The sequence below is a fragment of the Euprymna scolopes genome, chromosome 35 (assembly GCF_053919585.1).
Source record: "Euprymna scolopes isolate OS-2025 chromosome 35, ASM5391958v1, whole genome shotgun sequence".
Lineage (NCBI taxonomy): Eukaryota > Metazoa > Mollusca > Cephalopoda > Sepiida > Sepiolidae > Euprymna > Euprymna scolopes.
Genome location: NC_136516.1, coordinates 24,345,454 through 24,489,632, shown reverse-complemented (window position 1 = coordinate 24,489,632; position 144,179 = coordinate 24,345,454). Strand labels below are relative to the sequence as shown.

General features: G+C 32.7%; 1 protein-coding gene and 1 pseudogene across 1 annotated transcript; one reads left to right on the top strand and one right to left on the bottom strand.

Moving 5' to 3' along the window:
* The first annotated feature begins 22,765 nt into the window (after positions 1-22,765).
* Positions 22,766-89,104, top strand: LOC145259735 (uncharacterized). The gene is made up of 4 exons (XM_080117435.1): positions 22,766-23,369; positions 82,489-82,690; positions 84,758-84,837; positions 88,733-89,104. Exons 1-4 carry the CDS (start codon positions 23,222-23,224, stop codon positions 88,918-88,920), a joined length of 618 nt encoding a protein of 205 aa, XP_079973561.1. The 5' UTR covers positions 22,766-23,221; the 3' UTR covers positions 88,921-89,104.
* LOC145260006 (5S ribosomal RNA) lies at positions 71,852-71,970 on the bottom strand (annotated as a pseudogene).
* Positions 89,105-144,179: the final 55,075 nt, after the last annotated feature.

The window sequence follows — 144,179 nt, the reverse complement described above, 5'->3', positions numbered from 1 at the left end:
AATTACTGCTTTCCATAGCTGTTGTCTCACCACGTTTTGATCAACTAACCCTCTGGTCGGCTTTGGGTAGGATTGAAACCGCTATTTTCAGACAATGCTCACCTGGAACCATAATGATTTAATGCTTCTATCTACAAGCCCTGAAGGATGATCAAGGTTGGATTTTTTTGTCTTATAAATCCAAGTTTTTCCTTCTTATCTGGTTTTCCATGATCGGATTTGTACAATGATATTTTATTTTATTTTATTCTAAATATACAAATTACTCATCTCAAAGGATTCCATTAATAAAAAAAGAGTAGAGTCTTGTTAAGCACATTGGAATACAAGAAGAAGGCGTTATTTGGAGAAAGTACATGTAAATAAATGTCTGTTGTTTCCATAAAAAAAAGAGTGAGTCGAATTCTTTCCTAGTCTTTGTTACCTTGCGATGGTGTCTGCATGCTTACACATGTGTAATGTTATACAATGAGTCATTGTAACCGTAGAGATTCAACATTTCTATCCTCTACATCACGGACCTCGAAGGGCGATTAAAATTGGATGAAACAACAACTAAAAAAGATGAAGATTAATAGTCTGCAATAAATAACATTAATAAATAATTCTTATCTCAATAATGAATTCCAATTAAATAATGTATATACCAATCGGTACGGACTCAACAATGGAAGATCAGATAATAAAAATAAACGTGGGTTTATAAGACCAAAGAATTCAACCTTGATCGCCTTTCGAGGTCCATGGTGCAGTGGATAGAGATGTTGAAACTTTACGGTTCCAGGTGAGCATTGTCTGAGGTTAGTGGTTTCAATTCTACCCAAAGCTGACCAGATTCTGGCTTGGCCAAAAGCGTAGTGAGACGACAACAACTATGGAAGGCAGTAATTGCTGAGGATGCAGATGGGAGTTTCTATCCTATTGACAAAGGCCAGAGGAATAGTTGGCTGAGACGTTGTGAAACAACAACTAGGAAGATTAGGATAATAGTTTGCAATAAATTAAATACTCATCTCAATAATGAAAGATTAGGATAATAGTTTGCAATAAATTAAATACTCATCTCAATAATGAACGAGTAAGGATAATAGTTTGCCATAAATTAAATACTCATCTCAATAATGAAAGATTAGGATGATAGTTTGCAATAAATTAAATACTCATCTCAATAATGAACGAGTAAGGATAATAGTTTGCAATAAATTAAATACTCATCTCAATAATGAAAGATGAGGATAATAGTTTGCAATAAATTAAATACTCATCTCAATAATGAAAGATTAGGATAATAGTTTGCAATAAATTAAATACTCATCTCAATAATGAAAGATTAGGACAATAGTTTGCAATAAATTAAATACTCATCTCAATAATGAAAGATTAGGATAATAGTTTGCAATAAATTAAATACTCATCTCAATAATGAGAGATGAGGATAATAGTTTGCAATAAATTAAGGAAATTATACTCATCTCAATAATGAATTCCAATTAAATAATATATCACCATGTTTTTTGTCAAGTTCTATATCTTGGTTGGGTTGGGAAGTGGATGGAGTTTTGCAATTCGATGGGCTACATCTTTCAAGCCTGTTCTTGTTCCCGTGCTGCCAAGAACAAAACTGACAACTCACCAAGTTAATACAACCTAATTTTGCTTAGTCGTTATCATGTCAACAATACTCCATTTAATCCAAACTTTATTATTGAAACAGTAACCTCTGCTCAGACCCGAAATACTCAGACGTTTAATTAAACATATTTTTAGTCAATATCTCAGTCTCTTTCCACTCACAACTAAAACGTTAACCAAATCGACAGAACAACTATATTAATCAATTAAATCTATCCCGTAGGAGTACTTGAAGAACAATGCAGTGATGAGACAGAGACCAGGGCTATTTAGACAGTGTGCGATCTATTAGTTTTATGCAAAAGTGGTGTAGAAAGCTGTCGAACATATTCCATTATACCACGACAACACATGCAGCTCAGCTTAATAGCCAGCCCTGCTGTGAACACAGAGCATTTTACCTAACCAGAGCACATACTGTTCATTTTTGGGGAATCTGTCCAAGAGTTAGAGACAAACGATCGGTGCATCAGCTCAGAGGTGGCAATAATATTCCGTTTTTTAGCCTATGTTTTGTCATTAAATAATGTGATTTACTCATACTGCTGAGGTTGAGTATGCACAACCATCAGACAAAAATAGCACATTTCTGGACATAGAATCTTTTCCGACCATTAGATTTTGCTGAAAATTACCTCAAAACCACATAGATATGCATCTAGAAACATAATATTTGATGATGGGAAAATTCTGGTTTCATCCCCAGGGTGTCAGAAGCGGCCAAAATGTTTTTTTTAGTCCAAAATTGCAAAAAAATAACTTTTTGGGGGACAGAGAATTTTTCCGATCATTAGATTTTGCTGAAAATTGCCCAAAAGAAAGACCATATGATATACATTTGAAAACGTAATATTTGAACCTCAAAAATTCTGGTGGTATCCCCAGGGGTCAAAAGCTATGAAAATCACCAAAAATAGCACTTTTTGGTGCATAAAATATTTTCCGACCATTAGATTTTGCTGAAAATTACCCAAAAGCAAGACCACATGGATATTCATCTGGAAATGTAATATTTGACCCTGGAAACATTCTGATTTCATTCCCAGGAGGTAAAAAGAGGTAAAAAAAAAAATGTGGATTTTATGAAATCAAAATGAAAAATTCTGATTTATTTGTTTCTCTCTTTCAGAAAAGTTTTTTAGGTTATTCCCGTTTGATTGTTAATTTTTTTTTTTTTTTTTTGTTCCTATTCAATTGCCTCCCCCGAGGGCAGAGTTAGACAAAAAGTCTGTCATAATGTAGAGAAAATCTAGCTCCCCAAAAAGGGGCACTCTAGATAGGAACAAAAACAAAAATTGCCTCAATCTAGAAGGATATTTTTTTCTATGTCAAATTTGAACAAATTTTGTTGTTTTTGGTAATTATGCATTATACGGACGGCGCCATTGTTAGAGGCGATAATTCTAATTTCTTCTTGGAATATTTACAAAACATTCCCCTTAAATAATAGGTTTCAAAATAATAACGCTAAAGAAGAGCATCATGCTTAAACTTTACATTTACCAAAATTGTCATTGAATTGTTTGGAGTTTCTGAATTTTTGAGATGAGGATTGGTTATTTGTATTATTATTCATCGGACTACTGTTCTCATCTTGAGTGTGATTTTCACAACGTTTCGGTCGATATAACCTCCGACCTTCTTCAGGTGTATCTTGTCGAACTCGAGAATGTTTCTGTCAAACTCAGGAATTTGGACGGAATTTGGAGCGGAACCCTTTATTTACTTCATGGAGGTAGCGTGCTCTTGTCCCATCAGCCATAACCTCTATCCAGTCATTTATTTTCTTGTCTAAATTTAATAAAACATAGTTTCTTCTTGGTCAAATAACACAGAAAATAATAAAAAAAACAACAAGCGAACCATAAAATGTTCAACTTACTTGCACAGCAGGTGCATGACACCGCCAGACGTTAGAGATCCAACTAGTTTAATTAAATTTTATGCAAAAAGTGATATATGAAGCATGTCTGATGTCTTCCACTAAGCCACCACAACACGCATAACTCAGCTTATTAACAGCTCAATTAGCCATGTCAATGACAATACATGATAAATTAAATATTTCAACCCAAGAACAAGTGAAGCAAAGCCTCGCCTTTGTGAGAATGACATCATCCTTCAGATCATTACGAATGGTTCATGCTAACAAACACATATAATCCCTCCTGATACACGGCTTGATTTGGGGAGAGGCAATTCTTAATTCTGGAGAATATTTTAAAAGTTAGGCGACAATTACAAAGGGGCATAATCACAATTTTTACTAAAATATAAGTTTAAGTAATTTATATATTTATAAAAACGAGAATGTGTGTGTGTATATATATATATATATATATATATATATATATATATATATATATATATTTACATAAGAGGCACCACTTATCAAAGCCCGGAGGCCATTCGAGGATAAGGGTTATAGAATGTACAGTAGTCAATGGGATAATATTGTAGTAACCGTTTGTGATGGGAATTTGGTAAATTGGATTACTTAAGGGGGCGGTTCATCAAGAATTTGTTTATGATTGACTTGAAGACAACTAAGTTGTAGTCAGGTGGGAAGCAGGCAGATGGAAGAGAGTTCCACAGGCGTGCACTTCTAAGAAAGAAGCTTTGTCCATGGAATCTACATTTTGATTTAGGCACAGATAAAGAGTGGGGAGAATTATTGACAGTGATTTCAGCTAGATGGGTGTTTTTTGTGAAAGATTAGTGAGGGAGAATCAGAGATTGGAGCTCAGACGAGCCCTTGCCTTGGAAATAATGATAAAACAAAGACAGGCTCTTCTGTGGGAAAGAGGTTGCAGAAAAGAGAAAAGTACCCCCCACACACACACACTAAGCTATGAAGTCTATTTTGAACTCTCTAGGTAGGATAAGCTGCTTCTAGCTGCTCCTGCCCAGATGTAGCCACAGTGCTCCATCCTTGGATGTACTTGGCTTTTATATAGGTATCAGCAGTGAGATATCTACTAGAGCGGTAGAAGGATCCCACCATTTTCTCAGCAACCTTGGCAACAGATTTGATGTGCATGTTCCATTTCAGATCAGGAGTAAAAGTCAAGCCTAAAAGCTTGTCAAAACATGGAGCATTCCCAAGACGAGCGCCATCCATTAAAAATTTTTTTTTATATAGGTCCGGTGGATCTGTTCATTAATAAACATATAATTTAATATATTTATAATTATAGAACATGAGCATCAAATTCCACTCCAAAATAACTTCAAATTGTTAATAAAATAAAATAAAACTGCTTTCAGTAGACAGGCTATGCAAATTAAAAGAAACTGAACTGATATGAAAAATGAAAAATGAAAAAGAAAAATCAAAATCAAAAAAAAAAAAAAATTAAAAAAGAAAAATTAAAATTTTTAAAATTAAAAATTAAAATTAAAAATAAAATGAAAAATGAAAAGGACAAATAAATAATTTTTTTACCGGACCCATTATATAAACAAAGAAAATTGCTCCAGGAAAATGCCTACTTCGGACTATTACCTTGCGATGTAGATTACTCAAAATACCACACTGCTACTAAAGACATTTATTTCGGATTTTACCATGCAATTTGGATGTGAATTTTTATAGCCTTTTCATTAACTTCCCTTACTCTATGATAGTTAAATACTTAAAAAATCTTTTAATTGTGATTTTCCATGTCTCACTGACTTTAGCAAATATGGTGTTAACCATTATAATTATTTGCTAATATTTTCTCCTCTGAAGAGATGGTATACATCGAAATCCTATAGGATAAAGAGTTATAATATTTAAAATGTATTCTTTGTCTTACATAGAATAATAAAAATCTTTTGATTTGAAATTTAATCATTTCACGTCATAAATTTTAAAATTTATTGAATGACTAAAATTTGATTTATTTGCTCTACCATGTATATCGAGCAATTTTTATTTAGATGGGATAGTACTTACAGAATATTACTGCCAATAATATTTTGTAAGACTTATAATCACAGGTTTCCATATCAATTTATTGTTAGATAATTTTATTCTGAAATATATATATATATATATATATATATATATATATATATATATATATATATATATAACTACTTCATTTACTCACATAAACCTAATATACGAAAGTATAGATTTATGCGTAAACTTTAAGTATTTACTTCAAAAGTGCTCAATACGTAGGTAGAGCTAGTTAGTAATTTATAAAATAGATATGGCGATTAAGCTACACTGAATATTCTGCGTTTCATCCACTATAGGATTCGTCAGGCTTATGCGCGAATTCTGTGGTTGCTTCTTGTTTTTATATATGTTGAGGATTTCTAGTTAGCCAATCAGCTTTCTAGTATCCACTGCGCCCCTTCCTATCAGTCAATGGGCATGCATTTTATCGAACAAAGGATCTGTTTTAGAACTAGGTTAGTGGTTTAAGGTAGACGTTTTCCTTCCTTTTTTTTTTTCTTATGATTTATTAAAGTATGATAGGTTATGAAAAGGAAGGGTTGTAAAAAGATAGCCTCGAATTCGGGAGTATTAAAACCAAAGAAAAATATGATGAAAGTTAAAATAAAATAGATAAACCCCATAATTTATTATACTATACCTGTTCACACTGAAACACTTATCACAATATTCTGTGGATCTATATTAAAAAACCTTGTTAGACTTTGTGACATATTTCCATTCTATTGGAGGTCAGGTGCGAACGAACGCCACATAATTTTATTATACCATATTTCTTCAAACTGAAACATAATTATCAAAGTATACTTACGCAAATAGATATGAAAAGTCTTTGTTAAAGTTTGTGCCATATTTCCATGGAGTACAGGTGCGAACGCAGACCCCACAATTTTATTATACCATCCTTATTTAAGTTGAAACATACTTATCAAAGTATTCTTATGTACATCCATATCAAAAACACTTGTAAACGTTTTTTTTTTAATTTTTAAATTTTTTATTTCCATACTTTGTGGACCAGGCGCAAACGCAGACCCCACAATTTTAATGAACCACCGTTCTGCAGGATTAAACATACCCATTCCTGTGTCTCGATACATCTTCTATCATTATATGTAATCAGTTTTTTAAAATAGTCAACCATATAGGAGCCTATTCGTGACCACACACACACACACACACACACACACACACACACACACACACACACATTCAGCTTTATATTATAGATATCTGATGAGGATAATGGAAATAGTATTCCGACAAAATAGAGAAATAAAAGAATCAAACCGAGTTATGTGTTCATCAACGTTTCGTCTTTATTCCGAGACTTCCTCTGGTTAAATGATATTATATATATATATATATATATATATATATATATATATATATATATATATATATATATACTAGCAGGGGTGCCTGGCGTTGCTCGGGTGTTTGGAGGTGTATGCTGTGCAAAAAAAGCAAAAAAACAAAAAAAATAGTTCATTTTTAAAAACTTTTACCCCTATTATGACCCCTTAAAATTTATAGTTTCGGGCTCAAATCAGTTTATTAAGTTAGATCCAGGTTCAAGGAACCTATATCTAAAATTTCAAGTGTCTAGACCCAAAATTGTCGGAGGAGTTTGGTAGAGTTCTTAAAGGTCAAATCGTTGAAATTTGACCCCTTAACAGCCAAATTTCTGGCTGACACCCGTCACATCGATTTTCCAAAATCTCAGTACCCGGTATTCCAAATTTCGAGTCTATAGACTAAAAATTGACAGAGTTATTGCGTAGGGAAATGTACACAGACAGACAGACAGACAGACAGACAGACATAGATATATAGATATACACACACGAGCAAACAGTTAATAAAACATGTTAAAAAACACTTTGAAATGAGTTAAAAACATATTAAATCTGAAAAGGAAATACTAGATAAGTGGATAGTCCTTAATCCGCAAAGTTTTGAAGAAATACTTTCCTTCTCATCAGAGGGTAGGAATTAGCAAAATGCGGGATCGGATTTTGCATGCAAAAGTATTTGATGAAACAACAAGTAAGTCAAAGATCTTACTTGAAAACAAAAAAAGTGAAGCAGAGGGAATATGGTGAAGAAAAAGGTGATTACACATGTATGGATAGTCTGGTGGAAGATAAATAATCCAGTGTTTCCTTTTCAGATTGAATATGTTTTAAACTCATTTCAAAGTGTTTTTTAACATGTTTTATTAACTGTTTGCTCGTATTATAAGCTCTATCTCCTATTTGGTTTTATCGAGCTTTTACATCTGGCTAAGATAATGTTATAAATATTAATTCTGTAATATACATAAATATATATACATTGCATTTTTTTTTTTTTCCTAGGAAGGGGAGTAATTGTACGAGCCTTTTTCAAGCCTCGCACAAAACACACATTCATATTTCAAGCTGTCATATACATACGCGCACACAAACATACGCGCCCACGTCCACACACGTACACATATTCACGTTCGCGTACATACACTCACATTCACGTATATATACACACACGCTTACGTATACACATGTACTCACACGCGCACACACGAACGCACACATGGACGACGTCACTTCCGCTTTCTAAGGAAATACACATGCGCAAAAGACACTCCGGAAACGAGTATAAAACAAGGAGACAAGCTGTTTTTAATCCTTTTAGGACTAGCTCTCGGCTAGAGAGGTTGGGCTAACCAACCGCCTACCCTTCGGGAGGTGCACGCTCGTGCGCGTCAACACCCCTGCGACTATGTATGGGGCACAAGCTAACGGACTGTATACACCGTCTCACTCTTTCTCTCTCCATCTACTACTGGTCCCTGAGAACATCTTCGCGTAGCTGACTACTAAATGATGTCAACTCTCATATCCACTCTTTTGTCTACACGCTGGACTATCATTCTCAATTTTCACTACAATATTTATTTCTCTTCCCACGTGCGAACAAACGATAGTGACCCGAACTTGAGATGAAAACACATTTCCTTTTCTTGCTACAACACCAGTCCTGCAACAAACATTGGTTACATAGGCGCGGACATGTTATAACTAAAACGTTCATTTCTTTCAACAGCAAATAAACGACGTTTATCTTATCCATTAATTGAGTCTTTGTTTCCTTCAATTCCATTCGTTTCATTATTTTTTTGTGGCGAGCTAGGGTATTATAATCTGGTCCGCTACAATATATATATATATATATATATATATATATATATATATATATATATATATATATATATATATATATATATATAATTATCGACTGACACGTGTTTCGTCGTCTACGTGATGTGTCTTAGATAACGAAACACGTGTCAGTGGATAATTATATTTTAAAGACAATATATATGTCGCTCTAGTAGTGTCTGAAATTTCGTGAAAACTATTGAATAATTCCACCCGCCATCTTTCGAAGCTTATAACTCCTCGAAAAATGTCATTCAAGCCCTAATTTATTTATCAATCAAAGGAGCAAGGACCAAGGTTTCATAAAAAACAAAACACAAACAACGTGGGTTTTTTTTTTTTTTAAGTTTTTAAACTTCGGACTTTACAGGTAAATTTCTAAAAAACACTACTTTTTTTGTTTTTGAATTTGAATATATTATTTATTGATCTTTTTTCTTCAATTTGTGATATATAAAACTTTGGTGCATAAATTAATTATTTACTTTTTAATAGACATTTGAAAATGTGGAGGGGGGCGTGAATTAAAAAAAAAAACGTTTGTCTAAAATATTATATTCGGTTTATTGGAAAGAGCATAACATTTCACATTGACCCTGAAAATATCGTAAAAATAGAATCAATAGAAAAATTTTGATAGATTTTTAAAGTTTAAAAATTAAAAAATACTAAACTCGTAACATTCAATTAATTTCATTACTATTTTTTTTTTTTTTAATATTTCTATTATTTTTTATACAACTTTAATAGTTTATTTTGGAAGTATAATCCATAAAGAAAATAAACAACCCACCTTTAAAAGATAAATTACGAGTTTTTTCTATTTTATTTGCAGTTTCGTGTTAGGGGTGTCAAAAATTCCTACAAAAATTCTGATACACCTAATGTCGCTCCCCATATGAGGGTTCCAAATTGGTTAAAGGGAAAATTATTCCCACCTCGCATTTAGATAAAACAAATACGCTTTCGTAAATAATTGAATTCATTCAAAACGTATCACAAAAACAAAACCACACACACACACACACACACACACACACACACACACACACACACATAAAAATATATATACAAAACGTTTTCTTTTATATATATATATATATATATATATATATATATATATATATATATATATATATATATATATGTGTTAACTTTTTTTATTCGGTCGTTTTGTATGAAACTATTAAGTAAATCAATAATTATTTCTTTTGTTTCTTTGAATTTATTTTAATTATCCTTTATGTTTTCAGGCATATTGTACCGATATTTTTTATTGTTCGCTTATTAAAAAAAAAAAAAAAAAAAAAAAAATTACAAAAAAAAAAAAATAACTAGAAAGATGGAAATCTCTAAAAAAAATATGCGAATTTAATTAGGAGACGGTAGAATTTATTGAGTGTGATAAATATTATCTTCCCAGTTTGCTGATAAACCTGGCCTGAACCAAGAAGGCCACGCCTGAACCCCGGCGCATAGCTAACCAGAACCTACTTTTAGTGTGTCTACCGTACTTTTAGTGTGATTGAACCTTAGATCTTCCCAGGTTATCCATCTGGGGGAGTAAGGGCTCTGATGTGAAACATATACCTTTCTTTCTTTCTTTCTTTCTTTCTTTTTCTTTTTTTTTTTTTTTTTTTGACATTCTGCTGAGACGCTAGAGAATGGGGGGGGGTCTCAAATACTGCAAAGTTATTGCTTATTGACCCAAACATGTTTTCCTGCTCTTAATTATGAAACTGCTCCACTTCTTTTGAAAATCATAAATTATCATTCTATGACTAAGTGTAATGTTTAAATATAACGCCAATACTGTATATGCTTACTGATGTATGATGCTAAAATAACTGGCACAAATGTTTTTCTAAATGTTGTGTTTAAAGTTGATTTGCCTTCAAGACGCATGCCTGTGTCTGTTTTGCATGATAAACATTTTCCCAAACACACACACACACACACACACACACACACACACACACACACACATATCTATACTCGGGTTTTTTATTCAAAAGTAATGGACTAATGAATTCAACGAGGTTGTTAGATAGTGCTCAATAAAAAGAGCTGATAATACTTGTTTATTGTTATATAAACATGCTCACATCCCGCTGCTACAAATAGCCACTTGTTTCAATCAAACAACAGATATCATCAGGCAGCGACTTGACTATTCAAAAGTTCAATGAATAACCTTATTAAGATTATTCATTGAACTTTTGAATAGTCAAGTCGCTGCCTGATGATATCTGTTGTTTGATTGAAACAAGTGGCTATTTGTAGCAGCGGAATGTGAGCATGTTTATATAACATAAACAAGTATATATATATATTTATTTTAAAATCCTCCCCAAATCTCTGTATAGCCTAATTGTATATTAATACTGTATTCTTGTAAGTTACATCACCTCTCCTGTTCCAACTGGACAAATAAACAATTGCTCTTCTCCTCAAACTGTTACAAAATCATATACTTTGCACGTACATTGAGAGAGGGGTTTAGCTTCCGGTCTTTAACTTTAGAAGTATGACCTTTTAAAAATTGATAACTACTAAACATTTATAGATTTTATTTAGTTATTGGAATTCTTTTGAGATGAGTATTTTGTATATTTTATTTATTTATTTGCGGACGATTATCCTCATCTTTTATAGTTGTTGATTAACAAGACGACAACAACTATGGAAGGCAGTAGTTACTGGAGATACAGTTAGAGATTCAGCATTCCTATTTCATCGCAGTTAATAACCTGATGAAGGCCAGAGGAATAGTTGGTTGAAACGTCGTTAAATAACAACTATAAAGATGAGGATAATAGTTTGCAAGTGAATAAATAAAATATTGGCTTAACTTATAGTTATATTCTATAGCTTATTTATAAAATAGATACTTATTAGCCATAGTTTGTACTTAGAGTTAAAGTGATCTCAATTAAGTAGCAACTCTATATTTTTTTTTTCTCTGAGATAGGTGAAAGTACTGGTGATTGTCTTTACATGAAAACTAACACCTGAAGTTGGTCCTGAATATGACCTTAAACTATATCCGATGGTGAAGCCCGCACTTGCAGGCTTTGGGGAGTGTGGAGCCACCCCTTAATTGCCATTTATCTCAGGTCCACTCTGACTGGGCGTGGTAGTACCTGTTAGGGTTCCAACTATGGGTTGAATAGAAACTAATTGAAAAAAAAAATATATATATATTCTATTTAAAAGGGCCCTGTCGGTGGGGCATTAGAATATGCCGACTGCCCCCCTGCAGAGGGTAAAAGTCCCTCAATGGGGGTCCTGGATATGACCTTAAACTATATCCAGTGGTGAGGGCCCCAGCTTGTGGGCTTTGGGGAGTGTGGAGCCACCCTTTAATTACCATTGCTCCCAGGTCCACTCTGACCCGGAGTGGTAGTACCTGTTAGGGTCCCAACTATGGGTTAAATAGAAACCGACGTGAAAACAAATATATTCTATTAAAAAAAAATTTTCTTCAAAATCTTTGGATTCGGCATTAAATAACCCAAAAAGGGTTGATATGCCGTAAAATAAAAACAACCAACCAACCAAAAACTATTTAAAAGTTTTTCTTCAAAATCACTGGATTCGGCATTAAATAACCTGAAAAGGGTTGATGTGCCATAAAACAACCAACCAATCAACACCTAAAGCACATTTTGAACCGTACCCGAACTCTTTATACTTAAGCAGGAGGAGAGATTCCATCACGACCTGAAAAAGATGGAGACCAGGTATCAGGGTCGCTGGGATGCAGTCATGATTACTGACTTCTGTTGGAATATAGAGAGACCTCACTGTAGCTGAGCGTCCCAGTTTGAACAATGGTGAAGCAACAAACAATTCACTTTTACTTACCTTTATTTACATGTACTTATGTTTATCAAGGCTCACCATTCAGTTTACAGCAATCGATGTTTCTATCAGGTAATCAATATATTTTGTTGACAAAACATTTTTTTCCGTGTTGACAAAAATCACCTGATAATGCCACAAAAATGTAATCGATTTTTCCAAATCAACTTAGCATGAAAACCTGACATGATGGAGAGAAACAGATGTCACTATCTGATTCATCAGTGCAAAAATACCCTAAATCAGTTGTAGAAATTCAAACAACATTCAAAAAGTAAAAAAAAATCGTTGACCAGTGTTGTTTATTTGAAATACCACAAAAGAATGCGTTCGAGCACAGAACACATTAGTCAATGTGTTTAAATCAATGTGTTCCACACGAAAACACATTAATTTAAAAGCCATTCATGAAAAATTTCCTTATATGAAATAGGATTCAACCAATGCATGTATGACGTTTCGATATAAAATGTTCGTAAGAATTGTAAAAGCAAAGGGAATATAATAGATATGCAGCCATTTTCTTTCCTTGAGTGAAAGTACTTGTGATTGTCTTTATATGAAAACACATTTCGAATTTTACCTTCTTTATACTATATTAATCCACAAACCATGTTTAATCCTTCTTGAACTCTAGTAGATATTAACCTTAAATCTACACCCAATGCTCATATATACGTGTGAGTGATCCACATCTTCCAATCTTAATCCTATTTTGAGGAATGTAACTTCAAAGCAGATGCTAATTATCTTTGATACTAATTCTATTGATCCTAAATACCCATGCTTGCGGCATTTGAAATCAGGGGGTGGATAACCCTCTCAGTGCTGATACACACATAGATCTGGTCAGCTCATTCATGGTGGAGAAGGAAAACTCCAATATGTAAACCTCTGCCACTGATCTCATAGGTCTTGACACCAAACGGAAGAGAGTCCCCTCCTCAGTCCTAGTCGACAATCTCCCTAGAGCTGAAAACTCGATCAAATCATCAGTTTGCAAACCTAAACTGCATAAGGAGTAGATCAGCTATGCTTATTGCCTTCCATACTCATTAGAAACGCCCAGTGTCTAGCTTTGTTTCCTGACTAGGGTAATGAATGCTAGCACCCACATCCACCTCATTCCCTTCCCCTTAACCTGGGCATTTTGGGGGTGCTTGTTTTTTTTTTGTTTTTTTTTTTACACTGTGATCACCACTTATCAAGGCCCGGAAGCCACTCAGGGATAAGGGTTATTGCAAGTACATTACGTTGGTGTGGAGATTTGATGAAGTGTTTACTTAAGGGGGCGGTTCATTAGGAATTTGTACACATTGGACTTGAAGACATCCAAGTTGTAGTCTGGTGGGAAGCAGGCAGACGGAACAGAGTTCCACAGGCGTGCAGTTCTAAGAAAGAAGCTCTGTTCATGGAATCCGCGTTTTGATTTAGGCACAGATAAAGAGTGGGGGAAATTTTTTACAGTGAATTCAGCTAGACGGGTTTTTTTCGTGAAAGATTGGCGAGCGGGGACCAGAGATTGGAGTTCAGGCGAGTACCTGCCATGGAAATAACGATAAAACAAGGATAGGCTCGCAACGTCTCTTCTGTGGGAGAGAGGTTGCAGGGTAGAGAAAAGGGCATCCCCCATTAAGCCACGAAGTCTATTTTGTACTCTGTCAAGGCAGGATAGGCTGTTTTTAGCAGCTCCTGCCCAGATATGGCAGCAGTATTCCATCCTTGGACGTACTTGGCTTTTATAGAGATAGAGAATTGCATCAGTAGTGAGATATCTTCTGGAGCGGTAGAAGCATCCCACCATCTTTCCAGCGACCTTGGCAACAGACTTGATGTACGTGTTCCATTTCAGATCAGGAGTAAAGGTCAAACCCAGAAGCTTGTCAAAACACGGGGCCTCACCCAGATGAGAGCCATCCATCCTAATTGATGCCAGATGGGGATCAGAGCGTTGATGATGTAAGGATAGGAGTTTTGTTTTGGATGCATTAAAGGTAACCAGCCACATCTTCCCCCACTGAACCACGCGCTCGAGATCAGAAGAGAGAGAATCAGAGAGAACTTTGTCATTTACAGCCTTTGATGTGTTGTCGTAGATGGTCGTGTCATCAGCATAGATGCCAACGAACGATTTAAGTATGTGTTTAGGGAGGTCATTGATGTAGACCAGGAAGAGAGTTGGGCCCAGAATTGACCCTTGAGGGACTCCAGCATTAATACTGCAGGCCTCTGATTTTTGTCCATCGACCACTACTCTTATGAGCCTATCGGAGAGAAATGATTTAATGATTGAGAAAACATTTTCAGTTATACCGTAGCTGGAAATCTTGTGAAGTAGACCCTTATGCCATACCTTGTCGAAGGCCTTAGATATGTCAAGAGCAATTGCCCTAGAAAGGAAGCCTTTGTCAAGAGATTCACTAATCCTGTGAGATATAACCGTTAGCACATCTGCGGTAGATCTTGCGGAACAGAAACCATATTGTGTGTCACTAAGAAGGTTGTTTCTGCTGAGGTGGTTGACTATTTCTCTATTTAATATGGATTCCAGCAACTTACTCATAACACACAGGAGACCTATTGGTCTGTACTGACAGGGACATGACTTATCACCTGAATTCTTAAATACAGGGCAAACTGATGAGGTCTTCCAGGGAGTCGGAAAGCACTTCTCCTTAAGGCAGTGCTTAAATAATTTCGTAAGTATGGGAGCAAGTTCTGGTTGAAGCTTTTTTAACACTATAATTGGGATGCCGTCAGGGCCGGTTGCTTTACTGGAATCAAGGTTCTTGATTAGCTTGGCGACCTCATGCACGGATATATGTATGTTACCTAGCGTGTTCTGTGTTATAGGAGGAAATATGGGGAGTTGATGGCCTTCGTCGCATAGGGTAGAATTAGCTGCAAAGTTCTTTGCAAATAGTTTGGCCTTGTCTGATGCTGACGAGATGACCTCTGGTCCATTGATAATGGTTGGGATAGAACGCACACTTCTGTTCAGGATCCTATTTGTTATTTTCCAAAACTGGTGGGAACCAAGCCGCTGATCAGCTACCTTGGATTTAACAGACTGGGCATATAGCTCTCTTGCATTTTTTATTACTCTTTTACAGTGATTGCAGGCAGTCCTGAAAGCAGCTTTAGTCTCAGTACATCTATTACGTTGGTAGCTATGGAAAAAGTGATTTCTGTGCGCGAGAGCAGCAGCACATTCTGGGGAGAACCATGGCTGGCTGTTAGGGTTTTGTTGGAATTTTTTAGATGGTATGAATTGGTCTATGCCTACAATTAACCATTCGGTCAGATTTGATACTATAGAGGACACATCCTTTTTAAACATGGAGTTCAGAGGTAAATCAGATATGAATGTACAGAAGCTATCCCAGTCAGCCATAGAGTATCGGTATACAGTACGGTGGAGGGGTATGTTTGGGGACTTATTACATTTCGTTTTTATCTTAACTGATACAACGGAGTGGTCGGAGGATCCTAGAGGAGAGTGAACGGAGCATGAACATAGCTCAGCGGATGTTGAGAGAAAAAGGTCTAGGAGGCTTGCATATTGACCGGGTGTAGCGGGCACACGGGTGGATTCGTGAACAATCTGAGTGAGGTCATAAGCAATGGCAAAATCATGACAAAACCTCCCCTCATCGTCTGTCTTATTTGAATGGGTCAGCCATTCCACGTTATGGACGTTGAAGTCACCACAGATGTGGATGTTAACCGAGGGATGTGCAGACAGGATGTGGTCAATTTTCTTAGATATGCTGTTAAAGATAGTAACTCCGCTGTTGTGGGGCCTATAGAGGGCAAATATAAATGCAGTGGTGTTAGCAAGTGCAACCCGGAAGCACATATAGAGTAAATTAGGGTCTTCTCTAGAGATATCCCTACCACACGGGAAGCCATCTTTAATGTAGGCACATATTCCATGCCCATGGCGATTTTGGGGGTCAGATTTAGCTGTTAAATTAGAGTATCCGTTAATTATGAACTCCTCTAGGGAAGTGGTCGGCCCTATTCCAGTTTCACTTAGAAAAAATATGTCCGGTTTCGTCTTCTGTAATTGGGTTTCAATTTTTGGAAGGTTGGAACGTAGACCCCTGATGTTGGAGAAGGAGACCTGGTAGTAGGGGTCTACGTTGGAAGATGGGGTTCTAGGTTTAATCGAGTTTTTATTCTGGAGATATTTCATGTTGAGGTTTTGGGATTTGTGGAATAGGTCGGCATACTTGGTTAGAGCAGTACAGAGAAGGAAAGTAAGAGAGAAAAAGACAGGAAAATTTTTTTTTGTAGCACACGAAAAGGTAAAGCCGTAGCAATTACCCACTAGTATGGCATCGAGAGGCCCCACCAGAGACTACTGCATGGTCCAGATCCACTCACCATATGGCATTACAGCAGGACAGCCTCCTTAGTGGTTAATCCAAGGCCTGGGTCCCTGACTATCAGGCGGATAATGTCAGCCCAGACAAAACGTTTATCTCCAGCACCCTTACTAGTGACATGGCCACAAGGACAGACAGAGACAGAAAAATTTCCGACATCTCAGACTACTGGTCACCAAGTACTACCGACCTTTAAGCAGCTTTTTCTTCACCCTTTGTCAGAAAAATCACTCATTGAATGAGGACTGATGACAAAATAGGAGAAGCAAGAGTTACTGGAGCTGCCGATAACACATCCACTGTATTATCTACTCTCCATTAATTGTTTCCCATGTATGCTAACATGATTGGGCTGGGCCACGCCTGTCTGACAGGTTTGAAGGTACCGGTTTGACAGTTGCTGGCTGCTGTTTCTGACTGACAGTACAGGAGTCTTAAATCTTTGGTAATGCTTAGATCAACTGCTCTATCATCAGTTGTATAATATCGAGATGTTTGTAGTGCCATATCCCACATTGAAAAGGGACCCTGCACTCATCTCTGATGGGCATTCCCGAGGCCACGTTCCTATAGATGAGGAGTTGGCTGATGGTCTACTTATGTTGCATGATGGTAGCTATGCACACCTGCTTTGTCTTGCACTTCTCACCTTCCACTGAAACTATGAAATAAGATGAAATCGTACCTCAATCCAAAATAACGTTAAAACCAGACACACACTCAAACAATCATGAGGTTGTTTGCATGCCAACCAAGAAAGCTAACATGCTTGCCCATCAGTTTGCCTCAAACTCTACTTTGAACACAGCAAAACATTCCACGAACAGAAACCGCACTAGATAATCTGAAAATCACCCTTCTCAAGTACATGATATCATAAAAAACCTAGCCGCCCCCAAAGCATGTGGACCTGATACTTTATCCCGGATGTACTATTAAAAAAATGCTCCACTGAGGTTGCTCCAGTTTTCTTCAAACTCTTCAACAAATGCCTTAATCAATCATGCTTTCCTGCTTCCATCCTACCAGTTTACAAGGAATCTGGCAAAAGGGCTTACCCATCAAGTATCGCCCAATTAGCCTCCTCCCTCTTTTCACCAAAATATTTGCGTCCATAATTAATAAAGCTCTAGTCCATCACCTGACAATTGCTAAACTTCTGTCTGACAACAACAGCAGTCCTGGCTACAGCATCAGCAGCAGCCAGCCACCACCAACATCACTATGATATCAGCCGCAGCTCCAGCGACAGCCAGCCATCGCTGGCATAAGCTAAGACAGCATCAGCAGCAGCCCTGGTGACAGCATCAGTAGCAGCTAGCCATCGCCGACCTCCCCTAACACCAGCAGCATCAGTAGTAGCCAATCGATGTCCTCATCTCCGCTACCACCATCATCGGCACATCTTGACAATATCAATAGCTTCTACTACGATTGAATTGACTCTCAATTTTCCCCACTCTTTATCTGTACCAAAATCAAAACGTAGATTCCATGAACAAAGCTTCTTTCTTCCATTTGCCTGTTTCCCACCTGACTACAACTTAGATGTCTTCAAGTCCAACATAAACAAATTCCTGATGAACCGCCCCCTTAAGTAAGACACTTTATCAAATCTCCAATACTAACGATCACTATGATACTATCCCATTGATTACTGTACACGCAATAATCCTTATCCCTGAATGGCTTCCGGGCCTTGATAAGTGGTGACTTTCATGTAAAAAAAAAAAAAAGTTTGGACTAAACTTCTTCGTTTGTCTTTCTTGCTTCCATACACTCATTTTTGTAATATAACACCCTTACCTAACCCAACAAGCAGCAAAATCCCACTCCTTCACTGTTCTAGATGCCTGAATGCTCTTTACTCTAATAGTTTGTTCGCTTAGACTGCTAAATTTTATAATTCCCTCCCTGTCTCCTGCTTCCATTATTGTACTGAAATACAGAAATTTAAATGTATAGTGAATAGACATCTTACTATGATCTCAATTTGTAGCACCTTCTGTCGTAGCGGCAATATGCCTTGTTTAGGGTGAATAAGAATAAAACACAAAAAAACAAACAAACAAAAGCAGAACAGATACTACACTTTTTTTATTTTCATGAAGTGTGACAAAAAGCAAAACAGAAAAACAAAAAAAACAAAAAACAAGGATACTCAAAAATTGGGGAGTGGGATTTTTGATCATCCTTGTCACTGCACCTTTTGCTAATTCTAGTTAGGGTTCACATTCACCGTAATACCACAAACACACCGGGAGTCATCCTAGTCAGGACCCCTCCCCCCCTCTACCGAATCCAATTTAAAAAAAATTTATGTTTTTAAAAGTTGATTCATGATTTCATTGGCATGGGGTGGAGGAAAAAGTAAAAAAAATAAACAAAAAATGTTAGTAAATTAGAAGCTGCTCGTGGTTTGTGCACATGTAGAGATGCCAAGTTGGAGTTTGTGTTCTCAGCCTAAGCATGGGGTATGGTTCCAGGTCCTGTCAGACTCCAGGCCCCTTAAGTGTCTAGATTAGGTTTCTTAGTTAGCTGAATGAATGCCCCCTTTCCTCCAAGATGCCCACACCCTCATTTTTCTCCCGGCCATCCCAATTACTGACCTCATCTTGGAGCGCATTATATACCTCTCCAACTCCCCTACCCAATTTTTAAAAAAATCCTATTTAGATATTGACCTGCTTGTTTTCAGGGGGGGGGGAACAAGTTGAAAAACAGTGGGCGGTCTACAATCTAGAGAGTGTTCAGAGGGTCCTACTAACATTTTTTGCTTATTTTTAGGGCTTTTTTCCTCCTGGAAGACCTCATCAGTTTGCTCTGTATTTAAGAATTCAGGTAATAAGTCATCACTCTCTCAGTACAGACCAATAGGTCTCCTGTGTGTTATGAGTAAGTTGCTGGAATCCATATTAAATAGAGAAATAGTCAACCACCTCAGCATAAACAACCTTCTTAGTGACACTGTTCTGCAAGATCTACCGCAGATGTGCTAATGGTTATATCTCACAGGATTAGTGAATCTCTTGACAAAGGCTTCCTTTCTAGGGCAATTGCTCTTGACATATCAAAGGCCTTCGACAAGGTATGGCATAAGGGTCTATTTCACAAGATTTCCAGCTACGGTATAACTGGAAATGTTTTCTCAATCATTAAATCATTTCTCTCCGATAGGCTCATAAGAGTAGTGGTCGATGGACAAAAATCAGAGGCCTGCAGTATTAATGCTGGAGTCCCTCAAGGGTCAATCCTGGGCCCAACTCTCTTCCTGGTCTACATCAATGACCTCCCTAAACACATACTTAAATCATTCGTTGGCATCTATGCTGATGACACGACCATCTACGACAACACATCAAAGGCTGTAAATGACAAAGTTCTCTCTGATTCTCTCTCTTCTGATCTCGAGCGCATGGTTCAGTGGGGGAAGACGTGGCTGGTTACCTTTAATGCATCTAAAACAAAACTCCTATCCTTACATCATCAACGCTCTGATCCCCATCTGGCATCAATTGGGATGGATGGCTCTCGTCTGGAGCGACCCCGTGTTTTGACAAGCTTCTGGGTTTGACCTTTACTCCTGATCTGAAATGGAACACGTACATCAAGTCTGTTGCCAAGGTCGCTGGAAAGATGGTGGGATGCTTCTACCGCTCCAGAAGATATCTCACTACTGATGCAATTCTCTATCAATATAAAAGCCAAATACGTCCAAGGATGGAATACTGCTGCCATATCTGGGCAGGAGCTGCTAAAAACAGCCTATCCTGCCTTAATAGAGTACAAAATAGACTTCATGGCTTAGTGGGGGATGCCCTTTTCTCTACCCTGCAACCTCTCTCTCACAGAAGAGACGTTGCAAGCCTATCCTTGTTTTATCGTTATTTCCATGGCAGGTGCTCGTCTGAACTCCAATCTCTGGTCCCCCCTCGCCAATCTTTCACGAAAGACACCCGTCTAGCTGAATCCACTGTGAAAAATTTCCCCCACTCTTTATCTGTGCCTAAATCAAAACGTGGATTCCATGAACAAAGCTTCTTTCTTAGAACTGCATGCCTGTGGAACTCTGTTCTATCTGCCTGCTTCCCACCTGATTACAACTTGGATGTCTTCAAGTCCAATGTGTACAAATTCCTAATGAACCGCCCCCTTAAGTGAACACTTCATCAAATCTCCACACTAACGTAATGTACTTGCAATAACCCTTATCCCAGAGTGGATTCCGGGCCTTGATAAGTGGTGACCACCGTGTAAAAAAAAAAAAAACAACAACAAAAAACAAGGTCAAATTTTAATGTAAGAAAAATCCAGTTCTTGAGAACAAAAATACAAAATGTCATTAATCTAGATGGATTTCTCCTCCACTCACTGAAGAAAGAAATGATCGACCACAGATACTACACTTTGAACTATTTTTATTTGCAAAAAAAACAAAAAATAAAATACAAAAGTACAATTTAAACATTAAGAAAATTAGGCACATGGCCATGAAAAAATTGAGAACTGAAACTAAAACTAAAAAAAAACAAAAAAACTGCTTGAGTCTTCTCCCCGGACTAAAGACAAAAATGATGAAGTGCAATAGCAAAAGGAGAGTAGGGGTACTTCTACACCATCAGAACGAAATGTTGTAGTTAATAAATGGAGTTTTCAGATAAAAACCAATGGTTTCTACTGATTTTTTTGTGTCATTGCAATGATAGCTCCCAAAGTATGGAGTCAAAATTACTTGAATTTTACTGAATAATTAAAAAAAACAACTTCAATTGTTTTAGCAGGTGAAAAATTGCCGCCATCTTTTTTTTTATAAAATAAATCGAAACGGAAAATTACCTCCCTTTTGAACTCTCCTGCGTTTTACATAAGCAAATACAATCGTTTTCTTCAAATTCTATTTTCTTTAATAAATAATTTTCTACCTTATCGATTTTCGTAATTTTTGGATATAATCATCTTAAAAAGATGAGGAATACGTAGATACCATTGTTTTCATGTGAAATTCGGTTTTATGATTTCCGAAATTTCGTTCTGATAGTGTAGAAGCGCCAGAGTAGGACGTGTATCTTGAGTTTACGTTTGGCAGCATTGTAATCACGTTTTCCTTATTTTGTCTTTTAGTCCTCGTATTCCATTATTAACGTTTTTGACAAAGGAGAAAGAATTGCTGTTTTCGGGGTCAGAATATATCCACCTAACACTTATTATCGGATAGTTCTCACCCCTTCTTTTTTATCTCCTTACATCAATTGGCTTCATGCCTTGTCTGGGAGCGATTGTCATAAGAAAAAAAAATGAAGGTTATCTTTAAGTTTTGTCATTCGGCTTTACACGGAGCAAGATGAAACGAGTTTTGCTTTTTGTTTTTCAGTCTTTTTTTCCAAATTGTAATTTTTAAAATAAACAAACGAATATAGTAATTTATAACCCAATTTATTTTGTTCGTTTATTGGTTAAAAAAAAAAATACGATTTTGGGTGCTTGTTAAGATAGAGTCGACAGATCGATTTAATTATATGTCGTTTCAAGCAAAATTACGTACTTGCTATGTCGAAAATAGTAATATATCCAAAAATTACGAAAATGCATCACGTAGAACAACTAATATTGTGTTTTTAATTTAAAAAAAAAAAGTCTCTCGTTATAGGCTACAAATGTCAGAAGCCATTTTTGTGTAATCTAAAATTTGCGTTCCAAGTTATGCCCCTGCGTGTGAACTCTTTACCGTCTACTTTAAACCATGTAAGAAAATACAATGTAACCTAATTTGGCGTAAAAATTACTGTAGACTATACTTTTCTATTCGATGAATTTTCGTAATTTTTTGGACATGTTACTATTTTCGACATGACCATTATGTACGTAATATTGTTTTTGCTTCAAATGACATATTAAAACAAGCACACAATTTTGATTAAAAAAAAACCAACAAAATAAAACGGTAAATAATCGTTTCATTTTGCAGATGTAAGCTACGCACAAAACCTTTGTAAACACTGGTTGGCGAAGCTTGAATATAACCAAATAGAGCAGATACTACACTTCGCTCCTCTTGTGGTAGTTGAAAACAAGCAAATCAAATAGGCCACGGACATTTTTTTCAACCGGGAACATATTCTTCGTTGACACCGTTTTTCTTTTTTCCATCCGGGTCCTCACTCGTTGAATGAGAAACGAACATGGCGTCTTTTTTGCGTCTTCCTCTCCTTGCTGTGTTCGTGTACGTCCTGTTGGTGTTAGCCATCGTTCTCCCCACGAGTCATGGAAGCAGCGGTCAAGAGGAGGAAGAAGGTGACGAGAAGAAGAAACAATCGTGCACTTATTTTGGTGAGAAAATATTTCACTACATCTTTTTCTTTTCGATGCTGTCTGTGGAATTGGGTGAATTGTTTACGAATGAAAAAATGTCGACCAGTGATTCTGAACTGCCGTTAAATATGAGCAACGTTTTTTATTTTATTTTTTTTAATTATGGCAAACCTGAACGAGAATCACCCTCTCCCTGTAATTTTTATAATATGTTTTAGTATTTAGTATAGTTTTCGAGGTTGGGAGTGTTTATTCCGGAAGACGTGAGGAGGTTGGAAGTGTTTATACTACGCTGGGTTAGGCCGTAAAAAAATGCCGACTGCAGAAAATCGGTCTTGGCGGACCTGAAAAAGAATCCCCCTATAATTTTAATAGGGGGATTCTTTTTCAGGTCCGCCAATTTTATACCCATATTTATTATGTGTGAATAAAATTATTATATGTTATTTTAAAACTATTTTACCTTTTCATAGCTATTAACATTGAATAAGAGGATAGTGGCTGTGATGAAGTCGTATCGACGTAAAGCTCGACTTGTCAAAACAAACAGTGCATATACAGAATTACACTAATTAAAAAATAAATACAACCAACAAAACATACACAGAAAAATCGGGGTCGTTTTATAATACACAGAGCTATGAAAAAGTGGGCAAAAATGGGTGCTTATTCAGATTGGCACTTATAGCGATTAACAAAAATAAATAAATAAAAAAACTGGTGCTTCAAGTAAAACATCCCTACGTAATTGTCATGTCGCAAATAGTAACATACCCCAAAATAACGGAAAACGATAAGGTAGAAAAATAATTATTCATGAAAAAAAGACATTTGTAAAATTTAGCGATTTGGTTTAAAAATCTAATCTACCGATTCAATTTGAGAGTGAACAGGGGAGGTAATTAAGTTTATCAATTTCTCACAAATTCAATGATATTTTTTTATTTATAAAAAATGAAAATAGGGTACTTGTAAGAAATTAAAAAAAATGAAAATATCGAAAAAAGTTTATATTGTACGTATCCGTTATGGAATGAAGTTCTCCGAAAAAAAAAAATCACTTGATTTCATCAAGTAGTTTTTTTTTTTTTTTTTTTTTTTTTTTTTACTGTGGAGAAACAATTTGTTATGATAGTGAGCAAAAGGTTCGATTTTTATTAAAGATGGGGAGGGAGTGTCGGCGCTTTAAACTGAGTTATCTCCCTATGGCGTGTTCTAAAAATGAAAAAAAAAATCAACGTGCTGTCATGAAAGCATGTTTTTCCGCTGTAAAAAAAACAAAACTACTCAATCAAATTTAGTAAGAATTTTTTTTTTTTGAGATCTTCAGTCTAGAACAGATACGAACAGTATAACCTTTTCTACGATATTTTAGTTTTTTAATGTCTTGGTTAAACCGTACAAGCACCAAAAATAGTTTTAAAAAAGTTACTTTTAAAAAATTCACAAATTATCTATATATGTTTTTTTTTTTTTCTTTTTTTTTCTTTCAACTGAGTTATTTCCCTTTTTGCTTAGGTCACGTGACCCAATATGTCCGCCCTAGTAATTTTATCAAACTTTTTTTCCCCCTCATTGGAACTGTTTTTCATGAATAATTATTTTTCTACCTGATGGTTTTCCATAATTTTTGGATATGTTACTGTTTGTGGCATTACAATTACATAGATACCATTTATTTTACTTGAAATCCAATAATTTTTCAGTATTATATGATATAGACGCACTGAAAAACTTGTACCTACTTCACGGAATGAAGATTTAATATTCCAAAACTCACAAAATATGAGCAAGTAGAGGCTTGGTAAGATAGTCGGCAAATCGATTTTTAAAATATGTCGTTTTAAGCAAAAACAATATTACCTACTTAATTATCATGTTGATAATGATAATATATTAAAAAATTAGTCTCTCACTCCTGGACGGGGTTCAAAAGAGAATCGCCAACCTAATAGGTCCTGAACTGTCATCTAAGCTTAAACCTCTGTCCCATCAACGAAATGTTGCATCCCTCTGCCTGTTCTACAAGTACTTTAACGGTGAATGCTCTGACAAACTGAAAGCACTTGTACTCCCTCGACGTAAATACCCCCGACAAACCTGACAAGCAGCTAAATTCCACCCCTTCACAGTAGAGATCCCTAGATGTAAAAGAGCCTTCTACTCCAGTAGTTTCTTCCACAGAACTGCTAAACTTTGGAATTCCCTTCCAGGTCCCTGCTTCCCCAACTATACTGACATGCAGAAGTTCAAGTGTAACTTGAACCGACATCTTGCTGCCCAACTCCCCACATAGTACCCATGTAGCTTATGTCCCTGATAGTAGTCCCCTACATCAAAGTGGCAATGTGCCTTGTTTGGGGTGAAAATGTAATTAAAAAAAAAACAACAAAAAAAACCCATTACACTTGAACTTCTGTATGTCAGTACAATTGGGAAAGCAGGAATCAGGAAGGGAGTCCCAGAGTGTAGCAATTCTGTGAGAAAAAACTGTTAAAGTAGGAGGCTTTCTTACATCTAGGAATCTCTGTGTAGGGGTAGGATTTTGCTGCTCAGCAGATTTGTTGGAGATATTTACGTCAATGTGCTTGCCAGGAGAATCCGCTTCCATCAAAACGGAAGATAAATTGTAATCTAGGGTTCTCTCTTTGGAAAATTTCTCGGTTGTAGATTATTTCTGAGCAGGATGAAAATGGCACATGACATTGTCATTAAAAATGGCACATGACATTGTTATTAAAAATGGCACATAACATTGTCATTAAAAATGTCACCATGTCTGTTTGGTGTAGTGATATCTAGGTGATATTTAACTCCAGAGCATTGCCAAGGCTGCTGCAAGGAAGGTTGCTAGAAAACTACTTACGCCTGACAATATCCTATACCTCTATAAGGCCACCATTCGCCCATGTATGGAGTACTGTTGTCACATCTGGGCTGGTGCATCTACTGCTTGTCTCTCACTCCTGGACAGGGTTCAAAAGAGAGTTGCCAACCTGATAGGTCCTGAACTGTCATCTAGGCTTCAGCCTCTGTCCCATCGACGAGATGTTGCATCCCTCTGCCTGTTCTACAAATACTTTAATGGTGAATGCTCTGAAGAACTGCAAACACTTGTACCTCCCCGACGTAACTACCCCCGACAAACCCGACAAGCTACCAAGTCTCATCCCTTTACAGTAAAGATCCCTAGGTGCAAGAAAGCCTTTTACTCCAATAGTTTCTTCCCCAGAACTGCGGGTCTTTGGAACTCCCTTCCGGGATTCTGCTTTCCCAACTGCACTGATATGCAGAAGTTCAAGTGTAATGTTAACAAACATCTTTCTACTCATCTCCCTTCATAATGACCCTGCTAATTAAGTCCCTGATAGTAGCCTCCAGCTTCAAAGTGGCACTGTGCCTTGTTTGGGGTGAAAATTGAATAAATAAAACAAAAACTACAAATCTTTAATATCATTCCATTTGTTTTGCATATTTCTTTCAATACTGTTGTTGGTGCACTCTCCTTCCTTTCCTTTTCATGTTTCTCCTCAGCAGATAGAGATTCGTTCAAAGATATTATCAATCATGAATCTAGACACTGAGATAACTTTACAAAAAGTTACGGAAGAGTGTCAAAAGCTGTTGAATTTAAAACTGGACAATATAAGTATTGAAGAAAAATGATTGCCAAAGTACAAAGGGTTAAACGTGTCCACAATGAAAAAAAATACTATAGAACATTTGCAGGAAGACTCACTTCACAGAAAAGTGTTATTTTGAAAATAAAATATGCTATGAGTGCGGACATAAAGGTCACAAATCAACAATAGGCAAAAAGAAAAAAATACTGTAAGCCTGAAAGAATAAATGCCATCAGATCTAAAAGAGAGTTCATGAATTGTAAGAAAAGAAAATATATTGATGTCAAAAATGGAATAATTAAAAAATTGGACTACTCTGAATGAGCATCACCCACAGTATATGTAAAAAAGAAAAAGATTAGGGTATGTGCGGATTTCTTAACTGGACTAAATAATTGCTTAAAAGATAACTATCCGCTCCCTGCACCTGAGAAAACTTTTTCTGAGTTGAATGGAGGGAAAATTGATTTATCAGAGGCACATTTACAGGTCAAAGTCCAGGAAGATTGTTCAAAATACTTGACAATAAATATCCATAAAGGATTATTTGCTTTAAAACTGTTGGCTTTTGGGTTGAAATTAGCCCCAAATTCCAACAAATTATGGATACCATGTTAGCAGGTCTAGATTTTGCAATGGCTTACTTAGACAAAATTCTAATAAGAAGCAAGAATGTTGAAGAACATAAAATTCATATTCGAGAGAATAGTAAACTACAGATTCAAAGTGGCTCTCGAAAAATGTGAATTTGGTATGGACAAAATTGAATATTAAGTATAAATAATTGATCAGAAAGGTAGATCTAACCCAAATAGGATAGAAGCAATTAAAAACATGCCTAGACTGGACAATGTAGTGAAATTACAGTCACTCTTGGATCTAACAAACTACTATAATCCTTTTATCCCCACTATGCATGAATTAAGAGCAGCATAGAATGAATTATTGAAGAAAAATAAAAAATGGCACCGGACAAAACAATGTGAGGAAGCATTCCAAAAAATAAAAAAGTGTTTGTTATTGGATCCAACTTTGGCATATTATGATCCGAAGAAGGAGTTTATTGTAGCAGCAGATGCGAGCGAATACGGTTTAGGAGCCATGCTTCTACACAGATTAGAAGATGGGTCTACTAAACCAATTGTTCACGCATCAAAGGTCTTATTACTTGCGGAAAGAAATTACAGTCAGATTAAGAAAGAAGGTCTGGCAATTGTGTACGCTATGAAAAAATTTCATAGATTCATCCATGGAAGATCATTTGTCCTGCAAACGGACCATAAACCACTACTGTCGATTTTTGGTTCAGAAAAAGGTGTTCCTACCCATACCGCAAACAGGTTGCAGTGATGCAACATTATTTTTCTCAGCTACAATTTTAAAATACAATACTTATCATCTAACAAAATCGCACATACAGATGGTCTGTTCAGATTGATTCCAATTAATACAAAATTGCTCGAAGAAACGGGTATAGCAGCACTAAAACGAGAAAATGAACTAACAGACATACTAATAAATATTGTTAGAGAACTACCTGTAACATTCGAAGAAATAAAAAAAACCCAGAGAAAATGGATGAATACATTAACAAGATACAAAAACAAGTGTGGCAAAATGAAAAGAAAAAAAAGGATTAAAAGTGTTTCCGTTGTATGACAAAACTTTAATATATGCAGATAGAATGATAATTCCGCAAGTGTTACACATGAAAATTCTGAAAGAATTTTATATTGGTTTTCCTGGAATCTTCAGAATGAAAGCTCAAATGAGAGGATATACATACTGGCATAAAATGGACCAGGAAATAGAAAAAAATGGTATAATTATGCAAAGATTGCCAACTAGCAGCGAAAGCTTCACCCATAAGGATGCAACCTTGGCCTAAAACAGATGTACCCTGGAAACGCATCTATGTAGATTATGCAGGACCACTGAAAGGGTATTATTATCTGGTAATCATGGATAGTTTTCCAAACTGTCTGGAAATGTATAAATACAAACACTCCACAGAATATCACGTCCGCTGATATTTGGGCTTGATGATGAATGGAAACTCACTTCTGATTAATGTTTAGTTGAAAAATATGCACACAAAGAAATGATTTGCAGCGATTTTTCCCTTCTTTTATTATAATTGAATTCATTAATAAGAAAAAAATAAAAATAGTGAGGTACACCTGGGCTTGAACACGGAAGCATTCGATCTGTAGTCGAATGCTCTATTTGCTGATCTATGTTTCCAAATGTCTACAAATCTGTTTGCTTTTTTTTTCTTAGAAGAAATTATTTCTTGATATTTTATTATCTCCCTTGCCGGTGCAACCTAAAATATTCCCCTGTAAAAATTCTTTTTTATCTATAAGAAAGAAAGACTATCTTTGGGATCAGATTTTTTTCAATTTTCAATACTTATCGGACGAACTTCTGTAGAAAACATATCTAACAACACTGACATTTTTACTTTAAACTTGAATTCAAGCCATTATAACCACACAAGCAGTAAGGTCAGCCATATAAAATCAACAGTAGTTTCTTTGATATGACAATGGCACGTTTGAAATGAATTTGTTGAGAGTATAATTGAAGCATGATACTTGATGTTTGCCTTTTAAACTTTAATTCAAGCCTTTATGTCTAAGAATATAATTTTCTAAAATTAACTGGAGGTTCTCTACAGTGCAATGTATTGTGAACTAAATCATTGCAGGGAAGCATGTGAAGCTACCTTCCAGTGCATCATGATGGATACCCAACTAGAGCAAGCAATCAATCGATTTGATTGAAAAAATGGGCTATTTCACCAATTTCAATAACAATAAAAATATGGGAGTGCAAAATATTTGATAATCATCATTCAATTCCGGTTAATGTCTGGTCTCCTTGCTAGTGTATAGATACATATATATCCCTAACCCTAACAAAAACGACACCATCAAAGTATACTATAAAAACCAATTACTCACTAACTACAAAACAGATGAAAAAATAATAACAAACCTAGTTAAAAGATACACCAGACCCACCGACCAAAACAAAAAGATCAAACTAATAATATATTATACTAAATTTAAAGCTTCAAATCTAATAATCAAAAACTATAACAACACTAACACTACACTAAACTAAACTAATGTAGTGTATGACTTTATTTGCCCCTTTGAAGAATGTCTCTGAACCCACTCTAAAAATTCATACAACGTATACATAGGCCATACAACAACAACACTCTTCCGACGACTAACTTATCATTTAGCTGACAATAGTGCCATAAAACAACATCTAACATCCGACGATAAAAACCTACAGTCGTCCGATATTAGAAATAGCTTAACTAACAATACTAAAATCAGATACGTTAACAACTGCACACGACGATTAAAATTACTGGAAGCCATACTTATAAAAAAATGACAGCTCTTTTTGAACCGGATCTCACTTAATACTGGGAAAAATATACTAATAGTATTTAATTACTAACTAGAAACTTAATAAATAAACTATGCAATGAGAAAATTGAAATTAAAAATAAAATAAAAATAATTCGACCCAACCATCCTGCACCCACCTTTATAACCAATTAAAATAAAAAAAAACAACAAAAAAAGCTATAATTACACCAAGCTTCATAGAAAAAGAAACGAAAACAACAACAATCACTCCTGAAGATAATCAGATGCACCGATAGAAAGCGCTCGAAAAGAATATGGCCGAAAAACAACCTTTCGGTGTCATTCCGTACAAGTTACCTACCGAAATTAAAAAGACCGACCGGCAAATTGAAGAACTATCCATTAAGATCGGAAAAAAGAATGACTCTATCGTGTCCATCCAGATGTGTCTGAATAATATCCTGCTGCCAAAATATACAAATACATATATATATACGAGTTAGAAAAGCATTTCATCCAAGGCATGAAAATTGTTAAACAAAATGTCTTTACTATAGGCTTTAAAAATAAAAGTACAAGATTCAATTTGAAATTTATTTATCTTCAAAGTGCACTTAAGTGTATAAAAATTTAATTTAAATTGAATCAAAAAATTACCTTAGATTTATTTTATGTAATGTACATTCTGTTGCACTTAAAAAAAAATTATTGAAAATTTTATATCTATATCATTAACTGCTAGATGAAAGATAATGTTTTTAAAGTGCACCAAAATGTACATTACATAAAATAAATCCAAGATAATTTTTTGATTCAATTTAAATTAAATTTTTATACCTTACTTTGTAAAATTTATAAAAGTGCACTTTGAGGATAAATAAATTTCAGATTGAATCTTGTACCTTTATTTTTAAAGCCTATAGTAAAAACATTTTGTTTAACAATTTCCATGCCTTGGATGAAATGCTTTTCTAACTTGTATCTTATCTTTTTAAGATTATATTTTAAAACTCTCCTTCTCTATATTTCAGTTTGTATTTCTCCTCACATCACAACTCATTTTTGCAACCCCTCTTTGTATTATTACAGGTCTGAATATTCTCTCTGTTTCAGTTTGTATTTCTCCTCACACCACAGCTCATTTTTTGATAACCCGTCTTTGTAATACAGGTCTGAATAATGAGAAAATCTGAATTTTTTTAACCAAAACCTTAAAATAAATTTTTAGATTAATTTTTTGTAAACTTCTTTCACAATAGAAAATCTTTAAAATTTAATAAGAAACATATTTCATATAGATTTCATTAACAAATATTCAGTACATAACGAGAAAAATAGAGATGAAAATTTCAAAAGGATTGTATAACTGTTTACGGTCAATAGTAGTCCTCGCTAGCGAAAGTCTTTGTTATTGTTATTCTATTATTATTATTATTATTTAAAACACTTTGTGCCCTGATCTTTTGCATGAGGACTAATATATATATAATCTAATATATTCAATTTAAGAATTTATTGCTTGACAAATTTCCTTAATCCATGGATTTTCAACAGTGGCTCATATCATCAGAGGAAATGAAATGCAGTTAGCAAAATGTTCAGCTGTGAATGGATGCTATTTTGCTTTTCAGCACAATTATTGAAAATAGTTTTTTGATTGGTTGTGGATAATTATATGGAGAAAATTATATGAAAAGAGAAGTTGATACAATCTTGGTAATCCATTATCGGAAGGAGTCCAATGTTGTTCGGGGTTATAAATCCAGGTGGGCAGAAAATAGGCCCATGGGAGAAAGTGATATTCCCATATAGTGAAAGCGTACTGCTCCTTATTGATTTTACGAAAAGTATACCAGGCAGCCTTATTCGTTGTTGCGTTGATTGTGTGTTGGTTGCTATAGTCCAAATGCTTTCTCGGTTTTGACAAAGTATATCCGAAATTGGGTGAGTATACCATTCCATTGTAATTATCCCCATCAGTAATAGAAATTGAGCATTGAGTTAAGTGTGCAATGCAGCTCGAAATCAATAGTGTAGTTATCAAAATAGCAAAGATAGCAAAATATTCCTGGAGATGATATTCAGAACGGTGCGTTGGAACGGCTTGCTTAAGGTGTGAGTCTCTGCAGAAAGTATATATGTCTCTATATGTTGTTTTTTCAGAATTTAAAATTTAACCACAAAACTTATATATTGCTCTATTCTTAAATATTGAGCTTTACCTTTTTGGCTAGGATCTCCTTGAAAGTATTACTTCAAGTAATATCTATCAGGATTTTTCATCTGAATTCTATAAGTGCCTTATCTCGCTTATATATATATAAAATATATATATATATATATAAAATATATAATATATATATATATATATATATATAATCTATAATAGGAAAACACGTTTCTGTGCATATGTCTGATCATAAAAACGAAGACTTGTTAAGGAGTGTACCATAAATGTAGGTATATTCTCATGTACAATTGCATGTGAATATAAGGAATCAGTTCTTTTTTTTTTTCAATGCAGTAATCTCTTACCAAGGCCCTAAGGCCACTCAAGGATAAGGGTTAAAGAGTGGATGGTGGTCAGTGGGACAGCAGCGTAGTAATTGTAAGTGGTAAGAGTTTTGTATAATTTTATCATTTAAGAACTTGTTTACATTAGACATGAAGATAAACATGTTGTAGTCAGCCAGAAAGCAAGCCAACAGAAAAAAAGAACTTGAAGCATAAAACCCTTTTGCCAAAATTACTTGATTCATAAATAAATAACCTGCAAACAGTTGATATATCGTAAAATAAAACAACCATCTCCATGAGTAAAGTATTTGAAGATACAAAAACCGTTGTTTCAAAATTACTGTGTCTGACAGGGTATTGCACGATGGTCTTCTCAGGAAAATCAGATCATATGGTATCACTGGAAGCATACTTAACATAACTAAATTCTTAAATAAGAGAAGAATCCAGTTTGTCCTTGACGGTCATACATCTAAACAATATGATATAAATGCAGAAGTACCTCGGCGGCTATCCTTGGACCTTTATTATTCCTAATATTCATAAATGACTTCCCTGATAAAATTGTCTCTGAGATGGGTATATTTGCTGATGACATCACACTCTATAGCAGGCATGAGGGGAAAACAAATGATCACATATCTAAGGAAATGGCAAAGACTCTAGAGGATGACCTCCAATCTGTAGTGGAATGGGGACAAAAATGGATGGTCACATTCAATACTGCCAAGACTAAGCTTGTTTCCTTCAACAATTGCAAGAAACCTTCACTACCACCAATAGCAATGTCCAAAGACTCATTACCTGAAAGTACTTCTTTTAAACTCTTCAGCCTAACATTCATAAGCGACATGAGTTAGAACAGATACATCGAGAGCATTACCAAAGCCACTGCGAAGAAGGTGGGGTCTCTCTACAGTGCAAGAAAGCTCATTACACCTGAAACTATCCTGTACCTCTATAAGGCCACCATTCGTCCATGTATTGAGTATTGTTGTCACATTTGGGCTGGTGCATCTGCTACTAGTCTCTCACTGCTGGACAGGGTTCAAAAAAGAGTCGCAAACCTGATAGTTCCTGAACTGACATCTAAGTTTCAGCCTCTGTCCCATCGACGAAATGTTGCATCCTTCTGCCTGTTCTACAAGTATTTTAATGATGAATGCTCTGATGAACTACAAGCACCTGTACCCCTCGACGTAAATACCCCCAACAAACCTGACAAGCAGCTAAATCCCACCCCTACACAGTAGAGATCCCTAGGTGTAAGAAAGCTTTCTACTCCAATAGTTTCTTCCTCAGAACTGCTAGACTTTGGAACTCCCTTCTGGGATTCTACTTTCCCAACTGTACTGACATGCAGAAGTTCAAGTGTAATGTGAACAGGCATCTTGCTGCTCAACTCCCTTCATAATATCCTTGCAAGTTATATCCCCGATAGTAGCCACTATGCCTTGTTTGAGGTGAAAATTGAATAAAAAAAATAAAAAGGACCTTACAAGGCTTGATATAATGTAAAACAAAACAACAAAATTTTTAAATAACTTCCAAGTTCTTGAGTAAGTCAGACCCCACATATAAAGGGCGTTTTTTTTTTATTTTTATTTGGGAGTAACCCCTTATCAAAGCTTGGAAGCCACTCGAGAATATGGGTTAATAAATGTAAGGTGGTTGTGTAGTAACTGTCAATGGTGTAAATTGGATAGAATTTATGGGGACGGCTCAACAAGAACTTGTTTACATTGGACTTGAAGGCTACTATGTTGTATTCAACTGGGAAGCAGGGCAGTGTGCCACAGGAAGGCAGTTTTGGGAGAAAAGTTTTGTTCATGGAATACGTGTTTAGATTTAGGCATAGATTCTTTTTTTTTTTTACACAGGCATCACCACATTATCAAGGCCAAGAGGCCACTCAAGGATAAGGGTTAAAGAGTGTACATTAGAAATTGGACAATATAGTAATCATTACTAATAAAAATTTGGTAAATTTGTTAACTTATATGGAACGACTCATCAAAAACTTATTTACGTTAGACTTGAAGACAACCATATTGTACTCAGCAGGAAAACGGAAGACAATTCCACTGGCGTGCAGTTCTAAGAAAGAAGCTTTGTTCATGGAATCTACGTTTAGGTTTAGGCACAGATAAAGAGTGGGGGGAATTATTGATAGTGTTTTCAGCTCGACGAGTGTTTCTTGTGAAAGTTTGGCGAGGGGGGACCATAGACTGAAGGTCAGTCGAACACTTTCCATGAAAATAACGATACATCAGAGACAAGCTCGCAACATCTCTTCTGTGAGATAGAGGTTGCAAGGAAGAGAAAAGGACATCTTCTATGAGGCTACGAAGTCTATTTTGAACTCTATCAAGGCAGGACAAGTTCTTCTTAGCAGCTCCTGCCCAGATGTGGCAACAGTATTTCATCCTTGGACATACCTGGCTCTTATATAGATAGAGAATTGCATCAGCAGTGAGATATCTACTGGATCAATAGAAAGATCCCACCATTTTTCCAGCGGCCTTGGCAACAGATTTGATGTACGTGTTCCATTTAAGATCAGGAGTAATGGTCAAGCCCAGAAGCTTGTCAAAACTTGAGGCTTCCTGAAGACGAGAGCCATTCATTTCATTAATTAATTCACCAGCATTAATACTGTGAGCTTTTAATTTTTGCCCTTCAACTACTACTCTTATGAACCTATCAGAAAGAAATGATTTAATAATTGAGAAGACATTTCCAGCTATAGCATAACTAGAGATCTTGTGAAATAAACCTTTATGCCACATTCTATCAACGGCCTTAGATATGTCAAGAGCAATTGCCCTAGAAAGGTTGCCTCCGTCGAGAGATTTTCTAATCCTATGAGATGTAACTGTAAGCACATCTGCTGTAGATCTAACAGAACGGAAACCATATTGAGTGTCACTAAGAAGGTTATTTTTGTTGAGATGGTTGATCACTTCTGTATTGAACACAGATTCCAGCAACTTACTCATGACGCACAGGAGACTTATTGGCCTGTACTGAGAGGGGGATGAGCGATCACCTGAATTCTTAAATGCAGGGCATACTGATGAGATTTTCCAGGGTGATGGGAAGCTATTCTCCTTAAGACAACGTTTAAACAGTTTTGTAAGTATGGGCGCTAGTTCTGGTTGAAGTTTTTTGAGTACTATAATTGGAATATCGTCAGGGCCAGTTGCTTTACTGGAATCAAAGTTTTTTATTAGCTTGGCAACATTCCCATACAGATATTTGTATATCACATAGCATGTTTTCTCATACAGGAGGAAATATTGGGAGTAGACAGCCTTGGTCGCAAAGGGTAGAATTAGCTACAAAGTTCTTGGCAAAGAGTTTGGCTTTGTCTGATGCTGACGAGATTACCTCAGGTCCATTGATGATAGTTGGGATAGATCACATGTTTCTGTTCAGGATTCTGTTTGCTATTTGCCAAAACTGGTGGGAACCAAGCCGCTGCTCAGCTACTTTGAACTTGACGGATTGAGCATACAACTCTCTTGCATTCTTTATTACTTGCTTACAATGGTTGCTGGCAGTCCTGAAAGCGCCTTTAGTTTCCATACATCTGTTACATTGGAAGCAATGGAAAAAGTGATTTCTGTGCGCAGCAGCACATTCTGGAGAGAACCATGGCTGGCTGTTAGGTTTTTGTTGGAACTTTTTCGAGGGTATGAAACGATGGATGAGTAGGGGAAATCATATATAGTAGTTGTAGCTAGTTGGGTGTTTTTTGTGAAAGTTGGAGACTGTAGATTGGAGCTCAGACGAGCACTTGCCATGAAAATAACAATATAGCAGAGACAGGCTCGCAACGTCTTTTCTTTATGAAAGAGGTTGCAGGCAATAAAAAGGGCGTCACGGGTAGGTGATGCCCAGTTTTATCAATTCATATCCCAGTTTCTTTAGTTTCCTGTTTTAAAATATTTAAATTTAGAAAACCGAAATATTACAACAGACGAAAAAAAAAGCTTTTCATATGCGAAGATATATCTCATAAATTTTCTTTTCAACATGCAGTCTCTTCTTACTTGCTATATAAATCCAGATCAAACTGATAGTCTTTTCTGTTCACACAGTTAAACACATCACTAATTCATAAAAAAAAATGCCTGTCTTTAGTTTATTGCTGACAAGAAATGAATTGTGACAAATCAGGACTTTTTTCTTAATTTCATGCTACGCCCTATTCATTGAATTCGAAATAACAAAAACATGGATTGTGTCATCTCAGATCTTGTATTTCTCAAATTACTGAACGAATAGAATATCGACTCGAACGTTTTTTTTATTAACCACTTTTTTTAGGAAAATCACGCACACAAACAAACAAACACGCACACATTTATATATAGAATATGTTAAGTCGATAAGGGTTACAGAAAGAGGAATAAGGAAGAAACGTTTTTAGATCATGGCACTTTGAAGTTAAATGCTTCTCATCAGAAGAAAAAGCCGGCCTCATAATTAAATATCAGTATCAAAAGTATCGGTAAAAAGACAATACCGACTTTGAAAACATTCAGATTATAAATTGAAAAATTTTTTAGATTAGAATTGTAGAAAAATTATTTTATGAGTGGGGAAGGAGGCGATATGATGAGGATAATAAGAAAAGAATCATCTATCTATATATATAAAAGGCAAATTGTGTGTGACCATTTTGTGTATGTCTCGCAAAGGCTTCTTTCGCACACGCTCTTGGGTTCGTTACGATCGCTTACAACTGTTTATATAGGTCCTATATAATAATTTTTTTTATTTATTTATTTATTTTTTTATTCAATTTTCACCCCAAACAAGGCACAGTGCCACTTTGAAGCAGGGGGCTGCTATCAGAGACTTAATTAGCGGGGTCATTATGAAGGGAGATGAGTAGAAAGATGTTTGTTAACATTACACTTGAACTTCTGCATATCAGTGCAGTTGGGAATGCAGAATCCCGGAAGGGAGTTCCAAAGACCCGCAGTTCTGGGGAAGAAACTATTGGAGTAAAAGGCTTTCTTGCACCTAGGGATCTTTACTGTAAAGGGATGAGACTTAGTAGCTTGTCGGGTTTGTCGGGGGTAGTTACGTCGGGGGGGTACAAGTGTTTGCAGTTCGTCAGAGCATTCACCATTAAAGTATTTGTAGAACAGGCAGAGGGATGCAACATCTCGTCGATGGGACAGAGGCTGAAGCCTAGATGACAGTTCAGGACCTATCAGGTTGGCAACTCTCTTTTGAACCCTGTCCAGGAGCGAGAGACAATCAGCAGATGCACCAGCCCAGATGTGACAACAATACTCCATACATGGGTGAATGGTTGCCTTATAGAGGTATAGGATACTGTCAGGCGTAAGTAGTTTTCTAGCACGGTAGAGGGAGCCAACCTTCCTTGCAGTAGCCTTGGCAATGCTCTCAATATATCTATTCCAGTTTATATTCCCTGTAAACGTTAGGCCGAGGAGTTTAAAAAGAAGTACTTTCAGGTAATGTGTTCTTGGCCATTGCTATTGGTGGTAGAGAAGGTTTCTTGTAGTTATTGAAGGAAACAAGCTAAGATTTAGGAAAGCGCATAGCGTATAGATTTATTTACATCGACTTTTACAAAATTATTGCTATTTTTGCTTCTCTAGTGTTGATTGGGCTTTTTCGTATAAAAAGCGAAACTAATTCAAAGTTAACAACGTTCTCGGCATCGCGCCGGGAAACGTCCAGAAGCAATCAGCTTTGGTCAATGTGGGGACAAACTCCTCTCATATCAGACAATTGCTAATCAATCTGGACAATGGGGAGCTGCTTTCCCCCTCCCCAACATCTGTTGGGGCAAAAACCAGTTAAAGTTGGATAAACAAACCCAAGTTAACTGCGTGACTTCTATTTGACCTCAATAATTAGGTCAAATAGAAGCAGCAGAGTTAACTTTTATTGCTGCCACGTGTCAATAGTTAAATAAATAAATTCATACATGTTTCCCTTGTATGTCTCCGTGGCCCAGTGGTTAACGTCGTACGTCTTTTTTTCACACTTTAATTTCCAACTTTGCCTCCAAGGGGTCGGGTTCGATCCTCATACTCACCTACCAGAACTTTTTTTTTATTTTAACCCCCACCCACCCCCGGAGTTTGGATTTACCCAAAACCACACACACCTCAAAACACCCGGGCATTACCGGGTACCCCTCCGCTAGTAAATGCTAAAACACAAAACAAATATAAGAAAATAAAATACTAAGAAAAAGTTTGTTTTTTTTAGTTTATAAAATTATCAAAATATATTTTTAAATTTAAAAAATGAAAGACATTAAAATTTTCAAAATTCCCCAAAATTTATTATAAAGTTCTGATAAAAAAATTATAATATAAATAAAATATAAATAAATCAGGAAAAATTAAGTATGGAAGAAATAAGAGAAAAGTAGAAAAAGGTAAAAGAAACTTCCAAAAATTTTTTAAATTTCCAAAATATAAAAAGCTTACAATAAAGTTACAATAAAGATAAAAAATTAAAATATAAATAAAATATGAATAAAATATAAATAAGATATAAATAAAATATAATTAAAATATAAATAAGATATAATTAAAATATAAATAAAATATAAATAAAATAGAAATAAAATATAATTAAAATATAAATAAAATATGAATAAAATATAAATAAAATATAAATAAAATATAATTAAAATATAATTAAAATATAATTAAAATATAAATAAAATATAAATAAAATATAATTAAAATATAATTAAAATGTAAATAAAATATAAATAAAATATGAATAAAATATAATTAAAATATGAATAAAATATAATTAAAATATGAATAAAATATAAATAAAATATAATTAAAATGTAAATAAAATATAAATAAAATATAAATAAAATAAAAGAAAAGCAAAATATCAAAAAAGAAAAATAATAAAGTTAAAAAGTAAATCAATTCAAGTTCTTGAAAAGTAATCCATTAGAAATTAGGTGTATTCCACGATAAAATGAGATAAAGGTTTTTCAGTACACTTGCATGCAGAATAATTCAGAGGAATGATTTCAATGTCTGTATTACAAATATTTATATAGTCATCCACATACATTACTGTTTTGCTGTTTCACAGCTCATCAGTGCGGCTAGACAAGCAACTACCTCAAGCCAAGATTGAAACCCGACCGCGCAAACGACAGTCGGAGCTTCTAACTGTTGCGCTATATGGTTGCTGCTATGCGGGCAGTGAATTAACAAAGATCATCGCTTATACACTAATGGTATTGGTAATTTGTTTATCACTTCCCAATATGCTCAACCCAAGATAGGGAGCATTATAGTCATCCACATACAGTACTGTTTTGCTGTTTCACACACACACACACACACACACATATATATATATATAAGCTCGATAGGGTTTATATTAAAGTCTTGTTTGTGATCCTTTAAAGAAAATCTTGGGTGCCTGGTACTGTTATTTCTGTGTATTTATCTATTTTAAGTTAGTTAAAATATTTTTTGCTTCTTTATTTATTCTATTTAGTGCTGACTTATTTGTTGTTTTATAGTTTTTGTTAAGTTTCTTATATATTAGATTTTGATATTGTATATAATCCATAGTATAAAAATTTCTAGTTTTATCTGCCGGGACTATCAATTTATTTTGGTGTCTTTTTGATATATATAAATAGTTGCATTCGTGTATGCATGTCTTTGTACAGTTCTCCTACAGTTTATACCACTGGATCAATCATGACCAAACCTGACATGATGATGGTCTCTGACCTAGGGATGGTGCACACTATTTTCCAAGGTTAAGATCAGGACTTTGCTAGTATATATATATATATATATATATATATATATATATATATATATATATAATTCAATTTATTTGTGTGATTTTTTGCGTATAACTTATAGAAAGGAAGGTTAGAAAATCTACATGAAATTTAAAAGTGTATTCTTATGTAAAAATTTCCCAGGGAAATACAATGAAACTGTTCCTGAATCTCTACATGCACCCATGAGAGGATTATCAGGTTATCAGGGCTTAACTTCCTTAAAACATTTAAGATATCATATTTTTATGAAATTTTAAATCATACGATGTAGAACGTTTTCTGGGAAAGAAAGATCACATATCTAAGGAAATGGCAAAGACACTAGAGGATGACCTCCAATCTGTAGTGGAATGGGGACAAAAATGGATGGTCACATTCAATGCTGCCAAGACTAAGCTTGTTTCCTTCAACAATTGCAAGAAACCTTCACTACCACCAATAGCAATGTCCAAAGACTCATTACCTGAAAGTACTTCTTTTAAACTCTTCAGCCTAACATTCATAAGCGACATGAGTTAGAACAGATACATCGAGAGCATTACCAAAGCCACTGCGAAGAAGGTGGGGTCTCTCTACAGTGCAAGAAAGCTCCTTACACCTGAAACTATCCTGTACCTCTATAAAGCCACCATTCGTCCATGTATTGAGTATTGTTGTCACATTTGGGCTAGTGCATCTGCTACTAGTCTCTCACTGCTGGACAGGGTTCAAAAAAGAGTCGCAAACCTGATAGTTCCTGAACTGACATCTAAGTTTCAACCTCTGTCCCATCGACGAAATGTTGCATCCCTCTGCCTGTTCTACAAGTATTTTAATAATGAATGCTCTGATGAACTACAAGCACTTTTACCCCTCGACGTAAATACCCCCAACAAACCTGACAAGCAGCTAAATCCCACCCCTACACAGTAGAAATCCCTAGATGTAAGAAAGATATAAGTATTCCTGGATTTATATATACCCTTTATATGCCACATATCTACATGTCCCCCTCCCTCTCTATGTGACCAATGGAGGTAGGACCCCATTAAAACTTCAAATATGTATATATGATTTCTCTTTTGTTTATTTCAAAAGTCAACAAATGCCGGAATTGTAAACTTGGAAAATATTGGACTAAAAAGAAAAAATGGTTTTGATTCTACTTCCTCGCAATGTTTTAAATTAAAGGATATAAAATCAAAAAATATATTTTTCCTTTTTTTTTTTTTTTTTTTTTTTTTCTATAAAGAAAGTGTTTGTTTGAACGGTGTTGCAATACTTTAGGCACTGGTGGTATGCCCCCTTAAATTTATTTTAAAAAAATATGTATATATGGGGTGGAACAATAAAATGTCACCTAAAAAAAAAACAACTTTTAAAACTTTTATTGAAATAATCGATTCAGGTAACTTGCTTATGTAGTAGAGCTGACATTTGTTCAATGTAGCCGCCTTCAGCTTCAATTACCGCCTCGATACGGGTCCGAAACTGGAAGCATGCCTTCTCCATAAACGCCGGTGGGAGCTCGGCGAATACTTGGTGGAGTGCTTTGGTGTTGTGGGATGTTCTTGACTGATGACCAAACGAAGTAGTTCAGCGGGTTCTGATCAGGGGAGAAGGTGGTGGCCAGTGAGAGAAGGGTAAAACGTCATAGCACTCCTTATAAAGCCAAACCTGGGTCTCTTTTGATTTGTGAACTGGCACCGAGTCCTGCTGCTACACCCAGGGTCTGCCAGCGGCCACCTGATTACATTAGGGAATCACCATACTCTTCAGCACGTCCAGGTACACTTTGGTGTTGACTTTCAAGCCGACTTTGAAGATGTGAGGTGGCCTGATGTGGCCCTCTCTTGAAACAACACAAAAGACCATAGTCGTGACCGGAAACTTTGTTTGCATCACCCTGAGCATGCCCATGCTATTCGTGGCAATCCAGCAATTAAACAAATGTTTAAGGGTCAAAATTGGGGTCAAAGTTAAAAAAAAAAATGACGTCTGCCGTCTCTACCAACTTTTCTCTATGGTAGTTAAGGAAGCCTATTATATAGAAAGGCATTACCATACATATTCACACTTTTTAATATATACATATTCACACTTTTTAATATATACATATTCACACTTTTTAATATATACATATTCACACTTTTTAATATATACATATTCACACTTTTTAATATATACATATTCACACTTTTTAATATATACATATTCACACTTTTTAATATATACATATTCATACTTTTTAATATATACATATGCACACTTTTTAATTTATACATATTCACACTTTTTAATATATACATATTCACACTTTTTTATATATACATATTCACACTTTTTAATATATACATATTCATACTTTTTAATATATACATATTCACACTTTTTTATATATACATATTCATACTTTTTAATATATACATATTCACACTTTTTAATATATACATATTCACACTTTTTAATATATACATATTCACACTTTTTAATATATACATATTCACACTTTTTAATATATACATATGCACACTTTTTAATATATACATATTCACACTTTTTAATATATACATATTCACACTTTTTAATATATACATATTCACACTTTTTAATATATACATATTCACACTTTTTAATATATACATATTCACACTTTTTAATATATACATATGCACACTTTTTAATATATACATATTCACACTTTTTAATATATACATATTCACACTTTTTAATATATACATATTCATACTTTTTAATATATACATATTCACACTTTTTAATATATACATATTCACACTTTTTAATATATACATATGCACACTTTTTAATATATACATATTCACACTTTTTAATATATACATATTCACACTTTTTAATATATACATATTCATACTTTTTAATATATACATATTCACACTTTTTAATATATACATATTCACACTTTTTAATATATACATATTCACACTTTTTAATATATACATATGCACACTTTTTAATATATACATATTCACACTTTTTAATATATACATATTCACACTTTTTAATATATACATATTCACACTTTTTAATATATACATATGCACACTTTTTAATATATACATATGCACACTTTTTAATATATACATATTCACACTTTTTAATATATACATATTCACACTTTTTAATATATACATATTCACACTTTTTAATATATACATATTCACACTTTTTAATATATACATATTCACACTTTTTAATATATACATATTCACACTTTTTAATATATACATATTCACACTTTTTAATATATACATATTCACACTTTTTAATATATACATATTCACACTTTTTAATATATACATATTCACACTTTTTAATATATACATTTTCACACTTTTTAATATATACATTTTCACACTTTTTAATATATACATATTCACACTTTTTAATATATACATATTCACACTTTTTAATATATACATATGCACACTTTTTAATATATACATATTCATACTTTTTAATATATACATATTCACACTTTTTAATATATACATATGCACACTTTTTAATATATACATATGCACACTTTTTAATATATACATATTCACACTTTTTAATATATACATATTCACACTTTTTAATATATACATATTCACACTTTTTAATATATACATATTCATACTTTTTAATATATACATATTCATACTTTTTAATATATACATATTCACACTTTTTAATATATACATATTCACACTTTTTAATATATACATATTCACACTTTTTAATATATACATATGCACACTTTTTAATATATACATATTCACACTTTTTAATATATACATTTTCACACTTTTTAATATATACATATTCACACTTTTTAATATATACATATGCACACTTTTTAATATATACATATTCACACTTTTTAATATATACATATTCACACTTTTTAATATATACATATTCACACTTTTTAATATATACATATTCACACTTTTTAATATATACATATTCACACTTTTTAATATATACATATTCACACTTTTTAATATATACATAGTCACACTTTTTAATATATACATATTCACACTTTTTAATATATACATATGCACATTTTTTAATATATACATATTCACACTTTTTAATATATACATATTCACACTTCTCATTTATTGGACATTGTGTCACTCTCAGACATGATAGAAGGCTCGTATTGTTCTTGGAATTTGTATACAACTGGCCAACCATTAGATGAAATAAAAGAAAACCGGTTTTTATCAAGCAGAAATGGATTCATTTCTTTTCTAGGATGACAATTTTATCATTCCACCCTGTGTATATATATACATATATATATATATATATATATATATATATATATATATATATATATATATATATACTAGAAGATGTACCCACCATTGGTTAGTATGAAATGTAACATTAAATCTTTATATCTATAAAAGTGAAAATGTGTGCGTATCTGTCCGTGTACACTTCCTTACCAAATAACTCTGACAGACTCGAGATTTGACGTAAGAGGTATTGAGATTTGGGAAAATCTTTTTAATCCGTTTTCGGCCAAAAATTTGACTGTTAAGGGGTCAAAGTTCAACGATTTGATCTTTGAGAACTCTGTGAAACTCCTCCGGCAATTTTGGGTCTAAACACTTGAAATTTTAGATATAGGTTACTTGGACATGGATCTAACTTTATAATTTTGTTTGAGCCCAAAGCAAATGTTAAGGGAACAAAACTGCTTAAAAAAAAATTGGCCTCTGTGGTTTCTACCAAATTACTCGGCTAAGTTTTGGTCGTAAACATTTGAAATTTTACATAAAGTGTATTCAGACATAGGGCAAGCTTTTTAATAATTTGTTTTGCAGAAAATTTGGTGGGGTCGAAGTTCAAAAGATTTTTCCTTTGCGGTCTCTATCAAACTATTAAGCCAATTGTGGGTCTAAACATTTGAAACTTTACATAAAGGGTGTTCAAACATGAAGCAAGCTTTTTAATCAGTTTTTGAGTGAAAATTCAACTGGCAAGTGCTCAAAGTTTACAGAGTTGACCTTTGTAGACTCTACCAATCTCCGCCGTCAATTTTGGGTCTAAACCCTTGAAATTTTAGATGTAAGTTACTTGGACATGGGTCAAACATTTTAATTTAATTTGTGCCCAAAACAAATGTTTAAGGGTCAAAATTGGGGTCAAAGTTAAAAAAATATTTGACGTCTGCAGTCTCTACCAACTTTTCTCTATGGTAGTTAAGGAAGACTATTATATAGAAAGGAATTACCATACATATTCACACTTTTTAATACATACATATGAACATAAAGTTATGAACAGTACATAGGGCCCGAGCAAAGCCGGGTGAAACTGCTAGTTTCTTATAAAAATGAAGTAAACAAAACGAAAAGAAACTGAGACATGTGCATGCGAGTATTATTTTTTCTAAATAGTTCACTTCCAAAAAGTTAAAAAAAATAATACTTGAGTTGAAATTGAAACCCAAACCTAAAGACAATGTGTCAAGTATGATAACCATTAGACCAGCTTGACATGATCTTTAAAAGGTGTTTTCAAACCTCGTGAAACAGTTGGCAAACAGATAAAAATCCGACCCCCCCCCCCGACCAATTTTTCAATTTTGATCCCTTAGCATCACTTTTTTCCGGATGAAAATGGTCAAAAGTTTTCTACATGTCTGAATACCCTATATACCAAATTTCAAGTCTGTAGATCAAAATTTTGTTGAGTATATAGGTTGAGAAGTGTCTTCACGCACACACGCATTCTCACTTATATATATATATATATATATATATATATATATATATATATATATATATAGGTTTAAAGGTGATAAATTTCTAAATGCGTTTGAATACAATAGAATAATCTCTAAGCTCCTTTAAACTAATATCTTGTCAGTAGAAAACCATTAGTTTTTTAAATGAATGAAAAAAATGATATAGTTATGAAACGAAAGAGTACTATGCCTTTTTTATTGTTTTTAAACAAATAGTAAATTAACTTTATTTTAATTTAATTCTCAGCACATTCAAGTTACCAATTGTGTTTTTTCTTTTTTTCACTGTATTTTTTTCATTCATGATTTCTAATTTAAGATATATTAACAAATTTGTTTTTATAGAATTTCATCAACAGAAATATATATATATATATACTAGCGAGCATTGGCCAGTCATAAAATACCAATAAATATTTTAATTAATACAGAGACTGAGACATGTGCATGTGATTGTTTTTTTCTAAACCGTTCATTTCTTGTTAGTAAAAAAAAAAAAAAAAAAAAAAAAAAACTCAGTTAGGGATCGAAACCACAACCTCAAGTCAAGTACTATAAAAACTGTTTTTTTTTAAAAGTGTTTTTAAACCTATTTATTTTTAACTTAATGAATCTGTCATGTGAACCATAAACACATACACATTCGTTGAACAGTTAGCAAACAGATAAAAATCCGACAACCCCACATAATAATTTTTCAATTTTTATCCTTTAGTAGCCCAGTTATCCAGATGGAAACCAATTAAAAAGTTTTCCACATGTCCGAATATCCTATATACCAAATTTCAATATGTAGATCAAAAATCTGTTAAGTATATAAGTTGAGAAGTGTCCTCACATATGTACACACATTTTCACGTTTATAGATGTATAGATATGCCTACCTACGTACACTTACCTATATATATATATATATATATATATATATATACACACACACACACACACATGCACAAAAACATATTTTGTAATTATAATTTAAACTTTTTTTAAAGTATATATTCCTTATAAAATAGTGAAAATTGTTACGAATATCAAGCTCAATGAAGATCTATTATTGACTTCAGAGCATATTTAATGTAAATTTACATTCCAGTTACCCTACAATTATAATTTTTATTTTTTAAAAATATTTATTTATGTATTTATTTTTTCATAAGTGTCTTACACGTGTTTCCTTGTGCATTACACGAATCATCAGAGACAGATAAATACTATGGACAGCCACACAGAAGTGGATGGTATAAAAAAAAAAACCCCAGAAATTCAAAAACACTAAAGAAATGATTTCCGAAAAAAGATATCCCCACAAGACAAGTACACTCAACTGCATGTGGAAAACATTCAACAACGCCATTTTGAATTTAATCAAACAGCTAGGATATTTTATAAACGATTTCAAATCTGGAATCGATAATATATATATATTTGTTAAAACTGGTAATTAGTAAAAACCTGAAGAGAGTGCTCAATACTATTGCAGAGTAAATGTTTTATTTTTCTATTACCGATTTATCTGTTTGATTACATATGTTTCAGATGTTGGACTATGTTTATGATCCAACAGCCTCGTCAGACCTTACAGAAGTGGTTGTTAAAAAAGGGGGGGGTGAGGTAGAAGAAATAAGGGGGGAGGGAGACAGGTATTTCAGTTTTAGGGTTAAGATACATTAGATTGTATTGTGTGTGTGTGGGGGGTAACAAATTCAGGTAGGCGTGGGCGGAGATATAGGGAGGGGAAGGGGGAGAGAGGATGGTAAAGAAAAGAAAAAAGGGAAGGGGGTAACGAGAGGAGGGGGGGAAGTTTCAATTTTTAGGTTTTAAATCTAAAAAAAACAACCCATTGTAAACTGAAATGGACAAGGCAATGAAAATTTTAAATGAACCCTGTACCTGTCAAAAACATGACATTTACACTAACCCTTTCCCTCTCTCTCTCTCTCCCTCTCTTTCCCTCTCTCTCTCTCCCTCTCTCTAATATACCTTACTGAACAAGCAAAAGGCAGTTAAAATTTAAAACCTAAAAATTGAAACTCCCCCCTCCTCTCCTTACCCCCTCCCTTTTTTCTTTTCTTTACCATCCTCTCACCACCTCCCTCTCCTTATATCCATATATGTCCACCCACGCCTACCTGGATCTGCTACCCCCCCCCCCACACAATACAATCTAATGTACCTAAACCCTCAAAACTGAAATATTGTCAACACCGTCTCCCTCCCCCCTTATTATCTCCTACCTCAGCCCCCCCCCTTTTTTTCTTTCTTATTTCTTCTAAAACACTTCTTCCTAATACTAACAACCACTTCTGTAAGGTTTGACGAGGCTATTGGATCATAAACATGGTCCAACATCTGAAACATATGTAACCAAACAGATAAAACGGTAATAAAAAAAAATATATATATATATATATATATATATGTATATATATATATATATATATATATATATATATATATATATAAGGTAATTGCAGCTTCTCTCTCAATTTTTGGATTTTGTAATCAAACCCGTGTGCATTTTCTTTTCTTTTAATGGATTGCTTTTTCTTCTGAGGAGTTAAGGGCAGAATAGATTCATTGATTGATATAATAATTAAATGAATGGTTGTGCGCTATGAAACAGGTGCTGTCAAGAATTGTGTATGGCAACATACTTAACCAAATAGCTTCAGCCTCTGTCCCATCGATGAAATGTAGCATCCCTCTGCCTGTTCTACAAGTACTTTAACGGTGAATGCTCTGATGAACTGCAAGCACTTGTACCCCCTCGATGTAAATACCCCCGACAAACCCGACAAGCAGCAAAATCCCACCCCTTCACATTTGAGATTCCTAGATGTAAGAGAGCCTTCTACTCCAGTAATTCCTTCCCCAGAACCGCTAGACTTTGGAATTCCCTTCCGGGTTCCTGCTTCACCAACTGTACTGACATGCAGAAGTTCAAGTGTAATGTGAACTGACATCTTGCTGCCCAACTCCCCACATAGTACCCTTGTAGCTTATGTCCCTGATAGTAGCCCCCTACATCAAAGTGGCAATGTGCCTTGTTTGGGGTGAAGATGTAATTAAAAAAAAAAAATTGTAAGATGGTCAACATCTTGAAATTTGGAATATAGATTTTTGTCATTTATTTATGTTATAATGTACCACTTACCAGGAAAAGACAGACATTTTATTAATCATTTAAAAAAATTAGTTTTATAATCAATATTCGCATACAGCTATTTCGGCTCATCGCTAGTATTTAAGTATATAATAGTTCTCAATTATCATTTTGCTATTGCACTAAAACAACTTTGTGTTATTTGTTTATATATTTGAATGGGATTCCAATTAATAATATATATTATAGAGAGAGAAGCGCGATGCGAGGCTCACCGTTTGTTTGTAAACAAAGACAAGTGGTAGATGAATGTTTGTTTGAAATGGACATTTGTTGAGGTCATTTGCGGGCGCCACTCCTGTTGATGAGTAGAACTGCCAACTATCAACGTGATGGTTCTAGGTTCAATCGTTGGCTTGGAAGAGGTGCTAGTCTACCTGTACTGATGAGTTGTGATACAATGAAACAGTACTCTATGTGGATGACTACATATATATATACAGGCTCTGCATTGCGAATGGAACAGTCGCATTTGCGAGTGATTTTTCAAAGTGGTGATTAGGAATAATGAAACACTTGTCTTTTGGCGATTATAATTTTTTCACCGACAATCTTCCAAAGCTCACTACTGAGTGAAAAATATCTTTTCAACTTTTTTTTTTTAATAAAACAAAAAAAGTTAAATTATTTAAACAATAAAAGTTTAATAGAACAACATACTCTTTTTTTTAACGAAGGCTGTTTAAAAAACATCTGCAGAAATTAGAATGTTTATACCTTCAAATATCGACATAAAATTTGTTGTATATTTAGAATTATACTTATTAAAAAAATAAGGAAAAAACTTTATGTACATTATCATAACATGATGAAAATGTCATATTCCAAAAATCATGTGGGTTTGGCCAGTAACTTTTCTATTTGGCTAGTAAACGAAAATATTTAGTTGTAAAAAGTCAACTAAAGATAAATTTGTCCATAGAGCCCTGATATATATATATATATATATATATATATATATATATATATAACACATAACTACATACACACATAATTTCTTACATTCAGTTCTCGATTCATTGTACTCTCCTGATAGTAACTGATAGTTGGATGTGACTGCGCTATTTAATCTTACTGTGAAACATTAGCCTCGATTTAAACTTGCTAGTTAGATGACAGCACCCCTTTTAGAGAAGACCAGGTCACTTCTGCCAATCAGTCCGTCACTGTAGTTTTCATATGCTGTTGTAATAGTTGTTTGATTTTGTGTGCAGGTGACCTTGGTTTTGAATTCTGCGTTGAGATGTGTTTCTACTAATGAGCCTATAAAAAGACAAAGCTTGCAGCTCAGATATCCTGCTGAGCAATTGTTGGCTGTGTTGGGTTGAGGTGTATGTTTGATTGTGGAAAAATAATGAATAAATATGTTTTGAAATCCAATTTGGTGATGGAAGATGGTTGCCCTATGTGTGTTTTGAAATTAAATATTTTTGGGGGAGGGGAGGCCTATAAACACTGCAATAAGTGATTTAAAAAAAAATTTTTTTTTACAGACTTTAAATATCCCCATTTTTTAATCTTTTTTTCTTCTTGAAATCCTTTTTTATTTCTCTATCAAAAACTTTCAAACAGCTTTTTGAGGAACATACATTTGTCTCTGAGGAGTTGTTTAATAGTCTACTGCTATTCTACAAAATACTTTAAAGATATATGTTATATTTCATATAAAAAAAGAATCTTATAAGTGTGAATTAAATACATCTTCTAGTTTCGCAATGATAACTAATATATATATATATATATATATATATATATACATACAGCCTTTGAGATTTTACAAGACTGGTCGATTGAAAATTTCTTGGGGCGACTAAAAGTCGTAAATCACTCGCCCGCCAGTTGATAAAATTTCTTTAAATAAAGAAACAAACTCATTTATTTTACGACCCTCAAATATGTGGTGACTTAGAATGACCTATGTCTCATCATTTGTGAATTCTTTCATCTCTAGTTGTGAGATCGTTGGAATATCCTATTGAAAAAAGAGTGGTTACGCTAAAGGTCAACAAGAGGCCAAATTTACACATTCGGCATGTAGTCAAAATGTCGCCTTCATTTAGCTTTCTGATTTTGAAATTCATTTGGAAAAAAAATTCTTTGACGTTACAACTACATACACTTCATGATTACAAAAGTAAAGACAAACATTTGAAAGAGGAAAAAAAATCGTTCCATCAAGCAGGCACCGAAAATTAAATTATACAAGTAAGTAATCATATTTTTCTCAATTATATAAATTCAGATATTTGCATGTTCCTTTTTGCGCAACTTTCAAAAAACATCGATACCCAATTTTAAAAATAATATTCTAAATTTTAGAATGTTGTTCCGAGGTGAATTCTTTGTTTTAATAGAAACAAAAGAGACCAATTTCTGTTCTATATCAAAGTTTTTTTTTCCATAAATTACAAAGAAAAATTGACTATTTAAATTTTAAAAAGATATTAAACCATGCCGATTTTCTAAGAAATCTAGTTCATTTCAGCTAAATGGTATTGGGGCGAGTAAATTTTCCCTCACTCTCGACCGGCGGTCGAGTGATTATTTTTCAAGTCTCAAAGGCTGTATATATATATATATATGTAATTTTAATTAAATAAGTTCAAATGTATTGATAACATGAACTAAAATACCAATAGTTTTTCAAAAGTGCTCAATATGTAGGTAGAGTTTCTATAAATATTATATAAACATAGGAAGAATCTACTTGAATCAACCAAAGTTTCAATCTTAACACGTCTTGGGGCAATGTTTTAAAAAGAAATATGGAATTCTTCTCTGAATAATTAGGTTTTTATATATATATATATATATATATATATTGGTGCCTATTTTAATTATTGGAATGATTAAAGTGATCTCTAGATTCCATTTTCCTATTTTGTATATAAGGATTTGGTATTGTTTGTTTTTGCCTCTCTGTCTTGTTTAAGCCAGCATCATTGGAGACACCAACTTCTGCAAAAGTTGCTTCTTTTTGCCTTTTTTCTACAGCAATATGACATTGTTTATAGCTTCTTTTCATATAGAGGTTGTTCGAGGAAATGCATAATCATAGTGGATTGATATGACTTATTTTTCAACTTTTATTCCTTTTATTAAATTAATATACGAAAGAATAATTTTATGCATAAAGTTTAAGTATTTACTTCAACAGTGCTCAATACATCAGTAGAGCTAGATAGTAAGTTATGTGTATATATATATATATATATATATATATATTTACATTTTGTGGACAGAAAATTGTTAGATGAGACAAGTCATTAGTACTGTCAGTTTCAAACTCGATAATTTGAACTGCTTTTGATACCCATATCAAGCTCTCTTCAGCCAATCTTGATGAATATTAGCTGAAGAGAGTTTGATATGGGTACATAAAACGGTCCTAATTATCGTGTTTGAAACTGATGGTACCAATGACTTGTCTCATCTAATAACTTTCTGTACACAAAGTATAAATACGCTCTTATTTTCGGATTTTCCTTATAATTGAGCACTCTGCTGGATTTCGTTTTCCTTCAAAAACTAATTATATATATATATACTAGTATTGGTGCCCCACGATGCCCGGGTGTTTGGAAGTGTATGTTAAACAAAGACAAAAGAAAACGGTCAATTTGTCTAACTTTGACCCCTATTATGACCCCTTAAAATTTGTTTTGGGCTCATATTAAGTTAGATCCATGTCCAAGGAACCTATATCTAAAATTTCAAGTGTTTAGACCCAAAATTGTTGGAGGAGTTTGGCAGAGTTCTCAAAGGTCAAATCGTTGAACTTTGACCCCTTAACAGCCAAATTTCTGGCCGAACCCCGATCACAGATTTTCCCAAATCTCAGTACCCTGTATATCAAATTTCGAGTCTGTAGCCTGAAAATTTACAGAGTTATTGCAAAGGAAAATGTACACAGACAGACAGACACACAGACACGTTCACTTTTATAGATATATATATAGAGAGAGAGAAAGAGAGATCCTGTTGAAATTTGAGACTCTTTTGGACATGTATATTGAAGGTCTGTTTTTTGTAAAGCTCTCACAAAAATTCTAATTTGAAAAATATTTTTTGAAGAGAGTTTATAATTTTTATGATTCATTGCATAACTTAAAATAAACACTACCTTGAAACACCTGTAAACAAGCATAATACCTTTATGTATGCTCTTTATTTGAAACTTGTATTTAATCATCAAAATCGGTCCATCTATTTTTTTTTCAATTTACTTTTTTGCTGAGAATTGGGCATCTTACCAGATGCCAAGCATTCGCCCACGATTTCAGAGACTCCGAGAGATCATTTTAAGATTTTAACTGTCTTTTTTTTTTTTCACCACTTATCAAGGCCCAGAGGCAACTCGAGGATAAGGGTTAATAAGTGTACAGTGGTCAATGGGACAAGGATGTAGTAATTGTTAGTAGTGGAAATTTGGTATATTGGATTACTTAAAAGGAACGGTTCATCAAGAACTTGTTTACATTGGACTTGAAGATGACCATATTATAGTCAGCCGGAAAGCAGGCAAATGGAAGAGAGTTCCATAGGTGTGCAGTTCTAAGAAAAAGGCTTTGTTCATGGAATCTACGTTCAGGTTTAGGCACAGATAAAGAGTGGGGGAAATTATTGATAGTGTCTTCAGCTAGACGAGTGTTTCTCATGAATGTTTGGTGAGGAGGGACCATAGATTGGAGCTCAGATCAAGCAAAATTGTTTTGCACTTGGTTCACCGGGTATACTCACAAGGTAAATATTTTGTCGTAAACCTGGTTACTCTTATGATTACTGGAATGATGGAGGTCTTCGTAAGATTCTATTTATTTTTCTTTGTTTCATTTTATTTGTTACTTGCTAACATTTTCATACATGGATATTCAAATATTTTTTTGAAGTTCTCAAACGTTGAGTTTGTAATGAATTATAAACATTAATTTTCATCTCCTTTATTGGTCAGTTAACTATGATATAGTTTGCTGCAGGATAGCCAAGACTAGCACTGTATTTGGATGTCTCTGAACCACTGTATGGAAGAATTCGACTTACACCAAACTACAAGTATACAGAACTGTGATTGTTACCATTCGCATATACTCTTCTTAAACTTGGACTATATATGCCAGACATGACAAGAAACTGAACCATTTCCATATGACCAGCCTCTGTAGATTGTTGAAAATCAAGTAGCCAGACAAGATACCAAACACAGAGGTTCTAACCCGGTCAAACCTTCTGTTAGTACACATCATGTTACAGCAGTGTCAGCTTCGTTGGGCAGGTCATATATGCCACATGTCGGTTTTAAGGCTCCAAAAACAGCTCCTTTATGGTACGCTCTCCAAACAAAACAGAACCGCAGAAGGATAGCAAAAATGGTTCAAAGACAATCTTAAGGTCTCCCTCAAAAAGTTCGGTCTGTATTCCAACTCGTGGGAAAAACTAACAAGACAGGTGTTCCTTGGCATGCCGAAACCACAAAGGAGCTACAATTGTTGAATCCACATGCAATGAAGATCGCGAGAGGAAATGTAGCATTAGAAAAGACAGAACAATCAACGCCTCTGATGCAGAATCATCCCACATGTGTCCGACATACAGTAAATACTTCAGAGTTTGAATCCGCCTAACAACCCATAGAACAATTGCAAGCAAAGTTTGAATCGGCTTAACAAGATAAAACAACGAACCCACAGAACAATTGCATGATCACGGTAATCTTGGCAAGCGATGGACGAACATGAGTATATCTTTAGTGATCTCATGGTCTCATCAAATTGCAAGATAAGAATTTATCTAGTTTGGTGGAGTATCCAATTTCATGCTGTTAAGAGGCAACATAACTTGGAGAAGTTGTTGTATAAGCCAGTGTGTGGTAGTCATAATGAGAGGATGTTATTTGTGCTTTGAATACCATGTTATTTTGGAGATTTGGTCAGGATTTATGCATAGGTTACGTGTCAGGACCAAGAACACTTGACAATAGTATTTAGTAAGTTGTCATTCAAATATAAGCACGTACGCATGTATATACAGTATGTTTGAAAAAAATATAAATTTCAAAATAAATCTATTATCTGCATGTTTGGCAGCTGAAAGATTTTTTCATACTGAGATATGACTGACCAACAGACAAAGCCTTTTGCAGAGATGCGTGGATGACAAAAAAAACGAACGCCAAAACATTTTTTTAATTGTCACCGGTTGAGATAAGACAGTACATCAATATTTTCATCAAACTTAATTTCTCGACTCTCACACTAAACTATGAACATACATGCAAGTACTTTTCAGCAAACAGAGCTCGAATCAACCAATGGTAATGTTTCATAATGAAATGCAGACACAACATGCTGAGAGGGAAGCGTGACGGTAATATTGATTTTATGTTTTTATTGATCTGCCCGCCATAACAAAAATGTAACGTTGAGGCAAATGCAATGTAATATTGCGAAATCAATGATGGAGTCTAAATAGTACATTTTTTTCATTCGTCTCTAATAGTAATTCCCAATTTTTCCTTTTTTACCAGCGAGGGGTACCCGGCGTTGCCCGGGTGTTTGGAGGTGTGTGTGGAAACTCCGGGGGTTAAAAAAAAAAAAGTAAGTATGAGGATCGAACCTGAACCCTTGAGGCAAAATTGTAAATCAAAGTGTGAAAAAAAAAATGTGCGACGTTAACCATTGCCCCACCGCGAGATGCTAACGGAAACGCGTTTGAATTTATTTAATTACTTGGATTTGGCAGGTGCTCGTTTTAATGAGTTAATGAGGTCAAGTTTGACTGTGGGATCTCATTTACTGCTGAACGCTTTTTTTTTCCTCCCCCCAAGATGTTATAGGAAAAAGACTAACCCACATGCGGTGAGCCACAAATATTGAATATTTATCTTCCCGAAATCGAGCAAATTAAATAGACAGGCGAGCTTCGTTGTTAACTGTGAGATATTATGATTTATATGTGATATAAAAAGTTTTTAAAAGTTGTGAAGCGAGCAACCGCTTCTCTGAAAAAAGCCTTTTTAGACATACAGAAAAAGCGAACACACATACATACATACATTTTTGCTTTTATATTTATAGATTACCACATAGTTGTCACTTATCAAGCCTGAAGGCCACTCAAGGATAAAAGTTAATGAATACCGTAATGATTGGTAATGCTGGAAATTGGATGAGTTAATTTATTTTAAAGGATGACTTATTCAAAACTTCTTAATGTTGGACTTGAAAATGACCATGTTATAGTCAACTGGGAAGCAGCTCCATGGTATTGTGCTCCACAGGGGAGAAGTTCTGGGGAAAAAAACTTGGATTGTGGAATTTTCGTTTAGTTTTAGGAACAGATTGAAAGTAAGGTATATTGGTGATAAATGTTATAGTTAGTCAGGGGGTTGCTGAGAGAACCATTGAGTATAGCTCTGTTGAGTACCTGCTATGAAAATATCAATAAAACAGAAATAAGTTCACAACATCTCTTCTACGAGAGAGAAAGATAGCAGGCAGGAGAAAAGACATCATTCTTCACGTTTTCAAGTCCCCCACTACAGATGTGGCAACAGTACTTCACCTTATGACATGTTTGGCTCTTATACTGGTAGAGGATTGCATGTGAATTGACATATTTGGTACAATGATCCAATCATTTTCCAACAATCTTGGCAACGGATTTGATGTATATGTTTCATTTCAGATCAGGAATGAAGGCCTGTCACAGAATCTTGTCAGTGCATGATGTTTCATGATGTGATGAGAGCCATTCATTTCAATTGGGGCCAGGTGGGGATGAGAGATAGAAGGATAAAGACCTGGCCAGAGATAGCTTAGTTTGGCAGCTAATTACTAAGAGCCATCCAACACATGCCAGCATGTAAAGCAGATGTTAAATCGAATATGATGATGATGATGATGAAACCTGAAACTTGCAACAATGTTTACTTGAGTTAATACGGCTTCTACACTGACTAACATAGCATAATGAAACCATAGTAACCCTAATCTTAACTTGACGCGCATTGCAATATCACAAAAGTTGGTTAATTTTTCACAATTTCACTGTCAAAGTCTGATAACCTGTTACTTTGAGAACCCGAGCACGTCTTACCTGATAGTTGTTGCCCATATCAATACAGTCAGGGAAGCAGGAAGGGAGTTCCAAAGTCTAGCTGTTCGAGGGCAGAAACTTTTAGAGTAGAAGGCTTTCTGCCATTTAGGGATCTCAGTAGTGAAGGGGCATGATTTTGTTGCTAAGTGAGTTTGTATATGTACGACGAGGGGGCACAAGTGCAACGAGTTCATCAGAGCAAATTCCATTAAAATATTTGTAAAACAGGCACAGAGGTGCAACATTGTGGTGATGGGACAGTGGTTGGAGCTTAGTTGACAAAATGGAACCAATTAGATTGGAGGACTCTTTTTTTTGGACCCTATCCAATAGGGAGAGACTAGTGTTAGATGCACCAGCCTAGGTGTGGCCACAATACACCATGCAGGGGCGAATAGTGGCCTTGTAGAGGTACAGGATTACATATCATTTACTCTGCAGCTGTCCACTGATACGCTTACCTCACCCAAGCAAAAAGGTAGGGAGGATTACATTGCAAATTATTTCTGACGAGGACGCATCAGACCGTCTGAAACGTACGTAAACGATTTCAATGACTTAAAAACATTATTACAATGATCCAAACATAATTCTCAATGAAAAACCAAGACACGGAATAATAAAATAATGTTAAAAAATACACATTATTGGTGACTACTCCCTTATTTAAATATACATCTTTCTTTCGTTGGAATCTATTAACCCATTTTATATATATATATATATATATATATATATATATATATATTATTTTTCTGCCTCCACCAAACCCCCTTCTTTATTTGTTGTTACAAATATGCTTAAAATAAAACTAAACAACAATTTGTTACTTTGTGGATGTTGTCTAGATTTCTACAAGCGATTTAGGGTATTTTTTGCACTGCTGAATCAAGAACTAGCATCCATTTATCTCCATCAGGTCAGCTTTGTGTGCTAAGTTGATTTGAAAAAAACTCAGATCGTGTGACAAAATTGATGACATTTTTGTGGTATTATCAGTTCATTTTTGTCAATACATATCATCCTACAACATCAATGTCAATACATATGCTACAACATCCTAGGTAAGGGTTTTAAGAAAAAAAATGTTTGTCCAACAATAGATATTGATTTCCTGATGGAAATATCGATTACTGTAAACTGAATGGTGGACATTGATAAAGGTGAGTAACCGTAAATTGCGTGTTGCGTCACCATAGTTCAAACTTTAAGGCTTGAACTTCTGTTTCTTCGAACTCCTGGAATGCTTAGTAGTAAAGGGGTCTCTTTTCAGAGTCCAACAGTAGTCGACCATCATAACTACGTCCCAGCGACCCTGATACTTGTCTCCATTTCTTTCATGTCTTGATGGAATCTCTCCCTCTGCTCGTCACTCATTGAACCCAGGTTCTCAGGAAACCGGTCCATATATGAAAATAGTGTATCTTGGTGCTCATGTTGCAGGCCAGGTTTCTGAAAGCAGCCATCATGTTATTGACAAGTTCTGTGTAATTTCTGGCCTTATTGTTGCCAAGAAAATTCTTCACTACCAGAACAAATACCTTTCATGCTTCCAGTTCCACTTTGTTCATTGAATTTTCGAACTCTGGATCTCTAATGAGCTGATTGATTTAAGGACCATCAAAGATGCCAAATTTCAACTTCTCCATGGTTAATTCTAGAAAAGCCTGGCACAAGTAAGTGAAGCAGTCACCAGAAGTGGCGAGAGCTTGGGTAAACTGTTTGATCAAGCCGAGCTTAATGTGCAACGGTGGGAAGAGTATTCTGTCTCTGTCCACCAGAGTCATTGATGACGTTCCTTTCATTGATGACATTCCTTTCTTTGCAAGGCACCAGTTCCTCCTGCACAGTTCTTCATGCAATGCTGATCACGGTCCCTACCATTCCACATGCACAGAAAACATGGATACTTAGTGAAGCCAGAATGTTGTCCCAACAAAAAGTTCACCATCTTCAGGTCAACACTAATAAACCACTTATGCTGATCATAACCAATTTCCTCCCGCACATACTTCTCTTTCAGTGTAGTTGAGTGAGTGATGGGTGCAGAGGCAAACTTGTTGCCGTTGTGTAACAGAAAACATTTCAGTGATCGCTTGCCGCTGCCACTGAATAATCTCCAATCTTTGGGTTTGTACTGTGGCACCCCAAGCGCAATATTGGCACAATGCACCAAGTCCTTTTCTTTAGAGAAAAAAAAATGGAGGTATTCTTTATGCTTGTTGCACTGTCAGAGAGGAGAATTCTTTTCCTTCAATCTGGATGCCAACAGTTCGGCAGAGTTATTTAACAAGCTGAGGTCATGAACTAGATCATTCAACTCCTTTTCGGAAAATAGATGTGGAGCATCATCTTCAGAAACCACTTTCTTCTTCTTCTTCTACTGGAGGTATCTTCGTCACTAATGTTCCGAAATTATCTAAAGATAGGCACTGGAATTTCATCACAATGAACTATATGACGACGTGCTGATTGAAGATCAGGATACTTGAAGCTGCCACGATTCTTTCTGTTGATCCCAGTTAAATCAACAGTGCAGAAGTAGCAGTCAGTGACATGGTTTGTCGGCTCCTTCCAAACTATGGGAATTCCAAAGTTCAGACTCCTCTTGCCATTGGTCCACCCATGCAGAGTCTCGGTGCATGCCTTGCACACCATGTGTGGCACCGAAACTTTATTCTGGTCACCAAGTTTAATACCAAAATAAGCATGGTAAGCACGACTCATGAAACTTGTAACTGGTTTCCTATTAGGAACAATGGTGTAGTTTCCACATATGTGGCAGAACGCGTCACTTTATTTCTACACAATCTTCGGAACGCAAAACAAAAACAAGTGCACAGAAGATAAGAATACACACAAAAAGCAAGCGCATCAGTGAACACGTCATAATAATAAACAAACAGATTTTGCACACAACAAATTAAAATAAAAAAATAAAAAAATACGACATGTGGCCATAACTAACAAAATTGACCTGTTTGAGCAAAACCAATGTGATTTCTGGATTCAGCATATCAGATTCACCCTAAATCAGTTGAAAAAACGCAGACAACAAATTTGTTGTTGACCAGTATAATCCGTCAAAATTGAAAAAAATGTATTATGGGGAGGATGAGGATTTTTTTTTTTTTTACATGGAGGTCACCAATTATCAAGGCCCGGAAGCCACTCGGGGATAAGGGTTATTGCGTGTACAGTAATCAATGGATAGTATTGTAGTAATTGTTAGTATTGGAGATTTGATAAAGTGTCTTAAGGGGGCGATTCATCAGGAATTTGTTTATGTTGGACTTGAAGACATCCAAGTCGTAGTCAGGTGGGAAACAGGCAAACAGAAAAGTTCTGCAGGCGTGCACTTCTAAGAAAGAAGCTTTGTTCATGGAATCTACGTTTTGATTTAAGCACAGAGATAAAGAGTGGGGAAAATTATTGACAGTGGATTCAGCTAGACAGGTGTTTATCGTGAAAGATTGGCGAGGGGGGGGGATCAGAGATTGGTGATTGTAGATAAAACAAACAAACAAGCAAAAAAAAAAAACAACTGAATGTATCAGATTTTAAGGTTGAAAATCCGAATTTTGAATGTGTTTAATTTTTTTTTTTGTGTTTGGAAGTGTGGAATTTGTTGAATATGTTAATAATTATCTTTTAGATTAGCAAAAAAAATGACATATTTTCATTATTTTTATGAAAAAACACTATTTTTAAATCTTTGAAAAATAAATTATTAATTTTTTTTGGTGAGCCCAATATTGCTAATATATCATTAAATAGGAAATGCTTTGTAGCATTGATATCCCAAAAGAAAAAATCGATAAATAGCTGCACATTTTGCTAAAAATACAATAATTTCTTTTGGCAATTTGTTGTTACTTGATATTAACTCACCTGTGCTAGACCATAAAGCTTACACACAGTGGTTCGTATTTACAAACTGTTATTATCTCCTCCTTTTTCCTTTAACTTATGCTTAACTTAGTGTGGTCCCCCACACTTTAAACTAATTTGTTCAGAAACACTTGGTCCTGATGGCAAGATAGGGTCAAGATGACCAAGCGTGATATGAGATGCAGGAGTTTTCTCCAACACATACAGTACCTAGCATTCCCAAAATGGTCACCCATCTGGTGCTGCCCAATGTCATTGTTGCTTAACTTCGGGGGTTATGTAGGCAACAAATATATATATATAAATCCAGGCTTTAGTTAATTCAAAAGTAGGAACTAATAAACTCAACAAGGTTGTTAGATAGTGCTTGATAAAAAGAGCAAAATATTTTTTTATTAGTTATTCGAATGTAAACAACTGTTTGTGTTAAAAATAAACGGAAATTTACAGGACTAAATGAACTTATTTAGTCCTATCAAGGCTACCATAGTTTTTTCCAAAATAACATTAAATGTTGAATGAAAATCTGATTTCAAAAAGATACGTTTATCACAGCTTAATTTATCTTCCCTATATAGTAGAACCGCGGGACATGATGGCCCTAGGATACTTTTTTTTTTTTTTTTTTTTCCCCAGGTTAGGATGTGGAATATGATGTTTTTCCAACCCCTGGTTATGGTATTTGCCCTGCCTTACGGTGTTATTTTACTATATATATGTGTATTATATATTTATATATTTTGTTACTAATTTTTAATGCTGTATCTCGTGGTTCTATTGTATATATATATATATATATATATATATATATAAAAGGGTCTTAGGTATAAAAAAAGTTTTATGGTTCTGAATTTTTGAGAGGAGACTTGATATATATAATTTGTTTTTGAAATAGCAGAAAACACATACAGCACTTGGTATTCCTGGTCGGTCACTTGGTTTATTACTGACCAGATTCAATGTCGCTTAACTTTGGAGATCTAATGGGAACCAGTGTGTCAAGGTAATTATGTCGCATCTAGAAAAACGACTGAAAAACATTACTTGATCTGTTTTAGGAGCGTTGAATACGTGACTTGTGGATTTACCCGTCCCTTGGGATTTTCAGATGATATTTTACAGTTTTTGATATTGATAGCACCCCCCCCCACCTACCCCACCCATCTCTTCTTTTTCTTCACATCTGGCTTTTTTTTTTTTTTTCGTTCAAGCTAACAAAGTATCAATCATTTTGCATTACAAACAATCCAGCCTTCTCCTCTGCTTGCCAATACTTAGGATTGGTTCGTATCACCTTACATTCTGTTGTCGTCAGCAAGGTACTATGGTTGGTTGCTTGCTACTATTGCAAGCGGTGCAGAGTGGCGTTGGAAAGTTCCCAAATAATCCTGATTATTCACACAAACCCATCTCCTGGCGTTAACTGAGGGGGAATTTTGTGTTGGAATTTGAGTGAAACTGGCTGTTCTCGGTCAACATGAATGTTTTAGATGATGGGAGGAAGGACAAGGATAATAGAAGTAGGGAGAGGAATTGCATGATTAAAAAAACGAGAGAGAAAGAAAGTGGGGTATATTATGATATCACAATCTATTCTGAAATTTTTTAGAATTTGTACGTGCTGAAATAAATATTTCCGAGTATAAGGAGAGTAAAAAGTGGATCTTGGGTTTACTTTTCACCAGCTTCCCTTATTTCATCCTTTTAGTCCTCACATTCCAGGAGTGATGTTTCTGACAAAGAGGAAAGAATTGCTGTTTTCTGGCTCAGAATCTATTGCATTTAACACTCATTGTTGGCAGGTTTATGACCTTGAAGTACTATTTTTTTCTTAGCTCCTTATGTCAAGTGACTTCATGCTTTGTCTGGAGTGATTTCTATTAAAACAAAATACATAAGATGGCACCATTTAATGAATACTGCATACATGACTGACATGGGGTTACTTAATATTATGTACAAAGCCACCCGTGACCCGTTGGGTCAGTATTTGTTATATAGATGATGAAATATGATTGTTTTTACAAGGGTTATAGTGTCAAATAGAATAGTTTGAAATGCTATAATAGACGCTTTCTCTCACTTTCACCCATCATACCGTTTTACCCCTCACTTTCTCGTCCTTCCCCTGTAGTCCCTTTGTCTCCCCTTTCTCTTTTATTAAACAATATCAAAATATGAGGATCGTTCCTCCTAGGGAAGAAAGTAAAGCCTCTTATTTTTTGTTTTAACTTAAAAAGTTGAACAGCTACAAAGATGTGAGTGATACGATTTGTAACGAAGTAAGGGTGTGGGGAGGTTGATGCCCCCCCCCCCCCGTTAGGAAGAAAGACAAAACCACTTGGTGTCAAGTTGTTTATTTAAGAATCACGAGAACTCTGTGTTAAAGGTTAAAAGAGAAACTGTATTTACTAACTGTTTATTTGAGTTCGATCAGATCTTTGAAGCGAGCGATTGTTTTATTTTTAGAAATGATGATTCAGATTAAGGGCTGAGAGCGGAATTTCTAAAAGAGAAATAATATCCGCGTGATGTTCAGAGGGCGAACATGAATGGTTATATATATATATCAACAAGTTAGAGAGATACGGGGGAATGCGCAGAAGACCGACTCTCAGATGGACGGATAGAGAGAACACAGAAAATCAGAGCAGAGCGGGCTTTTGACTTAAAACACATTTCTTCAGATACCCAGAGACCGACACTCCACAAGGTTACAAGCTGACGCCTTCGACCATATTCTTAGAATAACACATCGCTTCCTTCAGGACTCTGAAAGAATTATAAGAACTGTACTTTTTTTTGAATATATATTTGTGTGCAGAATCGTTTTATCCTGTTTTCTTTTACTGCACTAAAAATCCATGGCTCTCTTTCGACGACGTTCATCGCTAAGAGGGTACACAAGAAATTGGTCCAGGATATATATCTAGACGATCAACTGATAATTCGGTCACTTCCCCATACCAGTAACTTTATACGGCCAAGAGTTATCACCAGCAGTGGAAGGGTTCGGAGGTCGACGATCGTCCTCAACCGACCGGTGAAGGAGTTGGGGTGACACATTGAAATGAGCGACTATTTGTGCTCCAGAATTTATTTTTCTACATAGCCATCACCATTCACAATGCCAGGAATTCAATGATCTATCTCTGCTTCTGATGCACGTCTATGACAGGGTTGTTATCTTAAAGTCTCATACCATCAATATCTGCAACAAAGCAATGAAACTTTCAAGTCATGAATGCATAAGTTCAGTCATCATAACGACATAATTTGCAATTCCCTCTGATCCATTCAGGCAGTATAAAAAAGAGGGCGTATTACTTTTGAGATTCCTTCATACATTGGGAGGTTATATACGATTTTATATTTTTCCCTCTCTCTTCCTTATCTCTACCTCTCATCACTCTTCTCTCTCTCTCTTCTTTTCTATCTCCCCCCCCTCTCTCCAAATCTTTCCCATACTGTTTTTTATAATTGCACTAGCAGATGTATCTGGCGTTGTCCAATATTAAATGTAATGTTAAATTGCTTAAAAAATGTGAAAACAAAAAAAAAAACAGAAACTAAGGCATGTACATGTGAGTATTATGTTTTTCCTAAATGGTTCACTTGGTAAGTAAAAAGCTGAGATCGAAACCAAAACTAAAGACAGTGAGTCAAGTACAATAACCATTAGGCCAGCTTGCTACGATCTTTAAAAAGTGTTTTCAAATCTACTTATTCTTAACACGAGGAAGCAGTCATGTGGACCATTCACGCATGCGCACTTATGAAACAGCAAACAGATAAAAATCTGTTGACCTTATGAAACGGTTATGATGACCTCCCCATGTACCAATTTTTAATATTGACCCCTTAGCAGCCCTTTTTTTCTGGATGAAAACTGATTAAAAAGTTTTTCACATGTCTGAATATCTTATCTACCAAATTTCATGTCTGTGGATCAAAAATTTGTTGAGTATATAGGTTGAGAAGTGTCCTCACATGCGCGCACACATGACAGCTTTACTAAAATGATTTATTTTTAACTAACCTAGGAGCCCAGCATTGCCTGCGTTTTTGGGAGTGTGTGTTGAGCAAAAACAAAAAAAAAAAAAAGTGGTAGTAGGCAGGCAGGCTTGAACCTGTGACGTGAAGGTCGAAAAGAAAATCTGACGTCTTACCGCTACTCCATGGTGCGACCGGATGTTCGGAACATTAAAATTAAGCAAAGTTAATCCTACCGATACAATGACTTGCAAAAATGACCCGCAAAAAAATCGACCTTTCCTTGTAGAAAACTGCCCAGTTGAGGGGGAAGGAATTAATGTTTTTGGCCAATTTTTCGATATTTGTTGTCCGAGATGTCAAGCTTCAAAATGATACTGATTTTGTGAAAATCCGTTGCTTCTGTCAAGTTTTAGGCAGATATATAAACATACATACATTTAAACAGACAGGTGAGATTTATATTATAGATGATTTAAATTTTTGAATGATTAAAATGAGTATTTTATTCCAAGTGTCGTCTACTGCATTGGCTGAGTGTTTCGCCATATTCCCATGGTGTACGTAAGCTGCTGGAATATGTCGAAATAACATTCACGGAAAAACGGGTTGTTTACTGCATACGTACCAATTTCAGAATACTTTGTAATGTCATATACTCTTCTCTTTGCTTTAATCATTTAATTCCTTGCAATACTCCTCTAATCATTCATATTTTATTTCCGTCATTTATTTCCACTATCAATCATTTCCCCCCAATCTTTATCTGTGCCTGGACCTCGGCGTAGATTCCATGAACAGAGCTTCTTTTTTAGAACTGTGCGCTTGTGGAGCTCTCTTCTGTTCCCCTGCTTTCCAGCTGATTAGAATATGGTCATCTTCAAGTCCAACATAAACAAATTCTTCATGAACTGTCCCCCTAAGTAATCCAATTTGCCAAATTTCCACTACTAACGATTACAAGAGCATGCTACCCTCGTGGAGTAAATAAAGGGTTCCATTTGAAATTTTGTCTGAATTCCCGAGTTGGACAAAAATATGTCCGAGTTTGAAAAGATATACCTGAAGAAGGTTGGAGGCTATATCAACCAAAATGTTGTGAAAATGACACTCCAGATGAGAATAGTAGTCCAAAGAATCCAAATAATGCGAATAACTAAAAACTTCACAAACGTAAAAAAATATTTTGTCAATGATTGATAAATGACCCCCCCCAAAAAAAAAAATTTGTCACTGATTGATAAATGACCCCCCCAAAAAAAAAAATTTTTGTCACTGATTGATAAATGCCCCCCCCCAAATATTTTGTCACTGATTGATAAATGACCCCCCCCCCAAAAAAAAAAATTGTCACTGATTGATAAATGACCCCCCCCCCAAAAAAAAAAAAAAAAAAAAATTTGCATGTTTCAGGACAAATATAAAATATTTAAAAATATTATGCAATATCTCTGACTTAGGTTTTAATTTTTCAACACCCTCCTTCTGATGCACCTGGCTTCCTGTTTGTGTTCAAACAAAAGAGAGGATTTTCATTTCTCATAAATATTGATCAAGGGTGTCACAAGTGACTCATAACTTTAATTCAAACTCTGTTTTTCTCTTTATTACAGAAAGACAATTCCTTTTCTAAAAATATAATTTGCTTCCTCAAAACCACTGCAGTTTAATTTTTCAAAGTGTAAAAATAAAGTATAAATTTTTATGTATTATTTCCCTCCCCTCCAAAAAACCCCACACAGTTTATTTTTTTAGTGTAAAAATGAAATAGAAACAGTTATGTATCATTTTTCTTCCCCCACAAAAACGTGGTTTATTTTTTAAAAATGTAAAAATAAAATGTAAATATTTATATATTATTTTTCTTCCATCCTCCAAAAACGCAGTTTATTTTTTAAAAGTATATAAATAAAATGTAAATATTTATGTATTGTTTTTCTTCCGACCTCAAAACAAAAAAAAAAACAGTTTATATTAGCTTTGATCAATGTGGGGGAAACCCTTCATATCAGACAATTGCTATTCATTTGGACACTGCCAGAGTTCCCCCCTTTTTGGAGAAGCTGGTTTTCCCCAACATCATGGAGAAACAAATAAATAAAACTGCAGAAAACGGGAAGCTTAACTGGCCTGCAGCCAGACGTTCATTTCTGCACCTGCATGAACTCCTCCACTTAACTATCCGTTTCTGCAAGTCAACTTTTTGATTGACATCGCTAAATTTGAACGCTTTTCACTTCCGCTCGCATCATGGCGTGGCAGTAAGATGTTCGGTTTCCTTTCACTTTTTTTTCCGTCTTCGCGTCACGGGTTTGAGCCTGCCTACTAACACTTTTTTACAACACAAAAATAAACAACATCCTCCGTGATATAAGAAAATTTAAACCACTTACAAAAAATCCTACGGAACAACTAAAAAAGCAAATTAACCGTATTATAGCAGCAAACAAGCTGAAATCGGAACAATAAAACTTAATAAAATAATAGGAGACTATAAACCCGGCTACATATACAGGAAAATTACAATTCACAAAAGAGGATACTCTCTAAGACCCATAATCTCTCAAATCCCCACTTCAGTATATAATACCGCTAAAACAATCAATAACAGTATCCAACCTTACATACCTTGTAAATACTGCATAAAATTTACCGACTTCATCGACCTCCTAAAATCAAACTCCTCCACAAATGCATAACCGCATTCCTCGATGCTGAAAGCCTTTTCACTAACACCCATATAAAAGACACAATTAAAATAATCCTTAATCAAGTATACAACCACAACATCCAGCCATAAAAACCCCAAACCCTAGAAAAATTACTACAAAAATGCACCACACAAGTTCCCTTCACTGAGCCTAATGGGAAAACATACATCCAAATAGATGGCGTCTCAATGGGATCACATCTAGGCCCTACATGCACAGAATACTACATGACCCACCCCGAAAACAAAATCCTTTCACACCAAAAAAATAAACCCACTATGGCCGATATGTCGATGACATATTCATTGCAGCTGAATCCGTTCAAACATTAAAAAGCTCAAACTAAACCTAGAAATACACTCCGTCCTCAAATTTACACATGAACCAAACATAAATAACAAAATACCATTTCTCGACGTATTAGTAGATTATAGCAACTCCACTAAATACACAACTTCAACATACAAAAACCTACCAACAATAATGCAATACTCTTAAATTGCGATAGTGAATGCCCAGAAAAATATAAAACTGCCCTCATAAAAAATTTGATTCACAGTTCATACAATATAGCACCAACCCGACAAATATTTTACAAAGAACTTACAAACAAAACAAACCCTAATAAATAATAATTTTTCAATAAAATCATCGGTAAACACATAAAACTCTATTTAAACTCAATCCACAATAAAAATATAAACCCTAACAAAAACGACACCATCAAAATATACTATAAAAATCAACTACACGTTAACTACAAAACAGATGAAAAATTACAACAAAGCTAATTAAAAGATACACCAGACCCACCAACCAGAACAAAAAGATTAAACTAATAATATATTATACTAAATTTAAAACCTCAAATTTTATAACTAAAAACAATAATACCAACACCATACTAAACCAAACTAATCTATTTACCTCTTTGAAGAATGTCTCCAAACCCACTCTAAAAACTTATACAATGCATATAGAGGCCACAACAACAATCTCCCAATGACTAACCTATCATTTAGCAGGCAATAGCACCATAAAACAACACCTAACATTCCATGATAAAAATCTACAGCCATCCAACATTTGAAATATCTTAACTAACAATAAAAAAAATTCAATACCTTAACGATTGCATATGAAGACTAAAATTACTAGAATTTCAGAAATTGATTGATTCATTAGTTTTTAATTTGTTTGTTCTGTTGAAAATATCTTTTATTTTTCTCAAAATTGTTTCCCATATATTTTTATGTTTTTGTTTTCAAATTTATGCTAATCAATAATGCCTTTTTGCTTTACCAATTTTTATCCTTCGATGAAAAGTGCATATCTTTGAAAATCCATGTATTCAGGATATTCATTATTAAAACTCATTGTTTGAATTTTATGGATCCATAAATATTGTAACTTATTCAATTTTATTTTCAATGTCTACTACTCCCCCTATCTATCTATCTATCTATCTATCTATCTATCTATCATTAACTAAAAAACTACAGCCCCTTATTAACTAGATCTCATTTAATAATGAGACAAATACACTAACTGTATTCAATAATTAACAATAAACTAAATAAATAAAATATAAAATAAGAAAATCGAAAGTAAAAATTGCACTCACCTTTTATAACCAATAAATGAAAAAAATTAAAAATTAAAATAAAAACAAACTATAAATACACCAAGCCAAAAAGAAAACGACAACAACAACAATCGCTCCTGACGATAATCGGATGCACCGATAGAAAGCGCTTGAGAAGAATATGGCCGAGCAACAAGTTTTAGGTGCCATAATTTACAACATGCCAGCCGAAATAAAAAAGACCGCTCGGTGAATCATCAAAAAGTTATCCAACAAAATCGGAAAAAAGAACTGTCGTGTTCAATCAGATGTGCTTGAATAATGACTTGCTGCCAAAATATAGAAATATATATATATATATCTACACACATATATATATGTACATATACATGTATATATATATACACACACACACACACACACACATATATATATATATATATATATAATATAATTTTAGTTATTCAATAAATTTAAAAATTTATGACGTGAAATAGTTAAATTTCAAATCAAAAGATTTTTATTATTCTATGTTAGACAAAGAATACATTTGAAATATTATAACTCCTTATAACATTTCAAATGTATTCTTTGTCTTACATAGTATAATAAAAATCTTTTGATTTGAAATTTAACCATTTCACGTCATAAATTTTTAAACATATTGAATGACTAAAATTTGATTTCTTTGCTCTATCTTGTATATTGAGCAATTTTTATTTAGATGGGATAGTACTTATAGAATATTACTGCCAATAATATTTTGTAAGACTTATAATCAAAGGTTTCCATACCAGTTGATTGTTAGATAATTTTATTCTGAAATATATATATATATATATATATAACTACTTCATTTACTCACATAAACCTAATATACGAAAGTATAGATTTATGCGTAAACTTTAAGTATTTACTTCAAAAGTGCTCAATACGTAGGTAGAGCTAGTTAGTAATTTATAAGATATATATGGCGATTAAGCTACACTGAATATTCTGCGTTTTATCGACTATAGGATTCGTCAGGCGCATAAGCCTGACGAATCCTATAGTGGATGAAACGCAGAATATTCAGTGTAACTTAATCGCCATATATATTTTATAAATTACTATATATATATATATATATATATATATATTTCTTGATTTTTTTTTTTCTTTTTTTTTTTTTTTTTTTTTAAACGATAAAATATGATTAAATAGTGGCTTGGTCTCAAAGCTCTTTTTTCTTTACTTTAAAAATTGCCCAGAATTTATTTGGACATATATAATATTTTTTTTAAGAGTAATCTACGTACATGCATGTTTTAAGGGAACTATCTCTCGCATCATGAGAATAGTGGAAAGAAGCTGTGACTAAGAGTTTCATATGTGTACTATCAATAAAAGTGCCCATACAAAAAAAAGTCTGGAAACTTATTGAAGTATGTTTCTAAAGTTTGGCCTCTTACATCAAAGTAGCAATATATCTTGTTTAAGGTGAGTGAGTGTTAAAAATTTAAGAAATTCACATATTTTCACTGTGAGAAGAAAGTAGATTCTTATTCATCCGACTGGAAAAAACTGTTTCAAAATATTAGCATTAGTCAATTGAATATTTGCATTTGATTAAGTGCATTAAATTGTCGCCTTTGGTTACAATTATTACCCAACATCAGTTTTCAGTTGAATACACAATATGCAAGATTCGATTTTGCTTATGTAATTGTCAGAGCGTATCCGCATGAATTAACCAACATATGATTGTATGCAGTCAGCACCAACCCTATTCAGGGTTTAACCGCCTTCCTTCGAAGGAGGAAGTTTCATGGGAGTATGAAATTCACAAGCGGTCCCCAGTCGCATGTATATCTCCGTTGATGACAAGGGGAGATGACAACGTTAGATTTTTGCAACTTTTTGCAGGGAGGTGTCGACGTCCTCCTACATACAACACCTGGACTTCCAAAATTGGTCACCCATTTTAGTAATGACCAGGCTCAACATTGCTTAACTTCGGTGATCTTACGGAAACCGGTGTGTCAACGTGATTACGGCGTATATAACGTATGATTGTGTTGTATTTAATGACTACATTAATTGTGATAAAAGCAGGAAATTTCCCCCACTCTATATCTGTGCCTAAATCAAAATGCGGATTCCATGAACAAAGCTTCTTTCTTAGAACTGCACGCCTGTGGAACTCTGTTCCATCTGCCTGCTTCCCTCCGGACTACAACTTGGATGTCTTCAAGTCCAATGTTAACGAATTCCTAATGAACCACCCCCTTAATTAAACACTTCATCAAATCTCCACACTAACGTAATGTACTTGCAATAACCCTTATCCCTGAGTGGCTTCCGGGCCTTGATAAGTGGTGATCACTGTGTAAAAAAAAAAAAAAAAAATTTTTCTCACCAGGAAATTTCGAATCAGCCTGTGAAATGAGGGTTGCCAAGTCATATAAAGTCCGTCTCCGAATTTTAAGATTCCAAAAATGTGCATAAGAACTCTACACATCTGCACAAAATTTTAAATGCAACTCTTTATTTAATATACAGGGGTAGCATGTTCTTTGCTTTCGTGACATGACACACATTCACACACATAGACCCAACACGTTGTAGCAGAGTATGTCGCAAAGAACATAGGGCAAGTTATAACTTGGCTCCTTTTTTTCTTTTTTTGTGACAATATTTATTGCTGGGTACGAGGTGTCTTCAATAAGTTTCTAGACTTTTTTCTTCATCTCCTTTGAAGTAATCTCCTCTTGCTGCAGTGCACTTGTTGGACCGTTCCAACAACTTCTGGAGAGCCCCATGGAAGTCCTCTTGTGTGAGCGCGTCAATGACCCTCGTCACAACATCTTTCGTCTCCTCCATTGTCTCATAACTACAGCCTCTAAGGTTTTCCTTGAGCATATGGAATAACCAAAAGTCACAGGGAGCAAGGTCTGGATTACAGGGAGGGTGATCAACTGTCTTGATGCCCATCTTGGTCAAATAGTCTGTGGCAAGATTGGAACACCCTTGAGACAAAGTTTGTGCAAATCTTCCGCATCTTCAGTTCATCGCAAATAATTGTGTGTATAGTTTCCACACTGACATCAAACTGCACTTATTATCTATAGACACACGATGGTCCTTATCCATGAAATTCTTTATTTGACCAATCAACTCTGATGTTCTGATGTTTGAGAGCACATTCAAGAGAACAGAAGTCACAGACAAGGAACATGCTCACAGTTGATTTGGGAAAGTATGAGGTGTCTTCAATAAGTTTCCGGACTGTTTTATACAGGCATTTAAAATTGCTGTAAACTCTTGAAAATTCAGTATGTTATTGCTATACATCTTATGAGATGACTGACCAAGTTTTATGATTTCAGGTTCAAATATTAAACAGCTACACTAGGAATTGGAATACACCCTACTAAAGCCCAATTGTCACAGCTAATGAATATCAAAATTGCAATCTTGACAGGAAAACACTTTAGAAGAACGATATGCAATAAAATTCTGTTTTAAACTTGGAAAAATACCACAAAAATTTATGGAATGCTTCAGACTACTTTTGGACCATTTTGCATGAATCGAGCACCAGTTTTTAAGTGACATTGAGTGATTTAAGGAAGGCAAGGAGTCTGTAAGGGATGATAAGAGGTGTGGGAAGAGTAAGGAAGTCAGAACACCAGAGTTGATTGGCCAAATAAAGAATTTCATGGATAGTTATAGCTTTACTGTTAGCTTAAAATCAGTATTTTTTTATTTTATTATAACCAGTAGCAGTGGAAGATTTTATTTTAAACAAAATCAAATAAAAAAAAGATAACTGAAAGAATCGTTTTTGGCATCAAAAAATATGCACAAATTTTTTTTTGATACTGATTGCGATACCCGCAAAAGTTCCGATTTTTTCCAATTAATCACCCCTACACTAATTTATATGCATGCATGTATGTTTGTTTAGTATGTATGTGTATACACACACACACACATATATATATATATATATACACATATATTTAGTGTGTATATGTATATATGTATGTATATTTAGTGTGTATATGTATGTATGTATGTATGTTTAGTGTATATATGTATATATATTTAGTGTGTATGTGTATATATGTATATATATTTAGTGTGTATGTGTATATATGTATATATATTTAGTGTGTACATGTATATATATGTATATATATTTAGTGTGTACATGTATATATGTATATATATTTAGTGTGTACATGTATATATGTGTATATATTTAGTGTGTATGTGTATATATGTATGTTTAGTATGTATATATGTATAGTGTGTAGATGTATATATGCATGTATATTTAGTTTGTATATGTATATATACATATATATTTAGTGTGTACATGTATATATACATATATAGTTAGTGAGTATATGTCTATATGCATATATATTTAATGTGTATATGTCTATATGCATATATATTTAATGTGTATATGTATGTTTGTATTTTTAGTGTGTATATGTATATATGCATATATTTAGTGTATATATGTATATTTAGTGTGTATATGTATATATATTTAGTGTGTATAAATATATATGCATATATATTTAGTGTGTATATGTATATATGCATATATATTTAATGTGTATATGTCTATATGCATGTATATTTAATGTTTATATGTATATATGCACGTATATTTAGTGTGTATATATCTATATGCATGTATATTTAGTGTGTATATGTATATATGCATAAATATTTAGTGCGTATATGTATATATATATATATATGTATGTACATTTACGTGTGTGTATAAAGATGAACTTTTCAAACAAATATTTCATTGATAGATTTAAAAAAAAAATGTTATTCAAAAACAAGATGTGTAATTCACCATCGCGCATATCGCGAAATACAAACGCTGAAATTATGCAATTTACGTTCCCAGTTTTCTACTGCGAAATGAAATCGATGGAAAGCTTTTTCTTTACGCTTACTTACGCATAAGTTTTTATTTTCTGGTTTGTTAAATATATGAAGGGTGTGGGTTCAAGAAAAATTTAACTTTGAATATTTAAAAAAAATAATGTAAATGAGACGTGTTGACAAAAAAAGCTTTTTATACACAGACGTGCATCTCATAAACTTGCTTTTCAATGGATAGTCACATTAATTCCAGATCAAGTTGATAGTCGATTTTAATATGTAAAGATTAAAATGAAGTGACGCTTTTTGAAAATTTTTCTGTTTGTTGGGACCATTCTGCTTTATATGTTCCTTAATGTTTCATGTTTGATTTACTATTTTAAAATATAAGATTTTCTTTCGTCTTACACTCTTTATTTTGAAACTATCTAACCTCTGACTTGAAATGGAAGACTTGCAGCAAGTCTGTTGCCAAGGTCGCTCTAGAGAGAATATAGCAGCGATAAATGATCCATTTTCTCTTGTGAATCACTCCCCTCCTCTACGCTGAGCCATTTGATCACACACTGACCAATCAGCTGGCAGGGGGCATTGATTCATCTGTTCCCTAAGGAACTTCTTCAGCCCCTTTTCGAAAACATAGTCAGTCAGTAGCAGAGAGGACCCGATCAGCAGAGAATCCAGGCATCTTTCTTTCTCTCTTCTCTCTGTCCACTCGACATTCCAGCATTGATGATTTTCATTGAAAATAACTGCTGCCAACCTAGGACTACACAAAGAATGGCTTTCTGACCAACAGACCCAGATAATCTTCTGTTCCTTCTTTCTCAGTCCAATTGTTAATTTTCTGCTGCAGAAAAAAATCCTTGCGTTGTTTTGTTTTAAAAAATATTCTGTTATTTTTTTCCATATGTTTGTGCTAACAAGAAAATGCTCCTAAAAGTCCTTCACTACTGATGCAAACCACTACCTGTACCGTATGAGAATGAAATACATCTTTATTTTCAATGGGTTGTCGCCATGCCAGATCAAGCTGATGTTCTATTTGAATATATAAAAAAAATGAAGTGACATTTTTTGAAAATTTGTCTGTTCGTTGGGTCTGTGGCCCTTTTTATATGTTCCTAATGTTTGGGGTTCGATTGACTATTTTTAAATATGATTTTCTTTGATCTTTTACTTTTTATTTTGGAACTATCTAACCTCTGACCTGAAATGGAAGACTTACGGCAAATCCATTGCCAAGTTCGCTCCAGATGGTACTTCAATGCAAATGCAAACATCTACCTGTATAAGAACAAAATACATCTCAGGAGTGTCATATCTGCATAGGAGCTGCTCAGAACACCGTCTTCTACTTTGACGAAACCGGCTTAGAAATAAAGTGGATGATGCTCTTTTTTTCTCCTCCCTACAACCTCAGTCTCACAGGCGAGACGTTGTGAGTTTGTCTCTGCTCTATCATTATTTTCATGACAGGTGATCGATTGAACTTTAATCTTTGGCCCAACCAAACCAAACTCCTATCCTTACATCATCAAAGCTCTGATCCCCAGCTAGCATCAATTGTGATGGATGGCTCTCGTCTGGGTGAGGCCCCGTGTTTTGACAAGCTTCTGGGTTTGACCTTTACTCCTGATCTGAAATGGAACACGTACATCAAGTCTGTTGCCAAGGTCGCAGGAAAGATGGTGGGATCCTTCTACCGCTCCAGAAGATATCTCACTACTGATGCAATTCTCTATCTATATAAAAGCCAAGTACGGCCAAGGATGGAATACTGTTGCCATATCTGGGCAGGAGCTGCCAAAAACAGCCTATCATGCCTTGACAGAGTACAAAATAGACTTCGTGGTTTAGTGGGGGATGCCCTTTTCTCTACCCTGCAACCCCTCTCCCACAGAAGAGACGTTGCGAGCCTATCCTTGTTTTATCGTTATTTTCATGGCAGGTGCTCGTCTGAACTCCAATCCCTGGTCCCCCCTCGCCAATCTTTCACGAAAAACACCCGTCTAGCTGAATCCACTGTGAAAAATTCCCCCCACTCTATATCTGTGCCTAAATCAAAACGTGGATTTCATGAGCAAAGCTTCTTTCTTAGAACTGCACGCCTGTGGAACTCTGTTCCGTCTGCCTGCTTCCCTCCGGACTACAACTTGGATGTCTTCAAGTCTAATGTTAACAAATTCCTAATGAACCGCCCCCTTAAGTAAACACTTCATAAAATCTCCTCACTAACGTGATGTACTTGCAATAACCCTTATCCCTGAGTGGCTTCCGGGCCTTGATAAGTGGTGATCACTGTGTAAAAAAAAACAAAAAAAAACAAAACCTCCTGTAAAACATTCTCATCAAATACTCGTCTACCTAGAACCACTGTCAATAATTTCTCTTACTCTCTAAAACTAAATGAAAATTTAATGAAGAAAGTTTCAGCTGTGGAAGACGATACTTCCTTACTGAATATAATATGGCCATTTTCAAATCCAGTATAAGCAAGTTCTTATTGATCTGCCTTCTTAAATGATTGAATTCTACCAATTTTTGAAAGGAGTAGTGGAAGGGAGCAAGGCTATTTCAACTGTGTGCAATTCGACTAGGAGTTAATGTCCATTTGTCACAGCATGTTTTATGCCTGGTATTTTTAAAATAATCTTTTATTGATAAAGACTTAGTCGGAAGTAAAAATAAAGATTTAATTTAAAATCTTAAAATTTATTATGAGAAATCTAATATTTCAAGTTTCATATAATAATATGTTAATCTCCTCTATGAATATTTCATACTAGCAGGCCACCCGGCATTGCCCGGTTGCGAAATATGCGTAAATATTATATTTTAATTAATGCAGAATTCTTATTTATTATAAACAGGAATACTGTAAGGATTAAATGTAACATTAAATTTCTCCCCCCCCCTCCAAAAAAAAAGTAAAAAAATGGAAAGTAACAGACATGTGCATGCGAATATTATGTTTCTTCTAAACAGCCCATTTGTAAGTAAAAAAAAAAAAAATACTCAAGTTGAGATTGAAACCCAAACCTAAAGACAGTGAGTCAAGTATGATATCCATTGGACCAGCTTGCCACGATCTTTAAAATGTGTTTTCAACCTACTTATTCTTAACATAAGGAAGCTGTCATATTTCACAACCGCATAGGCGCAGTCATGAAACAGTTGACAAATAGATAAAAATCTGATGACCCCCCTATAATAATTTTGCAATTTTGATCCCTTAGCAGTTCTTTTCTTCAGATGAAAACGGATTAAAAAGTTTTCCATGTGTCTGAATACTCTATATACCAAATTTCAAGTCTGTAGATCAGAAATTCATTGAGTATATAGGTTGAGAAGTGTCCCCACACACACATTCTCACTTTTATAGATATACAGACTTGTTCTCAGTATAAATGTAATAGTCAAACTATAAATAAAAATAATGATAGATTAAATTTACATTTTTTATTTTAATATGTTAGCATAACAGAGGTGCGTATATTCCTTTATATATACTAGCGAGTGCGTCCAGCTTTGCCCGGTCACAAAATATGCTTAAATATGATATTTTAATTTGTTCAGATTTCGTATGTCTATGAATTTTGTTTTTTTGTGTGTTTATATTCATACTAGCGGGGATGCCCGGTGTTGCCCGGGTGTTTGGAAAAAAAATGGTAGTAGGTAGGCTCGAACCTATGACGCGAAGGCGGAAAAAAAGTGAAAGAAAATCTAAGACGCGACAAGAAGTGAAAGGCGTTCAAATTTATCGATGTCAATTAAAAAAGTTGACTTGAAGTGAATAAGTTAAGAATCATGCTGGTGCAGAAATGAAAGTTGGCTGCAGGCCAGTTTCTGCTGTATTTTGCTCGGTGTATCATAATTTTTGACACCCCTAACACAAAACTGCGAATAAAATATAAAAAACTCGTAATTTCTCTTTTTAAAGTGGGTTGTTTATTCTCTTTATGGAATATACTTCCAACATAAACTCTTAAAGTATTTTAAAAAATAATAGAAATATTATTTTTTTTTATTTTTTAGAAAAACAGTGTTTACAAAATGCCTGTGTGCGTTCTAGCAGCCATTTATTTTTTTTTTTACGTAATGAAATCAATTGAATTTTACGAGTTAAATATTTTTCAATTTTTAAACTTTAAAAATCTATCAAAATTTTTCTATTTGTTCAATTTTTACGATATTTTCAGGGTCAATGTGAAATTTTATGCTCTTTCCTATGAACCAGATATAATATTTTTGACAAACGTTTTTTTACCCGCCCCCCCATTTTGAAATGTCTATTAAAATTTAAATAATTAATTTACTCACCAAAGTTTTATATATCACAAATTGAGGATAAAAGATCAATAAATAAAATATTCTAATTTAAAACAAAAAAAAAAGAAGTGTTTTTTGGAAATTTACCTGTAAAGTCTAAAGTGTAAAACCTTTTTTTTTTTTTTTAAAACCACGATTTTTTTTTTTTCAAGTAGAAGCTTATGTTAAGTAAATATTGTCAAGTAAATATCGGACGCTTATGACAAATTTTTTTTGCTCATTTTATTGAAATAAAAATTAGGGTTTGAAATTACATTTTCATATTGTTATAAGCTTGTATACATGGATAGTCTATTTAATCAAATGTTTGCAATGGCGACTTGCCCCAAAATTCTGATACACCTAGTATTTTGCGTCCCCACAATGTTGGGGAAAACCAGCCCCCCCCCCCCCAAAAGATAAAGAAAACAACTAAATAAAATGCCTATTGGGGCAGGTTAGTACGGGGCCCTCCTACCTAATTCAAAATATGGAGCACCCACTGTCTTCCGACTAAAAGTCGAAAACCAGCAGTTGATGTTGGGGAAAACCAGCTCGCCCCCAAAAGGGGGAGCTCTCCAAATGAATCGCAATTGTTTGGTATGAAGGGTTTCCCCAACATTGATCAAAGCTAATTGCGTTTCTGGAGGCCCCTGTCGGAAAGCCAGGTGACCTACTTTGCTCCGACTAGTTTTACTTTTATACGAAAAAGACGAAGAAACACGCAAAAAGACAGAACAGAGGGAATTTTATAAAAGTCGATCAAAGATAAACGTGGAGACTACGTCCGTTCGAAAATCGTGGATATTATTATCATGGGAGTATATAAAAAGTTCTAAAAAATATTATTATCATGGGAGTATATAAAAAGTTCTAAAAAATATTATCATGGGAGTATATAAAAAGTTCTAAAAAAATATTATTATCATGGGAGTATATAAAAAGTTCTAAAAAAAATATTATTATTATCATGGGAGTATAAGAGAAGTTCTAAAAAAATATTATTATTATCATGGGAGTATATAAAAAGTTCTAAAAAAATATTATTATTATCATGGGAGTATATAAAAAGTTCTAAAAAAATATTATTATCATGTGAGTATAAGAGAAGTTCTAAAAAATAGTAACGTGGTCGAGAAGCCCTCCTCCCCTCAGCCTTTCTTGGACATACAAAAATGTGCGCACCACTTTTGCCTTTTATATTATATAGATTAAAAATCCTTTTTTTCTATTTTTTTTTTTTAAAAAGAAAATACGACTGTTATATATGGGTTGTGGAATTGCATTCCTCTGCAAAAGATCTAGCTACAGTAGAACCTCGGGTTACAGCATTAAAAATTAGTAACAAAATACAGTACAGTATATAATACACATGTATATAACTAAATAACATTATAAATAACAACGTAAAACAGGACAAATACCATAACCAGGCACCGCAAAAACATTGTATTCCACATCGTAACCTGAAAAAAAAACATATCCTAGGGCCACCGTATCCCGGGGTTCTACTGTCATTTGCATATTCTTTTAAACATGTCTTTATAGTTCTGACATTAACATCAAAGGAAAAAGTAAATCGTAAGCTAAACGTTTTGGTTTTGATTCTTGGTGATGGCGCACGAGTCATTGTTTAATTTTATTATCTTTTTAAAACTTTTTAAATCATTACTATATATTGGGTTCAATATAATATAAAAATAAATACAAAATTTGCATTTCTCAAAATATCATATGTAAGCATATTTTATGACCAGGCAATGCTGGGTGGCCTGCTAGTATTATTATAGAGTTGTGATTCCAAAAGTAAAATGAAAAGTATTTGGGTGCCATCAGCTAGAATTGAAACTGAAAGCAAAACTGTAGCATTCAAAGCTGATGACGTTTCCACTGTACCAACGAGACACGCGTATGAACTGATTAAAAATTAAAAAGAAACTAAGTTGAATATACAACGATTATTTCAATTTTTACCCATTTGTGATCCTTTAAAACTATTTTAACTAAACGCCCATAAAAGAAGGGTACATAAAAAATCCAATCATTTGAGGCCCCTAGCATTGCTCTGCGACTTTGAGTTTCCAAGGAGATAGTTTGAAAATATGGAGAAAGACAGACAGACATATACCCTTTTATACATAAGTTTAATATAATATTAGATGTTGCATTTTATTAGTTAAGTTTAATATAATAGATAGATACTTAATATACCATGGTTTTGTCTCATTCGCCACCTGACACTCATTAAGCCTTATTTTCGAGTGGCTTTTTGGTCTTGATAAATGGTTACTTCATTGTAAAATAGACACTGTGAAGATTGAATGACTATCTTGAGAATGGTTTTAATTGCATTTGAATATTTTGGGAATAGTTCCAAGCATTGGCTGGCCTGATTGATCTGTCGCATTGCTAAAGTTGATATCCAAACCAAATGTTTTTTTTTAATATTTATCCAAAGCATAGATTTTTGATCAACACTGTTGAACCCGACAACTCAATTTTGTCATTCAAAGTTTACTAACGTAGTATTGGATTAATTGAAATCCCTGTTTAAGGAAGAGTTCTTAATTCTGAGACAACCTTGGACATTTTAATCAGTGCAAAGTGGTTTAATCCTGAAAAGTAGACTAGAAAATGAAGCTATTTTTTTTTCGTGCAGCCGCATAATTCTTGCTTCCCTTATTTTGTCCTTTAGTCCTCATATTCTTTGCATGATGTTTATGACAAAGAGGGAAGAATTGCTGTTTTCTGAGTCAGAATCTATTTCCTCGAGCACTTATCGTTGGGAAATTTTTGACTTTGAAGTTTATTTTTATTTTTTTAGGCCCTTGTAGCAAGTGGCTTCATTCCTTGTCTGGAGCGATTTCCATAAAAACAAAAGGACTTTATGCATTTCGATCAATGTAAAGAAAAAAATACACTGTATAATTTTAGTCGTTAAAAATGTGGTAAAAAGTGCCACAAGACTGCTTACTCACAGAGTATAACAAGGTTTTCTTTAAAATCAATGTCAACAAATATATCCAAGTCAGAATTTTTAAAATTTCAGGAGTCCGAGTCGGATCTTACCAAATTTCAGGAGTCCGAGTCGGACCTTGCCAAATTTCAGGAGTCTGAGTCGGACCCTGCTAAATTTCAGGAGTCCAAGTCGGACCCTGCCAAATTTCAAGAGTCCGAATTGGACCCTGCCAAATTTCAATAGTCCGAATCGGACCCTGCCAAATTTCAGGAGTCCGAGTCGAACCCTGCCAAATTTCAAGAGCCTGGGTCGGACCTTGTAAAATTTTAGAAGAACTTTCAACTCAGTTGCATACCATATTTCTTAAAATGAACAAAAAATTATTTTCTTTTCAGATCCACGCCGTTTTCCCGAGCCACAGCATGGTTTGGTAAACTGCTCTTGGTATGCCCCGAAAGCTTGCTGTAAACGAACTGAAGTGACATCCGTTTTCAGTAACATGTATCCTCTTTTTGGAGCCTCAGAAGACTGCATGAATCGAATGAACTACTTGATGTGTTATTTTTGTAGCCCGGAACAATCCCGCTGGTACAACGGGTGAGTCGGTCATTTTTTTGTCCTTCATATTATGGTTTGCATGATTCTTTTAGCGACACTCAGAATAAAAATAAAAAAGCTCTTTATACTACTCTATCCAACTATATTTGGCAACTCAAAAATAGCAATATTTCTTTCAAGTTGAAATGGCGAGTAATTGAATCTTGCAAACCATATAAACCAGGAGATAAATTCTGTGCACTATGTACAAAAGAGACCCTAAAAATTTTGAAATATGAAGATATAAAAAATGCAACCACCCTATTAAATTCAAGACATAAACTAATCTTCACATGCAGTCATAAACGTTGGTTTAAATTTAATAAATATAAACCACCTTAAATCATTAAAAATTACTTATTAGTAAAAATAGATTACAATTTTTTTATTATTCTGTAATAAATTAAGTTAGACTACTTATCCCCCTTACATTCTTTAATTAAAGAAAATATGACTAATTATCCCCCTTGCATTATTTAATTATACAAATAACATTAACCTATGATTTCTTTCGAATTAAAAACCGTGGCGTCTTTAAATCAAAAGTATGCTAACGGAAATAAATTATTTCACGGGCGTTCTTCTTAAAATTTATCATTTTATAAGCTGAAAAGCTATAGCAAACATCTATATGAGTACTTCAACCATAGTTCCTGATTTCAAAAGGCGAAAAATTAAAAGGTAAATATTTGTACCTATATTTTTATATATATATATCTGTATATCTATGTATATGTATGTATATGTCTATTTTTCATATATATGTATGTATATATTTGTGTATGTATGTATGTATAATATGGTACTTAAACCAAATTTATATTTTACTCAATTTATTTCTATCTCTAACCCATATTAATTTTCTTATCAAGTTTAAATCCATACCTTTATTTTAATTTTTTCCAGATACATCTGCCTTACTTTAATGCTAGGTTTATTTATGGTGTCTTTTACATTTAATAAAAACCCTTCACAATATTTGCTGACGAGGAAACCTTGTTTGTTAAAAAACTATATGTAATAATTATTGTCCGTAACTTGATGTCTACCACAATAAAAACACTGTTTTCCGAAACGATCGTATAAATAATTGATTTTGTTGTTGTTCCTTCTTATGAAACGGATTTTTAATTTAATTATAATTTAATTTTTAAATTATTAATCACATTACTAAATATATATATATATATATATATATATATATATATATATATATACATGTATGTTTATATGTATATATACACATACATATAAACATATATATATATATATGTATATATACATATACATATAAACATACATGTATGTATATATATATATATATATATATATCTATATATATATATATATATATATACACATTCATATAAACATACATGTGTGTATATATATATTGTCGGACTGACTTCCTCATCTTGGTTGTTATCGTCACAATGTTTTGCCCGTTTTGGCCTTCAGCCTCCATCAGGTATATATATATATATATATACCACCTATTGTGGCAGCCGTATAGCGCAACGGTTAGAAGCTCTGACTGTCATTTGGGTGATCGGGTTTCAATGCTAGACTTTTACAAGCATTGTTCCCTTCTCCTTGACAGTTTTCGCATTTCTAAAGATTATTTTTACTTTGTAAAAACTTTGTAAAAATACATAGTTACTTACAGACTAATGAGAAATATAATATATATGTGTGTGTGTGTGTGTGTGAGACATGCAATGTTTAGCTGTGAAAATTAATTATATCATTATTTATATATAAGAATTTTCAGAATGTGTGTGTGTGTGTGTGTGTGTATATATATATATATATATATATATATATATATATATATATTAAGTAATGTGATTTATAATTTAAAATTAAAAAAATTTAAAAATTTAAAATTATATCTAAATTACAACGAGCACTTTCTATTTCCTGTATTTTAATTAAACTAGTAATTTCACTGTTACATTAAAATACACTCAGCTCTTTAGACTATTGTTCTAATCTCCTTTAAATTATATATATATATATATATATTTGGTATCACTTTAAGTCTTGCTTTTCATTTTTTAATTCCAGAAAAGTTCACGTTTGTGAAGAATACTGCATCGACGTCTTTGATAAATGTCAACTTGCTTCCTACGAAGGTGTTGCAATTGGTAAGTTACCAACGTACTGAGTTGATGCTGATCAAGTTTACCTTTTAACTATACAATTGTTGCTTTAATGGAGTAGACATCGTTACCTTGAAAATAAAAGTGCATAATAATTATAATAATTTCGTTCAGGTGTGTTCACTTCAATACGATTATGAGTTAATAATCGTCTATATTAATTTTGATACCATAAACAGATGTTCCTGAACACGCCACACCTTCTTCAGCCCGAAACCACAAAATGGATACCCGCCTGTAATTCTGTAGCAACAGTCGCACAATCCCCCAACCACATCTCTCCTAAATCTGTACTGCTTGAGTCCAGTGGCAAGGAGAAGTCCCGGATGACTGAAAATAATGCTGAGATAAGCAGAGAGCACACATGCCACCAGAAATTCCCATATAGTCACTCATTTTAGTAGTGACCAGCCTCAACGTTGCTTAACTATACAACTGATAAATCGAAACTGATAGCATGCCATAATCGTGTTGACACGCCGGTTCTCGTCAGATCACTGAAGTTAAGCAACGTTGAGCCTGGTTAGTACCAGATGGGGGACCATTTGGGAATACTAGGCGCTGTATGTGCTCTCCGCTTATCTCGGCATTTGTTTCCAGTCGTCCTGAACATACACTTCACTTGCCATTGGTATTTACCAATGTCGACCCAGGAGAGGCGCAGTTGGAGATAGCGCACCTCCTGCTACAAAAATTTCACGTGCAGGCACCCCTTCGTGGGTATCCATAGTCTGTTAAAGACTGAAGGAGCCTGATGAATGGATGACTATTTTGCATGATATTTCCAAACTTCCAAAGTGTTTCATCGTAACCAATTTCACTCACAGACTTTGATATAAATACGTTGTAAATTTCTAGTTTTTAATATCTATGAGTTCAGCTGAAAGTGAAAAAAGCAGTTCTATTATTTTCAGCCTACACTTGGCTTGTCGGTCTCGAAGCGGGTGATACTTAACACCTCTTGCTCCCAAGTGGCTTACTATTTAAACAAGAAACACCACTGATTTCTAAAAGCTGAAACAATTTTATATTTCGACATTTTTAAATTTGATTTCTTCAGACTACTGTTCTCATCTTGAATGTTATTCGCGCAATGTTTTGGCCAATTTAACCTCCAACCTGCACAGAATTTTGAATGGAACCATTTATTTAATCCATGAGGATAGCATGTTCTCATTCCATCAGCCACGACGTGTAGAAGTCTCAAGTAATTTGCAATTGTATTCTTCGTATCGCCTGCACTGAAGATTGAACCTTCAACCTCCAGAAGAGTGTCACTTCCAACTGAATTTTTACCCAATACTTTATTGTTACACCTTAGGTCCTCACAATTCAAGTTTGACAGGAAGATTGCACACTTCAGCAAAATACATTGACTGAAATATTGTGCGAATAAAACTCAAGATGCAAGTATCACCTTTGTTCAATCTCTGGGAAACAATGGAGACCACCTATAAAGGTGGCTGCACATATAATTGTGAAGCAAGAGTTGCGCAATCCCCCAACCACACCTCTCTTGAATCGGCACTGCTTTATTCCAATGGCTAGGAAAGATGCAAGATGACGAGAACCAATTCCAAGATAAGCGGAGAGCACATACAGCACCTGGTATTTGCAAATGGTCACCCATTTTAGTACTGACTAAGTACAATGTTGCTTAACTTTGCTGATCTAAGGGAATTGGTGTGTCAAACGTGATTATGTCTTATACCAAGATGAGAACAGTAGTAGTCTGAATAGTCGGATTTTTTTTTTTTTTGGACCAAGTAGGGAATAAGAACCCTGACTAGCTTCGCTTCGAAATCGAAAGGTTTCTGTTGATGCATTCACCTTCACACAAGCACCGTGTGATTTGTATGTCTTCATTTGGTAAAAATACTAATCCAAATTTTGGTTTAAAAAGTTTTATTAAAAAAATTTGTAAATAAACGTACTCTCCATAAAAAAAAAATGAAACATTACTTATTTTTTTCTATTTATATTATTATTATTTATTTTTATTTTTTTCTTGATAAAAATATCAATCCAAAGATTAATTGAAGTTGTGTATATGTAAAAAAAAAAGTACTCTTAGTAGCGAAAATATGTTTGAATGTGTCATGATTAAGATTAAACCAGTGTCACCCGAAATCTATCCCTTTCTAAGTGTAGTCGGTCAGGGTACTTATTTCCTACTTTGTCCTTTTTTTTTTTTTTTTAGATTAATTTGATATTTTTCGTTGTATGATTTTCACGTCATTAGTTATCATGTTATGCCTATCCCCAAACCTCACTAATCAAATTTCACTTGCAAACATCATCACACTGTACACACACGCTTGCTAACAATAGCAAGTGAAGCATGCGTGAGTGCACAGTGGACGAAGCATAAAAAATGACTAAGTTCAGCATTTGCCCCACCCCGCCCCATTTAGCCTCAAAAGTCTCCAGGGGACGTCAAATCCTGGTGAAAATGCCTTTTTCTCTTCCCTGCAACCTCTCTCCCACAGAAGAGACGTTGCGAACCTGTCTTTGTTTTATCATTATTTCCATGGCAAGTGCTCGTCTGAGCTCCAATCTCTGGTCCCCCCTCGCCAATCTTTCACGAAAAACACCCGTCTAGCTGAATCCACTGTGAAAAATTTCCCCCACTCTATATCTGTGCCTAAATCAAAACGTAGATTCCATGAACAAAGCTTCTTTCTTAGAACTGCACGCCTGTGGAACTCTCTACCGCTTACCTGTTTCCCACCTGACTTCAACTTGCATGTCTTCAAATCCAACATCAACAAACTCCTGATGAACTGATATATATATATATATATATATCCCACTTCAGGGACATCACTTCATCAGACCAAAAAAGAATTTAAGATATATATATATAAATATTTATTTAAATATTATTATTTAAATATTATTACGTGCATAAAATTATGCATAGACATGCATGTTTCGAAGTATTACTTCTCTTCAGTATGGCTAAACTTTGTTGACAAGGATTGAACTCGTCACCGCTTGATAAGACCACGGAATCTTATCAATTTTTATCGCTTTAAATGCAAGATTGTTGATTTATTTATTTTTTTTTTTTATTAGTGATTCTATGATATTTTTCTTCTTTCTTCTTGCTCCCTATAATTATATAGTATATATATATATAGTGAATACATGACAAAAAAAAAAACTATATTCCAAAATACATGATGGTGACCATTTTATAATTCTTTTAATTCAGTTGACATTTACAATTATTTTGCGCTACGAAACAAATACTATCAAGAATTGTAAATGTCAACTGAATTATAGGAATAAACTATAAGATGATCAACATCATGAATTTTGGAACATAGTTTTTTGTCATGTATTCACTTTATTGCTTTATAATTATACAAACATTATTGGTTACATATGTGCATACATGTTTCAGTCGAGTCCCAATTCAGGGACAACATCAATTCTTTTTTGGTCTGATGAAGTGTTTTCCATGAATTGGGATTCCACTGAAACATGTATGCACATGTGTAACCAATAACGTTTGTATAATAAACAGACTATGTACTGGCTCAGTCCTGCATTGAGCACACTCTTTTAACAATTACGTGAGGTTCATTTAATTTACATCAAGGAAACCAATTGATACAACGGGTGTGTATATATATATATATATATATATATATATATATATATAAGAATAATATAATTCTAGATATTAGATCCAATCTTGCTGAATAAATGATATTAAAAATAGGCATTAATATAGTGTTAATATTGAGAGGACAACCACCATATATATATATATATATATATATATATATATATATATATATGTATTGCAGCATATCTCATTGTGATTTTTTTTTTCTTCTAAACAAAATTTTTATTTTTTTGTCCATTTCAGGAAGTGCATATGGGAACGGCACAGCTTTTTGTAACGCCCAAAACTTTGAAGTGATGGAAGGAACGCATAACTGCTTTGAATTCGACCCATTGCCATTTGCAGGCGTTAGTCGTCTTCACCCGCTGCTCACCCTGCCCATTGTCATTTCTGTCTTCCTTTTCACAGGCCTGACCAATATCTTCATCTGATCTGCCATCATCGCCGAAACGCGAGTGCAACAAGTTCATTATTTCATTAGCATCAAGTACAATTCGGACAGCCATACACAGTCATTGTATTTATACATATATACACACACAAACACACACACATATATATCTATATATATATATAAAATAAATATATATAATAATTATATATATATATATAAAATAAATATATATAATAATTATATATATATATAATTATATGTATCTGTTTTCAGGATTTACTTTTACAGTGCTCAATACATAATTGAAGCTATGTGGTAAGTTATAAAAATATGTATAGCAATTAAGCCACACAGAATTTTTCACATTTTATCCTCATGAGGATTGGTCAGGCTAAAGAAACGGAATGGCTGATTAGTAAACCCAGTAGGACAGGAATATATGAAGACACAAAGTAACACTGATTCCATGCAATAGCCTGATGAATCATTATGAGGATGAAACACTGAAAATACTGTGTAGCTTAATTTTTGTATATATATATATATATATATATATATATATACAAAATGTACTATATATATATATATATATATATATATACACAAAATGTACTATATATATATATATATATATATATATATGTATATATATATATATGTGTGTGTATGTGTGTGTTTTTATTTAATCTCAAGTAAACAATTTACATAATTATGACAATAACAAGTGACCTCATCAGGTAATCTAAAATTCTGGTTTACATCAGAACACAATCTTGCTCTTTTTATTGAGCACTATTTATAACCTTTTTAAATTCATTGGTTTTTACTTTTGCATCCTTTTAATTTTGAATAATATATGTGTGTGTGTGTATATATATATATATATATATATATATATATATATATATATATATATATATATATATATATATACACATATATATATATATGTATATAAGAATAATATAACTAGATATTTTATTAAATCCCATATAAAATAGAGTATTAATGCAATCTTAATTATTAATATTATAATATAACTTGCAAAACAATTATCAACATTTTATTTTTTCTTATATATAATCACACATCTGCTTGTTATTGCATTGCAAATAAGTGACCAATAATAATAATTTAAACATCCATCATAAAACAGTATTGATAAAATAAATGTATGTAGAAAAATCTTCTTATTGAAAATTAAAAAAAAATATTAAAAACCTGATAAGAAGGTATACAGATTTTTAATTATCCGATACAAGTAAACTTGAAAGACCTTATTCCACAGAGTTTTGAAAAATACAATTCTTATCATTAGAGGAAAGAAGTTTGCAAAATATTGAATCAATTTTGTAGATAAATGCATTAAAAGAAACTACAAATATAAATTGAATCATATTTTAGTAAAAAAAGTTTTAAATAATTAATGAAAGTTTATAAAGAATTATAATAATTATGAAAACAGAAACAAGTAAAAAAATAAAAATATGAAGGATGTGGTAAAATCCATTGAAAAAGAAGGTAAAATCCAGGAAAAACAGAATGAATCCAAATAAGTCCATTGATAATCCATAAGAATGGGAAACAGAATTACAATTATGTCCAGGGTAAAGTAATGCTTCCAAAAAATCTGTCAGGTCATGGCGTAGTATACTTGAAGTTTAAAAAAAAAAAGCAGGTACTTGTACAGTTTAATCAAGACATTAAAAAATGAAAATATCGAAAAAAAAAAAAAGTTTAAATTATACGTATCCGTTATGGAATGAAGTTCTCCAAAAACAATTTCACTTAATTTCATGAAGTATTTTTTTTTTATATAGTGAAAAAACAATTTGTTATGATACCGGGCAATTGTTCGATTTTTATGAAGAAAAGTCAGTATTAAAGATGGGAAGCGGAGTGTCGGTGCTTTACATTGAGTTATCTCCCCGTGGCGTTTCTAAAATCCAAACAAAAATTTTTAAAAATCCAAGATGTCTGCCTTCAACGTGCTCTCATAAAAACGTGTTTTCCCGCTGTAAAAAAAAATTACTTGATAAAATTAAGTGAACTTTTTTTTTTTGAGATCTTCAGTTCAAAACTGATACGTACAAGATAACCTTTTTTCGATATTTTCATTTTTTAATGACTTGATTAAACTGTACAAGTACCAATATATATATATATATATATATATATATATATATATATATATATATATGTATATATGCATACATTAAGGTTTTTAAAATATATAATATAAAAGTTCCTATTTACAATGTCTCCCCACGGGACAGAGTTAGACACCAGGGTCGTTTTTTAATGTGGAGAAAAGGAACAAAAATAAAAATTGTCTCAGTCGTGAAGGATTTCTCCTGCACTGACAGAGAACATAAAATTGAAGTGCAACATCTGAAGAACAGATACTACACTTTGATCTTGTCCCGAAGGCCAAATAAAAGTTGTATAGACTTCTATTTTATCATCAAGTCAATAAGGAACGAATAAGACATGACATTTTGAAGCTAAATGCTTCTCCTCAGAAGAAGAGAAGGGCCAGCATTATACAAAATATAGATAAGAGCTGGCTTAACATTTAGATTGGAAATGAAAAAAGTATATATTAAGGTATATTAAAGAAGATATGAAATACAAGAATAAAAATATTAAAATATAAAAAAATATTAAAATTTAACTGCAAAGAAGGAATTAAGCATACATGAATTTATTGTTTAAAAAAATATATAGAATAAAAATATATATGTACAGTAGAACCTCAGGATACGGTGGCCCTAGGATACGTTTTTTTTTTTTTTTTTTTTCAGGTTGTGATGTGAAATACTATGTTTTTCAGGCCCATGGTTACTGTATTTGCCTTGCCTTTTGGTGTTATTGATTATATACTATTATATTATATACTATATAGTATTTTGTTCCTAATTTTTTAATAATGCTGTATCTCAGGATTATACTATATATAAAATCTTCCTTTATATCGATATAATTAAAATCTGTCACTATATATATATATATATAATTTAAGAAACAGATTACAAAAGTGTAAGTTCCAAATTACATAATGTTGACCATCTTACAATTTATTTCTTTAATTACGTTAACATTTAAAATTCTTGACAGCAACTGTTTTGTAGTGCAAAATCATTCATTTAATTAATCAATAATTGTAAATGTAATTAAAGGAATAAATCGTAAGATGGTCAACATTATGTAATTTGGAATATTGACTTTTGCTAGTTGTTTGTTATATGCTCTGTAATTACATTGAGCTTCATAAATTAAGATTAGTATATAAAAAGGGTGAAATATAATTGGAAAAATCATATTTCCACAGAAATATATATATATATATATATATATTGTGTGCGTATTTTATGTATGTTTATATATCGTTATTATATATTCAGACATATGTACAAGTGCATATATATATATATATATAATCATATGCATTTTATAAGGAGTCAACATTTCTGCATAGACCATGTATAATTATATAATTTTATTTATAAAAGCTCTACTTGTATATTGAGCACTTTTGAAAAAAGATATTAGTTTTTAGTTCATAGTATCAATATACTTGAACTTATATATATTTTTTAAATCATTTTTTATTATATATTAGATTTTTTTATGTGAGATATATAATTATTTTCACAATCAAAGAATGCCACACCTCGCACAAACCATGAAAGCCACGAACCAGGAATCCCTGACATAAGTTTAGTCCTCCTTTTGGCCAATCCATATCCATACTTAGGATATCCAAACTCAGAATTCAAAACTCGAGCCAAGGATTACCAATTCTAAGCTTTGTGTAAGCTGCAGTGTTATTTGATTGTGGAAATTATTATCAATCTTTTATTTTCCATTTTAATCCGTCATTTATTGACTAAATGATTTGTTCAATTGAGATTTTAAAGAATTGTCCAAAAAAAAAAAAATCGATTACTTAAACAGAAAAAAAAAAAAATCGATTACTTAAACGAAAAAAAAAAAAATCGATTACTTAAACGAAAAAAAAAAATCGATTACTTAAACGAAAAAAAAAAAATCGATTACTAAAACGAAAAAAAAAAAAATCGATTACTTAAACGAAAAAAAAAATCGATTACTTAAACGAAAAAAAAAAAAAAATCGATTACTTAAACGAAAAAAAAAATCCTAGAAATGAATTTCTTTCTATTTTGTGTAAATTTCCCAAAAAAATCAAATTCCTCAATTTTAGTCAGCAAATCATTCCACGTTGAAGATTAAAATCAAAAAATCGTAAGAATTACATTTTACCTGTCATGTTATCAACATGCCGATGCGTGTATTATTTTGTTTTTAATGAATTATTTTATTGCATTACAATATGACTGACTTGAAAGATACTGTTGCAACCCATGGGATCGGAAATTCGAGTTCAAGTCCGATTGAATCTATGTACCCACTATATCATTATAAAAGGCATGAACTCATACTCTCCCAGCCGGTCGTTATTCAATAACAACTTGTGTTTAATGAAATGTATAAAATGTATTATCTGCAATAGACTGTGTCTTTCAAACAACCTTCAAACTAATTGGAACGGTTAGTCCATGACCTCAAAGGTCACAAATTTAATCTAGTCATAATTTATTTATTCACTTGAATGAGTCACGTGCCATGCATAAAATTGACGACAATTTATTTGCAATTTAATTATATAAATTTTTTTTTATAAACACAAAATGTTACGTTTAATCAAATGTTTTCAAATCTTTATTTCATCAAGCTTTAATGCAGATGTTGGCAGATTCATACAATGTCTGAAAATTACATATACATATACATATATATATGTGTAAAGGCATATTTGATTAAATACAATAAAGTCTTTTCTTTATTTTTCTGTAGATTTTTTTCCAATCTGCCAAGAATTTTTTCTTATTTCAGTTAATAAGTTGTGTATTACATTACTGGTATGTCGGTACTAACATATTAAATATATTCAGACATGGTTCAAAAGAGAGTCGCAAATCTGATAGGCCCTAACCTGGCATCTAAGCTTCAGCCTCTGTCCCATCGACATGATGTTGCATCCCTCTGCCTGTTCTACCAGTATTTTAATGGTGAATGCTCTAGCCAACTGCAGACACTTGTGCCCCCACGACGTAGACACCCTCGACAAACCCGACAGGCAGCTAAATCCCACCCCCACACAGTAGAGATCCCTAGATATAAAAGATCTTTCTACTCCAGTAGTTTCTTCTCCAGAACTGCTAAACTGGAATTCCATTCCAGGCCACTGCTTCCCCAACTGTACTGACATGCAGAAGTTCAAGTGTAACGTGAACCCACATCTTGCTGCCCAAATCCCAACATAGTACCCAGTAGTTGTTGCCCCTGATAGTAGCAATGTGCCTTGTTTGGAGTGAAAATGTAATAAAAAAAATAAATATGTATATTTGTAACTAAATATACACATTGATTTATAGTCAAAAAAAAAAAAAAAAAAAAAAAGAATTCACCGCATCCTTCTTTGTCCTTCCCTCCCTAACTGACAGCTTAAATCCAAATAATTAAATAAAATTCAACGAATAAGTAAAAACCAAAATTAATTACATATAAAAAGGCAACTGAAAAAAAAATGCTCTTTAACAACAACAAAATTGCTCCTGACGATGATCAAAAACGCTCAAGGAAAATGGCTGACAAAAAAATTACTTGGCAATCTAATACACAACTTACCAACTGAAATGAAAAAAAAAAATGCTCAGCAGGTCGAGAAAATCAACAGAAAAATAAAGAAGAAAGAAAACTCTGTCATATTTAACCAAACGTGCCTTGATAACAACTTGTTCCCAATATATATATATATATATATATATATATATATATATAGCTATATAGCTGCATCTGTCTGGCATTAACTACAATGTAGTGAACTTATTTTTATTTTAGTTTTTACTGTTAATCGTTTTTACACCAGGTAGACAACTCCAACTATATTCTTCAGTCTAAAATATGAGTTATCTCCCTTGTTTATATTCATTTATTTCAGGTAATTATTTTAAAATGGTTTCCTGAATTTTACTAAGTAATTTAAAAACATAAATTGTAGCAAATATGTTAAGATATTGTGAATAACACAGTACAACAACGATGAATGAAAATTGGCAATCAGAAGCAAAGTTTGATCTGTCAGCTTAAGTGCTATTTGGGTCTGACTTTGAAACTCTGACAAAATAAATGTATACATTAGAAGAGAGTATAATAGTTTGCTTAAGCATTGTGTGTTGTTTATAATTTATTTGAAAACTTGAACAAAATGGAATAAATTTGAGATAAGTGAGATTTTAATAATTCTGTTTGTCCTCCTCCGTTAATTTGTTGGAATGGCAAATACGCAGAAAAAAAATCCTATTTATTCGTCAAGTGGTCGTTCGCTATTTTATGAATGAATCGAATGTTTTTTTACTGTGTTTCGTAGCTTTTCAATTCTGTCTGATACATGAAATTTCGGTTATAGTACATCAGAAATATGAAATTTATGTGATGTTTCGATACAATAGGTACCATCAATGCGAGACACATATTTAACACAATATAACTGTAATTTAATTTTTGGACCATTTAAAAGAAGTTTCAAATAAATTAGTAATATTTTTTGTAATTTTTTTACAGCATATGAAAATAATGAAAATGCGAGACCAAAATCATGTTAAATTATCTTTTTAAAACAACGTTCCTATGTAGTGATTATTTTGAAACATATTTTTAATTTTAGACACATTTTCGTTAAATATGTGAGGGGAAATATTTTTTTAAGTGCCCCCCCCATTTCATGTTACGAAAACTAAACAAAATAAATTTAGATCCATAAAAATTGCAAGTTTTTATAAAGCTAAAGAGTTTTAATAAATAAAAAATAGTTTATATATATATATATATATATAACATTTATTTCTTTTGCCTTGAAGTTGTGAATATAAAAAAATGGACATAAAATCTATTATGTTTTAAAAAAGAATCAACATGTTTTTCTCAATAAATATAGTATAATTAGTTAAATTACGGAAAAAAAAAGAAAAGAAAACAGAATTGTAAAAAGTAATTAATTTTTAGAACATTTAAATAGAATAAAATTCCAGTATTCTGCTAAACATAGATTTTTGAGTAAAGTTTTCCTATTTTAAAAAAAAATATTTTGATATGATATAAAAAAAAAAAAATGACTATTGGCAACTATAAAATAACAAATTTAATTACAACTTAAAATTATTTTAATTGTTAAAAGATGTTTATTTCTAGGGTGGGAGATCAACTTGATTTTAGTGTCTATTTTCCAAAAAATGTATAAAGGTCTCTGATTAATAAAATTAATTTAGCTGTAGCAAAAAACACAGCTTCTCTGATTCAATTAAAGCATCTAGCAGCATCCGTAAAAAGTATGTGCAGGCACTAAATGATGATGTGGCTGATAATGCGTAAAATGTTGATTTCACACAGCATTTTGAATATCCCTATGATACAATGTGTTCCTTCATCCGATGTGTAGATGCTAACCCCGAAAAATATTAAACGAGTACATTACAAATGTGTAAAGTGAAATTAATGAATCAGAGTAACACAAAAATTATGTACATTATTCCCATATGTCAGTGTATGCATATATACATACATATATATATATATATATATATAGACTTATATGTAATATACTGAGTTCGTGTAATTCAGTAAATTTTCATATATCAATAGGTTTTTAATATATATATATTTTTTTAATATATATTTCTTCAGTGGTGAAAAAAACCGAACTAGAGTTCTCAATGTGTAGCCAGAGCAGTATATAGGAAATTTATTGCTGTGAGTCCAGAATGAATTTACATATTGTTTCTGCTAGGAAGATATCCTCTGAAGATGAGGAGAGATCTGACCAGCTTCGTCAGAATTCATAGATCGACTTTAGAGCGGAAACAGTATGTAAATTCATTCTGGACTCACGGCAATAAATTTCTTATATATATATATATATATATATTTATATATTTATTTAAAGATACCAGGTTAAAGGGTATAGACATAAGTATTTACTCATTTTCAAAATGTGGGTCTTTTATTGGTAATATCTTGCGTACAATTGTTTCAGCCCCCCGGTGTTGGCATACAAATATTTAATAACTCTTCACAAAATGATTTTCCCATGCACTAATGAAGCTCAGTTGTGCAAAAATCTATTATGCATTTGTATGCCAACACTGGTGGCTGGCACAATTGTATGTAAGATACATAAAAAAAATAATAATAAGACAATAAAAGACCAATATTTTGAAAATAAGTGAATACTTGTATGTCAGCGTGGTATATTTAAGAAAAATATTTATAGCTCTAGTATTGCGCCATTGAGCTATCTGATAGAGAACTTTATATTATTTATTTATATGTTATTACTATCACAAGTAATTAAATTGCATATAAAAATGTGTGTGTATATATATATTGTTTATTTATTTATATATATATATATATATATATATATATTGTTTATTTATACAAACATTGGGTACATCCTTACATACATGTTTCTGCAGTGCCTCATTTCTGAGACATGGTTCATTAGGCCATGGTATCAACTTGAGACAAAAACTCAAGAATATTAAATTCTTTGTATAAAGAAATTTTAAAAAATCTAATTTAAGCTGAAATAGTGGAGAAAACAATGTCGATATGAAGGTAGAGGTAAGACAAAAAAGTTTGGTCGCAAGTTGATACCATGGCTTTATGAAGCCATCTCAGAAACGAGGTATTACAGAAAGATGTATGCACATATGTAGCCAGTTTGTATAAATAAATATACTATAAACACACTGTTTGTTCATCGAGCACTTTTTGATAAACCTAAGGGTTTCAGTGGCTTTACATCTAGAGAACTAAAACTATACAATGATTATATATATATATATATATATATATATATATACATAATTTGGTCATAGGAAACTAAAGATTTCACTTTTATGCAAATATTTATGTACATTTTCCTGTTATTGTTATAGAAATATTTATATAATTTATTATTTGTAAATTTTATTGGTATTTTTATGTTTTATTTTATATTTTTTTTTCACGTTTTCATTTTCAATTTCAACTGATGGAATTTTATTGGTATTTTTATGTTTTATTTTATTTTTTTTTCACGTTTTCATTTTCAATTTCAACTGATGGAATTTTCACTTTAGACTGAGTGAGAATTTAATAAAATTGCTGCCTTATCTTCCTGCTAGCAGAAATTTGGCTTGAAAATGAAATCAAAATGTCCTTTTATCTGAACAGTATTGTGTAAATGCAATTTTATTCTCAGAAATTGTCGCAAGATTGTTTCCAGTGTGTGTTTGTGTGATTTTTTTTTTTTTTACCATCCGTAATTTTGATTCCTTTTTGTTCACCTTTGTGTACATTTTATATATATATATATATATATATATATATATATATAATAGATCTAATATGAAATGTATGCACACACATCCCTAAAAAATTATGGGACATTATGTATGTAACTCTAAAATGCTTAAAAAGCAAAAAAATACAAATAGCTCTAACACTGGCTCTTTTTTATTCCCAAACATTTGAGTTTCCTCCTTTACATGTGTAATGTTATGCAATTTTTTTTATTGGCGTGTGTGTGTGTGTGTGTGCATACACATGTATATATTCTTTGTTTATTTTTATAGATAAAATAATTATCCATCATTGAAAATGCTCACCCCATACCCATCTCTGCTCACTTGTATTGGTAACTGGACAGTTTAAAGCTATTGTTTTTTTTTTTTATCTATAGAGATCACTTACACCTGTCTTCAAATTTTAAATACCTGAAATATATGTATGAATAATTTTAAATACCTGAAATATATGTATGAATAATTTTAAATACCTGAAACATATATGTATGAATAAAGAAAGCTAGATGTGATAGACAGGAAAGAGCTAGAAATAAAATGTATGAAAGAAAAACTTGAGCTTATTTTTGAAAACAAAAAAAATAAAACGTGTCAGAATGAAAGTATCCGATTTATCTCGTCATGTTTTAAATTGAAATATTCCACCAGTTAAAATTTGTTTGTTCCAAATATCTTCCATTTCTTTCTCCTATTTTTGTATTTTTAAATTTTTATTAATATTATTTATTTTTACTTTTCATGTGAATTTGTTTGTTGCATCCGTTTTTAAAAAAAAAAATATCTACCAAATGGATAATCCGCATGCCTCGTCAGTTTATTCTTCCTGTTTATTCTGATAGTGTTTAAAAATATTCGACTAACGCTTTTACCAAAACTCTTATAATATTGAAAAAAAAAAAATCATAAATAGAATAATATCAAAAAAGTTGCAACTAGAATAATATTGAAAAAAGCCACAAATAGAATAATACTGAAAAATCCACAAATGGAATAATATTGAAAAAAAATCACAAATAGAATATTATTGAAAAAAAATCACAAATAGAAAAATATTGAAAAAAAGTCACAAATAGGATAATGTTGAAAAAATGTCACGAATAGAATAATATTGAAAAAATGTCACGAATAGAATAATATTGAAAAAATGTCACGAATAGAATAATGTTGAAAATGTCACAAAAATAATGTTAACACAGTAGCAAACAATAATATTGAATGTTAATAGATTAAAGTTTAACAATATTGTCATAAGGTGGTCACCACTTATCAAAGCCCGGAAACCACTCAGGGATAAGGGTTATTGTCAGTACAGTACGTTAGTGTGGATATTTAATAAAGTGTCTACTTAAGGGGGCGGTTAATCAGGAATTTGTTTACGTTGGACTTGAAGACATCCAAGTTGTAGTCAGGAGGGAAGCAGGCAGACGGAACGTCATTTTAGTAAATTAACCCAAATGAAATCCAATATAGATTTCTTGTAATTTATTGTTTTCATTTAGAATGTTTAAGACCATGAGTTTAGAAAAGTGTTGACATGAAAAGATATTTTTACAGTATTTATAAAAAAAAGCTAAAGTTTGAGCAACTTTTGGACACTTGTTCCTGGTCAAATTTTTTCTACCTCGGAGGCATGAGGACACTATTTGCAAAGTGGACTTAAAATTTACCAAATCAAAGATTAATCATATTTCACATAAATTTTTGTATCATTTTACAATTCTACCATTTGGCCAAATATTCGTTTTTGTGGCTATTCCGACTCCATTTCTTCAACTTTACTCCTGTTTTAAGAAATTTTCAAAGATTTTTATTTGTTCAAAAATTGTACATTTCCTTTTATGTGCAGATATGTCATACAAGCTAAAAATTCCAAGCAAAAAAAAAATATTAATTGCCATTTTCATGGGATCATTTTGTTTTCCTAGAAAATACATCAGAATAACACGAAGCAGAAATTTTTAAAAATTCAAGTGACGTCAAAGGAAAACCAGTTGAATCACTTCAACTTGAATAAAAATTCCCATGACACAAATCTTGCGAAATTTCATGCAAATATCCTCCGAAACGAGTTATCAAAAAGATTGTGTAATCTTAATAATTTTAAAACTGTCTTTGCACATTCTTAGCTGTCCAATAAGTGTCGGACTCTATGTTTTATAATAGCACCGTTTTAATTATTATGAGAGCAACCTATCTTCGACTTAATTTTTATTTCTTTGTAGAAGATAAAAACATTAAGTAGAAACTTAATTATCGTGTCAACCCAGGTGGGAGAACAGAAATACCTGCTTTAGAATCCAGGCACGGGATTACCCCTCTCTGTATGATGGGTCCGTAGATCTTATCAGTTCATTCATCTTGGAGAAGAAAGATTCTCATGTAAAACCTGAGCTACTGAACTTATACATCATGGCACCAAATCACTGAGGAAGGGAGGTCTCCTTAATCCTGGTCGGCAACTTTCCTAGATCTGATGACTCAAACTAAAGTAGAGGTATATTGCTGGCCCGTTTTCAACTGCTAATTTTTTAATGGATGAAGTCATTAAGTCTTTACGTCCTATAAGTAATGGCTAAGGCTAGGACAACAGCATATTCTTTTCATTGTTTTGACTCTCGAGTGTGTATCCGTTGATATCTTATATACTTTTATATAGAGTGATGTGGTTCTCGGTTGATTAACTGTGTCGGATATATACTCGAGAGTCAAAACAATGAAAAGAATATGCTGTTGTCATAGTAATGGCTAATTTTACAATGAGTGAACAATAAAAACAAAATTCTATTAAAGAGAATTATTTAAACGTTTTATTTCTTTGTGTATGTATGTGTGTGTGTGTGTGTGTGTGTGTGTGTGATGGGGATTTATGAACTTCAATCTGGAATCAATAATAAATTGGAAAAATATCTGAAAAAGAAACAAAAAAAGATTTTAATTGGTGAATAATTTAATCAAGGGTTTGTGCATCAAGAACCTGTCTATATTTGTTTTTTTTTTTTTTTGCATATATTGTTACCTTCCACTCTCATTTAAAAACGATTTCCGAACACGGATGCTAAAACGTTTTATTTTACCCATTTTAAAGTGAATTGTTCCCAAGTTGTGCCATATGTCATAATTATAATATTTTTCTTTGTTAGAGATTTGAAAGTGAGATTCATTTTATTTATTTAAAGGATCTTCTGTTGGCAATTGTTACAGTAAGAAAGAGATTACTTATTTGAAAAAAAAAAAAAAATATGAGGATAATAGTTTGCAATAAATAAATTAATAAATAAAACTCATCTTTATAATGAATTGCAATTAAGTAATATATATTTGAAAATAAATTAAAAAATTTGCAATAAACAAATTAAAAATGTAATATTTAGCTGAGAAGTATTATTACGTGGAAAATGAAAGAAAAAAGTGTAGGTAATCCTCCGTGGAATTTCCATGAGATGTTTGGTTTTTGCAAGCTGAGATACAAATTTGTCGGTTCAAGTCACAACTGTTGAAGTTCTCTGTGTTTTTTTTTTTTTTGTTTTTTTTATTGGAAATATGCTTGTTGACAGCAAAGCCATGACCTTCATTAAGAAGGCCTGTTCACTGGAAAAGTGAGGTTGTGCTAGCAGTACAATGGAGCAAGATCTGTCGAGCACTCAGACTGTTGATAATGAATGAGAACATTCTAAAAAAGCAAAAAAAATTTTTTTAATGCATTGAAAAAAGAAAAAAAAAGGAACACGAAATTAAAAGAAGTAAAACAAGAATTAATTTCAACATAAAAGTTGTTTGTGTTGAAAGTAAATTGAACATCATATATAATCTGACGTCACCATATAAACAAGACTTGGTGAACAGAACTGTCTTAATGAAGGTCGTGGCTGAGCTGGGTTCAGCCTTTGTAACCCAACTGCAGGAGTCACCATTGTTTTTTTTTTTTTTTTTTTTTTTTTTGTTAATCATTTTATTTAATTCAAAATCACTTGTTTTTATTTTGTTTTATTTTTTTATACAAGAATTTTTAATCCATTTACAGAGTATAGACCATGACGAAGGTCGGTTTATCCGCACCTTACATGCATTCATATGTTTTAAAATGAATGTACACACTATTTATTATATTGAATTTGTTTTTTTTTGCAATAAAATTTACATAGGAAAATTATTTGTGTACAGTGTTTTATTTTTTCTTCTAAAAACAACCAAAACTTTAAATTTTAATAAAAGCTAATTTAGTTAAAGATATTTTGAAGACGATAAAGAGATGTTGTTTTTACTCTTTGGAAAATATGTGAATGTGTTGGAAACGTTTTTGGGCATCTCTTATTTTTTAATCTCTTTCTGTTGTTATTACTAACTTTTAACTTTATGAAGAAGTATCTTGGTAAGATGAACAACCTGTATTTTGCATATATGTGCATTTCGATAAAACTTTGGAGAAAGTTTGATGAGGTGTTTTATAGCTTGATGCTATAAACATAATACGACAAAAAATATGTATAGGTGATGAAAATGGTTTTATGTTGTTTTTTTTTTTTTTTTAAATATTATTAAATAAGGAACCATTTTGAGTTTTTTTTTCTTTATAAGGGAGTCATCACTTATCAAGGTCTGAAGGCCACTCAAGGATAAGGGTTAATGAATGTATGATGGTCACTATAGTGATCGTTAGTGGTGGAAATTGTTCAACATAGTCCACTGGTAGTTCGCAAAAGAATTTGGTTATCAAAAAACAAATTCTTTTTTTTATCTTGTTACGAGGGAGCATTTCTATAAAATAATAATAAAAAAAATCAATAAAACAGTTTAAAATGTGTGCTAACGTATTCTAGGCAGCCCTAATGATCAAATCTCAAATTCACGAGATAGTTTAAAGGCCAGAGTATAGTAATAGAAAGTTTAGAAGGTTTAGAAGTATCTAGAAAGCCTCAGAGGGTTCTAGAATGGGTTAAGATTTTATAGAAATACTCCCTAGTATTTCTGTAAAATAATAAAAAAATCTAAAACAGTTTAAAATGTGTGCTAACGTATTCTAGGCAGCCCTAATGATCAAATCCCCACTTTGTTACGTTTAAATTGTGTAACAATTAAAAATATGGACGATATGAAACATGGTTTTCGGAGAATGATATTTTCCTTTATTTTCAACAATAACAAAATAAACAAATAAGGTTGTTCACAAGTATTTACAACAATAACAATAAACAAAAAAAAGTTTGGTCAACAAAGATACAGTTATTTCGGATTATTACTATCAAATACAAAGGAAAAGACAGCTTGTTGAAACTCGAGGTCAAAAACTAGGATGAGGAAGTGGAGTGTTACGAGGGTAAGGGAGGTAGTCAAAATTGACAGGCCAATCTTCGAGTGGCTAATTACTCTATTAACAACGAAATTCAATGAGTATAAAATTTCTTTTTGTTTTTCTTTTTAAAGTCTGGTCAATGAGAATATTTCAAAATTGTATTTACCACTAGTCCAGAGGGCCTTTCTGCAACTTTCCATGGGTTGAACTGATGTATTTTCCTTTTTGTGTTTTGGATTCTTTCGGCTGGACTTATCCATGAATCAGATACCGGAGTTATCTTAACGTGTGCAAGCTGATAACTAATCTGTTTCCCTCTCCATTTTTATTTATATGGCACCACAACCCATTCTAGATTATTGCAGAACCCTCTGCTAGGGAGTATTTCTATAAAATCTTAACCCATTCTAGAACCCTCTGAGGCTTTCTAGATACTTCTAAACCTTCTAAACTTTCTATTACTATACTCTGGCCTTTAAACTATCTCGTGAATTAAAAACATTTGAGATTTGATCATTAGGGCTGCCTAGAATACGTTAGCACACATTTTAAACTGTTTTATTGATTTTTTTATTATTTTATAGAAATGCTCCCTTGTAACAATCTCTAATTTAAAACAAAACAAGACAAAAAAATTTGGAGTTAAAATTGAAACCTCAACCTGTAAAATTAGTTGACTTTTTCATGAAAGTGAATGCTTTTCAGCTTAAAACATTCAAGCCTAATTATATTGTCAGATATGATTGTAGGTGCACCACAAGGATACTAAGAAACACTGATTAAACCTGCTATACTAGCCTGCATTGAAGACCTTATCAGCAAAGAATGTGCAGCAGTGCTTGAAAAAATACCTTTGCCAAGAACAATAGTAACAAGAAGGCAAGAGAAAATGGCCGAATATGTTCAAAATAAATTAATAAGTGAACAATTATTTGAATAATAACACTATTCCATTAACTAATTTGATTCAAATCAGCACAGATAGTGCTGCATCCATGACAGGCAGGATTAAAGGTTTTGTAAAAGAAATAAAAACTGTTGTTCGTCATATAATACATGTACACTGCATTATTCACAGACATAACTTGGCAACAAAAAATCCGGGTGGCAATATGGGGGAAGCTGTTGATGCTGCTTTATGAATAGTTTTAAAAATTTTGTAAAGATGAAAAATTTACAAAATTCATACAGAAGTTAGGTGGCTCTCTAAAGGTAACAGTCTTGATAGATTTGTTAATATGTCGCAAGCTGTACTGGACTTTTCAAAATTCAAATTTGAATCTGCTGACTTTTCTCAAAAACAAAAAACAAAAGCTCAGAAAATTTTGGATAATTTGAATGAGAATGCAATTAAATTAAATATTTTCTTTTTACGACATTTTTAACTTTGTAAATGAACTCAATTTGCAACTCCGAAGATGGGAATCTGACCTTGTCATTTGCTCACAAAAGATGAAAGGTTTTATAAATAAGTTGAAATACTGGAAAACGCATCTTGACAAGCAATTTCTATCATTTAAGAATTTAAAAAGCATCAACTCAAGTCCAGAATGTGCCAAAGAATGTGCTGAACATCTGGAAGTCATGAAGAAAAATTTGGAGAGAAGATATGAAGAACTCACCAACACAACTTATTCACTGTGGTTTCAACATTAAACAAACTTTGAACCTGAAGTTATGGAGAACTTTTGGATTTAAAAGAAAATTAAAAGTTGTCCAGAAGAGATCAAGATGAAAGGGTTTTTGGATATATTGAAATAAAATCAACAAATCTACACATTTATGATTTAGTTGAACCCAGCATATTATCTTTTCCGATAACCTGGCTTTTCAGCTGTTGTTGACATCTTTATAAAAGAACAGAAACAAATTGGATGTTGATGAAAGAGGAAGGACAAGATTGAAACTAAATAAAACCTTTGTTAATGATTATCACGGATTGATTAAAAAGCGCAAAGAGCATAGATCGCATTAATGCAACTTTAACAATTCTTTTGCAGAACTTAAAAACTGATTTGATCACAGTTAATATATAAATGATTTTGTAAAATGTATTTTTCAATAATTTAAGGAAGTTGTCAACAGAAGGTTCCCCTAGGATTTGTGGTCCATAGGATAAAAAGGTTGAACCTCACTGATTTATCCATTTATTTATTTGTGGACTATTATCCATTTATTTATTTGCGGACTTTTATCCATTTATTTATTTGCGGACTATTATTCATTTATTTATTTGCGGACCATTATCCATTTATTTATTTGCGGACTATTATCCATTTATTTATTTGCGGACTATTATCCATTCATTTATTTGCGGACTTTTATCCATTTATTTATTTGCGGACTTTTATCCATTCATTTATTTGCGGACTATTATCCATTTATTTGCGGACTATTATCCATTCATTAATTTGCGGACTATTATCCATTTATTTATTTGCAGACTTTTATCCATTCATTTATTTGCGGACTATTATCCATTTATTTGCGGACTATTATCCATTCATTTATTTGCGGACTATTATCCATTTATTTATTTGCAGACTTTTATCCATTCATTTATTTGCGGACTATTATCCATTTATTTGCGGACTATTATCCATTTATTTGCGGACTTTTATCCATTTATTTGCGGACTATTATCCATTTATTTGCGGACTATTATCCATTCATTAATTTGTGGACTATTATCCATTTATTTGCGGACTATTATCAATTCATTTATTTGCGGACTATTATCCATTTATTTATTTGCAGACTTTTATCCATTCATTTATTTGCCGACTATTATCCATTTATTTATTTGCGGACTATTATCCATTCATTTATTTGCGGACTATTATCCATTTATTTATTTGCGAACTTTAATCCATTTATTTGCGGACTTTTATCCATTCATTTATTTGCGGACTATTATCCATTTATTTATTTGCGGACTTTTATCCATTCATTTATTTGCGGACTATTATCCATTCATTTATTTGTGGACTATTATCCATTTATTTATTTGCGGACTATTATCCATTTATTTGCGGACTTTTATCTATTCATTTATTTGCGGACTATTATCCATTCATTTATTTGCGGATTATTATACATTTATTTATTTGCGGACTATTATCCATTTATTTATTTGCAGACTTTTATCCATTCATTTATTTGCGGACTATTATCCATTTATTTGCGGACTATTATCCATTTATTTATTTGCGGACTTTTATCCATTTATTTGCGGACTTTTATCCATTCATTTATTTGTGGACTATTATCCATTCATTTATTTGCGGACTTTTATGCATTCATTTATTTGCGGACTTTTATGCATTCATTTATTTGCGGACTATTATCCATTCATTTATTTGCGGACTATTATCCATTTATTTATTTGCGGACTTTTATCCATTTATTTATTTGCGGACTATTATCCATTTATTTATTTGCAGACTATTATCCATTCATTTATTTGCGGACTATTATCCATTCATTTATTTGCGGACTATTATCCATTCATTAATTTGCGGACTATTATCCATTTATTTGCGGACTTTTATCCATTAATTTATTTGTGGACTATTATCCATTTATTTATTTGCGGACTTTTATCCATTCATTTATTTGCGGACTATTATCCATTCATTTATTTGCGGACTATTCTCCATTTATTTATTTGCGGACTATTATCCATTCATTTATTTGCGGACTTTTATCCATTCATTTATTTGCGGACTATTATCCATTTATTTATTTGCGGACTTTTATCCATTTATTTATTTGCGGACTATTATCCATTCATTTATTTGCGGACTATTATCCATTTATTTATTTGCGGACTTTTATCCATTTATTTGCGGACTTTTATCCATTCATTTATTTGCGGACTATTATCCATTTATTTGCGGACTTTTATCCATTCATTTATTTGTGGACTATTATCCATTTATTTATTTGCGGACTTTTATCCATTCATTTATTTGCGGACTATTATCCATTCATTTATTTGCGGACTATTATCCATTCATTAATTTGCGGACTATTATCCATTTATTTATTTGCGGACTATTATCCATTCATTAATTTGCGGACTATTATCCATTTATTTATTTGCGGACTATTATCCATTTATTTGCGGACTTTTATCCATTCATTTATTTGCGGACTATTATCCATTTATTTGCGGACTTTTATCCATTCATTTATTTGCGGACTTTTATGCATTCATTTATTTGCGGACTATTATCCATTCATTAATTTGCGGACTATTATCCATTTATTTATTTGCGGACTATTATCCATTTATTTGCGGACTTTTATCCATTCATTTATTTGTGGACTATTATCCATTTATTTATTTGCGGACTTTTATCCATTCATTTATTTGCGGACTATTATCCATTCATTTATTTGCGGACTATTATCCATTCATTTATTTGCGGACTATTATCCATTCATTAATTTGCGGACTATTATCCATTTATTTATTTGCGGACTATTATCCATTCATTTATTTGCGGACTATTATCCATTCATTAATTTGCGGACTATTATCCATTCATTTATTTGCAGACTATTATCCATTTATTTATTTGCGGACTATTATCCATTCATTTATTTGCGGACTATTATCCATTCATTTATTTGCAGACTATTATCCATTCATTTATTTGCGGACTATTATTCCCATTTTCTTGCTGTTGTTTCACAACATTTCGGCCAATTATTCCGCTGGCTTGCGTCAGGTGATTAATTGTGATGAGATAGGAATACCAAATCTGCTAACTGCATCCTCAGCAATTACGGCCTTCCATAGTTGTCGTCTCATCACGTTTTGGCCAACTAATCCTCTAGTCGACTTTATGGCCCATAGAGATGTTGAATCTCTACAGTTCCAGGTAAGCATTGTCAACGGTTTCAATCCTACCCAAAACCGGCCAGAGGCTTAGTTAGCCAAAGCATGGTGAGACGACAACAACTATGGAAGGCAGTAATTGCTGAGGATGAAGTTCGGAGATTCGGTGTTCCTATACTGTCATGGTTAATGACCTGACAAAGGCCAGAGGAATAGTTAGCTGAAACGTGAAACAACAACTAGAAGATTAATTATTTTTATATTACTATTATTAGTTCGCAATAACTAAATGGATAAATTATGCAAATTACTCATCTCAATAAGAATTCGAATTAATGAAATAATATGTCACTGATGTAAGGAGACGGCTCAAAAAGAACTTGTTTACATTAGCTTTGAAGACGACCATGTAATTAGCTGGAAGAGTTCTACAGGCGGTCAGTTCTAGGAAAGAAGCTTTGTTCATGAAATTGTGTTTAAATTTAGACATGAAGAGTGGAGGAAATTGTTGGTAGTGGTTGTAATTAGATGAGTGCTTTTTGTAAAAGTTTGGCGTGGGGGGGGGACCATAGATTGAAGCTCAGATAAGCACTTGTCATGAAAATAACGATAAAGCAGAGACAGGCTTGCAATGTCTTTTCTGTGGAAAAGAGGTTGCAGGGAGAAGAAAAAGGCGTCACCCATCAGGTTTCAAAGCCGGTTTTTGCACTCTGTCAAGACAGTATAAATTGCTCCGAGCAGCTCCTGTCCAAATGTGGCACGAGTATTCCATTTTAGAACGTATTTCACTCTTGTGCAGATAGATTTAAGATCTACTTATGATTACACACGGAAAGATGGAAGAAAAACACGTTTTTCTCTGCATATCCCGATGTAGAGGGAAAGGCAATATCTCCTACCGATGAGACGATCATCACACTGTTGAAACATCTCATTTTTCATCTCGGTCTGAAGCAATTTGTAAAAGCAACCTCGGTAAAAGTTTGTTTCTCCAATGATGCTGGGTTCAACAGCGAGAAAAGATAATGAAATACCAAGTTCTTATGTGTGACATCATTCCAGTAATTATAGATGCAATTGGATTCATAAAAAAAAAATTTCAAAAACTGAAAATATACCCAGTGAACCAAGTGCAAGAGAGATACAATGTGGATGACTATATATATGATAACTACATTTATTTTTCTGAGGAACTGCTGTATTATCTTAAAGATTCCATCAGAATGGTAAACCTGTTATATATTAATTCATATTAATTTATATCAAGGGAGAGAACTGAGAAACTTACATTCAAGGGAGATAACTATAAATTAAAGCGCTTCCTTGGTTTATATACAAACTTGCAGAGATGCCGAATGTCAAGGTAAAATACGCTTTACAGTGGATATCATATCATTACAAAACGGATAAGAGATTATGGGGCGCTTCTGCAATCAGAGGGAGATAACTGAGAGATTTGTTCATTTTTTCGCGTAGGAGAATTTGGGACGCTAAAAAACTTAATCCTACAAAATACGAGTATATAAAATTTATTAAAAACAGTTTTATAACATTAATAACAAAAAGAAAAAAAAATGGGGGTTTGTATTACTGTACATATAGATTCGAAAAAGTTGTCAAAAAATAGATATATAACAAATAAATGTTATCAAAGGCAAGCTAAGTTACTTTTCTACCAAACTGGATATATTTTTCGTGTTTTTATTCATTTTTATTCAATGTAACATGTTTATCCAGCTCGAAAACCATACAGTGTTTACCGATGTATTGGAAAATTCAAAATGGCGTCTGACTCTCTCTTTAACACGGTAAATTTGGGAAAAGGTGTTATTAATAAAAAACTGGATAAAATACTGTTAAAAACTCGCTGAATATATGTTACCGTGACATAGGTTGACATATATTCGGTGTTTTTTAATAGTATTTTGTCTAGTCTTTTATTTATAACACCTTTTCCCAAACTTACCGTGTTAATGAGAGAGTCAGACGCCATCTTGAATTTTCCAATACGTCGGTAAACGTTTCGAGCTGAATAAACATGTTACATTGAATAAAAACATGAAAAATATATCCAGTTTGGTAGAAAAGTAACTTATCTTGCCTTTGATAACATTTATTTGTTATATATTTATTTTTTGACAACTTTTTCGAATCTATGTGTACAGTAATACAAACCAAAAAATGGTTGCTTGTAAAGAAAGTTGACAGATCGATTTTTTTTTTAATATGTTGGTTTTAACCAAAACAATATTACGTACTTAATTGTCATGTCGCAAAGAGTAATTTATACAAAAATTACGAAAATTGATTAAGTAGAAAAACTGCTATTGTTGTTTTTATTTATTTATTTATTTTAAAGTCTATCGATATAGACAACAAATATTGCACGTCATGAACAAATAATCTAAAAAATTCGTTCCGAGTTATGTCCCCGAGTTAAGTTTATTTTAAAACCTCTAAGAAAATGCAATTTTACCTAATTTTCTGTAAAACTTACTTTTGACTATAAATAACGTTCTGCTTGATGAATTTTCGTAATTTTTGGATATATTACTATTTTCGACATGACAATTAAGTACGTAATATTGTTTTTGCTTAAAACTACATTTTTTTTTAAAATCGATCTGTCGACTCTATCTTAACAAGCACCAAAAAATGTAAAAATGTGACGACGAAATAGAAAAAAAAAAAAAGAAAAAAACATGAGGTAGGTAAATGTTTGTAGTTATGAGTACTTACAAATAAATGTTTTTCTTCTTATTTTATATTAATTATTGACTTGTTTTCTTAATATTAAAAACAGAAAATTTCCAGGATTGAACGGGGGATTATATCAAGATGACGCACTATGTTTTGTAAACTCAAACAATAGCATATTAGAGAAAATTAAGAAGGAAATAGATTAGTTTTTTTAGTGAAATGAATAACTATCGACATAAATCACAAAACTGTAAAATTCTTAGGCGTAACATTTAACATCAACAGTTGCACATTTGAAACTTTCCATACACCTAACCAGACTTTGTTCTATAATGACTATAAGTCCAATCATTCTAAATCAATGAAAAAGGCAATCGTACCCAGCATTTCGAGAAGAATTTCTACCTAGCTTTTGGGCCGAGATCAAAGTGTAGTATCTGTTCCGGCAGATACTGCACTTAAGATAATTTGTACCAGTCAATGGAGGGGAAACCCTCTATACTGGGACAATTATTATTTTTGGTAACCAGAGTGCCCCCTTTTTGCCTACTTTTAGGGGAGCTGGTTTTTACCTCACATTAAAAACGGCCTTGTGCCTAATTTGCTCAGTGGGGGAGCAAATAAATACCATCTGTTCCGGCAGATACTGCACTTAAGATAATTTGTACCAGTCAATGGAGGGGAAACCCTCTATACTGGGACAATTATTATTTTTGGTAACCAGAGTGACCCCTTTTAGGGGAGCTGGTTTTTACCTCACATTAAAAACGGCCTTGTGCCTAATTTGCTCAGTGGGGGAGCAAATAAATACCATCTGTTCTTCAGATGCTGCACTTCAATTTCTTGTTCTCTGTCAGTGGAGGAGAAGTACTTCACGACTGAGACAATTTTAAATTTTTGTTCCTTTACTCGACGTTAAAAAAAAAAAAACGACCCTGTTGTCTAACTCTGTCCCGTGGGGAGGCATTATAAATAGGAACTATCAAAACGATGAACAACCATTTAATAAAAAAACGAATACTATAATCAACCATGTGCTAGATCAGAATACAATGGACAAATTAATTGTATCAAAGATACAAATAAAGAAAGAGGTAACAAAGCTAAAATAAAGAACAAAAACAACAAAACATTATATCATATAACATTGCAATGAACGGAAATATAAAAGGAAATCGAAAAATTAGAACCAAAAATAAGGAAACAAATAAGAACCAGCATTTAATTCAAAAGAAAAAATAGTGATGAAGAAAAACAGACAGAAGAGCCAAATCTGGTTTAATCCACCTTTCAGCGAACGTATAAAAATAACATTCCAAAAGAAATTTACCAAATTATTGACAAAAAATTACCTCCAGAACGCAAATATAGAAAAATTATTAACAAAGAACACATTAAAATGATCATTTTCTGCATAAAAAATAACTTAATTAAAACAATAAATAAGTATCAGTTCTCATGCCGCACTTCACCTTTTCTGTCCTTGGTCAGTAGAAGAGAAATACTTTATGACTGAGGCAGTTTTTTTATTTTTATACCTATCCAGAGTGCCCCCATTTGGTGAGCTGGATTTTCCCAACATTAAAAACCGACCTTGTACCTAACTCTGTCCGTGTGGGAAGACAAATAAATCGGAACACTAAGAAATAGCTTATCTTTATGCATAAATTTTTTATCAACAAATGTTTTTCATCATTGTCTGGATGGCTGTTGATTTATGCATAAATATAAGAGCATAAACCGAGAACGGTTCAGAAAATTCTAATCCAAGCCTCACAAGGAAATAATGTCATCTAATTAATTATTTACTTATAATTGTTACATATATATCTGGCTTGTGATCATTCTAGGCTATACAAAATGGACAGTCACTTCATTTTAAAATGAACACGAGACACTTTTGTTTATCATAAGACTTTGTTTAGTTACTATATACATTTCAACAAATAACGGCGGTGGAGTTTAGTGGCAGAGGGTGGGTCGCAGAATTCTATGTCAATCTGTGTCTCGCTTCTGTCTGTCTGTCTCGCTTTCTTTCTCTCTTCTCTTTTTATTGGTATCACTTCGACCGATTAACCTTTTTCGCGCCAGCTTGTTTATTGCACTTTTGCTGGTTTTGGTCTGACCCATGACCGATTGACGTCATAGATCTAGGTCGTTCTAAATCCCGGGATTTCCCATTGTTTCTCTTTTTGTTTGCCTGGATATAACTAAGGTCACCTTCCCTGGGATTGACCCATTGTTCCTTTGATCGCCTAGGATTTCCATTGTGTTCGCTTTGTTTCCCTAGACACAGTGATCGCCCGCACCTCTCCTTAACATAATTGTTAAATTATAAATGTGTCTAATGCAAAATATTATGGACAGGGTTCAAAAGAGAGTCGCCAACCTGATAGGTCCTGAACTGTCATCTAGGCTTCAACCTCTGTCCCATCGATGAGATGTTGCATCCCTCTGCCTGTTCTACAAATACTTTAATGGTGAATGCTCTGACGAACTGCAAACACTTGTACCTCCCCGACGTAACTACCCCCGACAAACCCGACAAGCTACTAAGTCTCATCCCTTTACAGTAGAGATCCCTAGGTTCAAGAAAGCCTTTTACTCCAATAATTTCTTCCCCAGAACTGCGGGTCTTTGGAACTCCCTTCCAGGATTCTGCTTTCCCAACTGCAATGATATGCAGAAGTTCAAGTGTAATGTTAACAAACATCTTTCTACTCATCTCCCTTCATAATGACCCCGCTAATTGTCCCTGATAGTAGCCCCCTGCTTCAAAGTGGCGCTGTGCCTTGTTTGGGGTGAAAATTGAATAAAAAAAAAAATATTCTAACAGACTAAAACGAAAATCACAACAGAAAGAAATTAAAATCTAAAAATCAAAATTAAAGAACAAATCCTCAACAAAAAACGAACACTAAACAGAGTTTATACAAACTATGAGATTAAACTTACATTTTACAAGCTGATACAAGAAAACATACATGCACACCCGCTCATACACCCTCCCCTACACACAGGCACAATTATGTAATGAAGTAACAAGGCATCCCACAGCTCCATACAAGTAAGAAGAAAAATAAATAAAAATGAAAAAGTGAACAAAACTGACAATACCCAATGACCCTGAACCGACCTCAATAAATCAGGAGAGGGACAAAATATTTTATTTTTTTTTTTTTACATAGGCGTCACCACTTATCAAGGCCGATAGGCCACTCAAGGATAAGGGTTAAAGAGTGTAGAGTAGTCAAAAGGACAATAAAGTAATCGATAGCAATGGAAGTTCAGTAAATTTGTTAACTTAAGTGGAACGGCTCATCAGAAACTTGTTCACGTTGGACTTGAACACAACCATATTATAGACAGCTGGAAAGCAGGAAAACGGAAGACAATTCCACAGGCGTGCAGTTCTAAGAAAGAAGCTTTGATCATGGAATCTATGTTTAGGTTTAGGCACAGATAAAGAGTGGGGAAAATTATTGATGTTTTACACAAGTTTGAGAACATTTCGAAGTACGCAACATCTTCTCATTCCTTGGGAAAGTCAGTTATCATCGGAATGGCTTACATCTATTTTTATAAACTTTCTCAAGAAGACGCTTTAAAAAACACAAGATCGTCCGAAATGCATTAAAATCATTTCAAAAAATTATTTCAAAAAAATATTTTAATAATTTGGAAAATGAAAATATTAAATACTAAAACAAGTATAAAAAACATAACATTGTCTGTATGTGTTTGAGTTCGTTTTCTATGGACTCAAAAACGACTGGGCCGATTTTCATAAAATTTCAAACAAATGTACTTTATGTGCCTGGCAGTGCTCTTAGATAGCTTTATTATTGGAACATCTTCAACAAATATCGATAATTGATAATCTAAATAATCCAATGAAAGAAGGAACAGGCGATTTTGACCAAAGTTAACACCTTATACAGCCTAACACCACAAGTGCATTTGAGAAGTTTTATTATTACACAAGCTAAAAGACCCGACATATTAAATCAACAGTAGTTTTTTTTATATGACATGTGCACGTTTGATATGAATGTTTCTGTTTCAAGCACAATTGCACCATAATACCTGATTTTCTTTTTCATTTTAAAGTTAAATTTAAGCCATTATACACACACAAGCTGTAAGGCCAGGCATCTATGATATAAATTTCACCTGTCTATTTAAATGTATGTATGTATGTATGTCAGGTCATATCATATGCTACTGGTACCAAGTAACCCAGTACTACCTGCCTCATGGTCGGGTCACCGGCGACTAAACTGGTTCTCCCACCAGACTTGTTTGGTGAGGAGGGTGGCTAGTCTCCCTGAAGGATTAAAAACAAGACCTTCCAAAGGGCGAATGAACACTTTGTCGGGGTCAATGGCCAACTAGCACCATTTGTGTTTGTGTGTATGTATGTGTGTGTTTGGGTGGAGAGAGCTCCCGTAAGCCGTGGTGAAGGCAACCTTTCTAGGAGAAGCAAATCTCTGATTTTAAAAACCATAAAGTAGGAGACCAGTACCCGCATTAAGCTGGTCTGCAGTTTAACTTGTTGCTGGCTATCTTGCTCTTGCTTGTTGCTGGATCTCAACATTTTGAACTGAGAGAGAGACTTAGCTGTCGTACAAAGCTAAGACTCTGTAACATCATCTGTGTATAGATACTCCCTCAGGCATTTGTCTATAAAAATGGTCCTGTAGCGATGAAAAAGTTGTGACGCATGGAGGCTTGAAATGCTGGACGCATGTAATAATTAATCTCAATGACCGTCTTCAGTGTCATGCTTGCTTGAGCGTGTGAATTCACAGGTAGGACTAAAAAAAAAAAGTCATTTTTGGGCTCATGAACATTAAGTGTCTGAGGGAGTGGCACTCGTCTGACAAGACGTTGCAATCATCATGTATGTATGTATGTATGTATGTCTGCCTAAAATTTTCGACAGAGGCGACGGATTTTCACAAAATCAGTATCATTTTGAAGCTCAGCCCTTCGGAGAACAAATATCGAAAAATTAGATACATTTATTGATCCGTGCTGAAATAATAATGCATTTATTGAGACATGCTGAAATAATAATAAGGAAGACGAATGAACACATTTCTAAAGAAATGGCAGAAACACTAGAGGATGACCTCCAATCTGTAGTGGAATGGGGACAAAAATGGTTCAATGCCGCCAAGGCTAAACTAGTTTCATTCAATAATTACAAGAAACCCTCTCTACCACCTATAGCAATGGCCAACGACTATTTATCTGAAAGTACAGCTTTCAAACTCCTTGGCCTAACGTTCACAGGAAACATGAGTTGGAACAATTACATTGAAGGCATTGCCAGGGCCGTTGCAAGAAAGGTGGGCTCTCTCTACCGTGCTAGACAACTACTAACACCCGAAAGTATCCTGTACCTCTATAAGGCCACCATTCGCCCATGTATGGAGTACTGCTGTCACATTTGGGCTAGTGCATCTGCTACTAGTCTCTCGCTCCTAGACAAGGTTCAAAAGAGAGTCGCAAACCTGATAGGCCCTGAACTGGCATCTAAGCTTCAGCCTCTGTCCCATCGACGAAATGTTGCATCCCTCTTCCTGTTATACAAGTATTTTAGTGGTGAATGCTCTGACGAACTGCAAGCACTTGTGCCCCCACGACGTGAACATCCTCGACAAACACGACAGGCAGCTAAATACCACCCCCACACTGTAGAGATCCCTAGATGTAGAAGATCTTTCTACTCCAATAGTTTCTTCCTCAGAACTGCTAGACTTTAGAATTCCATTCCAGGTCCCTGCTTCCCCAACAGTACTGACGTGCAGAAGTTCAAGTGGAACGTGAACCGACATCTTGCTGCCCAAATTCCTACATAGTACCCCAGTATTTGTTGCCCCTGATAGTAGCCCCCTACAAAGTAGCAATTTGCCTTGTTTGGGGTGAAAATGTAAAAAAAAAAAAAAAAAAAAAAACTTTAGAAAGCCATTCTTAACATGAGGAGGGGAGGGTGTTTTGTGCATATTCTTACAATTTAATAAAAGCAGATATCATAAAACTTTAATTAAACTTGCAAATACTATATAAAAAAATAGCGCGGATCAATAAGTGCAGTCAACTGCACTAGCACCGAGTTTCGTTGTTTTTTTTAAGGCTAAAGACTAATTTTTTAAAAATCTTACGATAACATTTACTTTGTAATAATAATAAAAAAAGAAAGTTGTCGCAGCTTCTTTTTTTTAAATGTTTTCATCTAATAAAAATATCGTTAGTTCGTTGGGTTTTCTCTTTATAGTCGCGTAAAAACTACATTTTGTATTATTAATGTTATCGACTTTGTTACATTAATAAATTTTTTTTAATGTTTTGATTTAATAAAAAATATAAATGTATCGAGCGTCTTTAATCATAAGATGAAAAATTGAACGAATTTCTCAGTAAAAAAGAGTTGTCTCCCTCTGCAGAGTGACTGATTCTAAAACAGCGCCAATGACTGGCCCTGTTTATATAACGTTGAAGTTGTGTTTCTGGTCCGATTTAATTCCCTTACATTATTTCAAGGGAAAGAACTCAGAAAAAATTATTCAGGGGAGATAACTTAAAATTAATTCGAAATTTAACGTTTCATTACTTAAGAGTAAGACTATCTATAGTACAATTACTGCTCAATCTATAGCCCTATAAAGTTGAGTTTTTTTTTCGCTCTGACACTGATATTAAAAGCCTACTTTTTCTATTTAAACTTTTTTAAAACGAACTTCTTAATATACTCTCAATCAATCATGGATATACGAGCGACTACATTAAGATGAACTAATTTGCATATTTCTTTGAAAAACGACCGTTCATTAATTACTTATTCATTTGTTTTTGTTTTTTATTTGTTCGTTTTTACATTTTTTATTACAATTTCATCCCAAAGAAGGTGCAGTGCCATTTTGATCTAGAAGGCTACTATCGGGGACATAAGTTGCAGGGGTACTATGTAGGGAGTTGAGCAGCAAGATGTCTGTTCACATACACTTGAACTTCTGCATGTCAGTACAGTTGGGAAAGCAGTATCCCGGAAGGAAGTTCCAAAGTCTAGCAGTTCTGGGGAAGAAGCTATTAGAGTAAAAGTCTTCCTTACATCTGGGAATTTCTACTGTGTAGGGGTGCGATTTTGCTGCATGTTGGTTTTGACGAGGATATTTTGTGACGATGGGGTACAAGGGCTTATAGTTCGTTGGAACATTTACCATTAAAATACTTATAGAACAAGCAGAGGGATGCGATATTTCATCGTTTGGACAGAGGTTGAAGCTTAGATGACAGTTCAGAGCGACTCTCTTTTGAACTTTGTCCAGGAGCGAGAGACTAGTAGCAGATGCACCAGCCCAAATGTGATAATACTCCATGCATGGGAGAATGGTAGCCTTGTAGAGGTACAGGAGACTTTCAAGCGTAAGTAACTTTCTAGCACGGTAGACAGCCCACCTTCTTCACAGCAGCTTTGGCAATGCTCTCAATGTATCTATTCCAACTCATATTCCCTTTGAATGTTAATCCTAGGATTTTGAACGAAGTACTTTCAGGTAATATATGTTTAGCTATAGCTATTTGTGGTTGAGAAGGTTTCTTGTAATTGTTGAAGGAAACAAGCTTAGTCTTGGCAACATTGAATGTGACCATCCATTTTTGACTTCATTCCACTACTGATTGGAAATATTTCTCTAGTGTTTCTGCCATTTCCTTAGATATGTGTTCATTTGTTTTCCCTTTGAGCCTGTTATATAGCGTGGTGTCATCAGCAAATATATCCATCTCAGAGACAATTTTATGAGGGAGGTCATTTCTGAATATTAGGAATAATAAAGGTCCAAGGATAGACCGTTGAGGTACACTCGCATTTATATCATATGGTTTAGATGTTTTTGACGTCGAGGACAACCTGGATTTTTCTCTTATCTAAGAAGGATTTGATTATATCATGTATTCATCCAGTGATACCGTATGATCTGATTTTCCTGAGAAGACCATCGTTCCAAACCCTGTCAAAAAGCCTTAGATATATCTAGAGCTACCGCTCTACCCTCCCCAGCTTTGCCCAGTGTATGGTATATACATTAAGAGATTACAGTTAGGATGTCTGCTGTAGAACAGGTTTACCTAAATCCATATTGTTGGTCGGTCAGAAGTTTACTAGCTGTAAAGTGATGGCCTAGAGCTTGGTTAATTAGGCACTCAAATATTTTGGCAAAAAGTGGGAGGAGGCTAATGGGGTGATAATTAAATGGGTCAGTTCTTTTGCCAGAATTCTTGAAAACAGAGGCAGTTTTCCAGCAGTCAGGAAAGCAAGATTCGTTTACGCATTTGTTGTAATGTTTGGAGAGGACTTGAGCAACCTCAGCAGAGTATTTTTTTAATAGGATGAGATTAGGTCCACATGCTTTTGTGTTATGGCTTGAAATTAGATGATTAGTTTCATTTAACAATAACGTTTAAGTCCCGTATTTATCCATAGTTTCTATATTGTGCATTATTGCATAGAATTTGAGATGAAAACGTTCTAGCACACTGGCATGTTCTCTCCACCCCTCTCTCTCTCTCTTTATATATACATATAAATGTAGGTATTTAATTATTATAGTAAATAATTATATATATATATATAACTACTTGTTCTTATATATGTATATATATATATATATATATATATATATATATATATATATATATAACATATACAAGGAAATGGGAAAAAATTACAATATATTATAAAAAGAAAGATAAAATGTGCGTAAAACAGAAATGGAAAAATATACAGCTCGACTGTCGAGGCAAGATTGAATTCAGGAAAATTGATGAAGAAGTAAGAAAAAGAAAGGAGGAGAAAAATATATATATATATATATATATATATATATATATATATATATATATATATATGTATATATATAATATACATATATATAATATAATATGAATATATATATAATATAAATATATATATAATGTATAATATATATATACATATATATATATTATATATTATATATAAGAGAGAGAGAGAGAGAGTGTGAAGGTTTCCTTTAGTCTTGACAGTAAGGGAGCTTGTGCATGAAATGTTTGTGGCAAGAGTGGCGCAATCTCCAACTCCACCTCTCCTGATTCAACATTGTTGAATACCAGTGGCAAGTGGAGGGTCAGGACGACTGGAAACAATACCGAGATAAGCGGAAAGCATATACAGTGTCTAGAATTCCCAAATGGTCACCCATCTGGTACTAGCCAGGCTCAATGTTGCTTAGCTTCGGTGATCTGATAAGAACCGGTGTGTCAACGTGATTAGACTAATTTGTGATTTTTTAATGTAAATCGCTACAGACAAGACATGAAGCCACTTGATGGAAAGCGCTAAAAGAAAATACTACTTCAAGGTAAAAAATTTGGCAACGATAGATTCTAACCCAGAAAACAGCAATTCTCCCCTATTTGTCACAAACCTAGTTCATGGAATATCATGCTGTATAGAACGAAAAAAAATGTTGCGCAATCATAATGATCTTTTTTTTTACAGATATTGTGGCAAGGAAATCTCTAGGTTGACTACAAGAATGCCCATGTTAGAAATAGCAGTGATAGTGAATGTTCTTTTTACATATCAACTCTCGATTGTATAAAATCTCCAATATGCAGTTTCCTTCAGCAAATCAAGGATTTGAGGATATTCACTCGAAACACCAAACAAACAGCTTTATTCGTCTTTTCCAGTATGTTTTCTTTCGCAGACAATGCATGTGGATACGTCATCATAAGCTAACCTTTGACCTTAGCCAAAAGGTCCTCGATGCAATGAAAGACTTGACAAATTAGTAACGCACATTTAAATGATCCTATGTGCACTGTCAATCCAGATTCTCTCTCACTTACAAAATAGGCACGCTAATACATGTCTTCCGTTTTCCTGCTTTCCAGCTGACTACAATATGGTTGTCTTCAAGTCCAATGTAAACAAGTTCTTGATAAGCTGTTTCCCATAAGCTAACAAATTTACTGAATTTCTATTACTGACAATTACTATATTGTCCAATTGACTACTGTACACTCTTTAACCCTTATCCTTGAATGGCCTATGTAAAAAAAAAAAAATAAAAACGCTAAAAGTGTCATCCTAAAGAAAACAAAACTACATCTTTATTTTAAAACCTTTATTGAAAACGTTAATTTGAGTAACTTGATTATGTGGTAGAGCTGACATCTATTCAATGCAGCCGCCTTCAGCCTCAATCATTGCCTTGATATGAGCCCGGAACTTGGAGCATGCCTTTTCCACAAGCGTTGGTGGGAGCTCGCCGAATACTCGGCAGCATGGCAGTAATCAGGATGGCTTTGGTGTTGTGGGAGGTCATGTTGGTGATGTTCTCACTGTATGACCAAATGAAGTAGTCTAGCGGATTCAGGTCAGGGGAGGAGGGGGCAGTAAGAGAAAGGTACAAAGTCGAAGTACTCCTTCTGAAGTCGGGCCTGGGTCTCTTTAGGACTTGTGGGCTGGCGCCTAGTCCTGCTACCACACCCAGGCTCTGTTAGCGGCCACCTGATTGCACCAGGGGATCACCATACTCTTCAGCACACCCAGGTATTCTTTGATGTTGACTTTTAAGCCGACTTCAAAGATGTGAGGTGGCATGATATGGCCCTCACTTGAAACCACATCAAAGACCATTACCAAACTTTGTTTTCATCACCCTGGACATGTCCCTGTTATTCGTGGCAATCCAAGGATACATTTTGAGGGTGCTGGCAATGGTCCTGTTGTCATAACTTGGATCGGTAGAGAGCATGAATTGTACAGCAGCACATCTCCAATCTCGTTCGTTGAACATTGTGTCACTTTTAGACATGATAGAAGGCTCCTATTGTCTTGCGATTTGGACACAATTGACCAACTAGTAGATGGTGTGCAGCAAAAAAAGAAAATCAGTTTTCATTGAACAGAAATGGAATCATGCTGTCTTTTCTAGAGCGACACTTTTATCTTTACACCCGGTAATCGTTGTGATAATTAATATGAAAGTTGTATTGATTTTTTTTGAAGTTGATAACTTACGTCTAAACAATTTCAATTGCGACATGAACTCATGCAACAATTAACTGGTGTCAACGGACTCAAGACATTGAAAGGAAAACCAGGAAAAATTGATTTTGCACCCGAGTAGACACCATTATTAGTGTTGAATAGGCTTTAATTGCAGGTGTTCCTTTGAACATCAGACACGAACAAAATAGCCGACAATTACGCTGACTCACAGAAAAGGTGAGGTACTCAATCAAGAAGATGACGATCCCCACACATTATTTTAAAAATTAAAAAAAAAAGTTCAGTTGTCCTGAAGAATCTGGCCCTCTTTCTCTATTTTTTATTTTCATCTTCTTTTTCAATTTTTTTCATCGGATTATTATTGAATGGACACTAGTTTACCAGATTATCAAGAAAAATTTCTTTTTAAAAGTCAATATTTAAATATTTGTAGGGGTGCTCAGTTTCTAATGCAACGTTCTAGTAAACTGATCACATATTTTAGAACCACTCGATGATTTTAGGCCAAATTTCGCGAAGTTAGTCTTTTTTAAATTATTTTAGTCATTTTAAATTTCGCTTTGTAGAATAATCTAAAAAAACAAACTAAACTGCTTAAAAAAAGGCTAAATTCGCAAAATTTGGCCTAAAATTGTTGAGTTGTTCTAAAATGGATGATCGATTTACTAGAATGTGGTATTAGAAACTTAGAAACCCCATAAATATTTAAATATTGACTTTAAAAAACAGTTATTTTTCTTGAACCCCTATAAATATTTAAATATTAACTTAAAAAAAAATTATTTTTCTTGAACTCCCATAAATATTTAAATATTGACTTTAAAAAAAGTTATTTTTCTTGAAATCCTATAAATATTTAAATATTGATTAAAAAAAAACTATTTTTCTTGAACCCCTATAAATATTTAAATATTGAGTTAAAAATAGTTATTTTTCTTGAACCTCTATAAATATTTAAATATTAACTTAAAAAAAAATTATTTTTCTTGAACTCCCATAAATATTTAAATATTAACTTAAAAAAAAGTTATTTTTCTTGAACCCCTATAAATATTTAAATATTGATTAAAAAAAAACTATTTTTCTTGAACCCCTATAAATATTTAAATATTGAGTTAAAAAAAGTTATTTTTCTTGAACCTCTATAAATATTTAAATATTAACTTAAAAAAAAATTATTTTTCTTGAACTCCCATAAATATTTAAATATTAACTTAAAAAAAAATTATTTTTCTTGAACTCCCATAAATATTTAAATATTGACTTTAAAAAAAGTTATTTTTCTTGAACCACTATAAATATTTAAATATTGATTAAAAAAAAACTATTTTTCTTGAACCCCTATAAATATTTAAATATTGAGTTAAAAAAAGTTATTTTTCTTGAACCTCCATAAATATTTAAATATTAACTTAAAAAAAACTATTTTTCTTGAACTCCCATAAATATTTAAATATTGACTTTAAAAAAAGTTATTTTTCTTGAACCACTATAAATATTTAAATATTAACTTAAAAAAAAATTATTTTTCTTGAACCCCTATAAATATTTAAATATTGAGTTAAAAAAAGTTATTTTTCTTGAACCTCTATAAATATTTAAATATTGAGTTAAAAAAAAATTATTTTTCTTGAACTCCCATAAATATTTAAATATTGACTTTAAAAAAAGTTATTTTTCTTGAACCCCTATAAATATTTAAATATTGATTAAAAAAAAAATTATTTTTCTTGAACTCCCATAAATATTTAAATATTGATTAAAAAAAAATTATTTTTCTTGAACTCCCATAAATATTTAAATATTGACTTTAAAAAAAGTTATTTTTCTTGAACCACTATAAATATTTAAATATTGATTTAAAAAAAATTATTTTTCTTGAACCCCTATAAATATTTAAATATTGAGTTAAAAAAAGTTATTTTTCTTGAACCTCTATAAATATTTAAATATTGAGTTAAAAAAAAATTATTTTTCTTGAACTCCCATAAATATTTAAATATTGACTTTAAAAAAAGTTATTTTTCTTGAACCCCTATAAATATTTAAATATTGATTAAAAAAAAATTATTTTTCTTGAACTCCCATAAATATTTAAATATTGACTTTAAAAAAAGTTATTTTTCTTGAACCCCTATAAATATTTAAATATTGATTAAAAAAAAATTATTTTTCTTGAACTCCCATAAATATTTAAATATTGACTTTAAAAAAAGTTATTTTTCTTGAACCCCTATAAATATTTAAATATTGACTTTAAAAAAAGTTATTTTTCTTGAACCTCTATAAATATTTAAATATTGAGTTAAAAAAAACTATTTTTCTTGAACCCCTATAAATATTTAAATATTGACTTTAAAAAAAATTATTTTTCTTGAACCCCTATAAATATTTAAATATTGACTTTAAAAAAAATTATTTTTCTTGAACCCCTATAAATATTTAAATATTGAGTTAAAAAAAAACTATTTTTCTTGAACCCCTATAAATATTTAAATATTGACTTTAAAAAAAATATTTTTCTTGAACCCCTATAAATATTTAAATATTGACTTTAAAAAAAATTATTTTTCTTGAACCACTATAAATATTTAAATATTGACTTTAAAAAAAGTTATTTTTCTTGAACCCCTATAAATATTTAAATATTGAGTTAAAAAAAAACTATTTTTCTTGAACCCCTATAAATATTTAAATATTGACTTTAAAAAAAATTATTTTTCTTGAACCCCTATAAATATTTAAATATTGACTTTAAAAAAAATTATTTTTCTTGAACCCCTATAAATATTTAAATATTGACTTTAAAAAAAGTTATTTTTCTTGAACCCCTATAAATATTTAAATATTGATTAAAAAAAAACTATTTTTCTTGAACCCCTATAAATATTTAAATATTGACTTAAAAAAAAATTATTTTTCTTGAACCCCTATAAATATTTAAATATTGACTTTAAAAAAAGTTATTTTTCTTGAACCCCTATAAATATTTAAATATTGAGTTAAAAAAAAACTATTTTTCTTGAACCCCTATAAATATTTAAATATTGACTTTAAAAAAAGTTATTTTTCTTGAACCCCTATAAATATTTAAATATTGACTTTAAAAAAAATTATTTTTCTTGAACCCCTATAAATATTTAAATATTGACTTTAAAAAAAGTTATTTTTCTTGAACCCCTATAAATATTTAAATATTGATTAAAAAAAAACTATTTTTCTTGAACCCCAAAAATATTTAAATATTGACTTTAAAAAAAATTATTTTTCTTGAACCCCTATAAATATTTAAATATTGACTTTAAAAAAAATTATTTTTCTTGAACCCCTATAAATATTTAAATATTGACTTTAAAAAAAATTATTTTTCTTGAACCCCTATAAATATTTAAATATTGACTTTAAAAAAAGTTATTTTTCTTGAACCACTATAAATATTTAAATATTGATTAAAAAAAAACTATTTTTCTTGAACCCCTATAAATATTTAAATATTGAGTTAAAAAAAGTTATTTTTCTTGAACCTCTATAAATATTTAAATATTGAGTTAAAAAAAAATTATTTTTCTTGAACCGCTATAAATATTTAAATATTGACTTTAAAAAAAGTTATTTTTCTTGAACCCCTATAAATATTTAAATATTGACTTTAAAAAAAGTTATTTTTCTTGAACCACTATAAATATTTAAATATTAACTTAAAAAAAAGTTATTTTTCTTGAACCCCTATAAATATTTAAATATTGAGTTAAAAAAAGTTATTTTTCTTGAACCCCTATAAATATTTAAATATTAACTTAAAAAAAAATTATTTTTCTTGAACTCCCATAAATATTTAAATATTGACTTTTAAAAAAGTTATTTTTCTTGAACCCCTATAAATATTTAAATATTGACTTTAAAAAAAGTTATTTTTCTTGAACCCCTATAAATATTTAAATATTGATTAAAAAAAAACTATTTTTCTTGAACCCCTATAAATATTTAAATATTGAGTTAAAAAAAGTTATTTTTCTTGAACCTCTATAAATATTTAAATATTGATTAAAAAAAAATTATTTTTCTTGAACCCCTATAAATATTTAAATATTGACTTTAAAAAAAGTTATTTTTCTTGAACCACTATAAATATTTAAATATTAACTTAAAAAAAAATTATTTTTCTTGAACCCCCATAAATATTTAAATATTGACTTTAAAAAAAGTTATTGTTCTTGAACCACTATAAATATTTAAATATTAACTTAAAAAAAAATTATTTTTCTTGAACCCCTATAAATATTTAAATATTGAGTTAAAAAAAGTTATTTTTCTTGAACCCCTATAAATATTTAAATATTAACTTAAAAAAAAAATTATTTTTCTTGAACTCCCATAAATATTTAAATATTGACTTTAAAAAAAGTTATTTTTCTTGAACCCCTATAAATATTTAAATATTGACTTTAAAAAAAGTTTTTTTTCTTGAACCACTATAAATATTTAAATATTGATTAAAAAAAAACTATTTTTCTTGAACCCCTATAAATATTTAAATATTGAGTTAAAAAAAGTTATTTTTCTTGAACCTCTATAAATATTTAAATATTGATTAAAAAAAAATTATTTTTCTTGAACTCCCATAAATATTTAAATATTGACTTTAAAAAAAATTATTTTTCTTGAACCACTATAAATATTTAAATATTAACTTAAAAAAAAATTATTTTTCTTGAACCCCTATAAATATTTAAATATTGAGTTAAAAAAAGTTATTTTTCTTGAACCCCTATAAATATTTAAATATTAACTTAAAAAAAAATTATTTTTCTTGAACTCCCATAAATATTTAAATATTGACTTTAAAAAAAGTTATTTTTCTTGAACCCCTATAAATATTTAAATATTGATTAAAAAAAAACTATTTTTCTTGAACCCCTATAAATATTTAAATATTGAGTTAAAAAAAGTTATTTTTCTTGAACCTCTATAAATATTTAAATATTGAGTTAAAAAAAAATTATTTTTCTTGAACCGCTATAAATATTTAAATATTGACTTTAAAAAAAGTTATTTTTCTTGAACCCCTATAAATATTTAAATATTGATTAAAAAAAAATTATTTTTCTTGAACCCCTATAAATATTTAAATATTGAGTTAAAAAAAGTTATTTTTCTTGAACCTCTATAAATATTTAAATATTGAGTTAAAAAAAAATTATTTTTCTTGAACCACCATAAATATTTAAATATTGACTTTAAAAAAAGTTATTTTTCTTGAACCCCTATAAATATTTAAATATTAACTTAAAAAAAAATTATTTTTCTTGAACTCCCATAAATATTTAAATATTGACTTTTAAAAAAGTTATTTTTCTTGAACCCCTATAAATATTTAAATATTGACTTTAAAAAAAGTTATTTTTCTTGAACCACTATAAATATTTAAATATTGATTAAAAAAAAACTATTTTTCTTGAACCCCTATAAATATTTAAATATTGAGTTAAAAAAAGTTATTTTTCTTGAACCTCTATAAATATTTAAATATTGATTAAAAAAAAATTATTTTTCTTGAACCCCTATAAATATTTAAATATTGACTTTAAAAAAAGTTATTTTTCTTGAACCACTATAAATATTTAAATATTAACTTAAAAAAAAATTATTTTTCTTGAACCCCCATAAATATTTAAATATTGACTTTAAAAAAAGTTATTGTTCTTGAACCACTATAAATATTTAAATATTAACTTAAAAAAAATTATTTTTCTTGAACCCCTATAAATATTTAAATATTGAGTTAAAAAAAGTTATTTTTCTTGAACCCCTATAAATATTTAAATATTAACTTAAAAAAAAATTATTTTTCTTGAACTCCCATAAATATTTAAATATTGACTTTAAAAAAAGTTATTTTTCTTGAACCCCTATAAATATTTAAATATTGACTTTAAAAAAAGTTTTTTTTCTTGAACCACTATAAATATTTAAATATTGATTAAAAAAAAACTATTTTTCTTGAACCCCTATAAATATTTAAATATTGAGTTAAAAAAAGTTATTTTTCTTGAACCTCTATAAATATTTAAATATTGATTAAAAAAAAATTATTTTTCTTGAACTCCCATAAATATTTAAATATTGACTTTAAAAAAAATTATTTTTCTTGAACCACTATAAATATTTAAATATTAACTTAAAAAAAAATTATTTTTCTTGAACCCCTATAAATATTTAAATATTGAGTTAAAAAAAGTTATTTTTCTTGAACCCCTATAAATATTTAAATATTAACTTAAAAAAAAATTATTTTTCTTGAACTCCCATAAATATTTAAATATTGACTTTAAAAAAAGTTATTTTTCTTGAACCCCTATAAATATTTAAATATTGATTAAAAAAAAACTATTTTTCTTGAACCCCTATAAATATTTAAATATTGAGTTAAAAAAAGTTATTTTTCTTGAACCTCTATAAATATTTAAATATTGAGTTAAAAAAAAATTATTTTTCTTGAACCGCTATAAATATTTAAATATTGACTTTAAAAAAAGTTATTTTTCTTGAACCCCTATAAATATTTAAATATTGATTAAAAAAAAATTATTTTTCTTGAACCCCTATAAATATTTAAATATTGAGTTAAAAAAAGTTATTTTTCTTGAACCTCTATAAATATTTAAATATTGAGTTAAAAAAAAATTATTTTTCTTGAACCACCATAAATATTTAAATATTGACTTTAAAAAAAGTTATTTTTCTTGAAATCCTATAAATATTTAAATATTGATTAAAAAAAAACTATTTTTCTTGAACCACTATAAATATTTAAATATTTACTTAAAAAAAATATTTTTCTTGAAATCCTATAAATATTTAAATATTGATTAAAAAAAAACTATTTTTCTTGAACCACCATAAATATTTAAATATTGAGTTAAAAAAAGTTATTTTTCTTGAACCTCTATAAATATTTAAATATTAACTTAAAAAAAACTATTTTTCTTGAACTCCCATAAATATTTAAATATTGACTTTAAAAAAAGTTATTTTTCTTGAAATCCTATAAATATTTAAATATTGATTAAAAAAAAACTATTTTTCTTGAACCCCTATAAATATTTAAATATTGAGTTAAAAAAAGTTATTTTTCTTGAACCCCTATAAATATTTAAATATTGAGTTAAAAAAAACTATTTTTCTTGAACCCCTATAAATATTTAAATATTGAGTTAAAAAAAACTATTTTTCTTGAACCCCTATAAATATTTAAATATTGAGTTAAAAAAAACTATTTTTCTTGAACCCCTATAAATATTTAAATATTGAGTTAAAAAAAACTATTTTTCTTGAACCCCTATAAATATTTAAATATTGAGTTAAAAAAAACTATTTTTCTTGAACCCCTATAAATATTTAAATATTGAGTTAAAAAAAAACTATTTTTCTTGAACCCCTATAAATATTTAAATATTGATTAAAAAAAAACTATTTTTCTTGAACCCCTATAAATATTTAAATATTGAGTTAAAAAAAACTATTTTTCTTGAACCCCTATAAATATTTAAATATTTACTTAAAAAAAATTATTTTTCTTGAACTCCTATACATATTTAAATATTGACTTTAGAAAAAAAAAATTCTTGAACCCCCTATAAATATTTAAATATTGACTTTTAAAAAAAATAAAAATTTCTTGAAAATCCGGTAGACTAGTGTCCATTTGATAATAATCTGCTAAAAAATTGGAAAAAAGAATGAAAATAAAAAAATTAGGAGCAGGACACGATTCTTCGTGTCTGGAAAAAAAATGATCATAAATTGTGTTGAATATGACCCACTCTCTCTAACAGGTAGCTTTTTGCTGCGCAGAGAGATAGATACTTGTTAATCTACTAAACAACCCGTGAAAGACAGATAAAATTAATTTCTCGAAAAGAATGTTAATATGCATAACCTGTGTGTCACAATAATGAGAATCGATGCATAATAAACCTCTTATCTAGAATCCTTATTCTTATTTTACTCCACACACTAATTGCATTAAGAAGAAACTGAAATTCTATGATGTTTGCTTAAGTTGGTTCTAACAACTAAAGATCAAATTCAAGCCAAATCTGAAATTTGAATTTTCGTATGGGAGGTTTCAAATATTTTTGATACGAGGTTTCTTCAATAAGTTTCCAGACTTTTTTGTACAAACATTTAAAATCGTCGTAGACTCTTGAAAATTCAGTATGTTATTGCTATACATCTTATGAGATGACTGACCAATTTTGATGATTTCAGATTCAAATGAACAGCTAGAGCAGGAATTAGAATACACCCTACTAAAGCCTAATTGTCACAGCTGGTGAATTTCAAAATCTAGACGTAAGGACACTTTAGAAGAACGATATGCCATAAAATTTGACAATACATACCAGACATAAATTAATAAGGTTTTCCTAAATGTCAGTTTCTTTTGAGTACGAAATACCTTTAATAAGTTTCAAGACTTTTTCGTATAGGCACTTTAAATTGATAGTACACACATGAAACTTTAAATTGATAGTACACACATGAAACTTTAAATTGATAGTACACACATGAAACTTTAAATTGATAGTACACACATGAAACTTTAAATTGATAGTACACACATGAAACTTTAAATTGATAGTACACACATGAAACTTTAAATTGATAGTACACACATGAAACTTTAAATTGATAGTACACACATGAAACTTTAAATTGATAGTACACACATGAAACTTTAAATTGATAGTACACACATGAAACTTTAAATTGATAGTACACACATGAAACTCTAGTCCCCATTCAAAGTAATCTCCTCCAGCTGCAATGCATTGGAAGGCCCATGGAAGTTCTGTTGTTGGAGCGTGTCAATGACCCTTGTCACAGTCACTTTCATCTCCACAATTGTCTCATAATGACAGCCTGTAAGGTTTTTCTTGAGCTTAGAGGATAAGCAAAAGTCAAAGGAAACGAGATCTGGAGTATAGGGAGTGTGGGGAACTGTCTTGATACCCATCCTGGTCATGACAACGCCTTTCTTTCAAATCTTCTTTGAGCACCCTTGGGACAAACTTTGTGCAAATCTCCTGCATCTTCAGTTCCTTGCAGATAATGGTGTGTACAATTCCAACACTGAACTATGCACGTACTGTAACTATAGACACACAATTCCATGAAATTCTTTATTTGGCCAATCAACTCTTGTCTTATGACTTCCTTACTCCTCCCATACCTCTCATCATACCTCACAGACTTCCTTCTGACCTCATTCACTCTTTCACTCGTTCATCCCAAAATAGCGAGCATTTCTGTAAAAGTCTGAGGAAGCTACAGACGGCAAAAAAAAAAAAACGGCCGAGTAGCTGAAACAATAATGTAACTTAACAGAAAGATACGGTAATAAAAAAATAAAACGCATATTTGCTCTACAACAGTATTGAGCACTTTCTTCAGTTTTTATTGATTAACATTTCCACTAAAGTATATATATATATATATATATATATATATATATATATATATATATATATATATATATATTAATTGATAAATACTGAAAATCTGCTTAACATAAAATACTTTTCTGATTTTTATTATAGTGCTTTACGATTTTTCTACAAAAGTTTGCTTTGGTTAAAAAAAAAACCCAAATAAATTTCACTTTCAATGCTCGTCCACAGATTAAATTAATGATCGAAAACTGTACTCACTTTTCCAAAAGACGCACGCAATACAATGTTCGCATTTAAACGTCCTGCCGTGAGCCAAAACGCAATCAACGTTGAAATCTGCTTTGAGTCGAGAAACAATGGCACACGGTGCTGACACTTGCGTTCTTTTCAACTAACTCGTTTTAAAGGGAGTCTCTTGCCGACTCGCAATTTTAACTTAGGTTGAACATTGCGCCAGGAAACACAAGTTCTCCGCCAACAAATACGGCCAAAACTTTTACCTTTTCTTCTCGAGACAAATTCTTTCTCTGTGAATCATTTCGAAAAATTTTCGAAAACTGGTTGCAATACACGGTAGCCACATAAAGCTATGCCGCAAATGTTTTTTTTTTTTTTTTTTTTTTTTTACACAGTCATCACCACATTATCAAGGCCAAGAGGCCACTCAAGGATAAGGGTTAAAGAGTGTACAGTAGAAATTGGACATTATAGTAATCATTAGTAATGAAAATTTGGTAAAGTTGATAACTTATATGGAACGGCTCATCAAGAACTTATTTACGTTAGACTTGAAGACAACCATATTGTAGTCAGCCGGAAAGCAGGAAAACGGAAGACAATTCCACAGGCGTGCAGTTCTAAGAAAAAAGCTTTGTTCATGGAATCTACGTTTAGTTTTAGGCACAGATAAAGAGTGGGGGGAATTATTGATAGTCTTTACAGCTAGACGAGTTTTTCTTGTGAAAGTTTGGCGAGGGGGGACCATAGATTGAAGCTCAGTCGAACACTGTCCATGAAAATAACGATACATCAGAGACAAACTCGCAACATCTCTTCTGTGAGATAAAGGTTGCAAGGAAGAGAAAAGGACATCTCCTACGAGGCTACGAAGTCTATTTTGAACTCTATCAAGGCAGGCCAAGTCCTTTCTAGCAGCTCCTGCCCAGATGTGGCAACAGTATTCCATCCTTGGACGTACCTGGTTACAATAATAATAATAATAATAATAATAATAATAATAATAATACAATTCACGGACACACGGCAGTAATCGTGTTACCCTGCACTGAGTATTCCTGAAAGGATGAAACACTAATATCTGTAGGTATTTAAAAATTATTATAGCAACAATTATTAATTTATTTTGGACTATTATTCTCATCTTTATTAGTTGTTGTTTTCATCTTTATTGGTTGTTGTTTTTTACGACGTTTCGGCATTCGTCAGGTGGTAACCGCGACGGATAGGAACTTCGAATCTCCTAACTGCATTCCCAGCAATCACTGCCATCCGTAGTTGTTGTCGTCTCACCAAGTTTTGGCCAATTAACCTCTGGCACGTTTTGGGTAGGATTGAAACCGCTATCTTCAGACAATGTCCATCTGGAACCGTAGAGATTCAACGTCTCTATCAACTGCGCCACGGGTCTTGAAGGGCGACCCAGGTTGAATTCTTTGATCTTATAAATCCACGTTTATTTATTATCTGATCTTCCATAGTCGGGTCCGTACCGAGTGGTATATATATTATTCTTTAATTGGAATTCATTTTTTGAGATGAGCATTATATATATTAATTTATTTTATTTCAGACTATTATTCTCATCGTTATTATTTAATAAAGATGAGAATAATAGTCCGAAATAAAAATAAATTTATATATATAATGCTCATCTCAAAAATGAATTCCAATTAAGGAATAATATATATAGCAATAATTATGTCAGCCCCTTTAAGAACTCAGTTCTTATTGCCGAGCATTTTAAAGTTGAAATGAAAATCGGTCACTTAGCTTGCATTTGCTGATCATGATGTTATAATCTTTAAATCACCCTGGACAGATATTATGACATTTAAAAATAAATGTTTAAATTTCAAAGATATTTCTCGCGGGTGAAGTTGGCCGTGAAGTTAGTTCCTTGCTAATGGAGTTAACGATGGCTTTGTGGCCTGGTTAGAATCTCCTGACCGGCAGTAATCCCGTGCCACTTTGCACTGATGATTCCCGAAAGTATAAAACAATAATATATATATATATATATATATATATATATATATATATATATATATATATATATATATATATATATATAAATGAAAATGTATAAAAAAGAATACGAAAAGTATAAAAGCTTATAACTTTTCTTTATTCGTTTTCAATTGGTGACGTGCAGGAATACAAAATAATATTATGAAAAAAAAATTAAAAAACTTTTTTTATAGGTACATCATTTTCGACTGATCCTTCAGTCTTCATCGGTGTAGTGAAAGTATGAGCATACATATATATATATATATATATATATATATATATATATATATATATATATATATATATATATATATATATATATATATAATGTTAAAAGTCTACGTATGCTTCTAGGATAGTGCTTTAAAGGTTGTGAGCGGTTTTTGAAGCATGGAAAACAATGTTACTTTTTGTATTTAATATTTTTATTCTTATTTTTTATATTTCAAGCGGGCCTCTGCTCTTGGTTACAAAAAAGTATCGAATATATATATATATATATATATATATATATATATATATATATATATATATATAATTATTTTTTTTTACTATAATAATTAAATACCTACAGACACTAGTGTTTCATCCTTTCGGGATTCTTCAGTGCAGGGTGTCACGATTACTACCAGTCGAACGATTCGAACCCCGCGACACGAGACATCTCTCTCTCTCTCTCTCTCTCTCTCTCTCTCTCTCTCTATATATATATATATATATATATATATATATATATATATATATATATATATTTACTGTAATAATTATTAAATACCTACAGACACTGGTATTTCACCCTTTCGGGAATCATCAGTGCAGGATATCACAATTAATTCGAACCCGGCAACGAAGCCATCTCTGACTCCATTAAGAAGGACCAAAATCATTCGACCACCGTTAACCGCGAGAAATATTGTTGAAATTTAAATATATTTGAATGTTTTTAACGTCTGTCAGAGTGATCTAATAATTATATGATTGTCTGCGCAAGCGAGCTAAATTGACCGACTTTATTTCAACTGTAAAGTGCTCAACGATAAGACCCCCCCCCACACACATACACACGCATATAGTCTAAGAATTTCGTGGCGTAACGGTTAACGCACTCGACAATAATACATATGATCTGAAGTTCGAATCTTACAAAGAGTCAAGTTAGTATCCCGAAAAACGTGTTCGTAAATTACTGTTTCATAAGTAAAATAATAAATAAATAAATAATATTTGTTTATTTGTTTATGTCAAAAAATTTTCCATGATCTTTAGAGTTGGAGACGCTTTTAACCATATTATCGTTTAAAACATCAACAAAAAATCGACATATATATATATATATAAAGCTATATGTCTGTCTCCATATTTTCAATCTCTATTTCCTTAGTATTTTTATTTTTAATTTTTAATCGGTTCATATGCGTGCCACATTGGTGAAGTGTTAACATCACTAACTTTGCATGCTACAGTTTTGCTTTCGGTTTCGATTCTAGCCGATGGCACCAGAATACTTTTTTTTTACTTTTGAAATCACAACTCTATAATAATATATACGAAATCTGTACAAATTAAAATAGCATATTTAAGCGTATTTTACGACCGAGTAAAACCGGTCACCCCTCGGTATTGTATATATATATATATATATATATATATATATATATATATATAGTCATCCACATACAGTACTGTTTCGCTGGTTCACAAGCAACTAACTCAAGCCAGGATCGAAACCCGATCGCCCAAACGACAGTCGGAGCTTCTAACCGTTGCTACTATGCGGACGGTGAATTAACAATATTTTTGACATTGTCCAAATACCTAAGTTCAATTTGTTTACATAAAGAGCATCGCTTCATATATATATATATATATATATATATATATATATATATATATATATATATATATATATATAGTAAAACTGGTAATTAGTAAAAACCTGAAAAGAGTGCTCAATACTATTGCAGAGCAAATGTGTGTTTTATTTCATATGTTTCGGATGTTGGACCATGTTTACGATCCAGCAGCCTCGTCAGACCTTATATAAATGATTGTTATTATTTGGAAGAAGGGTTTTAGAGGAAATACGAGAAAAGAAAAGAAAAAAAAAGAGGGGGGGGGGAGGGTAAGAGATAATAAGGGGGAGGGAGACGGGTATCGACAATAGTTAAGTTTTGAAGGTTAAAATACATTAGATTCTAGTGTGTGTGGGGAGTAGCAGATTCAGGTAGGCGTGGGTGGAGAAATATGGATATAGGGAGGGGGAGAGGGAGAGAGGGAGGTGAAAAGGGGGGAGAGTGAGGAGGGGGGAAGGAATTTCAATTTTAGGTTTTATGATTTGGCTGCTTTTGGTTATTTATGCCGGCACTGGAGTATATGAAACGACCATGTTATAGTCAGCTAGAAAGCAGCTCTGCAGTATTGTGTTTAGCAGATGGGCAGTTCGAGGAAAGAATCTTTGCTCATGGAATTTTCGTCTAGTTTAAAACACAGATAGAGATTAAAAGAAATTGCTGACAGTGGTTGCAGTTAGTCGAGTTTTTTTTTGTGAATGTTTCACAGGGAAGGGATCATAGACAGAAGCTCAGTCGCACTTGCCATAAAAATAATGATAACGCAGATATCTGCTCGCACATCTCTCTAGCAAGAAGGAGAAAAGAACATCACTTATTAGATTTCGAAGTAGGTTTTATACCCTATCCAAACAGAAAAGGTGCTCTGAGCAGGCCCATTTCAGATGTGACAAGAGTAATCTATCCAAGGACGTATTTAGCTCATATAAGTGAGATAACTTACCTCGCTTTTATGCTTGTATTTCTATAATAATCTATTTAAAACTAGCAGACTATCCGGCATTGTCCGGTCGTAAAGTAAGCTTAAATATATTTTGATTAATACAGATTTCGTATTTATTATTATATTATATAGGACCCAATATATATTAATGATTTTAAAATTTAAAAAAAAAAAAAGAATGACCCTTGCGCCACAACCGAGAATCGAAACCAAAACGTTTAGTTTACGATTTACTTTGTCCTTTCATGTTAATGCCTGAGCTATGAAGACGTGTTTGCTGCAAGGCTAAAAATTAAAACATGAACCAATAGCTATTACGTTACGCATACATATTCGTAATGCAGTCGTTCGATCTTTACCTGGCAAATTTCATTTTTTAATTTTCATACTTTTGCGTCGATTATATATAAAATATAAACTTTCCCATGGGTTTTAATACCCTATATATTAAGTTTCATGACTGCAGACCAAAAACTGACAGAGGTGTTTGGTAGACAAAATTTTTCAAACAGATATATATACACATACCAAAGTATATATAGAAAGAGGTTTGTGTTTACTATAAACTTTTTCCGCAAATAGTACACACGCAGAAATAATATAGAATATCAGCATGGATATAATTACACGTAATAGTTAACTAAAGATGTTCATCTCATAAGAAAAAAAAAAAAAAGAAAACTAATAGGGAATTAATTAAAATGAACGTTTAAAAGAATATTCAAATTAGCTAGATTTTTACAGATGAATGAAATTCAACGAACCATGTTGTATCAAAGTTGTATTTTCTTTTTATTTCTGTTTTCTTCTTTGCTTTCAGCCCAACATCTTTTTTCTGTTATCAAAGTGTAATATCTGTTCTCGCAATCAAAGACTATATGTGGGGGACAACCCCACATATCAGACCGTTGCTCTTGAGCAATCAGTTTTGGTCAATGTAGGGGAAACCCTTCATACCAATTGTCACTATCTAGCTCCCTCTCGAGGGAACTGATACTCCTCCCTCACTTTTCACATTAAAAAAAATGGCCTTGTGTCTAATTTGCTCAGTGCGAAAGCAAATAAATAACTAAATAAATAGAAAAAAGAGTTTTGACTGTGAACAGTACAGAATCAGTACACAAACACACAGATACAAATTATAGGAGTATAGATTTTTTGTTCAGTGGTTGTAGCTAGACGAGTGCCTCTGAATATGATTAGATTACGAAAAGGATTGTGAATTTTATAAACAATTTCGTGGGTGGCACTTATTTTTAGGGTGTGAGGAGTGGACGCCATCTTTTTTGTGTTACGTCATAATTCGCTATACAACGTAGATGTGTATCAGAGCTAGTTCCAAACTATCGCGATTGAATCCGTGCAAGGTTTATTAAAGTCTTTTGCAATGTTCAATCGGTGGACGACAACAACGAGAAAGAAAAATTGGTCGATTTGTTCAATTTGTATTTCATGCAGAAGAGCTTACACATCCTTTATTTTATTTTACAAAAAAAAACAAAACAAACAAAAAAAAAACTTAAACGCGTTTTTGTTCTCTTTGATTCTCATCTCCTTCGAAACCAGCATATACCTATCACGAAATGTGCAGAGAGAATCCATCACCTGTTAAGCGGTGCAAACAATACAACCGACGTTTTTTTTTTTCAGAAAAAAAAAGAACAAGATAGATAATTTAAAAAAAAATATAATCGAGTCAATTATAGGAAAATCACATTTTATTGAACCCCCCCCCCAAAAAAAACCCCCCCCACGAAACTGATAACATTACTATGCGACCATTAAACGTTTTGTGATAAAAATGTTTCTTCAAGATTGTGCGAGGGACAAATACCATAGCAGAGTGTTCCCAAAGTGTTGCAGATCACTTGTATATGTTTGAACTTTAGTGGAAATCTTTCTAGAGTTCTTTCGGCTATCGTCTCACCAAGAAAGAAGTCGACAACAATGAACAAAATATTAATGGCGAAATAAAGAGCAATGAGGGATCTTTTATATATTTGCCGCATTCTCTCCCTCACTCAATCACCAAACTTGAAAAAATGACATGTCTCGTTGAGCGCTAGGTGGGCAAAAGTGGGTGCTCATTTAACGTTAAATTTATATAGGAAAGCGATCCCCTACTCTAAAATATTAAATTTTTTCAAAATTTCTTTCATATTATTATAAAGGCCGTTTAAATTTATTAGGCAAAAAATATATTTTTTATGGGGGTTAAACGATGCTGGGTCACGTAAAAATTTATCAAAAAAAGTCAATATTTAAATATTTTTACGGGTACTCAGTATTTAATGCAACATTTTACTAAATCGATCATCCATTTAAGAACCACTAGACGTTGTTAGGCTTACTTAGCCTTTTTTTAAGTTGTTTAGCCTTTTTAACATTTCTCTTCTTAAAAAAAGCTAAACTATTAAAAAAAGCTAAACTATTAAAAAAAGCTAAACTATTAAAAAAAGCTAAACTATTAAAAAAAGTTAAATTCGTGAAATTTAGCCTAAAAATTTGCTTTTTCCCGAAAAAAAGCAAACAACTTTAAAAAGGCTAAATTTAAATATTTAAAGTTGCCAAAAAGAAAGACGATTTAAATAAACAATTTATTTCAATAAAGCGAGTAAAAGCAATTAAAATGCACCGCAAGGGAGGCAAAAAACAAAACAAAACAAAAACAAAAAAAATAACAAAAACAAAAACAGAAGGGAGATAATCAAAGTTCCGAAAAGAGATGTAACGCGTTTAACAATTCCGTCTGTCGGCACAAAGAAAGTTTTCGAATCGCGATAGAGACAGATTCCCAAATTGTTAAATGATTTACCTCAAATCACTTTATTTTATACTGATAGGCACAAGAGAATTCTCAACCAAATGCTGGTTAATAGTTGAGTCTAAAGTTGCAGAGGAAAGGAGACTCACAGATCCTACTCTACCCTGTCTAATCTAGGATAGAACGTGTCTGTAAATGCAAAGAAGTCAGCCCCACGTAACCAGGATCACACTAGCATTTAAATTGATAAATAATATTACTATTTAGGATGTAAGGCAAACTACCTTGTCAAAAAGAGAGGAAAAGCAGGTCTAGTAGTATATACCGAACGCAAGGAAACAGTGTAGAAGCAATTAATATTTCTAACAATCAGTTTAGTTCATTTAGTACGCTTATCACTCATCCACAGTAATTTTAAAATAAACAAAGCGTTTTAAAGGCCCAAATATTCTAGTGGATTTAAAATCTGCAACATTTTTGTTAATACAATCATTAATAAGGTCTTCTGGCTAACCGTTACTAATATAAAATTCCCTGATCTTATCCAGTTCGGAGTTTAATTTACTAGGTGAACAAATCTGAAGAGCTCTATGTACCAACGTTTAAATTATGCCGACTTTTCACGATTTAGGTACAAAAGAAGACCAGTTCACACACAGGCCAGTAAAAATCAGTTTCCTGTAAATGATAGTGAGAAAGCCACTCGTTGAAAGTTCCACAAAAACACCCATGAAAGGAAGAATGTTATCTTTCTAACTTTCCATTCTAAACTGTAAATCCCCATGAAGGAAATTCAACCTATTAAAAAAATGGTGACGCTTCATTTTGCGATGAAAGCATAACAAAAGTATCGTCAATATATCTAACATACGTAATGGGTTTAATTCCTGAACTGAAATGAACGGATTCATAATAACCGATATAAATGTCAGATAAAGTTGGAGCCAATCGGCTCCGTATTAAGACCCCGACCTGACTGTACATAATAGTTGTTTTGGTTGATTTTGTTTTACGGCATATCAACTCTTTTCAGGTTATTTAATGCCAAATCCCGTTATTTTGAAGAACATTTTTTAATAGAATATATATATTTTTTTTCAAGTCGTTTTCTATTTAACCCATAGTTGGAACCCTAACAGGTACTACCACTCCGGGTCAGAGTGGACCTGGGAGCAATGGCAACTTAAGTGTGGCTCCACACCCCCCAAAGCCCGCAAGCTGGGGCCTCACCATCGGATATTGTTTAAGGTCATATCCAAGACCTGTACATAATATCAGCGACGCTAAACATCACTGATTCAGTGCACATTAGTATAAAGCTCTGTAAATATATCTTTCGAAAAACGAGGAGAGTTCAGGCAACCACCATAGAGTGCGTCGGTGCAAATACGTATCGTCGCATCCAATGGTACATTGGTAAAGAGATTAGAGACATCAAAAGAACACATAAAAGATGTCTCAAAACCCAAATCTAACCCACGCAGACATTCAACAAACAAAACATAATCAGGTATACAGTGCATAATATAAACTCCCGCTCAGGTTGCAAAATTCTTAAAAGCCACTGAGCCAAAGAATGTTGGGCAGAGCCTATCATAGATAAAATAGGTCTTAATAGAACGCATTGCTTCTGTGTTTTAGGGAGACCATAACGTATGGGATGTAATGACCCAGAGGGTCTAATCCTGTCATAAACGTCATTGGAAGAAAAATTCTTTTTAAATAATGTAAGTTGACGTTTTTGCATTTTGAGTTCAGTTTTGCAAGTATTTAGCGCGAATTCGACAAATTTATGGAATTTTGATTCATTGTTCAGAATTAATAACATTTTTCTCAAACTAATCCGAACAACTCATGATCACAACTATGCACCTTTGCCTGGTTTACACATATAAATATCAGAATTTGATTTTAACGCTTTAACGGTTTTATAAAACGCATTTTTAAAAAGCATTTTAAAACGCAATGAAACGCAACAAAATGGTTAAAGTATTTGAAATATTACTTGTAAAAAGTGATATTCTCCTTAAGGTTGAAGGTTCAATTCTCAGTGTGGACGAGCGAAAAATACAATTGTGAATTACTCAGGACTTCTATCCAGCCATGGCTGTAAGAACAAAAACATGTTACCCCCGTGAATTAAATATGGGGTACGTTCGAAATTCCGCCTGAATTGGGGAATCCTCAAGCAGAAGGTGGAGGGGCGCAAAGTATCAAATATCTGCCAGCTTCGCAACGGCGTCATGGAGGAGTGCAAGAGCATTCCAGTGGTTACCCGTGAAGTTTTGGTAAACTCCATGCTTAGGAAAGTAAAGGCAGTTCAGGATAATGATGGTGACTGCACCAAATATTGACAGTTGACATAGTGTATGTTAATATTGACAACTTTCCCTAAAAGGTGTACTCACTTTTGTTGGCAGAAGTTTAGCTTTTAATGGTAATATTTTGATTTATTTTGAGAGGAAAATAAATTAACTGTTATATAAACTGCACACAAACTACTCTTCATTGTACCAAATGGTCATTTTGTCAGTGTTGTATCGAGTTATCATTTTATCAGTATTGTATCGAGGTGTCATTTTGTCAGTGTTGTGTCAAGGTGTCATTTTTTCAGTGCTGTATTGAGGTGTCATTTTGTCAGTGTTGTATCGATGTGTCATTTTGTCAGTGTTGTATGGAGGTGTAATGTTGTCAGTGTTGTTTGGAGGTGTCATTTTGTCAGTGTTGTATCGAGGTAGCATTTTGTTTTGTATCGAGGTGTCATTTTGTCAGTGTTGTTTGGAGGTGCCATTTTGTCAGTGTTGTATCGAGTTGTCATTTTGTCAGTGTTGTATCGAGGTGTTATTTTGTCAGTGTTGTATCGAGTTGTCATTTTGTCTGTGTTGTATGTAGATGTCATTTTGTCAGCGTTGTATCGAGGTGCCATTTTGTCAGTTGTATCGAGGTGTCATTTTGTCAGTGTTGTGTGGAGGTGCCATTTTGTCCGTGTTTTATCGAGGTGTCATTTTGTCAGTTTGTATGATGCGGTGATTTTGTCCATGTTTTATCAAGGTGTCATTTTGTCAATTTGTATGATGCGGTGATTTTGTCCATGTTTTATCGAGGTGTCATTTTGTTCTGTGCTGTGTGGAGGTGTCATTTTGTCCGTGTTTTATCGAGGTGTCATTTTGTCCGTGTTTTATCGAGGTGTTATTTTTCAGTGTTGTCCCATGAAGAGATATACTTAAATATTTGCAGAAATATGAGGGGTGTACTCACGTTTTGTGATACACTGTATATATGAACCGTCAAAGCTAATAAAACTAACTATAAAATAAAAGATTGGAAGTGTCCATTATAAATTATAGGGAATATCACCACGAATATTTATACTATTTACATCATAGGTGGAGAGAGAGAATGAGAGAAAGGAGAGAGAGAGAGAGAGAGAGAGAGAGAGAGAGGAGGTGAGAGAATGAAAAAGAAAGTGATAAAAGAAACGAGAGAAATAACACTTAAGACATGTATAAAGAGAGAGAGAGAGAGAGAGAGAGAGAGAGAGAGAGAGAGAGAGAGAGAGAGAAACTGAAAACGAAACAACTAAAGAAAGAATAGAAAGAATTATAGAAAAACAGGAGAATAAAAGAGAAAGAAAGAAAAAGCAATATGGCGAGATTGGGTGAAAGGAAGAAGAAGAGAAAGAGAGGGAAAGAAAAAGTGTGAGAAAGGGAGAGAAAAAGAGAAAATGAGAGAAATAAAGAAAGAGATAAAGCGTGAGGCAGTGGGAGAGATTTAGAGAAACAACAAAAGAGAGAGCAATAGATGAAGAGAGAGAATGAAACAAAGGACAAAGATAGAGAGAGATAGATGGACAGAAAAGAAAAGGAAAAGAGAGAAAGAGAGGGAAAAAGAAAGATAAATGAAAAAAGGGAGAGGAAGAGATAAAAATAAGAGAGTGAGAAAAAGAGAGACATAAAGAGATTGAGAGAAAGAAAACAGGAAGAAAGAGGGAGAAAGAAATGAGATAATAAGAGAGAGAGAGAGAGAGAGATAGAGAAAAGAATTATGGGGAAGGAGAGAAAGAGAAAAAGAAAATAGAAGGAGAGAGAGAAAGAAGGGAGATAGAGAGAAGTGAGAGAGAAAGAAAAGAAAAACAGATGGAAGGAGGAAGACTGAAAGGAGACAAATAAAGAGAAGGAGAAAGAGAGAGGGGGAGAAAGAGACAGAATGAGAGATAGAAAAACAAAAAGAAAGAGAGAGAAAGAGAGAGAGAGAGAGAGAAAGCGAGAGAATGAGAAAGAGAAAGAAATAAAGCAAATAGAAGAAAGAGAGATGATATGGATAGAAAGATTCGTTTTGGAATTTTTTGTTTTTATATTTGCAAAATTTAACTGATTTTGCAAATTCACATTTTTCTAGTTTAAATATTCTAACCCGTAATAAATGGATGACTTAACGGGTCACGTTTTTCTAAAACAATCACTTTAAAAAAAAATATGTGCTGAAAATAAGATGCGTTTATTTTTTTTACTGTACGTTTGGGCGATTTAAAACATCTTTCACTGAAAAGTAACATTTTTACGGGGGAACAGACGGACAGATCACAGCTAAAACCATCATGGATGCATCTCAGAAATATTCACAATAATCGAATCGATTGAAAGAAAAAAAAAGATGGATCTTCGTCAAACAATTCAATCCAAATCTATCTTATTTTGAG

Excerpts from the sequence above, each read along its gene's own strand:
- LOC145259735 (XM_080117435.1), top strand. The coding sequence starts at position 23,222 with ATGGCGTCTTTTTTGCGTCTTCCTCTCCTTGCTGTGTTCGTGTACGTC. Across the intron at positions 23,370-82,488 it reads ACAATCGTGCACTTATTTTG|ATCCACGCCGTTTTCCCGAG; the intron begins GTGAGAAAATAT and ends TTTTCTTTTCAG. Across the intron at positions 82,691-84,757 it reads CAATCCCGCTGGTACAACGG|AAAAGTTCACGTTTGTGAAG; the intron begins GTGAGTCGGTCA and ends TTTTAATTCCAG.